The following is a 144,179-nucleotide window of genomic DNA, read 5'->3' as shown; positions in this document are numbered from 1 at the left end:
AAACTTCCAAGATGGCCTCTCATGCTGCAGAGTGTCTCTCCACGTGGCTTTTCATCATTCTGTGGTCTACCTGAGCTTCTTTACAGCATGGTAGCCAGCTTCTGAGGAAGTGTGCAAGTATTTATCTAGCCTCTGCTTGCTTTATGTCTACCAGTGTCCCATTGGCCAAAGCAAGCCATATGGCCAAGCCCAGAGTCAGTGTGGGTGGGAGCTACCCAAGGGCATGAATAACAAGATCATGGCTCATTGGTGAACACCAAACTGTCTACCACAAGGGCAAAAGGCTCATCAGAATCAAGGCCGTCTTCAGAGGCTTCACCTCTTACTTACATTGAAGCTGGTGGAGGGCATCTAACACAGCAATGTGGCAGAAACTGTCACAGATTCAACATCTCCTCCCAGCCCCCACACATGCGCACACACCCACACGGTCCCCCAGTGATCCTTTACTCTGAGTGGTGCCGTGACCCACTCCACTCTTCGTGTCAGAAACCTGAGACTTCCCCTTAATACTGTCCTCTCCTTCCCTCACACCCTAACTCCAATCCATTTCCAAAGCCTGTCCATTTTGAATTCCAAATATCTCTTGAATATCCTCAGGCACCTCTCCAGACAATTTCCATAACCTCCTAATTGGTCACCCCAAGGCTTTTACCACACTGTAGCCAGAGGGAACATTTGCAAAACACAAATCAGATCATGTCATGCCCTTCTACCTTGCTTCTACTGTTAACCCCTTCAAAGTCTTCCCATCGCTCTTAAGATAAGGACCAGGGTTCTTTCCTAGCCTACAAGGCCCTGGCTGTTCTGGTTTCACCCTGGCTCTCAGCCAACCCTCCAGCCACACCAGCCTTCTTCACTTTCTCAAACATGCCCACATTCCCTCCCACTGCAAGACCTTTGCACACTCTCTGCCTGGTCAACTCCAACTCCACAATCAAATCTCAAGTATCCTTTGCTCAGGAAATTCTTTCCTGGCCTCCCAAACCAAGTGAACTCACCTTTCCTCAACCCCAGTAGTTCTCTACACCTATATGTATCACTTACTAGAATATGAGCCCATGAGTGCAGGAACTGGCTTTGTTGGGGGTTACCAAGCACAAGGTAATATTAACAAGACATATTTATGGAGTACTTAGTATTTGCATGTTGGGATACAGCAGGAAAGACAAAGACCTTACCCACTTGGAGCTTATAGTCTGGTTGGGGAAGCAAGAAAAAAAACCCAAATACACATACACACACTGTAATGTCTGCTAGTGGTGAGTTCTCGGAAGAAAATTAAAGCACAGTAAGGGCTTAGAGAGTGACAGAGGAGACGCTGTTTTAGAAGTCAAGAGCAGGTCTCTCTGAAAAGGTGACATTTGAGCAGAGACCTACATCAAGTATGGGAACAAGTCACAGGACCATATGGGGAAGAATGTTCTAGGCAAGTGAGAGAGCCCTGAGGACCAAGTGTGCTCAACACATATGACAAGCAGTCAGGAGGCCAGGCTAAGTTAAGGGGACACTGGGAAGAAATGAAGCTGGAGAAGCAGCCAGGAGCCTTGTAAGCCATGTTAGCTCCCTACGGCTGCCCTAACAAAGTGCCACCAACTGGGGTGGTTTAAAAAAACAGAAACGTATAAGGAGGCCAGAAATCCAAAATCAAAGTGTCGGCAGGGTTGGTTCCTCCCTGGAGGCTCAGAGGAAGTATCTGTTCCAATCGTCTCTTTCAGCTTCTGGTAGTTGCCAGCAATTCTTGGGGCTCCTTGGCTTGTAGATGCATCACCCTAGTCTCTGCCTCTGTTGTCATCTGGTTGTCTTTCCTCTGTATGTGTGTCTCTCTCTGCATCCTTTCTCCTCTTCTCGTAAGGACACTAGTCATATCGGATTAAGGGTCCACCCTACTTCAGCACAACCTCATCTGAACTTTGCTAATGACACCTGCAATGACCCTATATCCAAATAAGTTCACATTCTGAGGTTCAGGGAAGGACGTCAGTTTTGGAGTGACACTATTCAACCCAGTACAATGAGGACTCAGGGTTTTATTCTGAGTGTGTGATAGCAATGAATGAACAAATGAACAAACAGATACATGCAAGAGCCAATGGCCAACCAGGTGAAACAAGCAGCCCTCACTCACCAAGACCAGCAGATGGGCCTTTGTGAGTTGCCAATGGACATCGATCTGCGAAGGGGAAAGGCTTTTGCCTCTGGCCCTCTTTCAGACAGATATTCAAAATACAGTGTTTTTCAAAACTTTCCAGAAGGCATAAGAGAAAAAAGAAAAAAAAAAACTCAAAATGAAAAAGCAACAACACGCACAATAGTGAGATTCCAGATTCCACGGAGGGGGATTTTCAGAGCACATAATATCTCTGACAGGTGGCCACCTCCCTTCCCCTCACACCCCCAAACTCAATTCTCCCAGGCTATCATTTTTTATTATTAGGCCTGAATTTGGGTCCGTATAACATGATGAAAAGGGCCGAGGGAGGGCCAATCTTATTTCCCTGCTCAGTCTCATTATAAGTCTCAGCTGATGGGCTGCTGAGTCCTGACACCACACATTTATTTAGAATTGCAAACACCTGTGTACTAGAAAACCAGGCCAGCAGAAAGTCCTGCCTTCCCGTCTTCACCCCATCCTCAGCAGCCTCTATTCTCGGGAGCAGCCTGTCCTCCTGCCACCCCTGCAGCCGGAAGCCAGAAGTCGGTCACAGTGATTCGTGGACCTAATGAAGGCAAACCTCCCCCGCCTGGGCACCTGATACAGCTCATTAAGCTTCGCTGGCAGTGCTGTCCCATCTTGTGCTAAGGTGCTATCCCACCAAGGGTTAAAGAAATAATTATTGTGGGGCTGGGAGACTTGGTAAATAGCATTTTCCTAAAGAGGAAGCAGGTTTCCTGAGCCCAGCTGAGAAATACAATTAAGCTGTAATATTTTGTCAGGGCTTTTTCTTCCTCCTCACTGTTTATCAGTGTTAAGAGACAATTTATACTTTGCAATTCTCTGGGATGGTGAGTGTACCTCACAGCAGGCAGGTAAGATTAAACTGTCTGTCACGAGGCACTGGCCTTCCGTGTTGCTACATAACACACAGCCAGGAAGATGAGAGCCTTGGGCGCTGGAGATCTGCTGACGTGAAACTCCAGCAACCGGGAGCAGGGCTCACCATTGCCTCCTCTGCCTTAACCATTGCTCGGAAGCTGGAAGCAGGACTAATGGGAAGATTCAGGATTCCCATTACACACGGGGAAGTTTGCAGTCCCTCTTCAGCATGACAGATGACATCTCTTAGCTTTCTTCCCGAGGGTCTCTGGTTCCCCAATGAGTCAAAAGTGGGGTCCAGTTGGAGTCAAAAGTGGAGCTCCCTTCCTGCAAGGAAATCTATAACTAAGCTGAAGGCACTGTGATTAATTCATTTCCTCACACAACCTCATGTGATGAACGCATTTTAATGAGGTAACACATCTCAGGACACATTTAGCCCTTCTGGAAATCCAATCAGCCTTAGGTTTCTCTCTCTGTTATAAAGAGATTCATCACATTTAATAACTGAAAATCTATTGACTGTCTTTATCTTCCTATGTTTCATTCACTTTAAAATGAGTGTGCACATCCACAAAAAGACTTGTACGTGAATGCCTACCATAGCTTCATTCAAAATAGTCAAAAACTGGAAACAGCCCAAGTATCTCTTAAAAGGAGAATGGATAAAGAAACTGTGGCATATTCATACAATGGAATACTGCTCATCAATAAACCAGGACAAGACACTAACATGGGCAACAACATGGAAGATTCTCATAGACTTGATGTTGAATGAAAGAAGTCAGACCCAGTATAGTACATACTGTATGATACCATTTCCATGAAGTGAAAGATCAGGCAAAACTGATTTATGGGGACAAGTCAGAGCAGGGATTGACTGGAACGGTATTTTCTGTGTTGATGGAAATGTTCTATATCTTGATCTGCCTGGTGGTCATATGGGTGTATACACATGTAAAAAGTCACCCTGATGTACTTAGGATTTGTTCATTTTACTATATGTGAACTAAACCTCAATAAAGAAATTCTAGAATTTACTCATGATGTCATTTAACTTAAATTGTATCCTCTCCTCCAACCTACCAAACTGTTCCATGCCTCCAGCAATCTACTCAAAATAAACTTCTTTTTTCACTGTGGGACTGCTGGCTTCTCCACCAGACTGTGAACTCCCAGCTTATTAGGGGGCCCTCAGATGTTTGCTGGATAGATGGGTGGATAAATGAATGGATAAGTAGATGGATGGATGGACGGGTGGACCGGTGGATGGGTGGATGGGTAGATGGATAAATGGATGGGTTGATGGATGGATGGATGTGTGCATCATGCCCTGAAACTTACAGAGAGTGACCTATCCCACAATGCTGAGTTGCTCTTTCAGGAGAGGGGCTGAATCTGTGCCCATTCAACCACCCACCCTCACCTGGTCCCCAGATGCCAATAACACACAGCTGGGAGATGATCAGCTAGGGTTAGGCTACATGAACAGATGACAGATTTAAGTTAATGGGTCCACAGGTGATGAAATCATAACTTAGGCCCTTAACAATGTTCCATTTATCTGAGCTACTAGGAAACCAAATTTATAAACCATAATGAAAGAAAGCACTAACTTGGATAATCCAAGCTTAATCCAAAAATGACTTGTATTGTAAGTCTTGAAAATTGTTATTTCTTCCTAATTGTTTAGTTCAAGACTTTCTTACTTGCTGAATGGCTACAATAGACAGGAAGTACACCAAATTAGCTAAAAGATGGCAGGCTGGGGAAAAAATTTGAACAGGCAATTAAGGTCTGAGAATCTATTTCCAGTGCAGTAGTTACTCTTTGGGTCTCAGTTATTGGGAGTATCTTGTTTAGACTGAAAACTGTCCATGTCGGGATCCATTTTTCTGCTTTGTACCAGATTCTGGAGTTTTTATCCTTTTAATTCAATGAATGCTCATGATTTTTCCTTAGAGGGACAAGAAAAAAATCTTGGCTATAAAATGCATTCTCAATTCCTTTACAGAGAGAGGGAGAAAGAAAGAGAGAGTCCTCAGATCCCAAGGGAAGGTACAAAGAGGAAAACAGCAGAACTGCCTTCCTTGAAAGGGGGGTTCTTTTAACCTTTTTGGGTGGAGTCGATGCAAATATTTGCGCAGGAGCAAAGATGACAGGTGGAAAATGTTAAAAGATGTATAGTTAAATGTTAAAAGTGCTGAAGTAATATATGGCATTGATTTTTTTTTTAAAGGTAAATACTGGGCCAAATTTGCCACTCATTTCTCTCTATGTACTGAGTCTCTAATATTTGGGACACAACTGGCTAGGCTATCAAATATGAAGATGACATTTTTCTAAACCAATAGAGCATGCAACCAAAAACCTGACCCTGGTGAGCCACTGCCTGTACTTTACAAAGCGACTCTACATAGGGTACTGTCCTCGAACAGCCAGGAGCCCACAGCCTGCAGGTTCCCAATACAGGTGACTAATTTTAGCAATCCCCCTTAGACAAAGGTAAGTGCGTGCATGTGTGCGTGCACTCGTGTGTGCACATACACACACACACATGCACACACACACCATCGCGGTCCTGCCAGCATCCCATCACCAGCAACCAGAAAGCTCCCACCAATAGCAGGTCTCTCTAGTCTGGATATTCCTCAGAGAATATAGGTGAAGACTTCCGAGGCTTACATCCCACAGCTCCAATTCACAAACCCAGTTTCCAAAAAGCATTCCTCCCCTGGACCTGTAGAAGCTCCACATCCCGTTTGTCCTGACCACCTACTGGTGCTGTCATTGGGAGAGTGGCCACCAGTGGCACAGGCCTCCCCACACTCCTTTTTCAGAGTGTCATGAGCCCCTGATAAGCATGGCTGCAGAATGCCTGCTTAGCATGCTTTGACACTTGTTTCCTTTAAAAAAATCCCACTTTCTCGTTTATCATTTTCTCATAAGGGACTTGAGGACATGATCCACAACTTGTGGTTGTCGTGACCACAACTTTGCCTGCACAGGTGCTAACAGGAAGGGACAAAGAACAAAGTAAAAGTTGAGGATGGCCAGTCTGGTTGGAGAAGGCTCTGAGAAGAGGCACTCACCTCTGGAATGAACTGAGGAATCAGGAGACCATGGGAGAACTGACCCCCACAGAGCAAGGACAATAGGAAAGAGAAAAACCAAGTGGCCACCATGGTGTCAGGCAGTCTTGACCTTCAGCTTTAATTTCAGCTTCCAGCCTGACCAAGGCCCAACATGGGTCTCAAAAAAGGGATGGTGGCCAGAGATGCTTCAAATCATGGGCCCTAAAGCTTGAATCTCAGTTCTGGCACTCACCAGCTGGGTAATACATAGGAGACAACACAACTCTGTGCCTCAGCTTACCCATCTGTAAAGTACAGATTATAATGGTCCCTACTATAGGCTTGTCTTAAGGATTAAATGGGTAATGTATGTAAGGCCCAAAGCATCATGCCTGGCACCTAAAAAGTACTCAAAAATACGTTGTTGATTAACACAAAGATGAATGAGGGGTTCAACAGGATTTGGGGGTCTGCTCTTAGCCCAGAATCACCACCACTATTATTGTTTCCAGGAGAAAAGGCATCATTCCCATTCATGGTTCTTTTGTGATCACCTTCCCGGAGCAGCCTAGAGGACCTCCTCAGTCTTGGGGCTGGCTCAGGATGTCCCATTTTTTCTCCAGGTGAGAGGATGAGGAACAGGAAGGAAGGAGAAAGGGGGGCATAGCTGTGACCACCCTACTTGTGCCATTATGACCTCTTTCTCCTCAGAGATCTGCGGAGGATTTCACATTCTCACTCAGAGGCCCCCACTGGCCTGACATTCAGGCCCATGACTCACTCTCCTTCCCAGTGAAAGCCACAAGGGTGCAGGTCTGCTCTCAGACATTGGTCAGCTGCCTCAGTGCATTCTCCATCCACCCACAGCCACCATACACCCATCCCTGGGGCCCTGTGTTCACACACAGCCCAGGAAAGTGGATGTCTTTGTAGTCAGGACACCTGGTGGTTTCGAGGTCCTCAGTCACCACCTTGTAGTGAGATGGATTCTATTTTAAGTCAAAATGGAGATGAAGGGGCCAAGAAATCTCCCAGCCCAACTCTCTCTCCTGCATAAGCCTCCTATCTAGAAAAAAACTTATTCTCAACCTGAAAAGACACAGTAGTGGAACCTGAAAGTTCATCAGCCTAAAGAGATTTGAACAAGATGGAAAGAGGGAGAAAGAGAAATAGCAGCACACTGCAGATTTGTGGTAGGAAGCTGAGGCCAGGGTGGGAAGGAAAAGGCTGGACAGAGATGGTAAAAAGCAGGGGCTGCGGGAGGGTAAGAGGCCCAGGGGCAGGGCAGGACCAGGAAGGAAGACTCAAGATCAACAGTAAGAGGGAGAGGCCCAGCCCAACCTCCTGAATCCTACCTCACATTGCTTGGTCCAAAACCAGGGTGCCGATCTGCCATCCCGCCCCAGTCCTGAGGGAAAGCACCCCGTAAGTGCGTCATCCCGTGGCGGCGCTGGCTGTAATGCTGACTGCACCTTCTGCCAGGCCTCCTCTTCAACTCGCTCCTTTCGTAGTGAACTGCAGCTAATTGGATAAATCAGGGTTGCTTTGTTCCCCCAGAGAAACCATCTTAAGTATACCCAGTGTTCAGAATTGATAGTGCTCCTTCAGGTTTTCATTCTGAAAGAAATATTTTCACCAAACATTTGTGAAAGGCAGATAATGTAAAAAGGGAAAGTGCCAAAGGCAGAGATTAAGAGGGAATAAAGGCAGGGGATGGGGGGGTGAGTAAAACTGCCTCTACATCCTAGTTTCTTCAATTTAAGTTTATACAGTTGAAACGTCCCCCAGATGCCCAGAATGCTTGCTCCTCAGCATGCACGTGCTTATTCTCCATACGTCCCAAGGAGTGACGCCCCACGCAGGGAGTGCTGGAAGGTGCTAGAAGTGCTGGAAGGTGGGAGTAGCCACTGTTGGCTGCAGGCACCAAGGGTTTTTGAAGGACCCTCAAGCTCTTTGCTTCCCATCTTCATGGTCTCACTTATTGATCTACCTCCCTGAACCCCCAGCTGCACAGACCTTGTCTGCACCTTCATCCTCAGAGCCTGTCACCGGGAATACACATCGAGCTCAGGGAGTTTTCATGCACTTACCTGGAAAAGCGGGTCTTCGGGAGTCAATTTCACACACACTGATAGGTTACTGATGTAACAGGCGTGGTATCTGATTGACCCGGCAACTTACTGTTCCTCTGTATGTTATAAATGCAGAAGCACTTCAAACAGCAGAGGCAGTAAACAACCAAGTAACCTAAAAAGATAGCAAAGAGGGAGGGAAGGGTGTGAGGAAAACATAACAGCCTGGAGGCATTTGAGGCAAACTGAGTACAGTTCCCCAAAATGACCCCTGAGCAAAGCCATAGAGATGGTGCTGAAGCTAGAACAAGAACTCCATCATATTCATGCAACAAATGACGTATTCAGTATATTCAGAATTCCTCGGCTATGTCTCAAAATCTTCCTCAAAAATGAATATTTTTCCATTTCTTTGCATCTATTAAAAATGACTTCATTTTCAAAGAAGAAAATCTCTACCACATAACAATACACCCCCACTGTTTTTTTTTTAAAGATGACTGGTAAGGGGATCTTAACCCTTGACTTGGTGTTGTCAGCACCACACTCTCCCAAGTGAGCCACGGGCCGGCCCTCACCCCCATTTTTAAGAGACAAAAGTCCTAAACCTCAATCCTTGAGAAACATCCTATGAATGCCCAAGATAAACCCAGTATTAAAATCCAGATAGGAAAGTCTCTCTCAAACTCTATGTGTTCTTACTTAACACAGAATTTTAACTACCTTCGCCAGTATTTGAACTACTTTAACTGTCTTTCCAGGCTAGATTATAGGAGACCAACTAGGGAAAGTTCTGGTAAAGGAAAGGACACAGACATGAGAAATACACTGTGAGTGAGTAAAAAAGCTGTCACTTCCTAGCAGGCCTAGGAACCTCGATATCAGACACAGCCGGCCAAGTCCAATGTCTGCCTTGGTTTGGCTTCCTAGCATCGAGATTTTTTTAAAAGTCTAATCTGACATTCCTTGTCAAAATTTTCACCAAAACAGATTTAAAAGGAGCCAATGTGATTGTTCCTGATGCACTTACATAAATAACCAGGAAAATCAGTCTTACCATGATTACCTTTGGGAGAAATGGGGATGACTACAGAGAGAAAAACTTACGTTTCACAAGAAAACTACAGTGCCCCTGTTTTTTTTTTAATGTTTTGTTTTGTTTTTATTGGTTATGAATACTCATGGGGTACATAACAAATTGTCACTACTCATGCCTAAGATGTGATGGCCAGATCCATACTGGCAGCATGTCCATTACCACAAATTGTGATTATGCCCTCTGTCCCCCACCCAATTATCCCCTCAATTATCCCCAACCTCTCTCCCCATCCCCCTTTCCCCACTCCACTTTGTGTCCCTAGGTCTGCTCTCTCCCTCTGCAAGTCCAACGTACCACTGTGGTCTTTCTTTCCTTTCTTCTTTACCTCTTAGCTCCCACCTATGAGTGAGTACATGTGGTATTTATCCCTCTGTGCTTTGCTTATTCCACTCAATGTAAGTTTCTTCAAGCTCATCCACGTTGTTGCAAATGGGAGAATTTCATTCTTTTTTATGGCAGAGTAGTATTCCATGGGTTGTATATACCATAGTTTCCTTATCCAATCATCCATCGATGGACATTTAGGTTGGTTCCATATCTTCGGTATTGTGAACAGAGCTGTGATCAACGTGGGAGTGCAGGTATCCCTTTGACATGATGATTTTCATTCCTTTGGGTATATACCCAGATGTGGGATTGCTGGGTCATATGGAGACTCTACCTATAGTTGTTTGAGAAACCTCCATACTGTTTTCCATAATAGTTGTACTAATTTACAGCCCCACCAACAGCGTAGGAGTGTTCCCTTCTCTCCACATCCTTGCCAGCATTTGTTATCCTCATTCTTTTTTATTATAGCCAGTCTAACTGGGGTAAGATAAGCCTTCAGGAATAGAGCCGTTCTTGTTCTTAATTAGAGAGCTGTAGCCAGCTATTAGAGAAAATTAGGAAAATTCAGAATCCAGTCCAGTTTGCAGGTAGATAATAAAAACTCAAAGAGCTGTAAACAGGACTACAATCTAATAATAGGTGCACTGTTATTAGATTGTGGTCCTGTTTACAGGTGCACTGTTATTAGATTGTAGTCCTGTTTACAGTTTTTTGAGTTTTTATTATCTACCTGCAGACTGGACTGGATTCTGAATTTTCCTAATTTTCTCTAATAGCTACAGCTCTCTAATTAAGAACAAGAACGGCTCTATTCCTGAAGACTTATAAGCCGAAACTGGACCGCTTGATGTAGATTTCAAGGGACAAGTCTAATGCCTGATGTGTGAAACACACAGAGCTCACCAAAAACTCCCAATGCAGGAACCAGACACATTTGAACTGCAAACCAGGATGACGAGTTGCTGACTTCATGCTGTGTGGACAACGTTTTCCCAAGATCCTGGGAACAAGTCTTCGTATCAAAATGAGACTCTTACCCCTCTTAGTTTTTCCTTCCTTGTGCCTTCCTTTTTCACTTGGCAGGATGATGCTGTAGTCGAAATTTCAAAATAAGTAGCATCTGTAGATAACTTGCAGATTGTCACTCCCTGCCTCAACCCAGCCATGGATGCAGATTACCTACTGACTGAACAGGGAAGAGTCTGTGCAGTCACCGACACTTCTTGCTGCAGATGGATAAATACATCGGGTACTGTAGACACTCAGTTACAAAAAAAAATTAATGAACAGGCTATTTGATAATGAACAGGCATTTGGTTAAAACAGGAGGACTCCTCATCTGTCTATTCAGTTTTAGTTGGTTCAGTCGATGGGGACCCTGGCTAAAGAGCATACCCCAAGTTTTTGGTATTATCCTCCTGATAGTCGTGACACGAGTCTCCCCCAGGGCACTGCATTCTCTCAAAAGTTGTGAACGTTTGTGTGCAGCCATTCATCAAATGTCAAATGGTCTCTTATCAATGGTCAAATAGGCTGGAGCAACAAAAACATAAAGAAATGCATGATAATGAGGGCACCTTCACCTATGGATGGCACATTGAGACCAGGAACCCAGAATGACAGCAACTAGCAGTAGTGCTGAAGCCAATGAGAGCGTGACCAAAAGAGGGCAATAAAAATTATAGGAAGCCATTGTTTTGGACTAAATTCCTGCACTGGGCTGCAAAAGACCCGACTAAAAATTAAAATAGAGTCACCCCTGCTAAGTTTCATGTCACCAAATCTGAACTAAGTTGTGGTCTGACCTTCCGAGAAATCAGGAGAGAGAGATAACAGCCAATTTTTCCCAAACAGGCCAGTTTAAATCTTCAACAGGCAGGATAATGAAGTTCCCTCTGCTTTAATCCTTACACCAAAAAGGATAGCCTGAAGTTACCTGACATTAAATAATCAGTTAATTTTTCATTGCTCTGTCTCCCTGTCCCCACTTTACAAGGAAAATAACTTTGAAATAACCAATCTGCTTTATGTTCTTTGTTCCTGCCTTCTTCAGCCTTTTTCTGTCTATAAAACCAAACTCCTCTGCTCGGTTCATTGGAACACTTATTCTATTTTATGGAATGACATGTTGCCCGAGTCTACAATCACAATAAAGCCAGCTGAGATCTTTTGAAAAAAAAGAAAGTCTCTCTCAACCTCTATGTGCTCTTACCTAACACAATTTTAACCACCTTGGTTATATACCTTTCCAGACTAGATTGCAGGAGACAAAGTAGGAAGTCCTGGTAAAGGCGAGGATACAGCTATGAGAAATACACTGCAGGGGAGTGTGTAACACATGTACTACACAAGTGCTGTTCATAACGACCTTAGGTCAGCACAAACAACGTAAATTTACATAAGCTGGGGTAGAGGAAAGTGGGGAATATAGATGAAACTAGGTTGGCCACGGTTGGCCATGAATTGTTGAGGCTGACTGTTGGGTACATGGTGATTATTACAGAATGCTCTCACTTTTGCATATTTTTGAAATTTTCCATACAAAAAAAATATTTTAAGGCTGAATTGATATTAGGGTACTCTGCTTTAAAAGGGTAGAAATCACATCATACATTTTAAAACTATTTCTTCCAAAAACAATCCAATGAAAATATGAAGGTACTTTAAAGGATACACTCTAGAAAATACTCATTTATCTAAAAGTAACTCATTTCTTGGCAGTAATTTCTTTATGTTGGGGGAAGGGAGTATAATGTATGTTGATCTCTCTCTCTCTCCCTCTCTTTCTCTCTCTGCCAGGATCCAAACCTATTCTTTCTGCACTGATAACCTCTCTCTGCAGATAGACAAGCCAGCCCTGAAACATGCAGCCCAGGGCACTGCTGGCCATAACCATACGAGGTGAAGATGCTGGGGCTTCTGCCAGCTCCCACCTAAGAAGAGACACTCTCCCAGGTGGCCCACTGGTACTTGGAACCACGATTTCTATCTGCTGTGGCTGCCTGGGTAGGCTGGTGAGGACTGAGCTGGATTCAGGTTCTGAGATTTGGGCTCAGCACACTCATGTCACCACTACCCTATCCCTGGAGCCTGAAGGGCTGCCCCCACACCCTCGATGTGACCCATTAGAGAGGGCGGGTGCTGCAGAGCAATGCACTGTCAGACCAAAAATACACTGAGTTTGCAGAAAACACGAGCAATCAAGTCTGAGCAGAATCTAATCATTCATTCCAAAGCAGGTTAATTTGTTCTTCATTTGTTCACATCAACGGTGTCTCAATGGTTTGGGCTCAACAGCCCAGGGCTAGAGAAGGCAACCAGCCTTGGCATTCCAGGGGGTGTCCTTTGAAGGCTCCCAATTATTTGGTGGTTATGAACATGGAGAGCTGCCAGCCTTCTCTGTATGCTCCTGTCAGGGACCATTTGAGGGGGACCTCAGTGATTATTCTTGAGGGAACAATGCACCAGGATAGTTAGTGTGTATGGACAGTCACTCAGGCAACAGCGGCCATACACTTCTTTGACAGCAGTCCCCTCCTCACACAATGGCACCATCAGCCATCTTGTTACTCAAAACAAACCTGGGCACTAACCCAGAAACTATCCTATCCATGACCCCACATCCAGGACAGCCCATTTTAATTCCTAAATCTCTCTCAAATTCATCTCCAAGACGTAGCCTGTGACCTGACCGAAAGCAGTTTTGCTCATGGTGCTTTTCAAAACTGGACCTGAAGGCCTTTAGCTGGAACATGCCATCTCCATTTCTCCGCTGGCCCCACCACACCTGACAGCATGAGACATATTCCTGCAAACTTCTGAACCCTCGAGGTGTTAATTTTTCACCCCCATAACTTGAGCATAAATGGCAACAAAAAGCGCTAGGGGAGCATACCCTATAATATGTGGCACTTTTCTTGCTGACTCACTGGTCTCTGGAGAAGGAGGAAGGTGGGACTGACCCAGGACCTCATGCCAAGCCAACTGTTTATCAGGTATTTGCAGGCCAATAAACCAAAAGGGAAAAGCAAACAATCCTTAAAGTCAAACTGGCGAGAAGCAGAGTGCCACCTGGCCGTCACCTAGCTGAGTTGCTGCTCTCTGTGGCTAGCTCATTTGTCAGCCTCCCTTGGTGCCTGCAGTGTGCACAGCTGAGTTTGAGGCACTCCTATGGAGGTCATCATGTGGATGGCTGCCATCTCCTCCACAGACCCTTCTCCTGCCTGTGCCATCTTGCCAGGGCAGAACATCCCTGGGTGAAAGGACAGCTGAAAGTTTCAGGCTATAGTTGGCCATTCCCCTGTGCCTGCTCCAGAGGAGACTCAGTACCACTAGACCTCAAGGGGACAGGAGACCACAGTCAAGTCCTCCTGATCCCAAGCAGAGTCCCTCGTGCCCAATAGGGGCATGGCACTTCCATCTCCTGCCTGTATAAAGAATGTGGCTCAATCCAACTTTTTTTCTTTTTTTTACTTTTAAAACCCTTTTTAAAAATCTAAATTATCCAGAATTCAGAGTAGAACATACCAATTCCTGGGTGGTCCTGGAGCAGGTAACACCCTTGCCAGGCAGAGGTGATACTCTCCAGGAAACCCAGAGGAACCATCATAGACTTGAGTCCTGGAAGGAAATGCTGGTGAGGAGATAAAGAAATTGAAGCCCAGAAAAGTTTAATGACTTTCCCAAAGTCACAGCTCTGTTCTATGACAGACTAGAACTAGAAGGAATTTTTTTTATAGGAATATGCCTGGAGCTCCCTCTCCAGGCACCACGTTCTCCTCCTAGCTTTGAACACCACCCTCACCTCTCAAAGAGAGACCTCATTTTGCATTGTAGGAATTGTTTGAGACTGAAATATAAATATGAATCTAATAAATAATAGCATTTCTATCCTTAGGTGAATAATGTTTTGTTAAGAATGTGAAAAGTGTAGGAAAATTATTAGGCAACTTACAGATGATCATCATATGTCATTATACTTTCCAAGAAAAGTTATTTCCAAAAATATCTACGTACAATTTCAATTGTATGCAATATGCACAGATAAAATCATAAAGCTTTATGTCAGCCACATGAATTAACATGAAGCCCCCTAGCCTGAAAGAAATTACGCAACTTTAAAAAAAAAAAAGTCTCCTGAAAGTGAGTAAAAAAAAAAAATACTCTGTGACAAACTGTATTAAAAAACTAGTCATAAATTCTTTGCTATGTGACTTCACAGCTTCTCCCATCAAAAGGAGTCTATTTTCCTACCCCTTGAATCTGGGCTCACCTTGAGACTTGCTTTGGCCAATAGGACATTAACAAGCTTAAGATAAGCAGAGACTAGAAAATCACTGGCACATTGGGGCTTTTGCCCTTCTTACTGCATAAGGAACCAACGTGAACACAACCACCACGTGAATAAGCCCAAGCTAACTTCCTGGAGGATGAGACTCAATGTGGGGGAGAATTAAAGTGCCCCAGCCAACAGCCTGCCAACCACCAGCCCATGTGAGTGAGGCCATCCTACATCAGGCACAAGCCAACCCACTCACTGCCCACAGACTATGTGAAAGCCCAGTTGAGATCATTCAAGCTGTCCCAGGTCAGGAGAACCACACCCTGCTGACACACAGAATCATGAATCACCAGGTTTTGGAGTGGTTGGTTACACAGCAAAAACTACCTGATTCATTCTTCAGCACTGTAGATACTTTCAAAGTACAATAATGTCAGAAATCTCTTTCACTTTGTTGAGGAAAGGAAAAACCACTGCTGAGAGGGCCAGCAGAGATCTGAACCTGGGACTGGTAATTATTTCTTTCAATTTTCTTCCACGCCAGCCCAAGAAGCCCTGGGGTTTAAGGCCTCCCATTCATTTCTTTGCTGATAACCACCAATACGCAGTGTCTGGACCCTCAGTATGAATCAGAAATCAATAATCAATACCAAAGCTAATCTAATGTCCACTGAATATCCCAAACCAGGAAAGAAAGCAACAGGGATTGAGTTACTTGCACCAGAGGTCGATCTCTTTGTCTTCTTCAGCTCTGTTTGTTGTGAGCTGAGCCTTCTTTGAGTTTCAGATCCCAGATGAATTGTCCATGTCAAACAATGGCTGCTCCTTTTACCTGTTAGGGACCACGCACACTCTCCCGTTCCTGGGTTGGTCATTCACTCCTGCATTGGTCTATTCATGTGCACATTTGTTCATTCGTTGCTATCATACACTTAGAATAAACCTCAGAGTCCTCATCACGGCTTACAAGGCTCCTGGCTACTTCTCTAGCCTCATTTCTTCTCACTCTCTCGTCAGCTCACACTGGCTTCCTCGCTGTTCATCACTCATCTCAAACCTCTTTGATTCTCAGGGCCTTTGCTCTTGCTAGGACAATTCATCTGCTCAACGTATCTCTCATTCTTCAGCAGGCTAGCCTGAGCTTGCTTACGTGGTAGGTAGCTTGGCAAGTTTCAGAGAGAAAGGACGCACACAAGAGCTGGGCTCAGAACTGGCACTTAGTCATGGCTGCCACATTCCACCAACCAAAGCTGGTCACAGGGCCAGGCCAGATTCAAGGGATGCAGAAACAGACTTGATCTCTCAATGGGTGAAGCTCCAAAGTCAGAAAGCAAAGAGGTGTGGATATAGGGAGGGAGAGGAACTGTGACATTTTTGCAATCTACCAGATTAGCATAGGCCTATTAGGAGGCCTATGAGAAATCTCCTAGGCGTAGGAGACCGCCTTTTTTCTTTATAAGCTTTCTTATCCTTTTTGGATTTTGAACCCATTAAACAATAAATAAATACATTTCAACTAAATCTTTTTTTCAACCTTTTTTTTTTTTTAATGTCTAGTAAAGAAAAAGATGGAAACTTTTAGCTAAAGAAAATCTTCACGATCCCTGAACAAGTTGAGATGGATAACCCATGCTGGCTGGGTCTACATATCTAATAGTCAAATTTGTTAACTTCATTGTATTTGGTTCTTTCTAAAATTCTGTCTGTCCTTAAAGTATGAAGTGGCAGAAGTGTCATTTCAGACAGGCAGTATAATATGAGATTATACCATGATCTCTGGGGTCACATCAGCATGTGTTCAAGTCCCAGTTATGCCATTTCCTGTCTGTAAAATCTCAGGCAACCCATTCAACCTAAGTCACAGTTTTCTCCTCTGTAAAATGGAGATGATAACATTTATTCTATAAGATTTGGGTAAGGATTAGAGAAAATAAATACAGAATACCTAGAGAAGTATCTAGTACATAATAGATGCAACAAATGGTATTATTTAGAAAGCAGAAACTTGCATTTTCTTTTCATAAACCATTTCTTACATTACTTTAAAAATAATCCCTTTCGGACCAAATAACTGGTCAGTGCTCCCACAGGAAGCCCTGCTATTCAACCCTTGGAAAAGGCATGAAAATCTTCTTATTGCTTATGATTTTCAAAACCCAAGTCTACTTAAGGTAAACAATGCCAGTGTTAATCACCGTCACTCAGAAAGCAAACTTATTCCCCAATCCATTCAATATGCCATCAAAAGACACTGGGCATTTTTAACACAGAAAAATGAGTCAGGCATCCAGGAACCAGAGGCTGGGACCAGACCAGAGAGAACTAACCTCTTTCCAAATAATGTGTGGGGTTTGAAGAAAATTAGACTCTAATTCAGAATTTAGATAGCTCATAAAAGAATGGTATGATGCTGTCTGCTCTGGGAGGTGCGCCTGTAAACCCCAGAGAAATGAGGCTCAGGTCTACAAGATGCCTCCTAGGATTTGGACAGATAACTGGGATGGATCAAGTGGATTATCAAGGCTTTAACTAGGCTGATTGCATCCTTGCCAGCATAATCACAAAGGCACTTCTCTGGAAGGGTACGGCTCCACCCTGGCTAGCCGCTTAGAAACAGAAAGCTTATGGCAGCCAGCTGGGGGGAGGGGGTGTTCCACACAGCCCAGGAAGCCAAGATGTGGGGCAGCTCCACGGGTGCCTGCTGATAGCTGAAGACTAAAGACATTTACTTTCCAAAGACAAGCTCCAGCTCACACTTGCTCACACATACACAGATTTATTACCTATACACTGTCTGAGAAGCAAAATTTTATGTCTTTGACAAAGAAAGAGCATTTTGAACTAAGGATTTACAACAACCAAGAAACAACAGAAAGATACAGTCCTTTGCATCCAAGCAGTGCAGCAGTGTGAGAAATGATTATCGCTCTGTTCCTTGAGGGCATTCATCAGAATTACAATGAGTAACTGGAAACTTCCACTGTGGAAGGCCAGGGCTGGCACAAGAGTAAAGAGGGCTGAGGAGCTCTTCCAGACTTCTGGCTGTTTTCTCCTTCTAGCTGGCCTGCCCTAGGACTCGCCCCTATACTCTCTCACCCTTCTCCATGCTACCCTCCCCAACGTCAAAAGCTAACCCTGGGGAATGGTCAATTAATCCAGGGATGAGCAAATTTTTTTCTGCAAAGGGCTAGATAGTAAATATTTTAGGCTTTACAGGCCATGTGGTCTCTGTTGCAACTACTCGACTATGTCCTTGCTGTGCAAAAGTAGCCACGTACAATATGTAAATGAATGGATGTAGCTGTGTTCCAATAAAACTTTATTTATGGACACAGAAATTTGAATTTCATTTAATTTTAATGCATCATGAAATCTTCTTTTGATTTTTTCCCAACTATTTAAAAATGTAAAAACCCCTCTTAGCTCACAGGCCACACAAAAACAGATTGGCAAGCAGAATTTGGCTCTGGGGCTATAGTTTGCAAACTCCTGATCTAATCAATTCACACATTCTGAAAAGTAAATGAGGACTAAAGTTGAAAGTGTTACCTTTGCCAGGGTGAGTTGCATGTGGAAAGGCATCAGCGGAATCCACTCTTTCCACGACTAGTTATTGAGCACCTTCTAAGTGCCACACACCACACTGGACACTGGAAATATACCTGTTGACCAAAAAAAGAACTGGTCCCTGAACTCCTGGAGCTGATGGATTAGCAGGGAACTTCTCTGATTGTATTATGTGAAGACATATATGAGCAGAGAGAAGAGGATATCATTAGAATGACCCGGAGGCTCCCCAGCATGCAGAATCTACACCACTGAGCCCAAAGTGGACCTATAACCAGCCCAAAGGCTATTCAAGCCTTGACACAACCCTGCCTTTCCAGACAGGTGTCTTCCCACTCCAGAATTCCCTGAGGAAGCCCCGTCTGCTTTCTCCCTGCAATGCTGTTAGATTACAGGCTTTCACAGTGTGCACCTTACAAAGATGGTTGCTTTTTGTTTTGTGGTTAGGGTGCCATGCAGGGGTGAGGGGACCAAGCAAGGGAAATAATTGAACGATATTAAAGCTCAAATCACAGAGTTGTGATAGGATTAACAGATGTTCCCAGGCAAATTTACCAGTGATAATTCAGAACTTCACATTTTCTGGGCAACAAGACTCATTTACACAGAGCATTTGAAAATTCTGTTGTTCTGTCTCCCTAGCCTGCGAACGGCGCAGAACGCAATCTGCACTTGCTTATTTTGTATCTAAGCAACTGTCAGATTCCATATCTACTAATAAGAAAGGGTATAATTATACCCTGATACTTTAATTAGTAGCAGATGCCTGTGTTTGTGAATAAAATGTGAGATTTTTAGAGGCCTGGAATCTCTATTATATGTAAACTTCAGGTGTCTGATGTTCTGGTCTCTAATTCTTCCTGTTGGTCAGCACAGACCCAGAGGCCCAGACTGTAGCCTTTGCCTGATCCGGCCACAGTGAAGAGGGCTGGGAGCCTATTTGCACGAGATTTTTATATCATTGCATATCACTGTGTAATAAGTGCAGGCATTCTCTAGCAATTTTCCATTAAAGATGGTAACATCTGTGTTTTTAATTTGCCATTTCTTTCTACCCACAAAACCTACTCAAGTAATATACCCTAAAAGAGAAGGGAGAAGTGAGAACTTAGAGAATTAGGGCAGCCTACCATAAACTGCAGTTGGGTTGCAGTTTGTACAGCATCATCCTGAGGGTATTTTTGAGCTTATCTATTGCAGAAAGTGTATTTCCTCAGGCAAAAAAAAAAAAAAAAAAATGTTTAAAATAAAAACCTTTAAATTTACTAGCTTAGTTTATTTTCCCCCCTCAGAATTCAAAGGTAAGCTCCTATAAATAAAATAAAATAAAATAAACTTGCTTCCCCAGGTCTGAAAGCACTACATCTTGTTTTGAGGCCTTTGGAGAAGGACAAAAGTGATCAAACATGTCCTTGAAATTGTTAATATTGCTGCTTACTCATGTCTACCCAGTAAATGCAAGGCCCCATAGGGCTTAAAATATCATCAGAATTCAAAAAAAGAAAGAAGGAAGGGAGGAAGTCCTTCTGTAGTTTTTCATGCCTGTTTTCACCACTCTCAGGCAGACTGGCTGGGAGGCTTGGGCCATAAGCTGACTCATAAACTAGGTGGATAAATAATTGCTGATACATACACTGATAGAGACTGTGTCTCATATTCTTTGTACGGCCTCAGTCCCCAGCACAGTGCCTGGCAAAGAGTGAGCACCTGCCTAAGATTTGCTGAAACAAACCTCATGGAACTCTCTGGGTCCCAACTTTTCTATTTGAACAAAGAGAGGACAATCTCTGACATCTATTCCATAATTCGGTGACCCTATTACCAATAGGCTTATTGACTTCTGCAGGGATCAGCCGTCCAACCCAGCCTAAATTTTGTTTAGAGACAAAGAATAACTTGAAAAAGTTCAGACTCTGAGCTTAAACACTGAAATCTCTAAGAGTAATGTCTCCACTCCACCTGTCATGACTCCAAGATATTTCAGATAGCACTCCCACCAAATAGTCAAGAAAACATTACTCTCTCTCCAATGGACCTCCAACAAAACTCTCCAACTTTTGGCTCCGCTGACCAAGTGAGAGGGTCCTGCTGGAACCAACCACCACAGAATAAAAGAGGCAGGGCCCTATAACATGACCTACAATTTAGGGAATTTCGTGAAACCTTCCTTGTTTTCTTAAAAGCCAAATCCCTTAAGTCCAAAGATGGACTCCAGCTTCTCCAACATAGAGATCCCAGGGCTGCATGCCACCATTCAGTCCCAGGGAACCTAGGGAGAATGAAGGAGAGAGAACCTTCGAAGCCAAGATACCTCTGTATATTCTTTTCCCAGCTGGGATTCAGGCAAACAGCTGCTCACAGAGGAACCGTGATGTGATCACTTCTCCTCCAGGTCCTTCAGAGGCAAGCAGGTGTGAGCAGTGAGCATGTGGGCAGTGTGTGGGCAGCCCTGTGAGCCCAGTGCACGCTGGCAAAGGATGCCCTCATTCCCACAGGCGGCTTCCCTTAACCAATGCTGCAGACTGGCTGCCGCTGCCTCCCCTGACCTCAGGGAGCAGAACGAAGAGGATTGGGAACTTTTTACCCGCACTTAATTCCCTTCAACTTCACCATACCCAGCTGCTGACATTCCTCCCCTGTGGGGAGATTGTGTGTGTTTAACATAGCTAGAGGCAAAAAAGAAGCAATTACTCTTGCCTAAATCTCTCATTCCACAAAACAGCCTTCCCAGACTTGCTGGTGAAGTCTCGGTTTCTTTAATATCATCCCCACAATCTCCTTTCACGACCCGACTGTGCTCAGCCGCTCCCTCTCCCCGCCCCCCCCACCCCACCCCCAGCCATTATCATCTTGTCCTGGCCCTTGACAGTGACAGAGTTTTTCATGCTTTCTGTGGATGCCTGTCTATCCATTGCCATCTAGCGTTTGCATGCTGTCAGATCTGCCTAACTCTTAGGGAGTTGCTGAGAGCATTTCTCTGAGCTATTTTGTTCATTCCCCTGGAACTAAATACTAGGAGTGGGTTTGGCTTTCTCCATCACTTGCGGGGAAATAAATCTCTGTTTCTGTCACTAGGGATGCACCACCAGCATGAAGCTTCTTGGTGTTATGTCTGTCCCGGGCCCTGTTCTGAAAGAAGCCCTCTGAACTGGCTTTCTAGATTTTTTCATTTAGGAAAGACACCTCTAGAGCTGTGCCTCTCAAATTTTAATGTGCATTCAAATCACGGAAGGATCTCCTGTGATTCTCATCCAGCAGGTCTGGGGTGTGGCCCAGGAATCTATTTTAACAGGCTCCCAGGCAATGCCCAGGCTGCTGGCCCAGAGACCATGCTTGAGGAGCAAAAAGATAGAAGGGCAGCAGAGACTCATTAAGCATTAATTAGCAACTAAGTACCCAGAAAGAGCCTCAATTCTGCCTCTAAATAGCACAGCGGCCCCTGCACAGTCCACAGGACAACCCTGCTGCAGCCTGCTCAAGAGTGTGCAGGAAGCCTGCCCTAGTGGGCAGTACAGGGGAGTGGGGAAGTACTTGAGCTTTGTGTTTAAAATCTGACTCTACCACTTACAGTGTGGCTTTGGGAAAGACGCTGAACCTCTCTCATCTTTGGTTTCCTCCTCTATAAAGTGGAGACAATAATGGAACCCACTGAGTTGATCCACATAAAACAATTAGCCCTGCGGCTGGCGCTGGGGGCTCACTATTATTGCCATTCTCGGTTAGGAAAGCACACGTCCCCTGTCGCACTGCCCCTTGACTGTTACTTTGTTCTATGAAAGATGACAAGCATTAGAATAGACAGGGGCTTCTTAAGGCCAAAAGAGCAGACCTTTATATTAAGAAAGGCTGGGAGGTGAGAGCAGAGATGTGGGAAGCAGACAAGGTAATAACTGCTGCTGCCTTTTGATTTCTGCTAAAGCTTCTGGAAGCTGCTTTGTCGGTTGTAAATGGCTCTCTGAGGGAACACAGCAACTGATAACCCAGCTCGGGGGCTGTCATCAACCACGCACAGGCACCCCCTCCCCACCCCTCTACTTGGTGGTGATGACTTTTATTTCTGCACAACCTTCCTTGCTCCCACCATGGCACAAGAAGCAAGCAGTCAATCTTGGGGCTTTGTGCCCTTAGATGGCCCCACGGGGAGTGGGTGCCACCCAGAACAGAGGTGGGTGATGGGCAATCCTGCTCAGTTCCCAAACTGCGGACCCAAAGAGTTGACAGTGTGAGGAGTCAGGGAGGACAGAAGTTATTTTGTTTATTCAAGCTGGTCGTTTTACCCAGACTAACCTGTATTCAATTTCCCACAAAAAGGAATAAAAATTGCAAACTTTTTTATTCCTAGTTCCAACTTCCTCCATCTGATAGCTGGGAAGTGTTTTCTGCCTGCTAAATCCCTTTGTTATTTGAGCCATAATCAGCTATGAGAAGCAGCCGTAAGCCAAAGTTTCAGAAGCACTGAGAGGTGAATATATTTTCATTGTCCTAATTCTTCCCAAAGCCTTTTCCAATCTATTTGTCTATATTTAAATGGTAACTCTAGATAAAATTATTTTATTTAAAAAAAATTTTAAAGGCAGCAAGACTTTGAAGGGCTGGGAACATTTTACAACAAATCTCCAGAAAAGCCTTAGAAAACATGACTGCAGGGTTACAGATGGGAACACTGAAAGTCTTTGGAACAACTAGTGTCAGAACTTCTAGTGAGGTGAACTCAGAGTAGGTCAGTCTTACCTTATTGAAGAAGATGCCAGTGGGGTGATCTCCTACTGATGAACCTTTGGATGCCTAGACCTTCTCCCTACCCATCCTACCTGTCCACTTTCCTGTTATTGAACTTAAACTACGTTTCTACTGACTCTAAGACACCTCCAACCTTACCACCACTGACACCCTTCTGAAGACATTGCACTGGAGGACACTGACTTTTGTCCCTCCAAACGTGGCCCCATCCGTGGGGCTGGTGTGGAGAGAATGAGGTAGATAGTGGGAGGAGATGAGTTTATAGAGGCCAGAGGCCAGATCATCCAGGACCTGGTGGGCTGGAGCAGGAATTAGTGAACGTGCAGGCACACTACTGCCTCGGGGCCTTTGCACTTGCTACATTTTCTGCTCTGACAGCTCTTCTCTCAGAAATCCGTGAGGCTCACTCCTTAACTCACTTAGCACTCATGCAGAATCCTGCTGCTCAGTGAGGCCTTCCCTACTCCCCACCAACACTTCACATGCACCTTTCCGCCTTTGCTTATTCTTCTTGACATTTATCACTGCCCACTGTACTGCTTGTACTGTTTGCCTTATTTATTGTCTGTCTCCCCTACTCGAATAAAAGCCTCATGAAGGCAGAGATTATTGAATTCTGAGTGTCTAGAATAGGCTATGTGTTGAGCACATAGCAAATGCTCAACAAATGTGAGTGGAATGAATGGCTGAATGAGTGAGCCTGGGTCCATGATCAAGCCTAAACCCTCAAATCAGATCAAGCAGTCGTGAAGCACTCACCATTGGCAAAGCCCTGTGCTGGGTACCACAAGGAATGCAATCAGCAGTAATGCACAGTCCCTGTTTCAAAATCTACACAGTCTTATTTGGAAGACAAGAAATGTCAGGAAAGATAAATAACTAAGGATTTAAACCTTTGTGACCTATCAGGATTTTTTTGGTCTAAGACAAAATCCCTATGGTCTAGCATGCTGGATTTCTGTTTAACAGCATGAGTGATTCCTACTCACCGAAGAGTCTCCTATCCTCACAAAATGAAAGACCCTCTTAATATGTACATAAGGCAGTCTCATAGGTACGACAGGACTAGTACATCAGTCAAGCTGCCAAAACAGAGAAAGGAAGATACACAAAAACTCAATGTATTAAAGTTTCATAATAATTTTGAATCATCATAAAAGAAATACCATGAGCAAGTATATTTAATGTTACCATGTGGACCCTAGAGAAGATTATTACCAAGGAAGGCAGAGGCAGCAGAGATTACATAGGGTCAGGATGGGTCAAAGTAAAAGCTAGTTTGAACCAGAGTCTCCATTTACCAAGCCGACTTGGATACTGCCTATGGAGAGACCTGGACTTCCTCGGAAGAAAGGGAGGAATTTTCCAGAGAAGGAAGGAAGCCCTCTGACCCATTAAGGACAGCACTAAACCCCAGAACACCAGGCTTGAGAGTTTTCCCCCCAACACCCACCCCGCTGCCCAGAGTGTCTCTATGAAGCATATCAAGAATTTCAACCCACTTGGAAGACCTATGCTATGCTTGGTTTCAAGAATAGTGGCCTTTATTTCCCAGGAGATTTCTGTACAGTCCTGTGCCTAAGAAATACTGAGCTTTGGGGTGACTTTTAGGATTAATGGCCCATGCCTGGTGGAGCAGGCCTGTCTTCTCACCCCCTGCTTCACTCACCATCTTTCATTCATAAGGAATTCTAACCCTCACTACCAGGCTCAGCGAGTGGCTTCTTGGAGAGGCTTTGTTGTGCAGGAAGTCTCCAGATGTGAGCAGGTGTCATGTGAGAGGGGAAGACGATTACCTCCTGAAATGTACAACCACCAAAATAGCAAAGTGGTGAGTCACTGAAAACTGCCAACCACAGGATTATGGCAGTGATACCATCACTTTCAAAGAAGAGAAATGAGAGGGGCAAAAGGAAATACTCTTAAATTCATCTTCTCCTTTAAAAAAAAAGAGTTGGAATATGAAATGGGGGTGAAAGAGGAAGAAATTGCTCTCAACAGTGTAGATCACTCAACAGAACATGACAGCCTCTCACCTCCCACCAGCCCTTCAACACACTCCCCGCTAGAAAAAGAGGTCGTTGTTACCCTAAGGAAATTCTTGAGATTGATTCAGCAGACATTTCCTGAGCACCTACTATGTGCCAGGCTCTGTGTTAGAATGAATCAAGTGAGCATCTAATGCAAAAAAATTTCAGTCTTTGCAAGATACTCTGAAGTTTGATTTCAAAAGCCCTATTCACAATCTCATCTCTTGACCATTTTTATTTTAAACCTGTCTGAGAAAGAATTGCCATCTAAAAATAAATCCTACTCAACTCAGTTTCCAAAGAGAGCAGCTTCATTCACCCCTTGGAAGACTCTATTATATCCCCTACATGACAATACAGAGCCATGCCGGAAAGAGAATGTTCCTTTAAAAATCTAACAATGCAAAATTTATCTGCAGTGGCAGCTCTTTGCACCCTGCGAATGTGTAGATCCCACCTCTATCTAGCTGCTCCCTCCTAAGGGGGTCAAGACGGCAAAAGACAAAAGCTGTGGCCACACTGTGTGGCCTTGTAGAGCTAAAGAGGGTCCTTTCCCAGGAAGAGTTAGGCCTGGAGGTTACCACCTCCTCTTGCAAACAGCTTAACATCCTGCTGAGTCCATCATTAATTAATGAGTTAAATAATTCTTTGACACATTTTCAATCTATATTTGTAGGAGAATAATATTTTTAACTTTTTGAAAATTATATTTTGACAAATCCAATAGCATTGGACAGCATACAGTTTCTAGTTTGGGTTAGAACCCATCCAACTTGAAGGCTTGGGGATATTTTTTCGTGAGGAAGGGACCAGTGGTGATCCTGCTGAAATGTTTGGTTGGGGTGGGGCATGTTAATTTCATTGTAGCTGCTACTGGTTACACTTGGGGTTTCACTCTTCAGGCCCTACCAAGCTTCTTTTATTTACAATCTTTTTTTTTTCTTTTTCATTCCCTCCTATCCTGCAAACATCTCAATTCATTTTCCTTCACAAAGAAAAATTATTGTAAGGTCCTGCCCTCTTTTCACTGAGAAGACAGAAAAAAATATTGTTTCCTGCTTGGAGATTTATCAGGAAAGCCTAGAAGACAAAATTAAATCTGAGATCAATCAAAACCTCAAGCAAGGAGAAGAGCCACATTTCAGGGCTAACGCCTGCAGAGACCCCCACCACCCCTCTAGGGAGAAGGGACATGGGACAGAAGAGACTCTAAGGCTAGGGAATCCCACCAGGTGATCCCACCCCTGGCTCTGAGGGGGTCAGGGCCTTCTCTTTGTGATGATGTTAATTTTCTTAAACTTGCTCTGATCCTCGGTTTCTGATGTGTTTTCCTAGTTTTTTCTCCACAACCCTTTCCTCAGCAGTGATGTCAGTGACAAAAAGTAAGGAATTGAGAACATGCTTATTTTAAATAAGCTGAGGATAGTCTTTGTGGGTTGTCAAAGAATGGCAATTAGCAGCTAAGTGTCGTGCCCTTCCTCTGTCATTTTCCTTAACTCAGTAAGGAATAAGTTGGGTTGATTTGGGATTTTCTTTTTCCATTTTAAATTGCAAGTAGCTGAAGCCTAAAATGTCACAAATACAAAAATAACATTTCTTTACACTTTGCAGCTTAAAAGCATTTTGCAGGAAGAACTATATGTTCTGTGTCTCTACATTTGTTTGGCTTACATCATTCTTTCCCTTCCATGCCCTCTTGATAAAGTCATCACTTTCTTTCCTGTCTCTGGTTTTGCTTGCTTTCTGATCTTCCGCAGCACTTTTCCTCTCTCAACTTCCCTCTTTCTTCTGGGTTCTAAACCTGCCCATCAGAGCCTCCCCAGCTGCCCCATCTTGAGCACAGCCTTTGGCCCAGGAATGCCCATCATCTTATACACAAAATCCATCTTCCTTAGATGACAGCGTCTTCCTTCCTGCTCTCAGACCTGCCTCCTCATTCTCTACACTGATACTCTGCGGCTCAGGTGACTGAAGACCTGGGCCCAGCTCCAATGCCATCATTTATCAGTCAGGTGATAGGAGCAAATCACTCATTGCCTCATCTATACAATGTGAGAGATGATAGCAGGAGCATCTCAGGGCTGTTGTTGGGACCAATGAGATGATTTATGAGAAAGCACATCAAAGGGTCTGGAAAGCTCTAAACAGATGCTAACTCTGGCTTTCTTTCCCCAAATGTCTAGCCATGATTTCTCTCACTCAGAAATTTCCTGTGAGGTTTTCAGAAAGCAATCCAATAGGACACCTGTCCCCAGAGTAAGGAAGGGGGCTCTGGAGAGAACTACAGAACTTGAATCCCAGCCTCCCAGCAGCTGTGTGGCTGTGTCCTAATGTTCAGTCTCCCAGGGCATCACATCCTCACCCACGAAGAGGAGATAACAAATACCTCCTCAATCTTTCCCAGAAGTTTCCAGGAGGAGCAAATGAACATTTTTTGTAACCATAACTTTTATAGAAATGAAAGGCATTCTTATTTCTTAATGTAGAAAAGAGGAGCAGTCCTTGGCTTCTGTTCAAAACTTTTTCCCATCACCTCCTGTCTCTCCTTATAAGAAAATTGGACTTAGATGATTTCTCCTAAGAAAGCTCATTTGTTCATTCCATCAGTCCATCAACAAAAATTTTCCAAGCACCTGCAACATGCCAAGACCCTCTGCCAGGTACTGGGCATCAAAACTGAACAAGACAGTACCTGCTATCTAGAAGGTCACAGCCTGGCAGGAGAGACAGACAAATACCAGTCTGCAATGAAGGACAGGGAGCTGAAGAAATACAGAGAAGGGCAGCCGTCTCTGCCAGGGAGACCAGGGAACCCTGTGCCTGCTTCCTTGGCTGACAGAGCATGGCTTCGGGCCACTCGCCTTCCTTTCCTGGGCCTCACAGGGCCCCTCACATCAAAATGAGGAGCTTGAAGTAAATTATCTCTAAGTCTCATAAGTTAGTCTATCATGTCCTCTTCCCCAAAATCCTATTACCAAGAGAAAAAAAAATTTTTTTTTTAAAAAGATTCTAATCCTCAGGGGGTCTACATGCTCTAGTCCAATTGAGATACCGCATGCAAATTTCCTCCCACCCCTCCCCCATCACACACACACACACACACACACACACACACACACACACGCATCACACACAGGCACACACGCATCACATACATGCACATAGCCTCATTCACTCTAAGAAGATCCAGAATTAGTCTGCGCTTCATCTATCTCCCCCCACTCTTTTGATCATGGCTGAAAGACATAGCAGGGGTCTTCTGATACAGCTGGAATAAATTCAGGTTGTATCCTAGCCTAGCACACAGCTGCTGGAGTTAATATGGAGAATATCACAGCTTCAGGAGGCAGTTCAGGACGCTCAGCTATTTATAGACTTTTCAATATGCAGAGCTGTTGCTTTACAATTTCCATTAACCCCTCAGAGGTTTTAGCTGTCAGATTAATTTCCCAGTTCCCTGGGGTATGCTGACCTTTATTAACCCCATTAGACCATTTGCTTTTGGGGTTCAATTCTCTGTATGTGAAAAATATTTGACATCTTCATTGCCCTGCTCAATTTACCTTGTACTTCCTAAGCCAGAAAAGTGAAAAAGAGTTTCCAAATTGTGAGTATCCAAAGCACCCTTCCCCAAACACCTTTCAGAACAAACAAATTCACCATGCGGGGGAGAGGTGTAAGTAGAAGAAATCACCCGTGACCCATGTATAATCATGGTATTTTACATATATACAATGGTAATATGCCTGACTTTATAAGTATTTATTGGATCAAATTGTTTAAAAAGGTTATATACATGACCTGAGTTCTAGTCCCAGTTCTGCCACCAACTATCGGCCTGACCTTGACATGGCTTTCTACCTCTTTGGGCCTAAGTTACCTTTTGTGTAAAATAAGAGAATTGGACTAAATCAATGATTTTCAAACTTTTGAGTATGAGAATTCTTTCTTCAAGTGATATTGTAAGAGGGCTCAATATATAAAAGAGATGCTCCAAAATCGAAGGGAGATGCTCCTGCAGACCCCGTGAATCCTGAATCCCACCTACTTGTCCGGTCTTAGCCCCATCTTGGATCTCCCAGGGCATCCCACAGAACCCTTAGGGATCCCGGGAGCACAGATTGAAAACTCCTCAAACTCATCAGATCCCAAGCTTTGTTACTCTTTTTGCCAAGTTCAGCTCCATCAGTCCAACCACCATCTAAGGATGTCCTGCTGTTTATTGTTTTGGTTTTTTTTTTTTTTTTTTTTGTCTTTTTCGTGACCGGCACTCAGCCAGTGAGTGCACCGGCCATTCCTATATAGGATCCGAACCCGCGGCGGGAGCGTCACTGAGCTCCCAGCACCGCACTCTCCCGAGTGCGCCACGGGCTCGGCCCAGGATGTCCTGCTGTTTAAACAGTTCAAATCTATAATAGAGAAACCTCCCTGACAAAAACTCATAAAGGTCACTTCACTTGGGGTAACCACACAGGACTCAGTTCTCCCACCCATGGCACAGGAGCACGGGGAAGAGATAAGCCACAGAAGCAACCCCACTTCACAGGGGAAACGGCAGAGTGGAGGGGTTGGACAAACTGCTCGAGAGTACCCAGAAAGGCTCTGGGCAAGTGATAACCCAGATCTGCCAGCACACAACAGCACTTTTCAAACACATGGGTCCACCCACTGTCCACCTGCTGCTGGTCACTAGAAGAGAATGCAAAGATGAAGGCGGATCCTCAGGTGAAGTCACCATCCCCTGGGAAACATTCAGCTTTGAGTGTGAGTAACCCCAGCAGCTGTGGACAGAGCCTCCGAAAATCTGAAGATTCCTTACTCCCTGTAAAGTCTCTGCAGCTTCCATAGCCCTCAACCAAAAAATCAATTTAAGAAAGTGTCTGCAGGCTCCATTGCCTGTTCCACTGGGCAGACAATCTCCCGCTAGACTTAATAAGGAAAGATAGAAACTTGTCTCTTCCTTCAACAGATACTGAATGCCTACCATGTGCCCCCAAATGCACCAGGAATTAAGCAATAAACAAGAAAGGCATAAGGCTGTACATACCAATTATCCTGATTTGAACATCACATATTGCACACAGGTATTGGTACTGAACACTGTACCCCACCATATTAGTCCATTTCTGTTGCTTAAAACAAAATACCTAGAACTGGGCAGTGTGTAAGAAAATGAAATTTATTGCTTACAGTTTCAGAGGCTGGGAAGTCCAAAGTCTAGGGAACACATCTGGTGAGCAGCTTCTTTGGTGGTGACACAGGGTATCACATTTCAAGAAAGGCAGGAGCAGAGAAAGAGAAAGGCTCTCACATCTCTTCTTTTAAAGCCCTCAGAACCATGTCCATGAACCAGGGCATGATCCTTACAATTCAGTCACCTCCCCAAGCTCCCACCTTCCAATCATCATGATAGGATTTCCCACCATGTCAACACTGTCACAGTGGGGGCCAAGTTTCCAATACCTGGAACTTTGGGCGACACAACTTAAGCTTCAGTGAGTTTGGGGGGTATATTCAATCCACGGTACCTACAGATATGTACAATCAATTATGTTTCAATAAAAAAAAAAGACAAGTATATTCCCTACAAACTCACTAAACACAACAGACATTTATCAGTCTTTACGTTGCGGAACTTCTCAGCATTTGACACTCACCCCTTACTGATATTTAACAATTCCTTTACTTATAAATGCAGCCAATAAAACACAGCAGTATTACCAGGACCTGTGATTTTGTCCCCAATAAAAATCGCAGGTATCCTCATCCCCCATAACAGTTGTTGCAGAGGTCTCAAAATATACATTCAGCACTACTTTGAACTTATAGTAATTATGAGAATTGCCACTGGGTATTGTTATTCAATGAGTTAATAAAGAAGCCTATATACTTTTATATCACAAATTTATTTCTAATATTTGAAAACTATATTTCAATGCAATTGGTTTACACTCTCATCTTTTGCATTTTATTTCACACATTTAAAAACTTTGGCATCCCTAGACTGCCAGAGGAGTCTAAGGCACCAAAAAAAAAAAATTAAGTCACCCCCTAGAGGTTCTTATCTATAATTGCGGCTTCAGTTATCACCAACTCACACATAAGTATCTTCAGCTTAGACCTTTTCTCTGAACTCCAAACCTGTACATCCAACTGTTCAGTCAAGAGCAACCTTTGACTATCTCAAAGTTATCTGAAACTCAGTACGTTCAAAGTTAAATTCATGACAGTCCCCCTCTCAAACTCTTCAGCCTGGCAGAGGGGGCCCTGCATGATCCAGCCGTGCCTGCCCCCAGCCTCACGCTGTGCAGACACGTCCTCACTCTTTGCCCTCCAGCCTCCCCTTTCAGTCCTTTGTAGCCCGCATTCTCCCTCCCACAGGGGTATGGTCACAGCTGCTTCACTGCTCCCTCGCCTCACCCTCAGCCTTTGCCTAGTTAACATTCACTCCCCACATCTCAGCTTTCAGCAAAGCCTTCCCTGGCCTCCTAACTGTGTCAAATTGCCCCATTAGAGAGACTCACATGTGCCATGTACCCCTCCTACACAGAACTCACCTCTGCTGCAATATTACTTTTGCTTTGGTATTATTTCTTAATGTTGGTCTCCCCACCTGGTCACAAATTCCCTGAGGACAGGAACTGAGTCTATTTTTAGCACCACTATATTCTCAGCATCTTTGCACAATGTCTAGCACATAACTGGTATTCAATAAACATTTGTTAACTAGGTGACAATTAATTAATTAACTTAAGTCCATGGATTCTACAGTGTAGGGGGGATAGGTATAAATCCAACATTCAAAATAATTAGTATTTAATTCCAACTGTAATAAGTGTTACCAAGAAAAAAATGGTGTGCCGTGAGAACTTATAGCTGGGGAACCTGATCTAGTTAGTCCAGATTAGTTAACGAAGATTTCCCCAAAGAAGTAACATTTAAGCTGAGACCTGAAAGAGGAGAAGTAATTGTCCAGATGAATGAGGGACCAGCATTTTAGACAAAGGGATCGACACGTGTACAGTGTCTGGTGCAGGAGGAGCTTCATAGTTTCAAAATGCTGGAAGGTGGTTTTCAGGGCTGGAGTGCTGAGAATGAGAGGGAGATGTGAGACTGGAGAGGAAACCAGGGACCAAATCGTATAGACCTTTATAGTCCAAGGTAAGGGTATGGTAGATTGCAAAAATGGTTGCAATTCTTCCCCCTCCCTTGATCTAGCCTGTTTGCAATATAACTTTGCAGCTCTTACTATCAAGAGGTGAAGTCCATTTCCTTATCCCTTGAATATGAGCTGGCCTTGTCTCTTCCTTGGGCGAAAAGAATGCAGAGAAAGTGATGTACCAGTTCTGAGCCTAGGCCTCAAGGTGTCTTGCAGCCTCTACTCTTTCTTTTAAAACTCTGCCTACATCCTGGAGCATGAGAGACCATGTGAAGCAAAGCCCAGCCACCCAAGCTGAGTCTCTTTTAGTCCAGTAGATTCTCAGCTGATCCATCATCTGACCCCAGAGTCATGAGTGAGTCCCGCCAAATCCAGAAGAATCACCCTGGTGAGTCCAGACCAAGTTACCAATCATAAGCCATAAATGCTTCTTGGTTCAGGCCACTAAGTTAGGTGTAGTTTGTTACACAGCAAAAGCTAACTGATACCATGATTTTATTCTGAGATTCACGGGAAGCCACCAGAGGGATTTAAACAGATGAGTGACAGGGTCAGATGTGCTTTTGTAAAAATTACTCTGATTGCTATGAACAATGTGTAAAGAAAGGGTAAGCCTAGCTCAGAGAACAGTTGGCAGGCATTTTGTCATCCAGGAAGAGATGATGGCCACCTGCCCTGGGGGTGGCAGTGGATTTGATGAGAAGTGAATGGGCACAAGAGTACTTCAGGGAGTCAAATCAGCAAGACTTGGTGATTGATTCAGTGCTGAGAGTAGGGAGAGAAAAATGTCAATAATGAATCCTCAGTTCCTGCTTGAGCAGATGGGAAGACAGTTGTATTAGTTGGAGATCTCCAGAGAAACAGAACCCATAGAATGGGAATATAGACATATGTATATCAGGGCAACTCGTGGTCCCATCAAGTTGACACAAAAAATTCACCATCACAGTGGTGCTCCCAATTATTGAGATGAGGAAGCTGGGGAGGAACAGGTTTGTAGGCAAAGGTGATGAACTCAGTATAAGGCTCAGTGGACCAAGGGTGTTCTGACCAGGCCTAAGACATCCCAGGGAATTCTTGTTTTTTTTTATTTTTTAATTTATTATTTGTATATTTATTCTTACCAATCATGATATTTCTTTATGCTGCCCTTTAACCAACATATCATGTCCCAAACTCCCTCCCTCTCTCTCCCACACCATCTCTAGTATCCTTTGGTTTGTTCTCTGTTTCTGAAAGCTCAATGCATTCTTGTGGTCTTTTCTTTCTTTCTTCATTCTTTTCTTCTTCCTTCCCACCCTCCCTCCCTTCCATTCTTCCTAACAGCCACTTATGAGTGAGAACATGTGGTATCTCTGTTTCTTTGTCTGGCTTATTTCACTTAACATAATTTTCTCCTGACTCACCCATGTTGCTCCAAATGGCAGAATTTCATTCTTATTTATGGCTGAGTAGTATTCCATTGTGTACATATACCACATTTCTTTATCCAGTCATCTGTCAATGGACGCTTAGGTTGGTTCCATATTTTGGCTATTGTAAATAGAGCTGCAATGAACACGGGAGTGCAGGTATCCCTTCGACATGATGATTTGCATTCCTTTGGATATATACCCAGTACTGGAATTGCTAGATCGTATGGAAGTTCTATCTGTAGTTGTTTGAGAAACCTCCATACTGTTTTCCATAATGGCTGTGCTAATTTACGGTCCCAGCAACAGTGTAGAAGAGTTCCCCTTTCCTCACATCCTCACCAGCATATGTCATTCTCAGTCTTTTTAATAACAGCCAGTGTAACTGGGGTGAGATGATATCTCAATGTGGTTTTGATATGCATTTCTCTGATGATTAGTTATGTTGAGCACTTTTTCATGTACCTGTTGGTCATTTGAATGTTTTCCTTTGAAAAATGTCTATTCATCTCCTTTGCCCATTTTTTAATTGGAATTTTTTTTACTGTATAGTTGTTTCAGTTCTTTGTATATTCTGGATATTAATCCCTTGTCAGATGTATAGTTTGCAATTATTTTCTCCCATTCCATAGGTTGTTTTCCACTCCATTGATTGTTTCCTTGCTGTTCAGAAGCTTTTTGGTTTGATATAAACCCATTTATTCATTTTTTCTTTTGTTCCTTGTGCTTTTGGGGTCTTTTTCATACCCATTCCTACTACCTGGAGTGTTTCCCTTATGTTTCCCTTTAGTAATTTTATGGTTTTGAGTCTTATAGTTAAGTCTTTAATCCATTTTAAGTTGATTTTGGTATATGGTGAGAGGTACAAGTCCAGTTTCATTCTTCTGCATATGGATGTCCAATTTTCCCAGCACCATTTATTGAAGAGGCAGTATTTTCCCCAATGTATGTTCATGCTGCCTCTGTCAAAGATCAGTTGGCTGTAAGGTTGTGGGTTGACTTCCAGGTTTTCTATTCTATTCCATTGATCCGAGTGTCTGTTTTTATGCTAGTGCCATGCTGTTTTGGTTACAATAGCTTTGTTATATTATTTGAAGTCAGGTAGTGTTATGCCTCCAGCTTTTTTTTTTTTTTTTTTTTTTTTTTTTTGCTCAGGATTGCTTTGGCTATGCAGGGTCCTTTGGGTCTTTTGTTGTTCCACATGAATGTTAGGATTGCTTTTTCTATTTCTGTGAAGAATGTCATTGATATTTTGATGGAGATTGCATTGAATCTGTAGGTTGCTTTGAGTAGAATGGACATTTTCATGATGTTAATTCTTCCCATCCAAGCATACAGTATGTCTTTCCATGTCCTCTTTAACTTCTTTCAGTAGTATTTTGTAGTTCTCATTGTAGAAATCTTTCATGTCCTTGGTTAAATTGATACCTAGGGTGTTTTGGCGGGGGGCGGGGGGTGGTGACTACTGTAAATGGGCTTGCTTTCTTGATTTCATTTTCTGCTAGTTTGTTATTGGAGTATAAAAATGCTATTGATTTTGTGGTGTTGATTTTGTTTCCTACAACGTTACAGAAATTGTTAATCAGCTGTAGGAGTTTTTTGGTAGAGTCTATAGGTTTTTCTCTATATAAGATCATGCAGTTTGACTTTATTGTCTCCCATCTAGGAGACCTTTATTTCTTTCTCTTGCCTGATTGCTCTGGCTAGCACTTCCAATACTATGTTAAATAGGAGTGGAGAGTGGGCATCTTTGTCTTGTTCCTGTTCTTAAGGGAAAAGCTGAAAGCTTTATCATTCAAGATGATATTGGTGATTGGTTTGTCATAAATGGCTTTTATTGTATTGAGATCATTTCCTTCTATACCTAATTTGCTGAGAGTCTTAATCATGAAATGATTGCATTTTGATGTTGCATTTTGTCAAATGCCTCTTCTGCATCAATTGAGATAATCATATGGTTTTCATTCTTGGTTTTATTGATGTGGTGTATCACATTTATTGACTTGCATATGTTGAACAAACCTTGCATCCCTGGGATGAATCCCACTTGATGATGGTGTATAATTTTTTCGATGTGTTGCTGTAATCTGATTGCTAGTATTTTGTTGAGAATTTTTGCAACTATGTTCATCAAGGATGTTGGCCTGTAGTTTTATTTTTTGTTGTATCTTTACCTGGTTTTGATACCAGGGTGATGCTGACCTCACAGAATGAGTTTGGGAGAATGAATTCTGTTTCAATTTTTTGGAAAAGTTTGAAGAGAAGATGTATTAATTCTTCATTAAAGGTTTGATAAAATTCAGCTGTAAAGCCATCCTGTCCTGGGCTTTTCTTTGTTGGAAGATTGCTGATTACTGCTTCAATTTCATTGCCTGTTCAGATTCTCTATTTCTTCTTGGTTCAGTCTTGGTAGTCTGTATGTGTCCATAAATTTATCCATTTCCTTCAGGTTTTCATATTTGTTGGTGTACTGTTTTTTATAATAATCTCTAATAATTCTTTCTATTTCTGTGGTATCAGTTATAATGTCTCCCTTTTCATTTCTGATTTTTGTTATTTGGGTCTTCTTTCTTCTTGTTTTTGTTAACCCAGCTAATGGTTTGTCTATCTTATTCCTAGGGAATTCTGAGCAGTGAAGGTTGGCTTCTTCCATCCTCACTGTCATCCCATCATTAGCCTATGGTGTGAATCTAACACCACAGCAGCCACTGAAGAGAACAAGGAGAAATAGATGGTATAGCCCCTGCCCCATCAGATCTTGACAGCTAGACTGGAGAAAAAGATGGAATTCAAGAAGACTGGACCCCAACTGTACTAATGGAGGAGACACTGGGTCTCCCACTGCAACCATGGGGGGCTTTCCAGTAGGCAACCCCAGCTCCATAACTGTCCTGTTCAACATCCCATGGTCCTGTGTGTGGCATACAAGGCCCTCCAAGCTCTGGGACCTATCTGCCTACCTCTCCAGACTCATCTGCCCTCACTCTGACCTTCTACTTCCTGCCACCCCAAGAAGGACAATGGTCACAAGCATGTGCTCCATATGAAGGCTGCCTGGGAGCAAATCTTGCCCCATCAGTATGTGCTTATCTTCCTGGGCAAGTCACTTAACTATTCCCTGGTTTCCTCATTGGCAAAGTGGAGATAAAATAGTGCAGACTTTGAATTTGTGAGAATTAACTGAAGTGACGTTTAGCACAGTGCTCAGCACTTAGAAAGTATGCAGTAAGTTTTCACTAGTATTAGATTACTGCTATTATTAACATTATCATCAGTATGGACTTTAAGTCCAACAAACCTGATCCATCCCTTATTAACGAATTTTTAACTGTGAATTTTGGATAAGTCACTCAACCTCCTTGTCTCCAGTTGCTGAACTGTGAAATGGGAATAATAAAGATTCTTACCTCTTAGGAATATTGTGAGCACTTAAAGAGTTGAGGTAGAGAAAATGATTAGAACATTTTCTGGCACTTGGTAAATGAGCAATACATTTTAGCCAAGAGCAGCATAGCAGTGTGATAGTTTTCAAAATATGCCATGCTATCTGGCACCTCTGACTTTTCTTTTTAGAATGGCACCTCTGACTTTTCTTTTTAGAATGCCTTTGTCCATCTGCTAAGCATCCATTCATCTTGGGAAGCCTGCTCACACCCCTCTTCCCTAGTAGCTTCCCTGATACTCCCATAAGCCCAACTACCCTCTGCTGGGCACACCAGCTATCAAGGATATGCTTATAATGCATCTGTCATTGCCCATGTCATTTCATCTTGAGGGTAACAGCTGACACATCTGATCTCCATGTGTGTCCTGAACACCTCTGATCCGCCAGAGCCCAGCACAGGTCCTGGAACATAGCAGAGCTAAGTAAATGTTCGTGACACTGAACCAACCCAGCAAGAGAACATCATAGTAGGGCTACAGCCCAGTCATAGTAGGGCTACAGCCACAGAGTACACACTCCTCAGACACGTGAGTCCTCGAGAAAGGTGGTGAGACACTGAGACCTCAGGGAGGCAGCCCCCGTGGCCCAGTCTTCTCCCTTCCACCCCACCCAGCCTCTTCCAGCCTTCCCTGTAGTGCTACCCAGAGAGCAAGACAGAAGCCATGAAGAAGCAAGAGGAACTGCAGGTTAGGAAATGCCTCCAGGCTTTTTCTGCTAAGTGGCTCTTGTTTGCAGGCTTCCTGAGGCTCTAGCCCAATCTTTAATGAGTTGGCAAGAAAAGGTTTCTCATCCCAGCTTGCCACTTCTGCCTGAGTCAAAAAATGCTAAATGGCATCTCTCTGCTCCAAAAGGAAGGAGGGTCACACTGGGCCTGCCCTATTAGATAACACGCCAGCAGGCTGGATCTTGTGTGAACCTGGGTGCACCTTCCTGTCACCTGCTCTCACAGTAATTGGCCGGGTCTCTCCAAGCAGGCCCTGTCCTCTGTCCCCTGCTAATGGCCTCACAGCCTGGCACCACCAACGGCTTTGTGCACTTCACTCGGTGCTGCCTGCAGATGCTCTCACGGCTCTCCTCGACCGTTAATTCAAAGTTCTTCATGTCCACACAGACGACGGGAGGTAGGTCTGGACACCAGAAGCCGCCTGTCTCAGCATAATAACTGTCTCAGTCAGAACTGCTGCGTGAAGGAGGGAGGAATGGGCTAAGCAGGAGAGGGTTGAAAGATGTTCTCTATTTTCCTTTAAAAACCTTACACAAAATGGAAACTTCTCCTTCATTCATTTTTTTTTTTTTTTTTTATTTACTGAGTACCCACTACATGCCAAGTTCTATACTAGGTGCTAAGCCCACAGTGGTGAGCAAAACAGACATGGTCTCTTTTCTCTCTTGTGGAGTTTACATGCTGCTGGTGGAGCCAGGTTTGAATCCAGGAATGGCCAAAGTGAATGCTTAATTATGCCCTGCAATAGCTGTCACAAAGTTCAGAGTGATAGTCTTATGTCCTGCACTACAGGACAAGAGGCCCAGACTGAGTCTGGGGCTGGGGATTTGCTGAGGGCTTCCTCCCTGCGGTTCAACAATGGAATGCATCTGATGCAGAAGCAGGAGGTAATAATACCTGGCAATGAGGGAGGGGGATAGAAAGGGACAGGATTAGGAGCATTTTACAGGGAACAGCATGTGCAGAGGCTCTGTGTTGAGAAAGAACAGAGCCCAATGTGGACAGTGGCAGGCTCAAGCTAAGGCTGGAGAGGTAGACAAGGCCATGTGGTCCCTAGAGAGAAGTAGTTCTCATTACATGATGGCAACAACAAATGTAAAGATGAATATAGGATGTAGTTCACTGCCATCGTTGTCATGACACCTCTGCATTCTAGCATGGGCCTTTAACATGTCACACACAGGCTGAGGAATGTGGTGATTTCAGGCAGGGATGCAGGGTCAGCAGGAGCCACACTCTGGGGTCCCAGCACATGCTCTTGGTACTTCTGTGAATCACCACACATGCATCTATGCATGCTTGTGTGTATGATGGGCGGCCATCCTCCCTCACAGACCTACCTTGGCAAATAGGGAAGCTGAGAACTCTGAGGCTGTCACAGGCCAATCCCCTGGGAAAGAGGCTAGAAGTAAAGGGAGCCAGCCACCCCTTCTGTGGGCCCCGCCAAGGTGCCCTCCAAGTGTAAGGAGCAGGGCATGTGAGTGAAAGGTGGCTCACCAGAACGTACCTGATGACAACTCCAGGGAAGCTGGGGCCTGGGATGCAGGACTCCAACAGGTTGATCCAGAAAAGCTCCTGGATGAACCAGATGCAGCCCTAGAGAGTGGCATCTCCATAAATTTTTCCCCTGCAAGTAGCAATGGTATAAATGAAAATCACAAAAATTGGGAAGAGAGGGGAAGCGACCATGAATATGGGTAAAGTCTCATTGGTAAGGGCTTCTTTTAGAAAAGACAGGCAGAAAGGAGATTTCATTCATTCGTTCACTCAATCATTCAGCTAATATTCATTGGGTATTTATAATATTGGGGTCACTAGCATGATATCAACATTATAGAATCAAAATTAAATCATACAGCAGTAAAAATGTGCAAACTACAGATACATAAAACAACATGGATCCATTTCACAGACATCATGAGTGAAAGAAGCCAGACACAAAAGGGAAAATACTGTATGATTCCATTTATAGGACATTCAAGAGCAGGCAAGACTAGTCTATGGTAAAGAAAGTCAAAACAGCAGAGATAGGAGAGGTTATTGACCGACTGTCCTATATCTTTGATAAAGGTGGTGATTTCACAGGTATAGCTATGTAAAAGTTTATCAAGCTGAACACTTAAGATTAGTGCACTTCACACATTTTATGTGTGTTATATCTCAATAAAAAAAAGTTAAATTAGACTCAGGTTCAGACCTCAAGTCTGATCACGTCCTCCCCATCTTAAAGAGAGTCATATGGCCTCTCCTTGTCTTCAGGCTGCAACCCACACTCCACACCCAAGGTCTCTGGCTCTTCGGTTTCATTCCCCTTCACCCCACTCCCTCTGCTCCAACCACCCTGAAGACCCCATTGTGCCTGAACATATCAGGTCTTTACTCCATGTCTTCTCACATGCTGTTCTTTCCCTCACCTTACCTGCCATGCAAAATTTATTTATTTATTCACTCAACAAATAATTATTGAGCACAGAATGGACGTCTGTCAGCACTGTACTAGGCTCACTCCAAATCCTGCTTCAAGACACAACTCATTCGTCATCACCTCAGAGGAGCATCTCCCAGGTCCCTGAGCCCCAACACTTTGTAGAATCGTCCGTGACAACCATTCCCATGTTCTCACAGGTCTGTTTCCATAAAAAAAACTCCTCCCTTCCATACTGTATCTTCAGTACCCACCACTGAAAGAGAGCTCACCTGGGTTGAGGAAGTGATGACTGGATACAGACTACTTGAGCCAGTACAGAAGAAAAGACAGGCAAAGATGCCTATAACACAAGGCTGAAAATGGCAAATTCCACTCACAGTCCTAAGAAAGGGCTCCTGGACACCAGAGGATGGAGAGGTCACAGAGACTAAAATGTGCCATTCCCACATGCTAGACACCGTGCAAGTTCAGGATTCTAACAGAGCTTAGCTCCAATAAGAGGCACCCCTTTCATGCCCAGAAGAATACAGTTTCACAGTCAAGGTAGAACATACCACTGATACACCAAAATAAGAACATTGCAGGCCAATCTCATTTATAAATATCACTGCAAAAACTCTTAAATTAAATATTAGAAAACAGAGTTCAGGAATAAATCAAAAGATTAATACATGTGTAAGTGGAGTTTATTTCAGGAAAGCAAAGATGGCTCAATATTAGAAGATCTATTACCGTAATTCAAATCATCTCCAGAGATGCTTAAAAGGTATTTAATAAAACTACATACTTTCTTGAGGATAATTTCATTTAATAAAAATAGGGCTATTTTACAGACTGCTTTATAGACTTTTAGAAACTGTTAGTTGTCCCCAGAATGCATCCTTTCCTTCTATAGTAATTGAATACCTGGCTGGAGCATGGTATTGTAACACCAAGGTCAAAGGTTCAGATCCCCACACCTGCCAGCCACCAGAACAAAAAGAGAGAGAGAGAGAAAGAGAGATATAGTAATTGAATACCTGAATACTAGGTGGGTCCTTGGCTGCCTAGAATAAAATCTGTATTCTTCAGCTGAGTGTGACCATGTAACTAAGTTCTAGACAATGGGATATAAACAGAAATGGTATGTGCAACTTCCTGGACATATACTTAAAGGAAGAGAATGTCTATTTTATTCCCTTCCCTCCTTCCTGCTGGTGGGAAAGTGTCATGGCTCCTGGTGCTGGAGCAGCCATCCTGGACCACAAGTGGAAACTGAACACTGAAGATGGCAGAACCACCACCATCTTAATTGAAACAGAATTTGGCACACGCAGGTAGGGAGCTTCAAATAACAAAGCCTAAACTGTGACGTTGCCCACGTGGAATTGGGAAGACAGCAGATGGCAAGGATGTAGACATGGCACTTCACCACATCTGAGCTGCACATTTTTGCACATCTTAACATCTCTGAAATTGATTGGGTTCTTACAATCGAGAGCATCTTACAATTGCCATGGGACATTTTTTATATTTTCACATTTTCTGAAAAAGGTGTGTCTAACAATTACTAACTTCTTACATAAAATATGTTATCACAGGCTGGAAACCTGGTGACTCTTGCTATTCCATTTGAAGCTCTTGGTCAAACCATCACTGGTGGTATCTTGAAGGCAAACAACTTGCCGATGGAAATTAGGAGAAATTTCCAATTTTGGTAGGCATTAGCTGCCTGTTTGTTTCTTTTACCCAACTCTACAAGAGAGATGAACTCAGTCTGGAGATGGCCAGTTAGAAATAGAGATGAAAGGAAAAATAATTCTGCTGAAAAAGGTACTTTCTGTCTGTGGCTGACAATCTAAGTTAACTGAGAGTCCAGTACTTTTACAGCCATGAACAATAAAAGGCAAGGAAGGAAGTTTCCGTGGGCAGAGCCAGAGACTTCAGTAGACAATGAACAAGGTATTTTCCCCAGAGAACAAGAACAGGGAATCCAGATGGGCTAACCATGAAATGTGTTCTATAGCCAGAAAAGGGAATCTTCGCCATTATAGCTCAGTGCAATCTCTGCTGGAGATCAATGTCTGCAGCATCTCCCATTTTTCCATTTCAATCCTGTCGTGATTATCCTGTGTCTACTGAATCACTATATATCGGCCCTATTGTGATTAGATAATTTTCCTTTTCATTTAGAGCCCACAAGACCAAGGAAAGTCTATCCTGATCTGATGGATAGAACTGGCTTTTGGCCAGATGCAGGACCCAAATGGGCCTTTGTTCCCTTTGGGGGAGTAGGTTCTACAGAGTAAAAAAAAGCAGGTGGTTGGCTAGCCACAGGAGTTGGCTATAGCAGACACTGCTAATGATGAATGCTTCCTTAATGTGATAGATAATCTATCTCAATTTTTAAAACCAGCCTCATTAAATGGGAAAACATGAGAAGCACTTTCACTAAGCAAAGAACAAAACGAGAATGTCCACCATCACCCTTTTTATTTAACACGATTCAGGAAATACTAGCCAATGCAGTCAACAATAGACACAAATATAAAGTACAAAAATATTTGTAAGTAGAGAGAAAGTTATCAGTATTTGTAGTTGATATGATTATTAACCAATAGAGATCCTAGAGAATCAAATGAAAATCTATCGCAAACAATGAAACATTTTTGCAAGTTGGATGGATAGAAAGCTTAGTAGCCAGTTAGAAGATAACATGGAAGAAAATAACTCACTTTCTAATAACCAAAAATGATAAAATACATAGAAATAAACCTAAGACATGCAAAATCTATGTGAAGAAAACTTTAAATTACCTCTGAAGGATGCACACAAAAAAAGACCTGTGCTGAGAAGGTATACCACAGTCTTAAATAGGAAAATCCTTCATATGGAAAAATAAACAAAGGTTTTCAAGAAACATCTTATTTTAAAAAGCAATTTGAGAAAATTGCCAGACATTAAGATTTATTATAATATTATAGTCATTAAAACCTGAGGAGAGCATAGTGCTGGTAACACCAAGGTCATAGGTTCGTATCCCTGTACCAGCCAGCCTCTGAAAAAACAAAAAAAAGTTAAACTAATATGATACTAATACATAGAAGAACAGACAAATCAAAGGAACAGAATTTAAAGCCCAGAAAGAGACCCATAAATAACATACGTGCATAAATAGATAAATATGTAACATATGATAAAGGATATATTTTGAGTCAGTAAGAAATGGGGTTTTTTCAACAAAATAGTGCTGGGAAAACTAAATAGCCAGTAGCAGGGCAGCCACATTGCAAATATTTTTTCCTAATTTGTTTGGTTTTTTTACTTTGCATATGGTGCTTTTTGCAATGCAAGTGTTTTTTATTTGTTTTTGTTTTATGTAGTCAAATGTATCAATCTCCTTTACTATGACATCTGGGTTTCTATAATTCTTTAAAAAGGCTTGTCCGTTTTGAGATTAAAATAATTCCCTCATGATCTAATATTTATAATTTCATTTTTTTAATACTTAAATCTTTGATCCATCTGGAACTTATTTTGGTAGAAGATGTGAGGTAAGGCCAAGTTTATCTCTTCTAGTCTGATTTCATAGAGAACCAAGGTGTATTCGGAAAGAAAAGTGATTCACCCTCTGGTTCTAGGACAAGAACCTTTTCCCAACTGCAAGGAATCAAACAGTCCACACTGGTCAAAGCCCCTTTCCTCAGTACCAACCTGAGAATCTGTACAATGAAACATGTTGTTATCAGTGGCTCTGCATTGCCTCCAAGATAAGGTCAAAGGCAGGCTGAAGGCACCTAGGACCCTGCCCTGCTTCTCACCCCAACCTCACTATGGCTGGCTCCCTGCCCCCAAGCACCCTCATTGTCTGGAATGAAATTCCTTGTGGTTACTGAAATTCACTTTTCCCCATATTCCTTGCCTGGCTAACTCATGTTTCAAAAACTAAACCTCGTCATTATCCCTGGGAAGCCTTGCCTTATGCAACACACACCCACATGCGTTCACACACACACACATACACACACACACTACACATTCCTCACCCACATCCCACCCTCTGGGCCACATGTACATGCTCCACGACCCCTTCATCCACACTACTACGAAGGCAGAAACCACGTTTCACATTGTGCCGCTCTGTGATACACTGTTGTGATACACTGTTGAGTATCTTCCCAGCTAGACTCCAAAAAATGTGTCTGCTGCTTCTGCCACCCTCCAGTTCATGCAGAGGGGTGCTGAATAAATGATTCCTGAATGAGTGGAGATCTTCCAACCCTGCTTCATGAGTATTTTTCTAATGCCAACAATGGCAAAATCATCAAGAAGAAGAATGTGATGTTCATAGCAGTGCTATATGTAATGTCCAAAAAAATGCAAATTATAAATATTTAATTTCCAACAGAGCTGATATCCAGCTAGCTATTCTATTATGCAGAGGTGTGGTAACTATTATTCAAAAATGGCCCAAATTATTCTCCTTCCTTATCCACATCCCTTTTCAATGTGACTTTGCAGCTCTTCCCAATCAAAGGTGGAGTCTATGCCCTGTCCCTTGGATCTGACCTTGGGACTTGTTTTGGCCAATAAAGTGTGGCAGAAGAGACATTCAGCCAGCTTCAAGCCACAACATCAGGAATACTTGCATGTTTTTGCTTGATTTCTTAGACCTCTGTCCCACCATGTGAAGGCCCAAGCTAGCCTTCTAGAGGAGGAAATACACATGGCCAAGTCCCCCAGGTCACTCCCGTTGACCCTGTAAGACCCAAAAGCAGATGACCTAACTAACCTACAGCAGACCACAGACATATGATTGACCCTAGTTGAGACCAGAAGAATCACCCAGGTGACCCCAGCACAAATTGACAAGCTACAGAATTATGTGCTAAATGCATCGGGTTGTTTATTTTTTAAGTCACTAAGTTTTAGAATGGTTTGTTATACAGCAAAAACTATTTAACAAAACTGGTTAAGTTGCCACAGTTCTTTCATATCAGTTAGTAAACATTCACTACCCAACCCCTACCACCAACAATCTACCCTATAATCCAGCAACAAAAGGGTTAATACCAGGCCCAAAAGGGACCTCCAGGACATGCTCTGCTTGTATAGCCTGGTCTGTTCTGACTGAACAATGTCAATGATATATCAGTCATTACAGATTTTTTAAATCATCTCTGATGAAAGGGAAATGCATAAACCGACTATGGCATATTAAAATATCATACGGTTACTAAAAATAACTACTTGAACTGTCTGTCAGTCCATAAAATCATGCCTATAAAATAATGTTAAATGGAAAAGAACAGATCACTACCAATTTATACACTCTTTGTAATAACATTAAATGCCTATGTACACACTGACAAAGAATTGAAATTTTAGTACCAAGAGCTTGGTGGATTTTTTTCTCTGTAATTATTTTATTTTAGTGCATAATAAGAGAAAAACCACTATAATCTTTCAAGTAGAATGTGTTTGGAAATTTTTCTTCTTGGAATTTGAAATATCTCAGAATAAAGCCATGATCTGGGGTAGAATGCATTAAGAAAAAAACATTTAGTTTTCTATAGGCAATATGTCCTAAATGCCTATTTAAATTTCTATTTTTGAAGGCTAAAAATTTGCAAAGTGAAAACAAAATCAATGTGTTCTAGAATTGATCATACTAATTTAAGCTAATATTTATTCACTTGCAAATAACTTTTATAAATCAGCTTCTCTCCCCCTACCCTAACATGGAAAAGAGCCCTGTTTTTGCCAGATCAGCCCCAAAATTTTTGTGATGCAAAGTCTAGAGGATGAGTATGGAAGACATTGCTACCTTCCTACCCAATATCAATTCTTGCCTTGTCTATTAACAAGATACTGATTCTTTTTTTTTCACAGTTGCAAGGTGACGGGTTATACCTACCTTCCCAGGCTCCCTTGCAGCTAACTCCTTTGCACACAGAAATGTGACCATTTTTAGCCAATGAGATGTAAGTAGAAATCTACTGGATGGGATTTCTAGGACAGCAATTGTTTTTCTGATGTAAAGAGATTGTCAGCAGGTACAAATCTTGTTTTTGGCCACTTCCCCTCAATGGAATGTAGAGTGATGCCTAAAGGTGTAGCAGCCATCTGGGAGAATGAAGAAAGCTACACCGCACAGATGACAGAGCAGAAAAGAAGAAGGAGCTACTGGACCAGCCATGGAGCACCTTCCTATGGACTTCTCCTCTGGGGAGAGAAAACAAACCTCCTACTTGTATTAGCCAGTGTAATGAGGTTTCTGTAACATGCAATCAGACACAACCTGACTGATAGATATAAGGGAGAGATGTGTCTTGAGAGACAGGAAGAAGGTAGGGAGGGTGTGGTGGAAAGGCCAGGTCAACCTATTTAATAAAGAACTAGACGAGAGGAAGGAGCACAAGAAAAATCAGCCCCAGACTGTGGTTAGAGAAGCAGCTAGGGTGTTGGCACCAGAGACCATCTGAAGGAGTTGGAGGAAAGAGGAGTGGAGGAAAAGGGTCATGAAATAGTGTTACTATAGCTCAGGAATCGTATCCCCTTAAAATTCAAGAGCGTCTCATAACAAATTCCTTCCTTCTCAATTACTTCTAGCTGCTGAATTCTGCTTTTGTGTGTGGAGAGGTCTCTGCAGAGACTGAGCTACTGGAGCCTCAGGATTTGCTGGGGTTATATAAGAATTAATTTGGGAAAGTTCTGAATGGCGAGTAGAAGTGCTGATGCAGTGAAAAGCGCAGAGACAGGGAAGCAGGAGATGAGAGTTCAAGTCCTTTCACGATCGGCTCTGGAGCACTAAGCAAGTACTTTGACGTGCCTGGTTTCAGATCCCCTTTGCAAAAGGAGGGAGGCAGACCAAATGTGCCATCAGAACCCTTCCAGCTCTGCACTATGGTATCCCAAGAGTTACTATAAGGGAATGATATCTGGACTCCTAGAAGGATAGCCCTCCCTCAGGCAGCTTTCCTTTTTGGCTCTGAGGGCAATGTATGGGGTGGAAGAAGGAGGACTGTGTGAGGACAATAAGGTCCAGTTCAATGACCAATATTCCAATTCAATAAACACCTGTTTACCTGCTGCTCTGAGCTGAGCCCTCAGATCAGTATGGTCGAAGGATATGGTCCAAGCCCCTTAGCCAGACCCAAAAGCCCTCCCTCATCTGGCCCTATCTGACACCTTGGCCTTGTGCCCCTGCTTCCCCACACGCACCGTCACTTCTGGCATCTTGGGTGACTCAGGGTGTCTTCAACCTCCCGGAATACTCAGTGCCTCCCCAGCTCTACTCTAGCGATACCCTCTTCTGCCCAGGAGGCCTTCCCCTTTTAATCTGGGAAACTCCTATGCATCCTTCAGTACCCAGGCCAAGCATTTTAAGGGGAGAAGGAAAAAAGCAGCCCTGAAAGTTTCAGCCAGTAGCTGGCATAGTTGCTACCGGCTAGACTGTGAAGTTCCCCTGATGAACTTAAACAATTTCACAGAATATCAACATCAGTTGAGAAGGCCAAGAAAAAAAAACAAGGCCACTCCAAATTCTACCTGAAGAGATGAAAACAAAGACTGTGCAACCACAAGAATGACCAAACTCCCCTGCCCTGGGCTAATTGCTATTTCTCCTTTTCCAGGGATACCTCTCACCCTACTCCATTCCTCCCACCTCCCTGATTAGCAGTGTTAAGTCTATCAGCAGTACTGGTTTAAGATGCCCTCTCACCAAATTGCCCCACTTTCTGCCAGCACAATCCAGAACAGAGCTCCACTTTGTTGTACTCTCCTGCGAATCACCAAATACATGCCCTAATCCTCTCATAAGCCCCTCCTAACTCTCTCTTACCCAGGCACTCCAGGGTTCTCCATGGTGTGTTCCCCTTTGGAGTAGCAAGTTATGAACCCCACCTTGACCACAGGCACATTCCTGCTGGCCTCTGGCAAGTGGCAGCTGACAACCTCTTCCTCCCTGAACTCCCCAACCAGTAGAGCAAAACATCTCTCTCATGAGTTTCTACGTTACCTGTGCATACTTCCAGCTCCCTCGAATCCTTTTTGGAACAACACTTTTGCAACCCTCCATACTCTGTTTATGTCTCTCTACCTCTCTCCCTGATGACAGAGTCCATGTCATCTTCTCATTGTATCTCCAGCACCTAGCCCAGGGCCTGGCACAGAGTAGGTCCCCAGCATGTCTTTGTTCAATAAATACCCAGGACTGCACATCACAGAGCAGCAGGACCAGGCTTCTGAGCATCTCAATACCAAGCACCAAATGGTTCATAACTCTTCCTCCTTCCCAGCACACATCCCACGTGGAACCACAGGAGGGAATATTAGAAAGTTGCTCTCCATCAGCACTTCAGACACAGCTTCTCGTGTTTGCCTTCTGTGCTGTTCTGAAATTTGCAAAGTCGCCACCACTGCTGACCACCCATCGAGGCCACCTCTGTGATTCCAACGTCCCCCGGCAGTGCTAGGCCCCTTATTGAAAGCAGAGGACTGCAAGTGCAGGCAGATGATGGGAGCACAAGTTAATGAGCTGATAACTCCAAGATCCTTCACCAGAGCAGAGGAAGGAAGAGCCCTCAGTTTAAATCACCTCCATCGAACACCCGCAAACAGGACTCGGGGAGGCTGTCGGGAACCCACAGAGTCTGTTTAACATGCACAACTAGCATTTTTAGGAAGCAGCCTTTGGAGGCAAGTGTGCTCCGAAGTGCCCCCTTCTGCTCCTTGTTCAGGGTAGACACGCGGGCTCAGCGCCAAGCTGCCTCCGTCCTGGCACCGCGCAGCTCCAGCAGCAGCCTGGCCGCACTGGCACGCTGCGAGAAACCGCAGCTGCTTTCACCAAGGAAAATGTGACTTTTCTCGGCTTTACCGAATGTGCAGCACATTTTTTAAGTGGTCAAAAATGATAGTTTGGGGTGTTTTCTTTTTTTCTTTCTCCTCTCGCCAGGATGCCAGGGCAGTACCAACACCACTCACTCGCCGAAGCTGCCGATGAACCCGCACGCTCCCTGCTGTGTCCTCGCTCGCGCAGAAGCGCAGGGGAGCAGGGGCCCAGCGTGGCTCGCTGCAAAGAGGAGACAAACAGCTTTTCTTATCATCTCTTTTTGCATACTTGAGGGGAGGTTGAAAGATAACAAAATGGCCTTTTTTTTTTTTCAACAAAAATTAATTCTGTCAGCCCCGGGAAGGGTTGTACACCAGATGCCACTCCTCAATGGTTTAAGAAGCGTGTGACCTGGACAATCACCTCAATTTTGTCACCTGTAAAGCAGGGTTCTTTTACCTGACCCTAACATCAAAGGGATGCTATAAGAAATATTTGCACAATATCTTTAAAGTGCCTGTGGTTTCTCAGAGAGAAAAATGACGGATGAGGTGAGACTATAAAATACAGTGGAACATGTCCCTAAATGAATGCAGCAAGTCCTTAGTCCACAAGCAGAAACTCATGTTGGAGTTCGGCACACCCGGGAGCAGCCCTGGTGGAGGAAGCACCAGGGCCTCCCGCAGTACAGTCAGGAGACCTGCGGAGCTGGAATCAGGGACACGCCTAGTTTCTGAAGTTGGCACCACTATGGTAGTCACCATGGGGATGGCCTCCAAGGAGTCAGAGAGAAGGGCTGGTCCTCCTACATCACCACCACCACCACTGCCCCCATGGCCCCAAAATCACCACCACCAACTACTCCACCATCATCCCCTACCTACGCTAAGAACAGCAACCTCATCATCACCCCAACAACGCCCCACTACCATCCCATCAGCCACCCCACCTCCACCCAACCATCACTCCATCGCATCACAAACAGCAGCCACCCCACCATCGTCCCCCTCCACAAGTCCACCACCACAGTCCCACCACCACCACCCCTACCACCACACCACAATTGCTCCTCCACCCCCCTGCCATCCTCACCCCACCACCCTAGCATATTGAGGAAACAGGGTCAGGGACATGGGACCACTGGTTAGACTCTCCAGTAGATTCACACAACCCTTTACACTTATCGTCAGAGAACATTTAACAAGTTACCTAGGACAACAGTAATAATAATAGCTCATAATTCTGAATAATCACTATGTGCCAGGGACCATTCTAGGTATTTTCCATGTATTAACTTATAATAATTTTATGGGAAAATACCACTATTACCCCTATTTTAAAGGTGGGACACTGAAGTGCTGATGGGCTAAATAACTTGCTTAAAAATCTTACAGCTAATAAGTCATTCCTGGGACTTAGCCCAGGCCATCCAGCTCCAGAGCTCATGTTCTTCAACAATTTCTCACACTGTCATTTCACAGAATAAATCTTGGGCACTTTAATGAAGAACGTGTATTAAGCTCAACAGGTTATTGGGGGTTCCAGTGCCATAAAGGAAAGCAGGATGTGGCAGCAGCTCACATTTTTGCGTACTAATATTTGCCCATCCCATGTGTCCCATATGCACAAGGATCAAAGCTGTGATCCTGTAACAACAGCCAGGCCCGGACGAGGAAACTGAGGCTCAGAGAAAATCAACAACTTGCCTGGTGTCCACACAATGGACATCTCTGAAATGACCCTATTCAAAGTAGTGACATTTATCCAACATGTGCCAAGCACCCTCTAGGGCACTACAGTTTCCCAGCACTTGTGACTGTCTCCTGGGGCTGTTGCATCCAGGATGGAACCTGTAAAGGGCAGCTTTCAATAGCAAGTTGTTGAATGAATGAATGAATGAGTGAGTGAATGAAACAAGGTTGCTCATGATTAAAACTGAAAAATAAAACAACAGCCAACAATCCTTAAAGGTCTGAGAAGCAGGCAGTGTAACAAATGTCAATTCCAGAGTCACTTGTTTGAACACGGAACTAGCCACCCGGTGGTAGTGATTCCTCCCACAAAGACATTCTGCGGCTTCTGCCAGCCTGACCTCCTTCAGGGCAAGTGAGGGTTTGCAGAGCTGTTCCTCCCAGTGATGCTGACTTGTAAAAGTTGCTGCTGCCCTGGCCAATTAGACACTCTGAGACCTCTATTCTGTGCCCTTAAACATATACAGTGACCCAAGTGCTGATGTGGCCAAAGGACAAGGGAACAGGTGAAACCATTCCCATTAAAATCAGCCCTGGGGGTAACCACTGCATAACCAAGTGGGAGGCCCAGCTAGTTCCACAGGTTTTTATTATAGGATCACCTAGAAAGTTCTCATTCCCTCCTTCCTACACAAGCTCTGCCTCTACCGTCCTCCCACAACCGCCCCCCACTCACACATTCACACAAACACAACGCATGCTTCTAACAGCCACTACATTAACAGAAACCTTCATCTTGGTTTCTAGCCTAACACAGAGTTTGTTCCTACCAGAATAACAAACCAAGTACTCTCTCTGCTTTACAAGGTTTTGGATGGGGAAGAAAAATAGGACAGCAAACAAGCTGCGGGCACTAAACCCCACGTTCTCATCTAGTGCCTGGGAGACTCACTTTTTCATATTATGTCTTCTGGATTCACAAGACAAGGATGCTTCAGCTCTTGGCAGGGTATCAGCCACAGAGTCTCATCACAGGGCCCCAATTACACGGCTAACAGTAAAGAAAAAAACTTGAGGAAATTTAAAAAAAAAAAAAATTTGAACCAATTTTAGAAGAGTAAAGAGGGGAGAAGAAAGATCCCAGCTGCAGTCTTTAAAAACATAAGTTGTGAAATAGTTCCCTCTCGTGGTCTAACTGGGAATTGCTGCTCTTAGCCAGCAAGTTTTCCCATGTCTAGAGATGAATAAACTTCATTGTGTCAAGAACCATACTGGCAGTCAGGTGGCCTGTGGACCTCTCCTAAATTCATAGGTAAAGTACACAGAATTATAAAGAAAACCAATTATACTTCAATTTATTTATACAATTATTACACAAGTGGAGGCCTTCCAAATATATGTGCTTTTTTAACACAATAAATAACAAGGAACTCTCATACGTTGTTGGTGGGACTGCAAAATGGTGCAGCCTCTATGGAAAACGGTATGGAGGTTCCTCAAACAATTGCACATAGATCTACCATATGACCCAGCTATCCCACTGCTGGGAATATACCCAGAGGAATGGAAATCGTCAAGTTGAAGGTATACCTGTTCCCCAATGTTCATTGCAGAACTCTTTACAATAGCCAAGAGTTGGAACCAGCCCAAATGTCCATCATCAGATGAGTGGATATGGAAAATGTGGTACATCTACACAATGGAATACTACTCAGCTATAAAAACGAATGAAATACTGCCATTTGCCACAACACAGATGGACCTAGAGAGAATTATATTAAGTGAAACAAGTCAGGCACAGAAAGAGAAATACCACATGTTCTCACTTATTGGTGGGAGCTAAAAATTAATATATAAATTCACACACACACACAAAAAAAAAAACGGGGGGGAAGAAGACATAACAACTACAATTCCTTGAAGTTCATACGACAAGCAAACAGAAAGGACATTGTTGGGGGGGAGGAAGGAGAGGGAGGAGGGAGGGAGGTTTCGGTAATGGGCCACAATAATCAACCACATTGTATATTGACAAAATAAAATTTTAAATAAATAAAATCTGAAAAAATAAAAATAAAAATAAAACTGAACAAGGAAAATGCAGATAACAAAATAAATAAATAAATAAATAACAAAGCCAGTGGCAGGTCTGACCACCATAAATTCAAAGCAGCTATAATCATAAATGACATTTTGCGAAATCAATGGCAACTGTAATGTGATATGCAAATAGCTGGGATTTCTAGAAGTGACAAAGTCACAGGTTCTGGTAATACTACAAAGGTTGGTTTGTTGCCATTTATAATTGAAGAAAATGCTAAATTTCAGTCAGAAGTTAAGCCTTAATCTTTTCCTATTCTAGTTCATTGATCTCCTGAAATCTACCCAGGGATCCCTTGGGGTTGGTAGAACCCAGCTATTCTTATCTAGCTTAATCTATTTACTGAACAGTTTCTTTGCATGAGGCAAGAAGTTTATCGATTTTGTAGTAGTTCAGAGGGAAAAATGCTCCAAGGTGTAAGGGAACTGGGGAATCTGAATTAAATGGCCAACCCAACACATTCAATATAACTAGAACAACAGTTGTCTAAACATCAGAAGCACCAGCTTCTGCCCTGCCCTGGCTGAACACGCCCGAAGCAGAAGCAAATTTCAGCAAGACAAAGTATAGATAAGCCTGACTTCAGAGGAGGGCCACCAAACCCACCAAAGTCTCCACAGGCCAGGGGAAAGCTTGCCTGTGCCGGCAATAATTAAAACAGCCAACAGTGTTCGAGCACTTCGTAGTATTACCAGGGGCCAGTCTCTCGGGCATTCTACCACTCCAAGAAAGGGATTATCATCCTCATTTCACCAATGAAGAAATGGAGGCTTATCTTTCCCAGAATCGCACAGCTGGCTGGCAGTGAGGCCAGAACCAGTGCCCAGCTCAGTCTGGTTCTAACAACCAAGTCTCTAACCACTTCACAGCACTTCCTCAATGCCAGGGATCCCCATCCCAGAAGACCCCACTGATACACAGTCCTTGGGATGACAAGTCGAAGGGGAAGCCAGTCCACGTGGCAAACCTGCCCTCGGTGCCTCTGGGAATGGGAGCATGTGAGCAGCAATAAAGAGGCCAGCTGAGGGACCCACAGCCAGGGACAGTGACCCACACAGCAGGACCACCAAGGACCCTCTGGCTGGAGAGCCTGGCCCACTTTCCACAAGCCTCTAATCCACCAAGGAATTCCACAGCAAGTCCAAATGTGTCCCTTCTCCTTGCTGAGCTGAGCTATTTAAACCTCATTTGACCACATCACTCCCCTACTTACGATCCTCCTGGGACTTTTTATTACCAGCTGAGGTCTCTCTTTATTACCTGCTGCCCTTTCTCGCCTCTGGAATTCCCCACATGTTGCTCTTTGCCTGAAACACTCCACTGCCCAACCAGCACCACCACGACCTTCCCCACTTCACAGCCACACACACGTGCACACACGTGCGGCAGAGGGGCAGTCTCCCTGCCCGTGCAGCCGCAGTGGGAAGGAGCAGCAGTGGGAGCCACTAGCTACAGCCTTTAGGCCCACCCTGGATTCCTGATCCCCACGCACCCCCAAGCCCTCATCTCCGCCATTCTCACCAACTGCAAGTGTTCTAATGGCTGAAAACCCTGTGAGGTGCCCTGTGCCTCCCCCACTTACAGGGGCTTCCTTACCTCACTGCCCCTTCCAGGAAAACCCGCCTCATCAAGGGCAGCCTGAGGGTGGCCCCTCACTCTTGAGGTTTAGGCGGCTCCCTAGCCCACTTCCCGGAGTTTAGAGAGTCCGTTCTGAGACATGTCCTCATTTGGTGGCCTGAGCAGCAAGGCCTGGGCTGGAGCCACCAAAATCAGCCTTTCTCTCCGACTGGTGCCCCTCACCCGCTAGTACCAGCCTTTACAGCATCAGCAGTTAGGGGTGAGGGAGAGGGATGGGGCATGCCACTCAGATTTGTCCACATCTGTTCTGAATGCCCAGGCCTTGCTTGTGAAGCCCAGAACTCTCTGAGGAGGAAGGAGTCCTCTGCCGCCTCTCTCCAGTAAGTGCAGGTGCCTTTCAGCAACATACTATGCACTCAAGGTGGGTGCAACACCCTGAAAACCTGCTCTGGAGCTCTGAGGAGTCAGCCCCAGCCACTGAAGCTTCCTTTGCTCCAAGAGCCTCACCCTGATGTCTCTCAGGTCCATAGTTCTTCAGCCTCCGGTCTGCTGCATCTCAGGAATGGGTCCCAAAGAGACTCTAATACTCTTGGGGCTAAGTGTGAGCTTTGTTCCCCCAAAACACCCACAGCGTCTAGTGGTTTCATTTCCACCATGGCATCCTTCCCTACGCTGGGGCAAAACATTGGCCTAGACCTTAGATGGCATGGCCAGGCTGAGGCCATTGTAGGAATATTCTTAAATGCCAGGGTTCAAGCACCTCTCTCCCAGACATGGGGCACTTTATGATGGAAATGAGAAAAATAAATCTCTTCAGCACTGTGGAATAAGTGATTTAGCTGTCCCCATTCCAATGGACACCCCCACCCCGCCCCCACAATCTCTGACGAGCAAGTGAAAGCATTTGGACGACTCTTTCAAACTCAGGTTCGTCCCACACCCAACAGAGGCCTCCGAAAGCCCAAGATATCGGCTCACCAATACTCCAGTGGGGGCTCAGCCAATCCATCAAAATGAAGGTAGTGTCACCATCAGACCAGGGTGCACATGTGCACAATGTAAACATTCTTTACCATCCCACAGATGGCCTAAATGCAGTGGGTGGCTGGGAATTGAAGCCCACCAATGCAGGGACCCAAGAACTATCCATTTCTTTGCTTACTGAAGTAATGTGTTTGTGACTCAAGAGCCCATCCCACAGGATGATGAGAAAGTCAGTCTCGGTAATTACTGATGCCAGGTGCCTCCCTGGGCTGCTGCCCAGCCTCACTGTACCTTCAGATGCAGACACTCTACCTATTTTGGAGCATGACACACACCTCTGGGAATGCTGTGATCCCCTTATACCAAAGAGCCATCCCCTCAAGATTTTGCCACTTGCTTTGACTCCTGGACCCAGAGACACCAGCTTCTGCTCCCTACCCACACCCACATCCACACCCAGCAAACAGCCCCTGGGGCAGGAACATGCAAAGGGTTTGGCTACCTGGCTGGAGTTAAAAACAGAGAAAGACAAGTGGCATTCCCACCTACAAATTCTATATTAAATTCAAATACTATATTAAATTCACATCTTAATATAGCATTCACCTTCAAACCTATCGTTGTTCCGAGTCAATTTCACTCTCTCCTGGAGTATAAATTCTAGGGCGTAATTAGAGTAGTAAGTAGTCTCTTAACATACAATTTTGAATGATGAGGGCGAGGGGGCAGGGAATGAATGAATGGATGGATGGATGTGAGAAATGAGAGCAAATGCCCTCCTATAAAACAAAACTCCAAGAAACAGAAAAACTTTAGAAACTTGAACATTGACTCTCAGTGAGATCCCAGTTCATCACATACCAAGGTACTCAAACTCTGTGCCTTGTTTCCTCCTTTCCTGTAAAAAGGTATAAAATTAGTGGCCACCTCACAAGCAGCTACTGAGTTAAAATAAGTTAATGCATTTCAAATGATTAGAAGAGGACTTAGAATCTGACGAGCACTCAATAAATGTTAGTTATTTTTAGCAGCATCAGCAGCAACAGTGGCACACGTTACAGAGGTTCAGATTGAAGGCAACAGTGTGAAAGAAACTGAGACCCCGCTCAGCTATAGCAGCCAGGTGACCTCGGACAAGTTGCTCAACTTCTCAACAACTAAGTTGTCTAGAATTAGCATGGATAAAAACAATACAAATTTCGTAGGATTCTTACGAAACTTAAATGTATTATTATTCAAAGACTCAGCACAGTACCTAGAACTAGCAAGTGTGTAGTTGACAAGTCACTATTATATGAAACAGAGTGGCTACCAAAGTATCAGTGAAATAAAGCGGCTGCTGACTACAGGGGGAAATGTGAGATCAGTAAAGATTGCATCAAATCATAAAATATGATACCACATTAAGTAATGTTTTGGAGACAGTGTATAGCAGATGGAATGCTGCAGAAAAATGAATTCTGAATTAGAAGATCATTTGAAGAAACTCTCCCAGAACCAAGAAAAAGTTTAAAGATTAAAATAATGGGTAAAAAAAAAAATAGCTAACATTATTGAACATTTATTATGTGCCAGGTACATGGAAAACATGTAGGGAGATCTAGTATCCATAACAATAGAGATTCCAGAAGGCAATCAAGAGCACATGGAGGAGAGGTAATACATTCTCTAGCTTAATAAAGGCTTGAATATTTGTATCAAAAAAGTTATCTGGACTTCCATGTTCTGCTCTGACAGGTGAAGAGCTTGGAAGTTGTCACTCCATCCTCACAAGAAAAAAAGCTAAATGAACTGAAAATTCAACAACTCTTTTTAGATTCGTCAGATAACTGAGATCACAGGGCAAGCAGACAGACATCCCCAAAACTGGAGAAACAAGTGAATATAAAACCACTGCCTACCTGGAGCAGAAGCCACTGGAGCCAGGATCTGGGAGGGAAATGAACTGTGATGGACACACTGCTGGAAGCTGAGTGTGGATTAGCTTGAGAGTTAAAAACTCCTGGGGCCCAGTCTTAGGGGAACCCCACACACCTTTATGAGTTTTACCTCCAGGAACTCCACCAGGTTCTCATTTTTGAGAATAATCCCCTCATGCTTTCAGCAGGGAAAGGAAAAAGTAACTATATGAGCATTTGTTTTCTACCTGTCCTCAGGGAAGCTACTTCACCAGAGCCTAACCAATGTGGAAGAAGGGAAATACCCAACTCCAGCCCCCTCTAGCTTTCCTGTATCACATAAGGGGAAAAACAAAAGCTAGGAAGCATTTGTGAAGGTCACAGCCCAGGGCCACAGGCTCCTTAAAAGACTGAGACCTAATCATAAGATTATAGAACACTTTTTCTACCTACACAGCTTACCATCACATCAACAGTGCTCCTGTGTGATAAAATAGGATTTTGACTGAAAGAACTGCTCAGCTATATTTAAGAGGGAGTTTCTGGGGAAAACCAAAGACACAAGGAAAACAAAAACAAGGACACTAAAGGAAATTGAAGTCTTAGACATCTATAGATACAACAGACAGTAAACACATGTGAGTTCCTAGCCAGATAAACATAAACCCTTATCATAAAGGTCTATTTACCTCACTTCCTTTTACCCAATATATCATGTCTGCCTTTCAATTAAAAGTTACAAAGCATTCTAAAAGGCAAGAAACTGTGGGTGAGGCAAAGGGATATATGGAAACTCTCCATGCTTTCTGCTCAATTTTCCATAAACCTAGAAACAGCTCTAAAAAAGAATTCTGAAGAGGCAAAGCAAGCAACAGGTTCATATAGGGGAGAGATTTTGGAATTACTGACCAAGAATTTTAAATAACTGTAATTGATATGCTAACGGTTCTTATAGAAAAAAGGACAACATGTAAGAACAGAAGATTAATGTAAGCAGAGAGATGAAAACTCATAGGAAGAATCAAAAGGAAATTCTAGAAATCAAAAGCCCTATAACAGAAATGAAGAATGCCTTTGACGGGCTCACTAGTAGACTGGATGTGAGTGAGGAAAAACTCAAGGAGCTTGAAGATGTGTCAATAGTAACTTTCCAAAATGAAATGCAAAGAGGAAAAATAATGAAAAATTGGAACAGATAACCAAGAATTATGGGACAATAACATAACATGTAACATGAATATAATAGGAGTATCAGAAGGTGAAGAAAAAGAGAAAGGAGCAGAAGAAATATTTGAATAATGAATTAGAATTTTCCAGAATTAATGACAAACACAAAACCACAGATCTGGGAAGCTCAGAGAGCACTAACCAGGATAAGTACAGAAAAACCTACACCTCAGCATATCGTATTATAACTTCAGAAAACCAAAGACAAAGAGAAAATCTTAAAAGAGCCATCTTACCTATAAGGAAACAAGAGCAAGAATTACATTGGACTTCTCTTCACAAACCACGCAAGCAAGAAGAGAGAAAAGCAAAATATTTAAGTCATTGAAAGAAAATAACCACCAATATAGAATTCAGTATTTAGCAGTTACCTTTCAGTAGTAAAGGAGAAGATCCTAGACCTAAATGTAAAACACAAAACCATACAACTCCTAGAAGATAACATGAAAGAAAACCTAGATGACCTTGGGTTTGAAAATAAGTTTCTGGAATTTCCAGAAGATGGCAGACCAGAGTTGCCCAGGGCATGTTTCCCCTACAGAAGATCAAAATGGGCCCACCATCACCACCATCACAGATGCCAGAGCCACTGTGTAGTCCCAGAACTGTCGCCCATCAAAGATCAGCTCCCCACAGAGCCACAGTCCTGCAGGTGACCCATCACCACAGCCACAGACTCCACAGACATGAGGAGGGCAGCTACAACCACTGCTGCCACTGCAAGTTAACTCCACTGCTGCCAAGGACACTGCAGACAATAAGGAAAGCAGTTGCAGCCTAAGGTGGTGCTGCCATCCCCACGAGGTAATCCCACTGCCACTAAGGACACTACAGATTCTAGGCAGATGGTTGCAGCTGATGGCACAACTGCCACTGCCACAGGTAACTCCACTGCCACCAAGGACACCGTAGACACCAGGGAGGCAGTTGCGGTCACTAGTGCCCCTGCATCCCCACAAGGTAATCACGCTGCCACTGCAGACACCAAAGACATGAGGGAGGTAGTTTCAGCCTCCAGCACCCCTGCCCCTCCCACAAGGTTACTGCACTGCCACTGTGGACACTGCAGATGCAAAGGAGGCAGTTGCAGCCACCAGCACTGCTGCTGCCCCATGAGGTACTTCTGTTGCCACCAAGGACACAGCTGATGCCAAGGAGGCAGTTGCAACCACCAACATGACTGCCACCAGTGGGAGGTAACACCATTGCCACAACAGACACCATAACCGTGCACTGTGGACACCACAGCCAAGTGATCAGATACTACAAGTGCTAATGCTGCAGTCACCACCACCACCAGGGCCACCACACAATAACTATAGTCAAATGAGCAGCCCACCACTATTGGAGCCACTGCTGCCATGTGGGCAACCGCCAAAGTCACCTCCATAACCACCACCACTACAAGGGTGGCTTGCTACCACAGAAGCAGCCATTGCCACTATTCAGGTAAACCACCAACCACTTGACTGCATTGACACAAGGAGGGTCACTAGTGGAGTCCAGAGAAAGAGAAATAGAAGAAGCAACTGCTCTACCAGTGATCAGACATCAACATAGAGATACTAGAAATATGAAAAAATAAGAAAATCTGAGTCAAGCAAAGGAACACAACTCTCACGTACCAGAACCCATAGAGCCAGAAACCCTATAAATGCCTGAAAAGGAATGCCAAGTAAAAATCCAACAAAACTCAATGAGATATAAGAAGATACAGTTAGATGACACAATGAACTGAGCAAAACTATCCAGGATACGAAGGAAGAAATTTACAAAGAGATTAATACTTTAAAAAAGAATGTAGCAGAACTCATGGAACTGAAAGAGTCATTAAATGAAATAAAAAACACAACTGAGAGTTTAAGCAGCAGTCTAGAGCAAGCAGAAGAAAGAATTTCTGATCCTGAAGAAAATCTCTTTGAAATAACTCAGGTGAAAAAAAAAGAAAAAGAAAAAAGAATTTTGAAAAAAGAAGAAAATCTAAGAGAGATAGCAGACAACCTTAAGTGCACAAACACCCAAGTCATAGTATTCCTGAAAGGGAATAGAAAGGAAAAGACATTGAGAACATATTCAATAAAAAATAGTGGAAAACTTCCTAGGTATAGGAAGAGACATGGACCCTCAGGTTCAGGATGTTCAAAGATCCCCAAACAGATTCAATCCACAAAAGTCTTCTCCAAGGGATATTACAGTCAAACTGGCAAAACTAAAAGACAAAGAGAGAATCCTAGAAACAGCAAGAGAAAAGCACCAAGTCAGGTGACTTGGTCCCCATAAGACTAACAGCAGACTTCTCAACAGAAACTCTACACACCAGAAGATAATGGGATGATATATTCAAAACAATTAAAAAAAAAAAAAAACTGGCAGCCAAGAATATTATACCCAGCAAGGCTGTCCTACAGAAATGAAGGAGAAATAGTGCATTTCCCAGACAAACAAAAACTATGAGAGTTCACCACCTCATGACCAGCCCTACTAGAAATCTTCAAGGAAGTCCTGCATCTGGAATCCAAAAAATGATAATCACCACCATGAATACACAAAAAAGAACAAAACCCACTGGTAGAAGAAAAATGCAAATGAGAAAGAGAAAGAAACTGTACCTTACCACCTCCAATAACCAATAAACACTGAAGACAATAAGAAAGGAAAGAAACAAAAGATACTTAAAATATCCAAATGAAAATTGATAAAATGCCATAAGTAAGACAGTATCTTTCAGTAACAACTCTAAATGTGAATGGATTAAATTCCCCACTCAAAAGACACAGACTAGCTAATTGGATTAAAAAGCTAGACCCAACTATATGCTGTCTACAAGAGATACACCTCATCTGTAAATACACACATAAAAAATGAAGGGATAGAAAATAATATACCACACAAATGGAAGTCAAAAATGAGCAGGCGTAGCTATTCTTATATCAGATAGAATAGATTTTAAACCAAAACCTTTTGTAGACAAAGAAGGCCACTATATAATGATAAAGGGATCTATCCAGCAAGAAGACATAACAATCACAAACATATATGCACCCAACATCAGAGCACCCAGATATATAAAGCAAACACTATTAGACCTAAGAAAAGAGATAGACCGAAATACAATAATAATTAGGGTCCTGAACACCCCTCTCCCAACATTGGACAAATCACACAGGCAACAAATCAACAGAAAAAAAAATAAAAAAACAGGATTTAAACCACACTTCACACCAATTGGACCTAGCAGATATCTACAGAACATTTCATCCAACAACCACAGAATATACATTCTTCTCATATGCACATGGAACACTCTCAGGATAGATCACAAGTTAGATCACAAACTAAGCCTCAACAAATTTTAAAAATTGAAATCATTTCAAATATCTTCTTAAACCACAAAGAATTAAAACTAAAAATCAATAATGAGCAAAACTCTGGAAAGTATACAAACACATGGAAATTAAACAGCATACTCCTAAACAACATATGAGTTCAAGAAGAAATTAAACAGGAAATCAAAAAATTTCTCAAAACTAATGATAAAGACACATCATACCAAAGCCTATGGGATGCTGCAAAAGCAGTACTAAGAGGGAAGTTTATTGCAATAAATGTTTACATCAAAAGAATAGAAATATTTCAAATAAACAACTTAATGCTACACCTCAAAGAACTAGAAAAACAAGGACAATCCAATCCCATAATCAGTAGATGGAAAGAAATAATTAAGATCAGAGCAGTACTAAATGAAATAGAAACCCAACAAATGATACAAAAGATCAATGAAACAAAAGGTTGGTTTTTTGAGAAGATAAACAAAATAGACAAACCATTAACTAGGCTAACTAAAAAAAAAGAGAAAGAGAAAACTCAAATGACAAAAATCAGAAATGTAAAAGGAGACATTACAACTAATACCACAGGAATACAAAGAATCATTAGAGACTATTATAAACAACTATATGCCATCAAATTTGAAGACCTGGAGGAAATGGATACATTCTTGGACATATACAAACTACCAGGACTTAAACCAAGAAGAAACAGAAAACATGAACAGCCAATAACAAGTAACAACACTGAAGCAGTTATCAGTAGTGTCCCTACAAAGAAAAGCCTAGGACTGGATGACTTCACTGCTGAATTCTACCAAATCTTTAAAGAGGAATTAATACCAATTCTCTTCAAACTATTCCAAAAACTTGAAACAGAGGCCATTCTTCCAAACTCATTCTATGAGGCCAGCATCACCCTAATACCAAAACCAGAAAAAAATACAACAAAAAACGAAACTATAGGCCAATATCTTTGATGAACATAGATGGAAAAATCCTCAGTAAAGTTTTAGAAAACTGAATACAGCAACACATCACGAAATTATATACCACAATCAAGTGGGATTCATCCTAGGAATGCAAGGATAGTTCAATATATGCAAAACAGTAAATGTGACACAACACATCAACAAAATCAAAGACAAAAATCATATGATTATCTGAATAGAGGTAGAAAAAGCATCAGACAAAATTCAACATCCTTCATGATAAAGATTCTTAGCAAATTAGGTATAGAAGGAAAGCATCTCAACACAATAAAGCCATATTTGACAAACCCATCACCAATATCATCCTGAATGGGGAAAAGCTGAAAGCTTCTCCCTTAAGAATGGGAACAACGCTTATTGAGATCATTTGCCCATTTTTTAATTGGGTTATTTGTTTTCATATTGTTAAGTTGTGTGTGTTCACTCTATATTCTGGATATTAATCCTTTGTCAAATGCACATTTTGCAAATATTTTCTCCCACTCTGTTGGTTGTCTTTTGGATTTTTAATTGTTTATTTTGCTATGCAAATCTCTTTAGTTTAATATAATCCCATTTGTTTATTTTCCCTTTTGTTGCCTGTGCTTTTGGGGTCATTTTCATAAACTTTATGTCCAGTCCTACTTCCTGAAGAGTTTCCCGTATGTTTTCTTTTAGGCAATTTATAGTTCAGGTCTTATGTTTAAGTCTTTAACCCATTTTGAGTTGACTCTGGTCCATGGTGAGGGATATGGGTCTAGTTTCATTCTACATATGGATGACCAATTTTCCCTTCACCATTTATCAAAGAAGCAGTCTTTTCCCCAATGTATGTTATTGGTGCCTTTGTTGAAGATCACTTAGCCATAAGTTTATGGGCAGATTTCTGGATTCTCTCTTCTGTTCCATTGGTCCATGTGTCTGTTTTTATGTCCGTTATGCTGTTTTGATCACTATAGTTTTGCAGTATAATTTGAAGTCAGGTAGTGTTATGTTTCTGGCTTCCCCCCCCCCCTTAGGATTGCTTTGGCTATTCAGGGTCCTTTGTTGTTCCACATGAATGTTAAGATTGTTTTTTCTATTTCTGTGAAGAATGTCATTAGTATTTTGATGGGGATTGCATTGAATCTGTAGATCACTTTGGGTAGTATGGATATTTTCACAATGTTAATTCTTCCAATTCAAGACCATGGAATATCTTTCCCATCTTTTTTGTGTCCTTTTAAATTTCTTTCAACAGTGATTTTAGCTCTCATTGTAGAGATCTTTTACCTCTTTGGTTAAATTGATTCCTAGGTATTTTATTTTTTGGTAACTATTGTAAATGGGCTAGCTTTCTTGATTTCATTTTCTGTTAGTTCACTGCTGGAATATGAAACTGCTAGGTTTCTCAAAGGAAGATATAAATGGCCAACAGACATATGAAAAAATGCTCAACATCACTTAGCATCTAGGAAATGCAAATCAAAACCACACTGAGATATCATCTCACTCTAGTTAGACTGGCTATTATCAAAAACAGAATAATAAATGCTGGTGAGGATGTAGAGAAAAGGAACCCTCCTACACTGTTGGTAGGACTGTAAAATGGTGTGGCCATTATGAAAAATGGTATGGAGTTTCCTCAAACAACTACAGATAAGAATTGCCATATGACCTAGCAATCTCACTGCTGGGTATATGCCCAAAGGAATGAAAATCATCATGTCAAAGGGACACCTGTACTCCCATGTTTATTGCAGCTCTGTTTACAATAGCCAAGAGTTTGAACCAACTTAAATGCCCATCACTGGATGAGTGGATAAGGAAAATGTGGTATATTTATACAATGGAATACTACTCTGCCACAAAAAAGAATGAAATATTGCCATTCTCAACAACATGAATGAACTTAGAGAAAATCACGTTAAGTGAAATAAGCCAGGCACAAAAAGAGTAATACCACATGTCCTCACCTATATTTGGGAGCTAATAAAATAAATAGACAAATATATTTTTTTACATGATACAACAACCACAATAATATGTTGAACTTTTTAAGAGAAGAGAACAGAACTGAGGTGGCCAGGGGTGGGAAAGGGGAAGCAGGAGGGGGAAAAGGGAAGAATTCATAATAGGCCACAAAAGTTGATTACATTGTATAATGATAAATATACTAATTATCCTGATTTGAACATCACATATTACACAATAGTATTGATATTCAAAGCTGCATCCCACAGACATGTACAATTAAAAAAAAAAAAAGAAGAGGAACAAGACAAGGATGCCCACTCTCACCACTCCTATTTAACATAGTATTGGAAGTACTAGCCAGAGCAATCAGGCAAGGGAAAGAAATAAAGGACATCCAAATTGGAAAAGACAAAGTCTAACTGTTCCTGTTTGCAGATGACATGATCCTATATACAGAAAAGCCTAACAACTACATAAATACTCCTAAAGTTGATTACCTATTTTAGCAAAGTTGCAGGATACAAAATCAAACACAAAAATCAGTAGCATTTTTACACTCCAACAATGAACTAAAAGAAAAAGAAATCAATAAAGCTAGCTCATTTACAATAGTCATCAAAAAAATAAAACTCCTAGGAATCAATTTAGCCAAGGAGAATTACAAATTACTGTTGAAGAAATTAAAGAGGACACAAAAAAGATGAGAGATATTCCATAGTCTTGGATTGGAAAAATTAACATTGTGAAAATATCCATACTACCCAAAGTGATCTACAGATTCGATTCAATCCCCATCAAAATACTAATGACATTCTTCACAGAAATAGAAAAAACAATCTTAACATTCATGTGGAACAACAAAGGACCCTGAATAGCCAAAGCAATCTTGAGGGAAAAAAAATAAAGCCAGAGACATAACACTACCTGACTTCAAATTATAGTGCAGAGCTATAGTGATCAAAACAGCATGGTACTGACATAAAAACAGACACATGGACCAATGGAACAGAAGAGAGAACCAAGAAATCAGCCCACAAACTTATAGCTAAGTGATCTTCAACAAAGGCACCAAGAACATACATTGGGGAAAAGACTGCCTCTTTGATAAATGGGGCTGGAAAAACCAGACATCTATATGTAGAATGAAACTAGACCCATATCTCTCCCCATGGACCAAAGTCAACACAAAATGGGTTAAAGACTTAAACTAAGACCTGAACTACAAAATGCCTACAAGAAAATATAGGGGAAACACTTCAAGAAGTCAGAATTCGTAGACTATATGAATATGACCCCAAAAGCTCAGGCAGCAGAAAGAAATATAAAGAAATGGGATTGTATCAAACTAAAAACCTCCTGCACAGCAAAAGAAACAATTAACAGTGAAAAGACAAGATATAGAGTGGGAGAAAACATTTGCAAAATATACATTTGACAAAGGATTATTATCCAGAATATACAAGGAGCTTAAATAACTTCACAGTTAGAAAACAAATAACCCCACTTTAAAATGGCAAGGAGCTGAATAGGCATTTCCCAAAGGAAGATATACAAATGGCCAACAGACATATGAAAGATTGCTTAACATCACTCAGCATCAGGGAAATGCAAATCAAAACTACATTGAGATATCATCTTACCCCAGTTAGATTGGCTATTAGCAAAAAGACAGAGTATAACAAATGCTGGTGAAGACAAGGAGAATGAGCAACCCTCCTACACTGCTGATGGGACTGTAAATTGGTGCAGTCATTAAGGAAAACAGTATGGAGGCTCCTCAAACAACTACATATAGAACTACCACATGATCCAGCAATTCCACTGCTTGGTATATATCCAAAGGATTGGAAATCATCATGTCAAAGGGATACCTGCACCCCATGTTTATTGCAGCTTTATTTACAATAGCCAATACATGGAACCAATCTAAATATCCATCGTCAGACAACCAGATATGGAAAATGTGTTATATATACACAATGGAATACTACTCTGCCATAAAAAAGAATGAAATACTGCCGTTCACAGCAACATGGATGAACTTAGAGAAAATCGTGTTAAGTGAAACAAGCCAGGAACAGAAAGAAAACACATGTTCTCATTTGTAAGTGGGAACTAAAAAGTAAACAAATAATTTTTTTAAATGATAGAACATAACTGAGTTTACCAGAAGGGGGAAAGGGGGAGTGGAAGGGGAAAGGGAGGAATTGTTAAAGGAAGATGAAAAACAATTACATTGTATAATGTTGAATATACTAAATATCCTGATTTAAGCATAACCCATTTTACTCAGGTATTGTTATTCAACTCTGTACCCCACAGATATGTACAATCAACTCTGTTACAATAAAAAATAAATTAAAAAATGAAAATAAGCTAAATTTTAGGATATAATACCAAAAGCACGACCCAGGAAAGTAAAAATTTATAAATTTTACTTCATTAAAATTAACTTCTGCTCTGTGAAAAACATTATTAGAATGGCTGAAACCCAAAAAGCTGATGTACCAAATGCTGATGAGGATGTGGAAAAACAGAAACCCTCATTCATTGTTGGTGGGAATGCAAAATGGTATAGCTACTTTGGAAGACAGGTTGGCAAAACATATTCTTATACGATCCAGTAATCATACTCCTATGTTTTCACCCAAGTAAGCTAAAAACTTGCATCCACACAAACCTGCTCACAAACGTTTATTCAAAATTGCCAAAACCTGGAAGCAACCAAGATGTCCTTCAAAAGATGAATGGATAACCAAACTGTGGTATATACAGTATATGCATACAATGGAATATTATTCAGCACTAAAAAGAAATGAGCTTTCAAGCTGCAAAAAGCATGGAGGAAACTTACATGCAAAGAAGTCAGTCTGAAAGGCTACGTCTTATGTGATTCCAACTATATGACATTCTGGAAAAGGCAAAATGATAGAGACCCTAAAAAGATCAGCGGTTGTCAGGGATTGATGAGAAGGGGGTATGGGTGAATATGTGAATCACAGGGGATTTTTAGGACAGTTAAACTATTGTATATGGTAACAGTAGACACATGACATTGTGCATTTGGCAAAACTCCACAGAATGTGCAACACAGAGAATGAGCCCTAAGGTAAACTATGGACTTTAGTTAATAATAATGTGTGAATGCTGGTTCCTCAACTGTAGTCAACAAAATACACTAATGCAAGATGTTCATAATAGGAGCAACTTTGTGGGTGGGGCAAGGGGGTATATGGAAACTTTCTGTGTTTTCCACTCAATTTTCTATATATCTAGAACTGCTCTAAAAAAAAATCTATTAACTTTTAAAGGTTCATATATTACTAGGTAATTTTACTAAAGATAGACCTTTGCCTGGAGAAAAACCTCAATTCTATTGGTTAAAATTTTGTACAACATTACCTATAAGGGAAAAAAAAATCGATTTAGCAACAGACAGCTCCTCCACAACACTACTGTGTAAGTTTTAAAGCACATTCCCTTGTGCAGAGTACCCTCTCTTCCTTCTATGCTGTATTTCCCTTCTTAAAAATCCAATAGTGATCAAAGAAATGGATATGGGTAGAGCATAACATAAAGACCCTCTTTGAAAAAACAAAATATGAAATAAGAAATGAATCTTTCTTTAGGAAGCAGATACTCTTTCATTAAAGGGAAATGGTGAAACCAACACTTGGGCCTACTTGCCCTTTCTGGCATCACCATTATGTTGTAAATCTCCACCCTTCTGCTGATGAGAGAAGCTGGAGGAAACAGTATGTTCAGTATAATCCAGGGAGCAAAACTAGGATATTATTTATTAATAAACCAAACTGAGTATAATTCATTTCCTATTGTTGCTGTTTATGAACTACCACAAACTAAGTAGACGAAAACAACACAAATTTATTATCTTGCAGTTCTGGAAGTCAGAAGTCCAAAATGGGTCTCACTGAACTGAAGTCAAGGTGTCAGCAGAACTGTGCCCTTCTGCAGGCTCTAGGGAAGAATCCTCCTTCCCTTTTCCAGTTTCTAGAGCCACTTCCTGTGGCTCACGGCCCCTTCCTCCATCTTCAAAGCCAGCAGTATTGGGCTGAGTCATTCTCATGCTACCATCTATTTCTCCTTTTTCTGTCTCCTCCTCCCACCTTTAAGAAACTTGTGATTACATAGGGCCCAGCCAGATAATCCAGAATAACCTCCCTATTTTAAGGTCAGCTGATTAGCAACCTTAATTTAAGATCAGCTGATTAGCACCAAGCCTATACACTGGGGAAGAGACTGCCTCTTTAGCAAATGGTGCTGGGAGAACTGGATATCCATATGCAGGAGAATGAAACTAGATCCATACCTCTCACCGTATACTAAAATCAACTCAAAATGGATTAAGGATTTAAATATATACCCTGAAACAATAAAACTTCTTAAAGATAACATAGGAGAAACACTTCAGGAAATAGGACTGGGCACAGACTTCATGAATACGACCCCAAAAGCACGGGCAACCAAAGGAAAAATAAACAAATGGGATTATATCAAACTAAAAAGCTTCTGCACAGCAAAAGAAACAATTAACAGAGTTAAAAGACAACCAACAGAGTGGGAGAAAATATTTGCAAAATATATATCTGACAAAGGATTAATATCCAGAATATATAAGGAACTCAAACAATTTTACAAGAAGAAAACAAGCAACCCAATTAAAAAATGGGCAAAAGAGCTAAGTAGGCATTTCCCTAAGGAAGATATACAAATGGCCAACAGACATATGAAAAAATGCTCAACATCACTCAGCATCCGGGAAATGCAAATCAAAACCACATTGAGATACCATCTAACCCCAGTTAGGATGGCTAAAATCCAAAAGACTATGAACGATAAATGCTGGCGAGGCTGCGGAGAAAAAGGAACTCTCATACATTGTTGGTGGGACTGCAAAATGGTGCAGCCTCTATGGAAAATGGTATGGAGGTTCCTCAAACAATTGCAGATAGATCTACCATACGACCCAGCTGTCCCACTGCTGGGAATATACCCAGAGGAATGGAAATCATCAAGTCGAAGGTATACCTGTTCCCCAATGTTCTTCGCAGCACTCTTTACAATAGCCAAGAGTTGGAACCAGCCCAAATGCCCATCATCAGATGAGTGGATACGGAAAATGTGGTACATCTACACAATGTAATACTACTCAGCTATCAAAACGAATGAAATACTGCCATTTGCAACAACATGGATGGACCTTGAGAGAATTATATTAAGTGAAACAAGTCAGGCACAGAAAGAGAAATACCACATGTTCTCACTTATTGGTGGGAGCTAAAAATTAATATATAAATTCACACACACACACACACACACACACAAAAACCGGGGGCGGGGGGAAAGAAGATATAACAACCACAATTATTTGAAGTTGATACGACAAGCAAACAGAAAGGACATTGTTGGGGGGGAGGGGGGGAGGGAGAAGGGAGGGAGGTTTTGGTGATGGGGAGCAATAATCAGCCACAATGTATATCGACAAAATAAAATTTTTTAAAAAAAAAAAGAAAAGAAACTTGTGATTACATAGGGCCCAGCCAGATAATCCAGAATAACCTCCCTATTTTAAGGTCAGCTGATTAGCAACCTTAATTCCATTTGTAAACTTAATTCTCCTTTGCCGTGTAGCCTTATACAATATTCACAGGTCCTGGGGACTAGGACATAGATATATTTAAGAGGCCCATTATTCTGCCTATGAAAATGTCAAAAGAAAACTAAGTGTGGTTACACTCTGTTTCCTTTTTTAGGTACAACTATTTTCTATGATTCAATGTTAAAAGTTTTCTTACTGAAAAATTATTTAAATAGTCAAAAATGCAAATCTTTGTCAAAAATTATGATACATGCTCTGGATAATTATAAAAAAATCATAAAGCGTGGTGGGATTAGAGATGAGTGATTATTCAATACATGTCATTAGCAATAATGTCAGGTGTAGCTGAACTTAGAATTAACTCTGTAAGATTTCCAGCTAAAAATGCAGTTTTTGTTCCCTATGAAAGAAGGAAAAGTCAGGGCAGATTTTGGTGTTAGACGCCAAAATTGTTTTGTCACAATTCACTGTTTCCCTTCCACAGAAGGTCACAGCACACCTGCTTCTGGGAGTTGATAAGCCTAAACAAAATCTGAATTGTGTGCAGTAATGGCAGAGACTGTCTCTGAGGAAGGAAACTGGGTCAAAGGACAGAGGCAGGAAAGACACTTACTCTTTATCACACACCTTTGTTTACCTTTTGAAATATATACTATGTGCGTATTGCCTATTCAAAAAGTATACTAATTTTTAAAAGAACACATTATGCAGCCCAGTGCATTGTGGTGGGCTGGCGGAGGAAGGCTTAAGCGGCCATCTTTTTAATCCCTTTCTTCCAGGTTCCAGTGGAGAAAGAGAGCATTGGCCCCACTGGGAGTCCCTCATCTGAAATCACTGGTGCCTACTGGCAACAGAGAAGCCCACAGGCTTTACGCACCGAGGGAGATGGATGCAAAAGAGACAGCAAGACCAAACCTCCTGAATGCTCAAAGGCCATTCCAACAAGGGAAGAGAGAAGAGGCCCAGCTATACCCAGGTTATAATAGACCATGTTTACATATTTTGTAAATTGAATAATATAAAACTGAATGCAAAGGTCAACAATTATAACCAAGTGAAGATGTGTAATGTAAGAATATTAGTGCATCAACAATAGGCATCTGTTTACATTATAAGAAACAAGATTTGGCTGAATATGGGAAGAAAGAAAATAGAGTATTACTGCTTCAAAATTTGTAGGTAATGAATGACTAATGTTCCAAACAACTAGAAAGATCAAAGAAAATATAATCCAAGCAGTGAAAGATAGGAAAAGGAAATGACAAAATATTTTTTACCAAACAAGATGTCAAAAGACCATATAAATTATAATTTTAACAAAGTTGTTAAACTTTCTTATTACGAAAAAAAACCTGGGCTAAGTAACTAAACTTAAACATCTAAAACTAAGGGAGGTGCACATATTAAGTCAGAAAATCCACTAATGCCTCTAAAAAGACAAGGGTGGTGATATTAATAATAAAATATAATTGACATGAATATGAATCACACAGCTTCAAAATGTGTAAAACTTAAAACAATACTTTATTGGTAGTAGACTTGAACCCATTCACCTGTATCACTTTGTGTTCATTAGTTGAAAGGATTTAAGCACTTACAGCAAAAAAATAGGGTATCAGGAGCCATAAAACTGACAGAAACCAGGCTCCTTGCAAGGCAGGAGTGCCAATAAGCAGAAAAGGCAGACAACTTGGTTTTTTTTCTTTTTGGCAGCGGGCTGGTACAGCGATCTGAACCCTTGACCTTGGTGTTACCAATACTGTGCTTTAACCAAGTGAGCTAACCGGCCAGCCCAGGTCAGACAACTTGGATGTGCCCCCTAATGATAACCTACAAAGACCAGTCAGTGGGCGGGGACACTAATAGGCAGTAGCCTGTGGCCTGTAGCTCAGTGGCAAGCAGCTCTCTGGTGGACAGGCTCTATCTAGTAAAGTTCAGTCTGCTCACAGGAAGCTCTGAAGCCAATCCTCCACCCTAAAGTACGGGTAGCTGCTAAAGTATGCAGGGCTTCTCAGTCACCTTCATTCAGACTAGCAGAACCCAAGTTCCAAGGAAGGTTCCTTGGATCCCCGCTGTTCTCTCATCTAGGTTCCCAATCCCTCAATGTGAACTCTCTACTCTCCAACCCAGATGCCAGACAAGTGAAAACAAAAAAGTAAAGATTTAACTATGCTCAATTGTTAATTAGAATATAGATGAGTATAACAGGGGTATCAGACTATTGATTCATTCTTGGAGATAGTGTGTTCAACTTCAACAAATTTGAAAGATATACACACCAACACATTTTCTAATAAAACTTGTGTATTCTAAGCTACATAATAATGCAGTTTCAAATCTGACTTTAAAACATGGGAGAACTGGGAAAATAAGAATATATAAATGTTTTAAAAGATGAACACATTTCACCATACCGCCTCTCCAGATCAACTGAATATTATGGTAATCTTCCTGATACTTCCAAGAATTAACCCCAAAAATGGCACTTGAAGAAGAGAATATTCTCTGAAAGAACTGGAGCAAATGATAAGTAATGAAAAACATGGTCCATCCACGATAGTTAAATTACAGAGTTGAAAGCTGTAAAAAAAAAAAAAGAAAGAAAGAAAATTGTCTTCCTTTTGTAGTCTCATGCATTTAGCCAAAGTGGGTGTTTTTACATTTCCCAACCCACTGTTTGTCAAAGAAATTACGAAAACCATAAAGCTGAAGGATAAACACTTTAAATAAGAATTCATACTCCAAGGAAGTAAGAATCTTTCAAATTTTATTTCTAGGATACAATCATCTGGAACCTTTTCGTTTGTTTACAATTTTCCCCCTAAGAGAAATGAATACAATAAAAAAATAATCCAACCACCAGCAATGTTTGTACCAGAAAAGAATTTAAATCTCTGGTGTGATAATATAGGATATTTTTAAAAATATAAACTTCATACCAGAAATAAAGCCTGAATATTCTCTTTCTTTAAAAATATAATTTTTCCTTCTTTGCTCTTCCATGTAAATCATATAATCAACTATTTAAGTTCTAAAGTCTATTTTTAAACCAGCAATTATAACACTACAGCAGGTTTTTTTCCTACTTTGTATCCTGTTCTGTATTGTGAATCAATAACTGCAGAAGTCTTAAAAAAAAAAAAAAAAAAAGATGCCACTAGGTTGCAACAAGATTCTTCAAGATATACTGATTTAAAAAAAGGAAAAAAAAATTCCCCCTTAACCCTTAGCAAACTGAAATCTTAACAAATTATATAGTATCCTGTTTATGAAATTAGAAAATGTATACAAAGCAGTTTTGCAAACTTTAAAGCTCTAATGGAAAACTTTTTTTTTTTCAATCTGTTTCGACTAGAAAGGCTGCTGACTAGGATAGAACGTTAGGAACACAAGGCTCTGTGAAATCCATCCTTTTTTTCCATAACTCCTTAGATTTGGAGGAGGGGATTATAAAGTGCAAAGAAGCTGGGGTATGGTTAAGGTATATTTCACAAAGATTGGTTTATAGTGACATATGACTGTTTTTCTTAAGTGGTATAGAAGTAGCTTTCTGTAGACCAATACTTTTCCCCAGACTGAGCAGTCAGGCCATCTGTCTCCAACTAGGAAGAAGAATTAGAAGTTAGACAGTTTTTTCCTGACTTCTGACTAGTTCCTCTATGCGGAGCTTCATTATTTGAAGTATAATCCATTTTAAAATAGTATTCCAAAGCCCAACACAAATGGTCTGGTGATGTTTTCCTTTCCTTAGTTCAGGAAGACAAAAAAGCCTAATTAGAAACATGGTACAACATACCTGAACCAAATAAACAGCATTATCCACAACTTTTTAGGGTATTTTGTGGAGTATGGGAAGCTAAACAAAGGATTAAAAACTTCGCTAACTCTCCCAGTGCGGGCTTACTTCTTATTTGCGAGAATGTAAAACAGACATAAGAGAAGCTTCTTTCTATTAGTCACCTTGATGAAACTAGATAGGCCTATGAGGACAAACCTAACAACAAAGGGCTGCAGAAACTTGGTCATTTGTACCTAGTCAGGCGTGACTAAAAGAAAGTATCTAAAGGATGAATGAACTGACAAGAAAGAATGGGTCTGCGATGCTACATGAAAAAGGCTTTGCTAACAACATTGAGCAAGTCAGGGGTTCTGGGAGAAGCTGCCATGAGGGGCTGTGGAGCTTCCTTTCCTAGAGTTTCCAAGTGATCTTCCTGTGGCTCTCTGGGAGCAGGCCCAGCTTAGGCACGGGAAATGGGCTAAATGGTCTTATCTTCTCTTTTGGCCCTCTGATGAATTTACCCTTTCCTTTGGAGCCCTCTTTCCCCAAGAGAATATTCAGGCCAATTTTTTTGTTTTTTTCTGCATTAATAAGAATTATAGACTAGCAATTTGAATACCCCTAACTTTCACTGAGTGTCTTAAGTTAGTATAAGATACCTCGAGTAATAAGAATGTAGAATTTAAATACCATTTACAGAAGACAAAAACAAGCCCATGTCACACTTGATAAATTCGAAGTATTAAAATTTGGCAATAATATATAAAAATCTATTTTTGCCAAGGTTTAAGATTAGACTTTAAACCAATTTCAATATCCATGTAATCAAAGGTAAGTTATATTGAATCAACATGCCTTCATGTTTTCCACATACAACAAAGATTTTTTAAACACACATATATTTTTAAATCAATTCACTCCTTTTACAATCATACCTTCAGTCTAACATTTAAAATACAAATCCAAACTGTCAGTGAAAACAGTGGGCCAAGTGACAGTATCAGTTAAACGAAACAATAAAGCAAGAAACGGCCGGCATTAAAACTCAGATAATAAACACAAATGATTCATTAGAAATTTGTTCACACACCTAATGTGTTCAGAAACAAACTCCACCGGAATAGATCCCACTGTGACATTAGGCAACTCGTTTCTTTCTCTTTTTCTTTTCTCATGATGCATGTCTCCACTACTTTTACTGAGTTTTATACAGTGATTAGATATCCTAATAGCAGAGGTTCATATTATATACACAGCCTATTCCAGAACTGACATATGTTCCCAACATTTGTTTTGTGTGTCCCTGAATTATAAAATATTCCAATCTTTTAGGAGCAAAAAGAAAATGAAAGGGGTTAAATCTACTCATACACATTGTCCATTAAATGTTCCTAAGTTAAGACAGTAGGGTAGGAAAATGGAATAGAAGGGCTCAGTAAATTTTCTCCAAACAAATCTATTATATTAGACAGTACTGTCAATGCATTTATTTATTTTAACCAAATTAAAGGGGAAAAAATGAAAGAATTATTCCCAGAATCTGCATCAATTTCTTGGAGAAGCAAAAAATAAACACTAAATACACTATTATTTATTTGTATATTTATTTGAAGAATCTTTGGTAGTATTTGTGTTTCTTCCATATTATAGGACTTTTCAAAAAATGTCAAAATTAACTTACTAATCAGCATATAAAAGATAAATTATGGTACTATTCTTTTGGTGTGCCTATGAAATGTCCTTGAACCTACTTGATTTGCACTATTCATGCACTTAAAACATAGTACCTGTTTAACTTACGTACATACAAAATGAGAGACTAATGCCAGAAAGAAATTAGACAGTAATGAGAATCAATGACAAAACATAACAATGACAACTGTTCTTAAGTAATTTATTTTTAAATTATAAGATTTACAATGTCTTGATTATGCAAAATAGCATAATGGAAATTAAACCAAATCAATAAACCAAAGGAGAAAGAAAACTCAGTTTTCTTGACTATCAGTACTTACACCATCTTTATAAGTATCTGATGCCCCAACCACATCTTATGTAGAAAGTATAATAGCTTCAGGTTTAATTTTCAACTTTTATGAACTGTAATGTAATTTATTTCAAATTCTATACCTAGTGTTTATACTGCAACAGCAGCAAATCTCACATGAGCAATCAAATGTGAAACTGAGGCACAGCTTTTAGCCGCAGACAGAAATTATACACTGCATTCGGTACAGTAGAGTATTATATTAACCAGAGCATAGAGTTTAGTACATTTATTGCAGGCTTGGTATTTCTTTCCCTCTGATCTGAACCAGCTGAGCTTCTGAGCAGACATATTACTGCTGTGGATAGTAAGACTGCTGTGGGGGCTGTGGGAAGGGGTATGAAGGTTGCTGGGGTCCTGGGTATGGAGCCTGTCCAGGGCTCTGGTGATACACTGGTGGATATGGCATATTGTACTGGCCATATGCATAAGGATTATAGCCCATGGGCATGGGCATTTGGCAATACCTAATGGGAGAAGAAAACAAACAAAAAAAGCCAGATTGGTAAATGAAATACTAGAAAATGAAACGTACAATAATTCTAAAACCAAGTTTTTTCAAGAAACCCATTTTTCTCTATTGTGCAGTCTATTAGAGAACAATAGAGGGGGGAAAAAAGAACTGTTTCAAGGTACTTTTTGGAGAAAAGAAAACGAAAGAATATCGAGTGTTGAACACTCTCCAGAAAATAATACTGTTGAAGAAAATAAGATTAAATATTGAACTATTAAAGAAAGAATAAAAATGAAGACCCTTCATTTTAATGTGGCAAAACTAATAGTCTAAATACATTGTGTTTCACAAGACTCAGTGTTCACTGTAATCCCCATAAATTTACTGTTTATGAAGTTCTAATATTTGAAAGACACAATGTTCTTTTAGAGTACATCTTAAGCGGTAGTCAAATGTCTGAATTTTTTAAGATTAAGAAATTACCACAAAGACTAACTTTTAAGAAAGTACATTCCACAATTAAATTTCTGTTCAACATTTTATTAAATGCCAAGATTTCAAAGTATGAGTATGTTAACAAGGCTTTATCAGTCTTGTTACACTAAGCTCATAAAAGGCAACTATCTGCTTATCACCTAAATAAAGAAAACCAAGGAAGCACATACTAAATTCCCTACAGAAAAGCCTTATTTAATATAAACCCAATCTGCAAAAAGTAAAAACATAAATTTTTAAAGCCTGGAAAATGGCTATAAACTACTCAAATAAGTGACTGTAACATTATATTTCTGGATAAGCTGCCAATGTAGCTTATTCATTCATGACACCTCCATTTAGAGAAGGGGTAACCCTGTTTTTTAAAACGTTAAACAGTTAAAACATTAGCCAACTCGTTAGGTAGGATATATGATGTTTCAGCCTTACCCGGGATATCCTGGATAGGTGGGATAAGGTGGTCCCTGGGCCTGTGGAGGGGGGGCTGAGCCAGTGGTTTGTGATGGAGCTGCTGTAGCAGTCCCAGTCCCCACTGGAGTCGGAGCAGTAGCAGGAGGAGCTCTGCTTGCTGGAAGCACAGGAGGTGGAGGTCGGGCTGGGGGCTGGGGCTTGGAAGGCTGTTAAGAAAAAAGTAAGCATTGACTATAAAATGTTTCATGTTTCTCTCAAATTGCTATAATTAAAGTAAATGAAGACATGGGAAACTCTGAATCCAATCAAATGTATTTCTAATTCCCCTTCTTCAATGTTGGCTTATTACTGTAGAAATATATCATAGTTGAGGAATAATTCTCCGATCTGTGGAAACTCCATAGCTACTGCTCTTTTTCTGATGCCTAATATTTTAATCATTTACTGCCTCCACCAACTGTTAGACATTTGAGGTGGAAGGAAGAAGCACAGCTACAGTTTATTACCATAACCTCCGCCTATCTCCACACTCATTATATGAAATTTTTCAAACACCAGAAAACTTAACAGAATAGTATAATAAAAAAATCACACATCTACCAATGAAATTCAATAGCTATTAACATTTTGCCATATCTGCTTCATCTATAGCTATATCCATATATTCACCCATCTATACTTTTGCAGAACCATTTGAAAGCAAGTTGCAAACTTCATGACACCAGCCCTAAAAACTTAAACACTCAAGTCCTAATAAGGATATTCTCCTACATAAATAATCACAATACCATTTTCACCCTAAGAAAATTAACAATTATTCCCCAGGATCATCAAATATTCAGACTCAACTATTTATCACAAAAAAAGTATTAGCCATTTTTATGACCCAAAATCAAATCAAATCAAATCAAGGTTCGTGTACTGCATTTAATTATAAAGAATTTTTCATTTCTTTTAATCTAGAATACACTTCCCCTCCCCTTTTTCTATGTTATTTGCTTTTAGAAAAGACCAACCCAGGTATCTCACATAATGCCCCATGTTCTAGATTTGTCCAATTGTTTCCTAATAGCACAGTTTAACTTCTTATTTTATCATTGTAATTACTGTAAATGGAAAGTTAGTTCTAAAGGCTTGATTAGACTCAGGTTAAACAGTTTTGGGCAAGCATTCGTGAGTGATACTGCGTTCTACATACTGCAAAACATCAGAAGGTTGGTCACCTGATGCATGTGGTAACACTAGAGCCTTCCAATGTAAATTCTGTTTCATCCTTTAGAGTAAGCAAGCTGTCACTAATGTAAAACCTCCATTTTAAAACCGTATCTGCTTACTAACCGGCATGGTTCTTGGCGCTGGAGTTGGAGGAGTTGGCGTTTGTCCTCCTGCTGGAGAGGACTGATATGCAGGTGTAGGAATTGAAGGAGCACTAGGTTCTCTGGCAATGCTTTGTTGCAAATCCCTTATTAAAGACAGAATGTGAGAAATTTACTCAATTAAAAAAAAAAAACATAAAAAGCCAGGTCTTTTCCTTATTTTTCTTTTCTTCATACATGAAATATAGAAAATGGTCCCCAAGCTACAGTATTTTAAAATATACCACATTTCTATTCTTGGCTAGAACTTAAATCTTCCTTCTTCCTATTGTTTAATAGAATAAAGTTATATCTTATTCTATCTCTGAAAACTAGGGGGAAAGGGTGAACTTTTTCAGAGATCATAGTTACACCTAGAGTAAAGAACAGGTCAAAATGGGCAAGCAGTCCTAAAAGACTGCCCACTCTCTAACAGAGATAGCCCCTAGATAAAAAAAAAAAAAACTAACACAACCTATCTAAAAGTTATCAGAAAACTACAACCACTCATCGTCACCTAATTAATATTTTATCATTGTGTAGTATCAGTGTTTATAGATAATAAAAAAAACAGGTGAGAAAGCTAATCTGTTATGCAAACCGTTATGCAAATTTCTAGAAGAAAAATTTCTGAAAGCTGGCTGGTTAGCTCAGCTGGTTAGAGTGCAGCCTTATAACACCAAGGTCATAGGTTCAGATCTACATACCGGCCAGCTGCCAGAACAAAAAAAGATTCAAAAAGAAATATGGTACTGAAATATTTTATGTTAAAAGATAACTCATAATCTGTCACTAAAGTAAATCACAAAATTGCTGAAAGGGCCATTAAAATTTATTATTAAAAATTAGAAAAAAATTTCAAAGTCTCCTCTAACAGTAAACTGTAATCTATCCCCAAATCTCACTAAATAATACCCAAGGTAAAATGTATTCTTTGTAATACACAGTATCAATCAACCTCTCACTGCACTGATTAACATATAGAGAAGTCAATATGACATGTCCCAAAATGTCTGCAACAGTACCTCTGTCGTGTAACAATTAAGAGCACCCCCTCACACCCATCTCCCACCCCACACTTTCACTCTTAAAAAGGGCCCCAGTTGAAAGATAAATTAGTCACTCTGAATATAAAGAAAACAAAAATGTATTCATCAAAAAACAAAAACTACTTCCTAATGTAAGTAAATGACTACAAGATAAACTAGAAGTTTTTAATCAATATTAAAATTCTAAAAGGTCAGATTTTGAAATATCTAAAAAATATAATTATATTATAAAGCCTTAACACAGCACCTTTCTTTTCCTTTTATAAACACCAGGAATGGTTGCAGTAAATAACACATTTACAGGGCAAATGAGAATTTCCTAGCCACTTACTAATGATATAAATCAAACCTGTTAAATCCTAAGACCAATAATGTAAAAAAGCAAAAATATATGTAATAAAATGCCACTGGTATTCCTATGCTCAACAACCATCATTACTAACATTAGTATTTAAATCATTACTGAAAATAAAGCTCAGAGTATATCGTTCATTCTTTTTGCACTCTACATTTTTGATGAAAGATTTCAATAAAAACAAATTAAAAATGGAAGCCAGTAGCTACTAAGTATATTAAAAAGGACATATTCGTCATCAGGGAAATAAAAATTAAAACCATAATGAGGTGGCACTACACATCCATCAGAATAGCTAATGGCAAAAATGTGGAGCAACCAAAACTCTCATATATTGCTAGTAGGAATATAAATCAGTACAACCGGTTACACTGGAAAACTGTTTGGCAATTTCAACAAAAGTTGAACATACATATACCCTATAACCCAGAAATTCCACTGTTAGATATATACCCAACAGTACTGCATATATATATGCTCACCAAAAGCATGTACTATCCAATATAGTAACCACTAGCTACATGTGGCTATTAAACACCTGAAATGTGGCTAGTCTGAATTGAGATGTACTCTAAGTGTAAAATACACACTGTATTTCTACGACTTAGTGTGGGGAAAAAAGTAGAATATCTCACTCATAAGTTTCACATTGATTATATGTTAAAGTGTTAACATTTTGGGTATACTGTGTAAAAGAAAATATATTATTAATATTAATTTCACCTACTTCTTTTAATTTTTTTTTCCTGTGGCTATCAGTAATTTTACATTTTCAATTGCACATGTCACTGTATAATATTTCACCATACAGAATTAGCTTTATTTATTTAACCAGTCTTGGACATTTGATTTGTTTCCAACCTTTTACTGATGCCAGTTAATACTGGAGAGCTGTGTTTTACAACGTTCATACCAGCGCTATTTGTAATAGCCCAAAACTGGAAACTACTCAAATACTCAACAACAGTAGAATAAATGCTTGTAGTATATTCACAGAATGAAATATAAATGTTACGTCATAAAGGTCATGGAAAAATAGAATTAAAAGATAATACGAATCTTTCCATGAACTTTTTGAAGTACGCTCGTATATAGATATGAGAATAAAAAAATCTACAAATGTACACAACTATACAGATGAATTTCACAAATATAATGCTGAGTGAAAGCCAGTCACAAAAAAGTACATAATGTATAATTATATTTACATACAGTGCAAAAACAGGAGAAAGTAACCGGGTAATGACCAGGTAGATGCATGAGTGATGCTTCTGGGGTGCTGAGAATTTTTTATGTATTGATGTAAGTGCTGGTTGCCTTGGTGTACTCAGTTTGTGAAAATTCAACAAGATGTACATTTACATGTACTTTTCTAGTGTACATTATATTCAACGAAAAGGTTTGAAAGAATATAGGCCCTGAGTATTAACATGATTTTCAACAAAATAAACCCTCAGATTTTTAAAAGTTAATATTATTACATGGCTTATTTTTCCATCATTCATTCACCTTTCAATCACTGAGCTGAAAACACTTAAGTTCATGACAGTCTCAGAACTGATTCTGTTCACAGTATAAATACAGAAACATACATGCAAATAATAACAAACCTAATTTTCAAACTGGACATTTAGAATATGAAATATTTGAAAATGAGAATATCCAAATATTTTTCCTAAGAATATCCAAAGCTTCCTTGTACATAAACAAACCAGTTTAAATGCTTTTTATTTTCTCCCTTTTTATACAAAAAGCATATCTACACACTCTTCTTTCTTACTTCTCTTTACCGTAACTATTTATCTTAGAGATCTTTCCATAACAGTAAATTGAAAACATCCCCTTTTTTTAAATAGCTGCATAGTATTTCACTGTACAGATGGAGCTTTGTTTATTTCACCAGCCCTGAATACTTGATTAGTTTCTATTACCGCTATAAGCAATGCAGAAATGAATAAGCTCATAAACATGTCATTCCTAGTACATGCTAATATATCCTCAGAATAGATTCCAAAAAACAGAATAGTTGGATTAAAAAGTATTTGAATTTATAATCCTGACTTTTACAGTTAAATTGCTCTACCCAAGGACTGCACCATTCTATACTCTCACAGCAGTGTATAAGATCTATTTCTCCAATGTGTGACAATGAAGCATGTGATCAAAATTTCAGATTTTTGCCAATCTAAAAAATGTTATTTCAGAGTAACTTTAATTTGCATTTTATATTGAATGAGGGCATTTTTTTGTTTAAGACCGACCCACTTGTGCTTCCCTGTCTACAAAATTTCTGTTCACATCCTTTCCCCAATTTTCTATTGGGTTTCTTTCCTCCTCATTAATTTCTAGGAGTTCTTTCCAAATAAGGCAAATTACCTCTCTGCCTATGAAATAAGTTTCAAATATCGTTTCCCCAGCTTGTCATTATCTTGACTCTGCTTATCATCGTGTGTTTATTATAAAGACACGATGATAAGATAAAGACCTTTTTTTTTAAATGGCTTCTGGGCTTTAAGTCAGAGTTAGAAAGACCCTTTCTATTCCAGCTTTATTTAGAAATTCTCCCCATTCTCTTTTAGACTTTACATTTTATTTCACACAGCTCAAGTCTGATCCATTTGGAATTTATTCCAGTATAAAAATAACTTTTCTTTTCTAAATGGCTAGACAGTTGTCCCCCAACTTCTGATTGGTTTAAAATCCTTTCTACACTAAATTCACGTGTGTATGTGAATCTATTTCTATACTGTATTTGGTCTAATGATGTACCAGTTCCATTGTGTTTTAATTAGAAACAGCATTACATATCTTAATATCTGATAGAACTAGTATCCCCCCTCACTGTTCTTTTTATTCAGTTTTCCTGGCTAATCTTGTTTATTTTTTTACTTGAACTTTAGGATCAACTTGTCTAGTTCCAAATGAAAATGTGTCGATTTTAAATCAGAACTATGTTTAATGCATATTTAGAATTGACATCTTTATGAAGTTAAGCCATCCTATCCAAGAACATATGTCTTTCAATTTGCTCAAGTCTTTTTCCGTGTCCTTGAAATAATGTTTTCTCCATATAGTTCTCATATATGAAAAACCTATTCTTACATGTTTCGTCTTTTTTGCTGCTATTGTAAGTGGATCTTTTCCTCCATTATATCTTCAATAGGTTTATTTATATGAAAGCTACTGATTTCTAAAAATTATTTTTATGACCAACAATTTCAATAATAATTACTTTATTATTTGCAGAGTTTGGGGGTTGATTCTCTTAGGTTTTCAAGTTGTACAATCATAAAGTCTGTAAACAGTGATAGTTTTACCTCCTCCTTTCATTTTTTTTTTTTTTTTGTCTTTTTGTGACCGGCCACACCGCACTCAGCCAGTGAGCACACCGGCCATCCTTATATAGGATCCGAACCCACAGCGGGAGCACTGCCGCGCTCCCAGCACCGCACTCTCCTGAGTGTGCTGTGGGGTCGGCCCTAATTTTTTTATTTCTAATTTCTTTCTCCTGTCTAATTGTCCTGGATGGTACTACTAGTATAACATTAAATAATAATGTTGACAGTGGGCATCTGTAGTCTCTTCTTGACTCTAGGAGGAATGCTTACAGTGTTTCTCCATTAACCATGACGCTGAGTTTTGGGCATATATATATATATATATATATATATATATATATATATCCCCATCCCCCACTAAGGAAGCATCTATCTACTTCCACTTTATTGAGTATGTTAAGGTTAATTCTAGGTGTCAACTTGATTAGGCTAAGGAATGCCAAGAAACCTGGTAAAGCTATCTTTTTAGGTGTGTCCATGAGGGTACTTCCAGCAGAGATTGGTACACGAGTATGAGTGGACTAGGTGGGAAAGACCACGCCCTCAATGTGGGCAGGAACCATCCAATCCGCTGGGGGCCCGGAGAGAACAAAAAAACAGAGAAAAAAGGTGAAGCGCTCTCTCTATCCTCTGGAGCTGGGATATACTCTTCTCTCCTGTCTGTGGACATCAGAGCTCGAGACTCTTCAGCTTTGGGGTTCTACGACTTACACTAAGGACACCATTGGCTTCCCTGGTTTTAAGTCTTTTGGAATTGGACTGAGTCATGCTACCAGCATCCAGTTTGCAGACAGCCCATTGTGGGACTTTTCTTCATAATCACACAAGCTAATTCCCCTAATAAATCCCCTCTCATGTACTTATAACATACCCTATTGATTCTGTCTTTCTGGAGAATCCTGACTAATACAGAGTACCAGAACAGTTATTTTCTCAAAAGCTTTTGCCTCACCTATAAAGAGAAATTTGTGATCTTTTTCTCCTCAGATATAAAAATACTGAACCAATCATTGCATTACTGGCATAACCACTCCCTCTCCTTGGTCAAGATTCTTTTTTAACATACTGGTGAATATTACTGGCAAGGCCTTTCTCATCCATATTCATAACTAAGACTGGTCTGAAGACTGTGTTTTGTTTTAATCTTTGTCAGATTTTATCATTAAGACTAATTTGGAGGGTTTTGTTGTTTTTTTAAAGCTCTGGCATCATTTAAAAACATTCTAATTATTTGTTTTTTAAAAAACCCCCCCTAAGAAAGAGGGATAGAGGTGGCTCTTTGATAACTTCTCCCACTTTCTCTATGAAAAATTGTTTAAACGTGAACAGAGAGGTAAATAAAGGTTTGCTCAGCTGAAGGGATCATTTGTGATGGTTATATTCTTCTCTTCTACCTCTTTCCTGAATTCTGACACCTCACATTTTATCATTTCCTGTTTTCTTACCATCTTCCTTGATTTCTGTTCAAGGTGTTCCTTAGAGTACTTCCTTAGCTTTTTTTTTTCTTTGTTGTTGTTGCTGTTTTAATTCCTGGTGAAATGTTTGCTTGGAATTTTCATCAGCTCTGTGACAATATTATTTTGGTAATTGTTGTTTATCTATTAAGTTTTGTTAAATTTTGTTTTGTTAAATTTTGTTTTTTTCACCTTTATAAATACACTATCTTTGTATCAATACTGTGTCAGTTATTATTTCTCAGCATGAGGACTCAGTAATGAGTCCTATGTTACTGGCCAAGCTTTCTCAATAGGCTCCATCAGAAAATGATTTTGCTGATATTATCTGAGCTATTCATCCTGTCTTCTCCATGTTCTATACCTCTAGTTTTATGTAAGGAACCTATGAGCCTCTATAAGTAAACTGCTTATACTTAGTGGCACTTCCTGAGATCTGCCACCCTGAACTGTTTTGTTACCTTTTACACGACCTCACTGTACTTCCTATGTCTAAAATTTCTGCTCCTTTTCATCCTTTCATTCCCAGATCATAGAGCTATTTGCTTGTTGCTTTGTAAAATACCCAGGAGAAAAGGAGGAAAATTGTTGTCTCACACTACTGAGTTCACTGCAAAATTCTCTACATGATTTTTTAAAAGAAAATACTTTAGTTATAGCCTAAAACAAATTTTCTTGAAGAGTTGCACAAAACAAACTTACTTTAAGAGTTCATCTCTTTCTGTCTTCCGTGCAAACACTATATCACTGCATTTGTTCTGGAACCTGACCAGAATTTCAGTCAGCTCATTGTAAAACTATAAGCAAAGAACAAATACAAATAATAAACAAGAGCAATTTTTTAACCTAGGAAGTAATACAATCTAAAGCTAATTTGTCGATAATGGTTGAAGCTGAAGAACTAAAATGCTCTGCATTGGACACATTCACACCACTTATTAAACCCAACAGATTAATATTGAATATGACCTAAAATTCCTTTAAAATTTTAAAATAATAAAATCATTTTTACAGAACACAAGTCACCAAAACTTAAATGGAAACAAGAAGTTAAAAGTTTCATGATTATGAATGTGTTCCCAATTCCTGGAGAAAAATCAATTACTTAATAATGATACTAAACCTATTTAAGTGGAAGGATTAGATTTGCAAATTCACTATATAAATGCAGGCATCATTTCAGAAACCCTTAAATGAATTTCCAAAGGCTCTCTGGAGACTTTTCTCAGCTTAACTATTTGAACAAAGCATTTTAAACCAAATGTCTATTTGGAAGGCTTTGCAGTATTTTTTACTCTCTCTTCAGAGGGTTTTATGTTATACCTATTGTAATTACATCAAGTAACTTTTATTCCATGGTCATTATGAAGTTAAGTACCAATATGAATTGTGCATCTGAATAACTTAAAAATCATTTATTCCCTCAATAGCAAAGTAATTGGTAAAAACAAATAAAAGCATTTCCCTAAACTTTTTAAAGGACAAAACAAAAAAATACCTAAGACATATTTAATAAGCCCTCTGTACTGAGGCAGGTCATAAATCTATCCTCGCCAAACCACCAGCACAGAATATAAAAGCAGTGATCCCCCTTTCCCACCACAGATCAGCTTTGACTACTGATCCCTCATAGGTCACTCAAATGGGTCAACTTTCCACCCCTTTTAAAAAAGTGTCATTGGCTTGACATCTCTGTTCTAATTCCTGCTACCTGGAATAACGTTTATACCCTTTTCCTGCCAATTGAAATACACAATTCATCCTTTAAAGTTCCCATAAAATTTTTGCCACCTTCATTAAGCTTTTTCCCTCTCACAACAAATCTCACAGAGGAAAAAGGCATTAAAGCTAACAAATTTGAGGCAAAGAATAATTTGGTCCAACTAGAAACCCTAATTAACATCCCAAAGTATACTTTCATATCTATACTTGTTAGCTATTGTTTCTTTTGTATGTAGTTCATACCTTTGTGCCCTCTTTCAAATTAGCTACAAGTTCAACAAAGTTGTCATATGCAGTAGCTAAATTCTTCAAAACTTCTTCTCTTAAATTAGCTTCATTGTTAGACTGTTTCATTTTCGAAAATTCCTGGTGTGAGACCTTGTTAAAAGAAAGATTTATGTATTTACATTTACGTATAAAATATAGTTCATAACATTTTTATTAATTAATATCTTTTCCAACTATGAAAATCATATATGATTACATATATATGCAGAATTACTAGAAATACCTAATATTTCTTTTGAGTTAACACAGTGCTTTAAATTTTTCCTTAAGTAAAAATAACACAAATCCAATGATGTCAAAACATAATCAACAATGACTACAGATTGCTATTAAAATATAACACTTGCAAAAAATATAATCAAGATGAAAACTCTTACTTTTTAGAGTACTTTATGTTGCATATAGATATATTCAGCAGTAGAAATACACAATGTTTTATTCTGCACATCAACTACTAAAAGAGCAAAATCTCAAGTCTTGTTATTTCAAACTATCTATTTGTAAAAAAAAAAAAAAATACTGACTTCGCATAGCTAAGCATATTTAGTTTGCATTATTTCCAAAAAATGACTAAAGTCTATATGTATTAACCATATAACTAAAAGTATCAATAATTCCAAATAATTTTGGTTCTCCTCCTCCATTTGGCAAAAAAAGCCAAAGTTTTTAAAACTTGGGACAATCCAAAATATCTGAAGCATCAAGCACTTCTACATGATAGGCAACATTTTAGCCACATAAGTGTGGCTTTGTTTCTAGATTTTTCAAAACCAATGTGCCAAGTTACATTTTATAAAATATAGATGTATCATGTACCACTCTTAACTATATAGATTCTCCAGTTCATTTCCTAAATGGACATAGGTTTAGTCCAAGCATATCCTTTCAGTAATTTTTTAAATATATACCTTATTAAATATATAAATGTCACCTGAATATTTTTAAGAAGTCCATCCTGTTTCTTTAGAGATTCTTGGACATTAGTTGTAAGAGCTCCATAGAGTCGATCCAATTCAGTAACAGAAAGAGTTTCTTCATTTATCACACCATCTTGAGCCAGAGCTATCAAAAACTTGCTTGTCATGTCAAAATTCACTGACTTCAGGTCATTCTCCAGACCTTCTCTTTCCTTCTTTACTTCATCAAGATTTGCCAATAAGGATTTTAAAACATTTACAACCTAAACAACAAAAAAGATATCTTAGTTTAATCGCCCCCCAACCCCCCTCCAAAAAAAAAAAGCCAATTTCAGAAGGAAATAATATATGAGGGGCAGAGAGAGATGACTTCTCAGAGAACCAAGAATAAATTCTACATCAGGTGTATTTATAGACATTGTACCTTTAGTTGACTTAGATTATAACAGCAGCATTAATAAGAATAGGAACAGTTACAATTTACTGAATATTTACTATGTGCCAGATACTGTGCTAAACACTTCACAAATATAATTTAATGTATTCTTTACAATACCCCCTAGGGTATATATACTTATTACCGCTATCCCAAAGATGGAAAATTGAGTCTCAGAAAAATTAAGTAACATGGTTACATAGCTACTAAGAGACAAAAGTGAAACTTGAGATCTATGTCTAACTCCAATCTCGTAATCACTCTACATTAGTCTACTTCCCTGTCATGGCTCTGAAGTGAGGGAAAGTACGACTTTGCCAAGTAAACAGATTATATTCCATTTTGCCTAGAGAGATTGAGAGAGAGAGATAGAGAAAGACATGAAGATAGAAATAGAGACAGAGATTGATATGGAGAGAGCATGCTAGATGGAGAAAGAAATAGAAGGCTATACACCACAGGTTTATTTTATATGCTGGGAGAGGAAGAGGGAAAGAAGGTGTACATCTCTTTATATCATTGAGAGTTTTACCTCTTATATGCAGTCCAGGCAGTCTCTGAATTACAGCTACATAATTCATAAACATTCCTTTATATTAAGTGTTCAAGTGCCGTCTAATGCCACTTCAAGTTCCCCTTTCATTCACATCTCTTCACACTCTGCTAGGACCACCAGGGAGAACACCCACCCCAACCCCCCTGTTCTGCTTGCCCTGATGATGCTCACAGAAAGAAAACTGGGGGAAAGACAAAGGAAGAATGGGACATCCATGAACTCCATCTCCACCCATCTTTCTTATTACCAACAGCAATTCCAACTCCACTAGATCTCCCCACCAATGGCTTGTTTCTAAGAATTCCTGTCCAACTCTTCTTTCCACAGTCCTACTTAATTCCTTGACTGGAATGTCCAGAATAACATTCCTTTGTGACCAAAAAGACCTGAGGAAAAGTATAAGGCTACTAAATTTAGATGAACCTCCTTTCTGGCCTCTGTTTACCACATATATCTCCTAAGTGTCTTAATCTTAACACTCAGAATCTATTTTTAAAAAAAGAAAGGAAAATGAGGATGGGGGCAGTAAAAAGAAATATGATTCCTAGAGGTCCAAGAAGCATCAAACCATAGCAACTCTAAAAGAGCAGAAAGAATCAAATCTAGATGGATACGACAGTCTGTTTAAGGGACCTAGTGGAACCTGGTATTAGATGACATGGATAAAAATCTTGCTTCCAAGTGACTTCCAGGATATATTGTTAAAAGAAAAAAAAAGAAGGTGCAAAAGCATATATACAGTATACTGCACTTTGAGTAAGAGAGAAATCAGAAAATAAAGATAAACACATATATAATATGTGTATATATGTATGTGTATGTATCTTTTGCAAAAGGAAAGGCAGTAGGGACAAATCAGAAATTAATGAATACAGTTACTTATAGAAAGTACAAGTATATGGGAATGAGGTAGAAAGAATGAGATTTCTCTGCATGCACCTTTTGAATCATGAACATTTTTTTCCACATTCAAAAAACAAAATTAAATCAAAACTTGAATACGAAACAAATGAACCTAATTGTCTATCAAAGTAAAATGTAATTACATAGAAAAAAATATTTTAACTCTAACTATATTCCCCTAGTGGGCATAACAGACTTAGTTACTGTGTAAACAAGGGCAGTTTACTACCTAGAAAACTCAATTTTCTCATCTGCAAAAAGAGAATAATACAGGCACACTGTGCCAGCACCTCAGGGCCTGCTTGGGGACCTGCGGGATGGAGCCAGTGACAGGCACCCCCCACCAACCAGGCACACCGCCAGTTCCAAGGAGTATGCCAAAAACATCACCTCCATGTAGGCAGCACACCACAGCCACCACAATAACCAAGGCCACCATGAAAGTGGCTAGACGCCACAACCACCATGCAGATGGTCCACCAGCCACTGGAGTACATTGACACAAGAAGAGTTACCAGCAGAGATAAAGAAAAGAAGAGGATGTCTATCCCCACAATGCCCATTCCAGAGTGAAAGAAGACGCATCTGCTCTATGATAATATTGGGGGAAATGATCACATCTCTCAGCACTGGACAGATCTTCTAGGCAAAAAATCAACAGAGTAACCATTATTCTTTCAGAAGGAGAGAAAAAATCTAGAGTAATGAGAGGAGGGAGGGGGAGGGGAATGGGGTGCGATTGGACAAGGGGCATAAAGAATAAGTATGATTTGTAACAATATATATGCTAGTAATATTGATTTGCTCAACATATCTCAATGTTGAACCCCAAAAAAATGTGTAATCAATTTTGATTCAATATAAATTTTAAAAATAAAAAAATACAGATCAAGTATTTCCAATGAAAATTTAGCATCCAAATTGTGATGTGTTTTAAGTGTAAAATACACATCAGATGTGTATTTTAAGAAGACCTTAGTACAAAAAAAAATGAAAAATATCTCAATAATAATTGTATGTCTTAATCTGATAATGTTGATTACATGTTTAAATAATATTCTGGCTACATTGGTTTAAATAAATTATATAATTAAAATTAATTTCACCTGTTTAAAAAAAGACAATAATAATAGTGACTATTTCAGGACTGTTGTGAAGACTGAGATAATCAATATAAAGTGTAAAACAATTTCTAACACAGGGTAAGTGTTCAATCATATTAGCTATTAATACCACCAGGTAGTTAGGTTTTAAGGTTTAACTCTATATTTTGTTTAGATTATGGACTAAAGAGGCTTAGGCATCTAAGCATTCAGATAAGGATAGAAGAACAAGGAGAAATACATTAAGAACTAAAGTATCCTTTATTTTTCTGAATTATATCTCTGCAATTATGTGACACATTTTGTATCGGGGGGATACAACAGGATATACTCATATAAATAAAAAGCACTGTGACAATTACCAATTGTACCAAATATACCTGTTGGTATATTTAAACTGATAATGGAACCACAACCATGACTTTCACTCAGGACTTTACCATATGTGAAGGTTGTTTGGCTATTAGAAAATCATGAAATGTAATTTTTATCTCTCTATAAGTTATGTCCAATAAAAGCTAGAAAGAATGGGGAGAAATAGGAACCGGCAGAAGGGTTAACAAAAACAGTCTGGTAAACAAAGCTGAGAGTCTGGACTGACATAACACTACTACCTTGAAACAGATTTAATACTTCTTACATAGTATAAAAACTAAGACCCTCTCATCAAATAACTGACCAAACTTGTGGTGGTAACACCCCAGGCTTGCTAATAAGTGATATAAGAAGACAGACATGGTTCACGTGGATACAACTTGCTCTTCAGTGAGAAACTAACTACACACAGGGCAGCAGAGAAATGTGGGAAAAGAACCCCATTAGGATTTAAAAACTATGAATTCGAATACCATCTCTATTAATGAAAACAAGCTAACCTCCTGATTTTTATGGTACACAGCTTTCTAACCAAAGTGATAAGGACCAGTTACTTACTAAGTCCTGTGCTACTCCAAAAATGCTATGATTTTAAGTCTTGAAATAAAAAATGCCATTTTAAACAACCAATTTATGAATGAACTTTTAGACTACCACACAAAGACAGAGATTGCTTGTATTACAAACATCCTCTTTTTATTATTTAAACCATACACACTAGTTTAACCATATTTCAGATTGTATGATTCTGGTCCTATTATAACAGTGAATGAAGTAGAAAATAAATTAAGCTGCTTCCAATATGAATGACCAGATAGTTAAGAAAAGAAAACCACTGCCTAAATTTTCTTAAACTCAAATTTGAGGCTTAACATGTTATCAAGTCAAAGTATATAAATAATTAGAATTCTGTGGTATTTAGTTCTATGTTTTATAAACAGCTCCAATTAACTTTAAACTGCAATTAATTACATCCCTTTATTAAGTTAGGCTGCCAGTGGCTATCATTTCATCAACAAATTTTTTTAAATCTTTATGTGTTGGGTACCATGGATACAACTATTAACAAAAACAGTCCTTTTCTTCATTTGGGGAATGTGAGGGAGGGGGAGGATTAAACAAATACATAAAAATAGAGTAATATGGTAGACAATGACAAAGATGGGGAAGGGGTGACAACAGAGACTAATGAAAAAGTAATAGTCACCACGGAAAGGGAAGAAAGACCCAACAGAAGGAAAAGCAAATGTAAAAGTCAGGAAGTACAGCCAGCTTGGCAGGTTCAAAGGAAAGAAAGAAAAGGCCACTCTGGCTGAAGCATAGTAAACAAAAAACAAAACGGAGGGAAATGAGGTCAAAGAGAACAGAAGAAATGAGATACCTGGGTTGTCATACTTTGTCTTTGAGAACGGGCTAGCAAACTTTTTCGGTAATGGATCAGACACAAAGTATTTTCAGCCTAGTAGGTCATAGTCTCTGATGCAACTATTCATCTCTGCCTTTGTAGCGTGAAAGCAGCCACAGACAATATGTATATGAACGACCATGACTACGTTCCAACAAAAATTTATTTATGGACACTGAAATTTGAATTTCATATAACATCCACATGTTATGAAACATTATTTTGACATTTTTTTTAACCATTAAAAAATGTAAAACCCATTCTTAGCTTGCAGGCCACACAAAAACAAGGGGTGGGTTGAATCTGGCTCACAGGCTATAGTTTGGGGTCACCCAGTTTTAGATTATAAAACTCTGTGTAGCATTTACCAACACCAAATACAGTTAGGGACATAAGAAATGCTCTCAATGAAATTTTCAACTTTATTTTTCAGACTTTCCCATTTTATTTTCAAAAACGACAAACATGAGAATATCTCTACAGCAACAGAAAAGCAGGAATCTGATGCATTTACCCTACACTAAAGCAAACCTAGAGGCATTTTTTATCTCTCTATATTAGAGCCCACAGTGCTCAGCACAGTTCCTAGCATATAGCAGGCCTGTAACAAATGCTCAGTGAACAAATGAATGAACAGATTCCAGTTATTCTCAACACTTGTCTGTAGACTTTCTGTCATGAGTAATCAAGAGTGAAAGCTGCGCTTGCAGATCCTCCACTAGTCTATAAGGTGTCTTTGTGTAAATCAGAAAAAGGCACCCCATCTGGAAGGGCACACAGCTTTAGACAGTACTCTTTATGCACTACCTCTTTGGAGATGAAGGGTTTTTTTTCCCAAGGGCACCCCTCCATTACCCCGATGCTACACTGTGAGTATAAGTGGACATCTCCTTTGTGCAAAAAAAAAAAAAAAAATGCCCCTTCCTCTAGTCAGACTCAACCCTACAGTAAGGCCAAGGCTTGGCTAGCCAACCATAGACTAGATTTCAGACCTCAGTTGATCAGAGGCACACATTCACAAGCAGTGTGCAAACTTTTTCAGAATATCTCAATATCTAAAACCAGATACCCAGATACACTGAAGATAAATAACTAGGTAGTAGGCTTTTTCACAATAAAAGAACAACAACAACAAAAAAAAAAACAGCCCTACCATTAGGCTTGGACCTCTTAATAAAATGTACATTGATCACTTTAATAATCAGCAATCACATGACTTTGGCTAAAATGTGTCATCAATTACTATGACAACCATCTGAAATAGCTTTGATAAACATATGACATTTGCTTTATAGGTAAAGGCACATGATGAATGAATATATAGAATACTGAAAATTTTTTGGTTACCTCCATAAAGAAAATCTAGCCTCAGTAAAATAACTTCATAATGACTCTAAAAGTATTTTCCCCTGGGTAAAAATACTGCTAAAGATTAACAAAAGCATCTATTACAATTGAATAAAATATTAACAAAGTGTATACTAATTCTGATTTTGTTTAGCACAATCCATTTTTGCTTTCCTATTGAAAAGAGGAGAGAATCTAAGGACAACAGCCATGTAAGTTCTGAATCACGTATAAAAACACCAAAAAGTGTCTCTGAAAGTAGAGGCTAAAAAAAAAAGAAGACACCAAAAAGAACAAAGAGGGGATACTAAACAGAGATCTTTTTCTAAAACAAAAAAGGTACTAGAAGTTGTTGCTGTTCCATGGGTCTGCAGCCCTTCTTTGGGTTCTTTGTTCTCCATGAACTAATCTTCTAACTACTTCCCTTTTCTATCCCATATCCTCCAAGCATCTAACTCCTTGTCCCATCATGTTCAGCCCCTTTAGATTCAGGTTCTGTGCACATTCAACTATGCAGCACCTATGGCTGGTTTCCACTGAACCTCTGGTAGCTTCTCTGGATAAAACCACTAACTCAACCCTTATCAGATCCTGTATATGTTCCATTTTTCTGCTTATCCGCTCTGTTCTCATAAATGCCAATTCTTAAAAAGCCTCCTAAGAGATCTAAATTGCTGAAATTTAAGTACTTCATCTAAATCCTCATAGCATACTTTCTAAATTTTTCTTGTGACACTTTCTACTCTGTATTATAGTTATCCTTGAACATGACTAATCTTCCACACTGGACCATAAATTGAGGGTAAAAGCTGTGTATGATTCACTTGTTAATTTTTCAAAGTACCTAGGCACAGTGCCTTACACAGAGCAGATATCCAGTAAGTTTTGATTGACTAAATATACAAAACACTTCTACAGGAAGACAATAAGGAACAACAGTGATAATTTTCAAAACCTATGATCCCAGGAAATTCACCTTTTTCAAGAAGTTTTCAGCAGTATTTCTTGCCCTTTAGCTTATTTTCCTGTGTACTTTGGGGTCTGTCTTATCCTACCACATCACTCTACCTCACAGTGATTGACCATTAAGTTATACTTGCACTTCCTCTTCTTTTAGGACTTTCTATATCAGATGCCCTACTATTAATTTCCTCCTTCCTGTCACCATTAGAAATACCTTAATGATGTTATCCATTTACTAACATGCACACCTTGTCAATTTTCCCTTCAGAAATCATCACAGTGGAATATGGCAGAAGGCAGTATAGAATGATGCAAGAAACAAATATGTGGTCTGAAAAGTATTTGGCCAAACCCAGTCCTTTCACTTCAGTAAAGTTTCTATACTTCAGGCCTCTTCCTTTTATAAAACCTGAATTAAATACTGTGAATATATGAAGTATCTAGAAGTTAGTACCCAGCTCACAGAAGGCATTCAATAAATGGAAATTATCATCACAGGACAGAAATATTAGTATAACTACCAATTACACTTTACATATACATTTTAAATATAACAGCCCCAATTTACTGCTGCATTCTTTAAGAGACACCAGTAAGAAATTGGCAGCTCACCATATATAATAGCTTGAACATAGTTTTCATAAGCATATGACCACCCATATCAAAATGCACCTTCTCACCTCGCTGCCCTGCAGGGTCTTTGCTGGGTTAGCAGAAGGGATGGCAGCATTCAGCTCAGGCTCTGGCTTACACAGAAGTGCAATAGTGTCACGATGAGACTGATAACGTTCTTTTACTTGTCCATCTGCTTGCACAGCTTTATCTAAAACTGTTCTGAAGTTGGTTCCCTCTGGAGAAAAACAAAGTTTACAGACCATAGCAGTGATTCTAAGTGTTTACAGGATGGTTATACTTTTAGTTCGGGTCCCCAACTTTACTTATCTTCCCCTTCTACAGGTCCCAATTCACTAGATAATAAAAACTCATCTCCTATCAGTCTTCGCATTTTGTTTTTGGAAAAATGACGAAATCATTTATTAAATCAAAAGCACATCTATAAAAATATATTTGGAGGTTACTGTCTGCCAAATAAAAGCTAACTGAAATTAGTCTAATCTTTTCTTTCAACTCATGAATATAGAAAGAAATCATTCACTCCAAAAATTCATCCAACTTATTTAAAAGTACTCCTCTCTCAAAGGATCAACTAGACTTAAAAGAACAGCAGATATATTTTTAGAAAAATCTCAATAGTATACATTCTTTTTACAGAGATAAATAAAACAAGTCTCCAGCAAAAAAGGAAGATATCGTTTATCTTAACAATCACAAAATCTTAATAATAAAAGTCTTAAAAAGCATAAATTTGGCTTCAAAGTAACTGTTAAAGCTCATTTTTTACCATCCAGGATTCACTACTAAGTGAGAAGAAATTTCAAAACCATAAATATAGTAAAATCTCAGTTATCTTTTTAAACTATGCACACAGCTTGGAAGAGAAAATGAGAGAGAAAAGATCTTTTTTTTTTTTTTAACTTTTTTTTTTTTTTTTTTGTCGTTTTTTCGTGACCGGCACTCAGCCAGTGAGTGCACTGGTCAGTCCTATATAGGATCCGAACCCGCGGCGGGAGCGTCGCCGCGCTCCCAGCGCAGCACTCTACCAAGTGCGCCACGGGCTCGGCCCGAGAAAAGATCATCTTAATTTTCACTTTATACCCTTCTTAAGGATCTAGACTTCTTACAATGAATGTAGATTACTTTTGTTACTTTAATTTTTATACTAAACTGAGGAAAAACACCTGGGTTTTCATAGTATATAGTTTCAGTAAAAATGAGCTTACAACTGAGCCTAATTAAATCAAGCAAAAATGAGGATACAAATTGACAATTTATTCAAGTAAAGTTCATTTATACACATTTTTACCTGCTCTTAAAGGCTTATAGAGTTCATTGGATGGTGTCCTTTGCCAGCGTTCCTTGAATTTTGCTCTTAAATCATTGTCAGTTGCTTCTTCTTCATCCAACAATCTTAATGACTTAAAAAGGAGGCAATACAACATTAAGGTATCATTTCTGACGTAAAGCATTTAAAAAATGATCACATTCAATATAGGTGAGAATTTAGTGAGATGGGAATACTCCTACACTACTGTTAGAATATAAATTGGTACAACATTTTTTGTTGCAGAAATCTTAAGTTATAATGAACAAAAAGTCTTATAAAGTTTAAGGTTGAGTTAACCATTGCTTTTCTCAGTATAATAAAAAAGAATAAGAGATTATTTACAAGAGATTATTTACAACCATATACCCAGACTACTTTAAAGACAGTTTTAAGATTAAAATAAACACAAGCTATAAGCAAAACTTTTCAAACTCAGAAGGCATAAACAAAACAAAGGGAAAAATTGATTAACTACATGAAAATAAAAGATTTAGACTTCCATCCTAGTACAACAAACTAAAAATTATGTTTCGCATATAAAAAATGCCTTTTTAATGCACAGCCGAGAAGACAGGATAGTAAGGGGCCAGAAACACAAGAATAAGTGCTAATCTATCAGTGGACACAAGTGCTGAGCCAATAATATCTGACAATCCTTAATAGTTTAGCACAAAGAGTAGTAAACCTTTCTGTCAAACACCAGCGAGTAAATATTTTAGACATTGTGGGCCACATACAGTCTCTGTCACATACTCTTCTTCTTTCTTTAAAACCCTCTAAAAATGGCAAAACTCATCCTTAACTAGTGAACCATACAAAAACAGGCCACCAGCCTGAAGCAGCCCAACATCCACTGTTCACCAGCTATGTAGTTCGCCAATGGCTTAAAGTGAGAATTTAACACACGAGGAGAAATGACATGTATAAGGGATTTTCAAAAAGTTCATGGAAGGATCCATATTATCTTTTAATCCAATTTTTCATGAATTTTTTGAAGTGCCCACATATCTGTGGCCAAAAGAGTGGCAAGTCAGTTCTAACGCACTCTCCCTCCTCAAACTGGGATACTTCCAAATGGGTGACTTTCAGATGAATTTTTTAAAAGGAAAACTGCCCTACAAAAGGAAAAGGAAACTTTCCTGCCTAAACCTTGGCTGTAAATAATAAAGAAGTACCTAATCAAAAGTCTGAACTTGGGACTAGAAATCACACTATCTATGTAACACAAAGTCCTAAAATGAACTTCTGATTAAAAGATTAACCACAGAAAAAAAAAGAAGAAAAAAACAACTCAAGTTTAAAGACGTGTCAAATATATAATGCCTTTTTATGGCAGAAGTAAAACGCAAATCCTTTAAATAGCAATTCACTTTGAACACAGACCTCAAAGAATTCCCACAAATAAATTTCCAGGAAATGTGAATTCACAATAAAAAATCATTGGACACTAAATGTAATACAGAATTCTGTATTGGATCTTGAAACAAAAGAAGGACATTGATGGAAAAACTAGTAAAATCTCAGTAATAATATTGTACCAATTTTAACTGACTCAGAAGTCTTAATATTGTTAAAACTGGCAATACTTCCCAAACTAATCTAAAGATTCAACACAATCCTTATCAAATGTCTAACTGCCTTTTTTGCAGAAATGGACAAGCTGATCCTAAAATTATATGAAATTACAAGGGACCCCAAATAGACTAAACTGTGGAGGATACTGATATTAATAAAACACATGTATTTTCACAGGTCCTTAGCATTAACATAGTAGGACCAAAGTCCTCAGATCAGGCTGCAGTGAAGTAGGACCACAGTCCTTAGTTTTAGCAGGACCAAACTCCAGTAGTTTAGGCCACAACCCAACTCTTCAGAAACACACATAAAAATACTAAGATTGGGAAAAACCAGAAAACTTTCACAGAACTAAAGTCTTTGATGTAGATAAGAAAATTAAAACACAGCAAGTGATTGCTCTGAAGGGAAGCTGCCCTTGATGCAGCTAAAACTAAATGATGGGAAAGTATGCGAGCTAAAAGCTTCAAGGTTACTCTGCTAGTTAACAGTTGGAGGACTTCCACATTTTACCTTCAGCTGTTTCTTTAAGTCTCTTGGGGAACTAAGTGCTGCCATAGTGATTATCTCATTGTTTGTTTTGTATGTCACATAGCTTAGTTTAATGACTCCTTTTGATGGTAAATTGCTTGAACTATTTTTAAGTTACACTCATTTTAATGAAAATTGTCATGCAGCCAGTTTGTTTATGTTTTCGCTATGACTGATTAACCACCTGTGTTTTTTCTGTAACTTTCTTGCCTTCACAATAAAAACAGAGAGAAAACATGACTCGGTGCTGTGCCTGGGACCCTCCTCTCTTGGAGTTCTACTTGGGTGCAATCTCCTTCAGCCCTCTCAGTGCTCTGGAGAAATGGGCTCTGAGTAATCCTTTGCATCTCTGTCACCCTGAGAGAGGTGACGACACTAAACAATCTTGAAAAAGAAAAGCAAAGCTGTAGGACTTATATTCCCATGTTTCAAAACTTACTCTAAAGCTACAGTAATACAAACAATGTGGTGATGGCATAAGCTTAGACATACAGATCAAGCGACTTTTCACAACGGTGCCGAGACGAATCTCTTCAACAAATGATGTTGGAACAACTGAATAATTACATGGACCCTTACCTCACGCCATATACAAGATTTAATTCAAAACAAATCAAACACCTGAACATAAAAGCTAAAACTATAAAGCTTTTAAAAAATATATAAGGATAAGTCTTCATGACCATGGATTTTTAACAGTGGAAGCATAAATATGACACCAAAAGTACAAGCAATAAATGGAAAAGGAGATCAACTGTACTTCATCAAAACTTAAAACTTTTCTGCATCAAAGGATACTACCAAGAGAATAAAAAGACAAAAATCAGAATGTGAGGAAATATTTGTAAATCATATATCTGATAAATTCTAATACACAAAATACACAAAGAACTCTTGCAATTTAATAAAAATATTAACAACCCAATTTCTAAATGGGCCAATGACTTTACAGACATTTCTTCAAAGAAAATATGCACACAACAAATAAGCACATGAAAGCAAATTCAACATCATTAATCATTAGGAAAATGCAAAGCAAAAAAAAAAAAAAAACCATGATGAGACACCAATTCAAACACAGTAAGATCCCTATTTTTTTTTTTAATTAATAAAAAAAATAAGGGATGGCAAGGATGTGGACAAACTGGAACCCTCATACACTGTTGGTAGAAATGTAAAATGGAATAGCTGCTCTGGAAAACAGCTTGGCATTTCCTCAAAAATTTAAACTTAATCTTACCATATGACCCAGCAACTCTGCTCCACACACACACACACACACACACACACACGCGCGCACACACACACGCACACACACACACACACGAGAACTGAAAATAGGTATTCAAACAAAAACTTATACACAGATAGCAGTATTATCTAGAATAGCCAAAAAGTAGAAACAATACAAATATCCATCAAATGAAAAATAAACAAAATATGGTATATATCCACACAATAGAATAATATTTAGGCATTAAAAAAATGAAGTATACATACATACCATAATATGGACAAACCTTGAAAACATTATACAAAGTTAAAAAAGCCAACTCAAAAGATTACATATTCTATGATTCCATTTATATGAAATGTCCAGAACAGACAAATCCATAGAGACAGAAATCACATTAGTGGTTGCCAAGAAAAGGGAAAGGGAGAATGAGGAGTGACCACTAATGGGTACAGGATTTCTTTGGGGGAGATGAAAATATTCTGGAATTAGATCATGTTGATGCTCATACAATACTGTGAATGTACTATAAGGCACAGAATTGTACACTTTAAAGAGGTTAATGGTGAATTTTTTACCTCAAAAAAAAAATGTAATTATAAAATAAATGTAGGTGATTATTTGAAAGAATCAATTGATACCTTGGAAATAAAAAAGACCAGGAAAAATTAAACAACAAAACAAAACAATAGAATGGCTGAAGAACAGAAAAGGCACAGATGAATAGCCAATTAATGAGCTGGAAGGCTGGCCTGAGACAGTATCCTTGAAAGAAGAACAAGAACTCAAAGAGTAAAAGTAACAGAGATATCAAGCAATATGAAGAACTGACCCAGAAGCATCATCATCGATCTAACGGGAATTCATAAGGAGAGGATGGAGAAAGTGGAATAACTGAAGAAACAGAATCCATGGATAGGGATCTAAGATTTAAAGGGCCAATAGGTCCCAAGCATGATAAATTTATTACTTTAAAAAGATAAAAATCGGTGGACACTTCAAATTTCCAAAAATCAAGACTAAAACAAAATTTCTAAAAGCTACCAAAGAGAACAGTCCCAGCTTTACAACTTACTTCACAACTTACCACTTACTTAAAATGAGACTCTCTGGTAAAACTGACAGAATAATAGTAATCTTAACTCACAAGGCTATTAGGAACATCAGATATGACAAATAAAAACATCTCATATTAAGATAGACAACAGACATACACAAACACACTAATGTCACTTTTTCCTCAATTATAAGATGAACTTCATATGAATACTTCTAAAGATGTTTCTCATAATTAATATATAGTATTTCATTAGACAATGTTCTTATCAAAAAACATGTTACTAAATCAAACATGTATCTCCCAATCAATGGCATCTTAAAACCAAGGTAATACTTAATATTTATATAACTACCAAGTAGCAGGCCCATGTATTTATCCCACTTCACAGCTATCGTATGAGCTAAATACTATTATTCCCCATTTTTGAGATAAGTCAACTGAGACATGAGGTATTAAGCACTCTACCCAGACTCACAGCTATGCGATAAGAGCTGGAAATCAAATCCAAATATAACTACACTCTGAGACCTTAACTACTGAATTATGTGTAAACTATAAAGTATTAAATGATGATTTATTATTCTTTTATTTACTAAAATGTCCTCAGACTGCTTTGCATTTGACTTGCTATGCCCACATTTTCCAGTGTTTTCTTCTCCTTCACTATTATTTCTTACTGCTGTCATTTGTGTGTGGTCTCGAACAGCACTCTCCACTTTCTTCTCCCTATGTCTATCTACTATATATGTCCTTTCGATTGCATCACCAGATCACAAGCTTGTATGACCAACAAATCAACAGATTTTAAAAGGTATTCTCATGAATAACGTTCTATGACCTTAAGAACCATGTTTGTCAAATTTTAATGGGCATGTAAATCACCTGGGAATTTTATTAAAATACAGATTCTGATTCAGTAGGTCTGGGATTGGGCCTAAGATTCTGCATTTCTATCAAGCTCAGCAGAGCAAAGCTTCAGTACTCAACTATATAACACCAATTCTGTTTGCTTTAGTTTTTCTGATTATTAACTGTGTCTCACAGATAGGGCTGGTGAATGTTGACTGTTGTAGAACCTCTCACGAATAGCAGCTTTCCCAAGCCAATAACGCAGTTAAGTTTCTATCCTAAACTTTTTCAGAAGTTGATTTGCACCGAAAGGTGAGTAACAATCATTACCATCATCATCATTACAGTTATAATTGCAATATTATCATCATCATAATAGTAATAGCTATAATTTATTAAGCACATCCTATGTGTCCCAAAGTTAGGCATTGCACTGTTTTAGCTTACTTAATCCTTTAAATAACCCTGTGAAGTAAATATTCTCATCCATAAGATTCATACTGTCATGAGTACTTAAGTACTCTGCCCCTGCCCCGAAGTCTTCAGAAATGATGCAAATACAAATCTCTGAGAATTAACTGAAAAATCAAAACATCATGGGTTAAAGCATTGATAAGAGAAGTCACCTAAAAAAAGACAATATGACTCAAACTCACAAGAGTCAATATAACCAGACTGAATGTATTTATAGCTAAAGACAGAAATGTACCATTTAGGGGGAAGAGGTGAAGGCAAACTAAAAGGAGAATAACATTGGCAAACAGTCGGCATTAGCCAAAAAAACAAAAAAGTGTTTTGTTCCTATTCATAAAATGCCACCTCTACTGAAAGATGGATGAAGCAGCCTTATAAAACATTTGATGGCCTAACTTGCTTTGTCTGATTCCATGTTCATCAAGAAGCCTGATATGCCTATGTAAAAAAGGAATCATTAATTATGAAGCCTTTGAACAGATTGTGTCACAGTAAATTCTCACAGTATACTAGCATTACACAATGGTCCTATGAATTTCATTAGTGTGCATGTATTCACCCTTAAGACAAGAATAAGCCCATTCTCACTCAACCAGAATTCCTCTTGAGGCTGAAGAGCAGGCTCTGAGCCACAGTAAATTCACCAAAGTAATAAATAAATACCATGTAAAGCCCAACAGGAGCCTTCAGTCCTAATCTCTGCTAGAAACCAAGAGATGAAAGTGTTTTTACTTGAAAAGCACACCTTTTAGAACATACCTCATCTAGGATTTCTCTATTTCTTTGTAGTAGTTCAGGTAGTTCTTTGATCAACTTATCAACAGTCTGGATGCCTCCCTGTTCAATCACAGATGTAGACTTAGTCAATATAGACTGAGGTACAGTATCTCCAGACACATCTTCAATTGCTGCTGGAAGATTAAGCGAAGCTAACACCCTGAAAAAATGAGACACTATGGTCATGTAGAAGTCTAAACCACCGTTAAAGTATTAATCTCTGATATCCAAATCAATAGCAATGGAGTTAGTATCCAAAAAAAGTGGATAATTCCTATCAATGGAAAAATAAAGCAAAGATAAAGGAAAAAAACAAAAGCAGTGACTGATAAATTTAAAACAAAATCGTTAAAGAATTATGTTATTTAAGGTCACAGTTGTAGCGAAAATATAGGAAAATGGTCAGGGCCCCTCAGATGTTCAGAATCTTCCCAAGCATTTGATGTAAATATCCATGTATGGCCAGGTGTTCCTTGGTTATTATCTAATGTAATTACATATATGGGCACCCAGGTGTCCTGGGTTATGGACTTAAGTATAAAGGACTAACAGCTCTGATACACGAGGCCACAGCCCCCTAAGAACACTGCGGGAGGCCACTAGGGCAGCTGCTCCTAGCTCTGAATAAAGCCTATTAATTTTTTACCCACGGCTCCCAGGATTTTTTCCAATTACCTAGCTCATGAACCTGCGTGTGAGGGGTTTGTGACCCAGTCTGTACAATGGGTTTGAAGGATGTGTGAACCCTAAGCCCTAACTTAACAATTCAGAATTAAAAGAGAAAAAGTATGAAAAACTATGAGAGCATTTAAATATACTAGGTATCTTTGGCTTGCAGCTCAAACTGCTTTCAGTCTAAGTAATTAAAGTCAAATTTCTATCTTAAGAAAAGCAGTCTTTATGCAAGTAATATTGATTTGATCAACATATGTCAATGTTGAACCCCAAAAATATGTATAATCAATTATGAGTCAATAGAAATTAAGGGGAAAAAAGTCTTTGATCATACTTTTGGTTATTATATTGTCACTAACAAATCAGAAATAATATACAAAATAGTTATAATGTCATATCATCTAGGCAAAATGCCCATAGAAAAGTGATCTAAGTATTAATTACAGAATCTTCATCTGTTCTCAGTTTTGTAGCACAATAACGATTCCTCAATTGTTTCATTTACGTGATAGGGGATGGGGACTTTATCTACTATGTGAAAACAAAAGCAAATGAAATGATGTAATGCAATGAACTCCTCAGAAAACAGGCTGAGTAAAAACTCAGACTGACTCTTAATCATATACTAGAATAAACTTATGCTGCTTTCTGATTTAAAAAAGTCAAAATCCGTGCATTGATCAAAATTAAAAATCTGAAAAAGCAAACCAGACTAGGAGAAAATATTCTCAATTAAATATATCTGACAAAGGATTTGTCTCTAAAATATGTAAAAAAAAAAAAAAAAAAAAAACTCTTTAAAGATAATTAAGGGGCTGGCCAGTTAGCTTAATTGGTTACAGCATGGTGCTGATAACACCAAGGTCAAGAGTTCAGATCTCTCTATCAGCCAGCCAGCTGTCAAAAAAAAAAAAAAAAAGAAGATAATTAAGAAGAAAAACCCAACTTAAAAAATGAGCAAAATATTTCAACAGACACTTCATAAAAGATACATTAATGGTTAATATGCACATGAAAAGTTGCTCAACAACAACAGTAATTAGGGGAATACAAATTAAACCAGAATGATACTGCTAAACATGCACTATCATGACTAAAATTAAAGACTGACAATCCTAAATGCTGGTGAGGATGCAGAGCAACTACATTTCTCAGACTGTGGGTGGGAATATAAAATGATATAACCACTTTGGAAAACAATCTGGCAACTTCACATAAAGTTAAACATTTTCTTAACCACACAACTCAGTAAGTCCACTCCAAGATATTTACCCAAGAGAACTAAAACGTATATCCACACAAAGATTTGTACATATATGTTCATAGCAACTGAAATGTCCATAAACAGGTGAAAGAATTAACTGCTGTATGACCATAAAATAGAATACTGCACAGCAATAAGGATCAAACTGATACACATGACAACATAGATGAATCTCAAAAACATTATGCTAAGAAGCCAAACACATTTTGAGTATATTTTGTACATAACTATAAGTATTGCATACTGTATATACCGTAACATATCACACACTGTGATGTACATATGTACATGCTCTATTACATTCATATTAAATTGTATAAAAAGTAAAACTAACCTACAGTGACAGAGCAGATCAGTACTGCAGGACCAGGGGAAGAGGGATTGAAGGGAAAGAGGCAAGATAATTTTTTAGGGTAATAAAAAAATGTTCTCTATCTTGATCGTGTTGGTGGTGGTGATGATTACATGGGTACATATACTTATCAAAACTAATTGAACTGTACACTTAAAATGGGTGTATTTTATTGTGTTCAAATTATACCTAAAATTTTTTAAAACCAATGAATTATTTTCTTAGTCTTTAATCTACCAGAAACAAAAACTGGTTCAGAATACTGAATGCACCACATATCTTAACTTCAAGAGTTCATTTCTACTTCTCATTTCTCTCAAATAAGTATATCTTAAAATACAAACTAGTAGTCAAATATTTTCACCTTGTTTCTATAATTAAATTTCTTCCAACTATAATATAGTTGCTAAGGCTTAATAAATACAGCCCCCAAGAAATGTGTTATGTGTGTTTGTCTACATCTGCTATTTCATACCCTTGGCATTTACTTCCAAATTCAGAAAACTAAAATGTTCACAAACTATTTAAAAATAACCAAACAGAAAACTTTAGAACTTGAGATAAATATATCAAAGTTAAGCTCTACCTACCCATTTGCCAAAGTGGTGGCTTCTCTCATTTGAGCAATTGATCTGTTAACCAAATCAGCTTTCCTCTGATTATAGGCAGCCAAAGACTGCTGCACTGACACAGGGACCATCTTCTCAAACAGATCTAAAATTAGGAAGGGAAATTTCAACAAAATTTGAAGACAAAAACTCACACTATAAAAGTGACAATTCATATTTTCTTTCCAATATTCACAGTCTACTTCATATTTTCTTTCCAATACTCACACAGTCTACAAATATTTAAAGAGCAAAACTAAATCACTACTGAAAGCTCAGTGATAAAGAGAATTTTTAGATCACTATATTCATGGACAAGGACAACACTGAAAGCTTTTTCTTTTTTCTTTTTTTTTTTTTTAAAGATGACCTTTAAGGGGATCTTAACCCTTGACTTGGTGTTGTCAGCATCACACTCACCCAGTGAGCTAACTGGCCATCTCTATACGGGATCCAAACCCGTGGTCTTGGTTTTATCAGCACCACACTCTCCCGAGTGAGCCATGGGCCGGCCCATGAAAGCTTTTTCTTTGAACTTAATTTCTTTAACTTTTTAAGATGTGTTTGTCATCGAGTTTCAGAAAACTATAGTAACACTGCTCATTTGCTAATTAAATTGACTGAGTGGGCCACTGTGCCAGGATTTAATTTCCAGCTCTACCACTTCCTAGCTATGTGACTTTGGGCAAATTACTTAACCACTCTGTTCATCAGTATTCTTATCAGTCAAATGGGGATAATAACAGTACCCATCTCACAGGGTGGTTGTGAGAAATAAATGATCTAATATTTGTAAAGTGCTTAAAAGAGTCCCTGGCACATGGTAAACACTTTGTGTTTACTAAATAAACATAAGTAAAATAATCACCCTCTCTCAATAACTTAGATTATCATCCTTGAGATCTCAGCTAGAGGCTACCATATATCATATATATGTACAATATCCAAGGATAAGGTAATATTTATTTATCTGATAGAAATATGACTCTAAAAGTTCACACATTTAAAGAAATATTTATGTATGCTTATTTTTAATGGCAGGATCTTAAATAATATAATAAATATTATGTTAACAAAATGACAAGTGCTGTTTAAAGTCTTAATCATTATCCAAACAGTTTTCTGACTTTGTTGTATATTTTACATATGTATCATCATTTATTTTCCATCTTAAAATTTCACTAATATACAACACTTAGTTTTTATTCTCACACTCATTTTGAACATAAATGCAAATTATATTCAAAGCACACAAGAGCAATTGTGTGATTTTAACCAGAAAATACAAATTAAACCAGAGAAAAGATTAGCAAGATTAAAGTACATCTGAATAACTGACTTACCAGTAAACTTCTGGCTGATGGGTACATTGACTGGGGTAGATTTCACAAGTGTGGCTTTGCCAATTGGGTCTAGATCTTTAAGGTCTGGAACTCGATCATGATAAATGAAGTCATTATCTTTCTTTGCTGCAGTAAGGGCACGGTTGATTTTGTCAGAAAAATCCTTCACATTGACATATTCATCATAGCGAGATGCCACTGTTTTAATCAATTCTGCTGCATGCTAAACAAAAAATGTCAAAAAAAAAAAAGTTTTTTCTCTTTCTCCACCAAGCATCCAATCACTGCTTTAAAGAAAATTAACTTGAGGACTTACTTGCATTTCCAGCAATGTGAGTGACAAAATAACCTGAAAATTCTCCCATAACAAAGTACCCAAAAAATGAAGGATAGCAGATATCCCTCTTTAAACACATGAGTGTATTGCCAAGATAGTAAAAGAAATCCACGGGTCACTTAGCATAAATGAACACTGAGCAAGGCTGGCTGTTAGGTTATTTCTATAACCCAAAGAACTAGCAATTAAAATATATTAAAAGCCCCCTTGGAAACTACACAAAACAGAGACCTGAGATGCACCTTCTTCACTCCCTCACACGAAGGCAGAAAACTCAAAGGGCTATACCCTGAGTAAAAGGGTAGATCAGAAAAAATTATCCAACAACACAGAAAGTCAACCAAGTAGCATGTCATTTCAGAGTCAATAATTTTTATTAAAAAAAAAAAAGTTTGGCTTTATAGTAAGATGAGCATATGCCTCACACAAATTTAAAGCTCAAATTACATTACTTAGGTGGTATTAAGTACAGTAACATCTGATAAAATAAACAATAAGCCCAAAAGTGTTGAGGGATAAATTCAGTACATACCATTTTAACATTTGCCAATTTTGCAGAATGATAAAAAACTTAAGTTTTTTTATTTATTTGTTTCATTACAATTGTTTATAATGATAAATTGATAAAGCTACCCATCATCAAAGTAGAAAATTTTAATACTCCTGTCTCAGCAATAGCTGGAACCAAGCAAACAAAAAATTTGTACGGTTATAGTAGATCTGAATAACACAATTAATGAGTTCAATTTACCAGACATGAAGAACCCTGGACTCTACAATCAGAGAACATGAAGGTACTTCAAAGAGTTTATGAAAAAATAGAATTAAAAGAATACAAATCTGTCCATGAATTTTTTGAAGTACACTCATATACAATATTCTCAGGCATATAGAGAACATCTATATAAAGTGATCAGATGAGGACATAAAGCAAGTCTAAAACACCAAAACTACAAGAATACAAAAATGGCTTAATACTAGAAAAATCTACTTATGTAATTCTCCAAAATAATAGATTTAAGTTAAAAATCAAATATTTCCATAGATGTTGAAAAGGCATTTGACAAAATTCAATATTCTTGATTTTTTTAACACTTAGCAAAAGAGAAATAGATATACAGTTCCTTAACATGACAAAAATCTTAATCCCCAAAGCTGGTATCATGCTTAGTAGAAAAACATAACACTACTAGAGCAGAAATCAAAGATCACCAGTATTACCACCACCGTAAACATGTCAAAACAATTAGACAAAAGAATGAAATTAAACGTATAAAATTTAGAAAGACAGGTGATGTGTTTGTATACCAGCCTAAGAGAATCAACGTAACTATTCTAAATGAGAGGTAGCCTGAATACAAAATCGATATAGTGAATACAAATAAACAACCAACAATTTAAAGAGATGACAGAGGAAATAAATCCATTGTTACTAGCAAAAGAAAGACAAAATATCCAGGAATACATTTTAAAAGATATATGCAAGATCAACACAAAACCATAGAGAGAAACAAGGGTAATCAGAACAAAACAAAAGCTACGTCTTCAGTACAAACTAGGAAATGGAAAAATTCACAAATTTAAATCACTTTTTAAATATGAAAATCAAATTTGATTTGTAAATGTAGTCAAACACTCCCCCGAATTGCAAAACTGGTACTGTAACCATAAGGTAATCTGATACACAGGGGGAAAAGGGAAGTGCTGAGGGTGCCACCCTGAGTGGGACTGCTTTAAGCAAATCTGAAAACAATGATGAGAAACACCTGTCATCTGACGATAAAGGCAAACAAACTCGCCCATGTCAAGCCACACTGACCCATTCCCCGATCCAGGAACCTCCAGTAAAAATCAATCTCATTCCAACACAAGTAACTGAAAAGGCATCTCATCTGCCTCAACATTAAGACAACCTGAGGAAAAGATGAAAACCAGCAGAATAACTTCCCAATAGAAAATGAAAATTCACCAAAGAAATATTGCCACAAAGCAGATGAAAACAGCATACTAAAATAAACTAAACAACTTAAGGATGATGCGAACACAGTACTAAAAGAACACAAAGTATGAACAGAGGACCAGATAGCCCAGACAACAGTTGGTGACAGCCAGGGAGCAAGAAAATGTAAAACGGGATCTGAGAACTCAGGAAAGAAAGTAAAGAAAAACACAAATTCATTTAAGAAAGACTGAGACATTTATATAAGGAGCAAAAGGGAGAACAGACATCATAGAAATCATTGTAATATACCGAACACAAAAAAGGAAAGAATTCAACTTAATAGTTGGAAAGGGGGAGGCTGTTACAAATTAAAGATTTTTTTTTTTTTTTAAAGATGACCGTTAAGAGGATCTTAACCCTTGACTTGGTGTTGTCAGCACCACGCTCAGCCAGTGAGCGAACCGGCCATCCGTATATGGGATCCGAACCCGGGGCCTTGGTGTTATCAGCACCGCACTCTCCCGAGTGAGCCACGGGCAGGCCCCAAATTAAAGATTTAAGAGACATTATCAACCAAATGTAATGTGAGGACTTTGTGTACATCCTGATATGAACAAACCAAGATTCCTGACAAAAAAATCAGAGAAAACTAAACTAGATTTGAATATTGGGTTATGAATATTAATCATTAATTCATACTAATTTTCCTAGATGAGATAATGGCACCGTGGTTTTAATTTTTTTTAAACTTTATCTATTAGAGATATATTCTAAAGTACTTAAGGATGAAAAGATATGTAAGATAGCTATAAAATACAGCAAAAAAAATAAGGGAAGGGGAAATAGATGAAACACAAAATAGCAAAATACTGATAATCACTGAAGCTGTGTAATGAATACTTAATGATTCTCACTTTTATATATGTTTGAAATTTTCCATAATAAACAGTTAAGCAAAATAAAATTCATATAAAGAAGTATAAACAAGCAAAAATAGTCAAAAAAATTCTGAAAATGAGAAAATTCAGGAAACAAGAACAGTCAGGAAAATTCAGAAAATGCGAGATGTTAATAGCTCTCAGGCATTAAAACAGCCTAAAGCATACATAACTAAAATGGGATGGAGCTGGAGCATGAACAGAAAAGCCAATAAAACAGAATAATAAGTTCAGAAATAGATCCAAATAATAACGTGAATTTAAATATGTGATAGAGGCAGAATCTCAAAACAAGCACCTCCAGGCCAGCTATGGAGCCAGCCCGACGCCAAGGGGTCCTGGGAGACGGGGACTGTGGGCCTTGGCATCCCCACCACCATACATCGAGGGCCAGCAATGGAACCAGCTGATGCCGATGCCCAGGATCCTCAGACAGTGGCCTGGGCCAGCCCTGCCCCCGCCCACAACCAGATCCTACAATGTACTTATTACCACACGTGTTTCTTTGGGGTATGTGATTTATCTGCTCATGTCCTTCACCAAATTTCTGCTTAGATTTTTCTACTTCATTTTTAAGAATTCCTTTCACAATAAGGATGTTAATTTTTGTGTGTTTTTTTTTTTTTAAAAAGAGGGTGAAATAATGGTTACCAGGGGCTTGGAGGGGTGATGGGTGCGGGGGGAAGATTAGGAGTGAACTAATGAGGACAAACTATGCTGTCTACCCAGAGTGAATCACTGTGCAAGATATGCATGTATTGAAACAACACACTACATCCCACAAAAATAATAAAAATAAAATTGAATTAAAAAAAGAAAGAGAAGGAAGGGCTGGCCCGTGGCTCACTTGGGAGAGTGTGGTGCTGGTGAGACCAAGGCCACGGGTTCAGATCCCTATGTAGGGATGGCTGGTTAGCTCACTTCGGGGAGCGTGGTGCTGACAACACCAAGTCAAGGGTTGGGATCACCTTACCCATCTTTTAAAAAAAAAGAAGAAAGAAAGAGAAAGAAAGAAGCCAGTCACAAAGGATCACATATTGTATGATTCCATTTATATGAAATGTCCAGTATAGGCAAATCCATGGAGACAGAGAATAGATAAATGGCTGCCTACAGCTGGGGGAAGTTGGGGGAAAATGAGCAGTGAATGCTAATGAGTAAAGGTTTCTTTTGCGGGTGATGAAAATGTTCTAAAATTGATTTTGGTGATGACTGCACAGCTCTGTGAATATAATAAAAAGCACTGAACTTTAAATAGGTGAACAATATATGAATTATATCTCTATAAAATTATTATTAAAACAAAAAATCTCAGAACGGTGAGGTAAACAAAGTCATTGTAATAAATGGTTTGAGCACAACTGGGTAGCCATCTAGGAAAACATAAAAATTAGATCCATACCTCAAATCTCACATTAGGAAAAACTCCAAGTGGATTAACAATACAAATATAATATATAATAAATGTATTTATACTTTGATACGAGCAATCTCATTTCTATCTTAAGATACACCTGCTGCTATGGACTGAACTGTGTTTGCCAAAATTTGTATGTTGAAGCCCTAACCCTGAATGTGATATTATTTAGAGACGGGGCTTGTGAGAGATAATTAGGTTTAGATGAGGTCATGAGGGTGGGGCCCCTTTCATGGGATTAGTGCCTTATAAGATGAGACACCAGAGAACTTGCTCTCTCTCTTACCATGTACAGACAGAGCAAGTAAGCCATCTGTAAACCTCACCAGAACATGATCATGTTGGGACCCTGACCTTGGACTTCCAGCCTCTAGAACTATGAGAAAAGAAATTTCTGTTGTTTAAGTCATCCAGTCTACGGCATTTTGTTATGGCAGCCCAAGCTGACTAAAACATCTAAGTACAAAATACCCTATGTACATGATTATTCACTGCAGCGTTGTTTGTAATAGTGAATCTTAAAAACACAAGTACACAGCAATAAAAGACAGCAATAAACTGTGGTTTATACAATGAAGTACAATGTAGCCCTAAAGAAAACTGAGGGCAGTCTCTCTATGGCTGTATTAAGATACAGAGATCTTCAGAATACATTGTTATATGAGAAAAGCAAGATGCACAACACTGTTTATATAGTATACTACCTCTTGGGTAAGAATAAGAGCTAAGAATGTGCATAATGTATGTGTTTGTACTTTTTCTACTTCAAAGGGGGGAAAAATGAAAGGATTAAACAAGAAACTAATGGAAATTACCTTTGGGGCAGTGAGAAAAAGGATAGCAGCAACAGGATAGAGGGGGAAAAAGGACAACGTTTGTTGAAGTATGTACCTTTATATATACCTCTTTTCCCAATTTTTATTTTGAAAATTTTCAAGCCCACAAAAAATTAAAGGAACAGAACAATAAGTAACAATATACTCTGTATCTAGGTTCAACAATTGTTACCATTTTGCCATATTTGCTTTACCTCTCTTTCCCATCAACTGAAGTTCACATGTCATGACCCCTCACACCTAAATACCTCAGCATATATCTCCAAATAAGAACAATCTCCTTAATACCTAGAATCTACAATCATAACTAAGAAAACAAACAATACTTTCACAAAGTTGGCTTTATATCCTATTAATGAGTTAAAAAAAAATCTCTGACTTAAAGTCATTCCATATGAATTGTGTTTTTATGTCTTTATATCTATGTATTTTTACATCTTTGAAAATTGTGCTTCGGCAGCTTTGGAGATTTCACCAAGATGATCAAGAGGAGCCACTTTGCGGGGGCCAAATAAACTGCACTGTTCAAGAAGTACAGCTCATGAGCTATATTAAGCCCAGGTACAATTTTTCTTGGCTCTGGAAGTAATCCCAAGCAGCGATTTTACCTTTGCTGCCCTTTTACCTATTGTTGTGATTTTTCTGACTATATGATTTTGTTTTTGTTTCCGGTTGGCACACAACCAATAAGTTATTTCATTTTGCTGGTAGCAATGACTAGAAAGCTGGTTTAATGGTGTGACTACATAATGATTTCTGTCAGAATCATGGGTTACTTTTCTCTACTGAATAAGAAGCTACAGAGAATATGGTTAGTCACCTTTTTGGTCTGGTTGTTGTGTTTGCCTATTTGTGAGCTCAACTAATTTTCAAAATATTTCATGCCTATCTAAAAGAGGAACAAACTGCCCTTTGAGATCAGTGAGTGTGTTCTTTGTTAACTTCCGACCTACAACTAAACCACAAAACTGAAGCTACAAAGTCTGTGTGTCTATAACTGAGAAAAGTCTTTATCTCTCATTGTGTGAACCTGAAAGAGTTTCCTCCAGAGGGTTTTTAAAACAAAATTTCAAAACAAGTTCTTCTCTGACTGGTCAATAGAGACTAAATAAGGGCTTACTTGAATCTAATAGTCCTAGAATTCATAGAAAATACAAAAAACTAAGCTTCAAATAATTTTAATATGCTAGCCTTAAAAAAAAAAGTCCTTCCCACAGAAATTTCTTGTTCAGAAGCATTCTTCTTTAAGAATCTAAGTTACTACAATCAAAGTGAATCCCTGGACAAATCAGACATGTTTGAAAATCAGGGTTTTATAAAAAAACAAAATATGTCTCTCTGATTTTGTCAGTGTGGATTTGTTTTCTCATGCAGAGATTAACTAATTTGAACTTCCTAAACACTTCCACTGCTATGGTTTGAATGTCTCCACCCAAAGCTCATGTATTGACAACTTAATCCCCAAGGCATCAGTGTTAGAAGACAGAGCATAATAAGAGGTGAATCAATTAATGCCATTATTGCAGAGTGGGTTAGTTATCTCAAGAGTGGCTTTGCTATAAAAGAAAGTTTGGCCCCCTCTTGTTCTCTGAGCTTTCTTGCCCTCCCCGCTTCTGCCATGGGATGACGTTGCACAAAGGCCCTCAGCAGATGCCTGCAGCTTGATATTAGACTTTCCAGCCTCCAGACCTGTGAGAAATAAATTTCTTTTCTTTATAAATTACCCAGTGTCTGTAGCATTGTTACAGCAGCACAAAACAGACTAAGACATCTATAGTATCTAATACCCAGTCCACATTTGAATTTCCCTAATAGTCCTCTTCTTATCCTCTGCTTACCAATATTCAAAACACAAACAACTCACATAAACAGCTCTTGCTCCAGCAGCAAAGTTGCCGCAGATGTCACAGCATGTGTCTGACAGCCCCAATGGAAACAGTATGGACACAACTAAATAGAAGGTACTCTACTGTTTACAACATCTATTTTGTGCATGTGTGTGTGTGTATTTAAAAAAAAAAAAACACTGTCCTGAAGCTGTGGAATTATGTCCTGTTTAAACCAAAGCTAGGCTGCTCTGCCAGTCTCACTATGAGACCCCTTCATTGCTATGAAGCCACCAAAGAAGACCCTCACCAGATGGGTTCCCCAGACTTTGGGCTTCTCAGCCTCTGAAACTGCACCTGCACTTGGCTGAGAAATTTCCAAGGAAACGCTATATATTCCATTGATGACAATGCATGGGAAGCATACCGCTGGACTGAGAAACTAATTCTCAGTGAAAATCATTTGGGCCAAGCCCGTGGCGCACTCGGGAGAGTGCGGAGCTGAGGGCGCGGCTCCCGCCACGGGTTTGGATCCTATATAGGAATGGCCAGTGCACTCACTGGCTGAGTGCCGGTCATGAAAAAGACACAAAAAAAAAAAAAAAAGAAAACCATTTGACTGAATTACATAAGGATTCATTTGAAGGCCTGCTCTCCCTCCAGCATTTAGATCTATCTTGTAATAAAATACAGGCTATCTACAACCTAAGGAACCAACAAACACAGAAAACAAACAGTAAATCAGAAAGCAAGGAACAAAAGACACCTAAGACAACAAAACAACAATCAACAAAATGCTAGGAATAAATCAACACTTTTCAATAATAACTCTTAACGTAAAAGGATTAAATTCCCCAATCAAAAGCCACAGACTGGCTGACTGGATTAAAAAGGAGGACCCAACTATATGCTGCCTTCAAGAGACCCACCTCACCCATAAAGACTCACATAGACTAAGAGTGAAAGGACGGAAAAAGATTTACCATGCAAACAGAAAAGAAAAACGAGCTGGAGTAACTATTCTTTTATCTGACAAAGTAGACTTTAAACTAAAAACCATAAAAAGAGACAATGAGGGACACTACATAATGATAAAAGGACTGATCTATCAACAAGACGTAACAATCATAAATATATACGCACCCAATGCTGGAGCAGCCAGATTTATAAAACAAACTCTATTAGACCTAAAGAAGGAAATAGACACTAATACCACAATAGCAGGGGACCTGAACACCCCACTGTCAATATTGGACAGATCATCTAGGCAAAGAATCAGCAGAGAAACACAAGATCTAAACAAGACTCTAGACCAATTGGACTTGGCAGATATCTACAGAACATTCCACCCAACAACCTCAGAATATTCATTCTTCTCATCAGCACATGGATCATTCTCCAGGATAGATCACATATTAGGTCACAAATCAAGTGTCAACAAATTCAAAAAAATTGGAATTATCCCATGTATTTTCTCAGACCATAATGGATTAAAACTAGAAATCAATAACAAACAAAATTCTGGAAACTATACAAACACATGGAAATTAAACAGCATTCTACTTAATGACATATGGGTCCAAGAAGAAATCAAGCAGGAAATCAAAAAATTTATTGAAACTAATGAAAATAATGATACATCACACCAAAACCTGTGGGATACTGCAAAAGCAGTATTAAGGGGAAAATTTATTGCATTAAATGCTCACTTCAGAAGAATGGAAAGATGGCAAGTGAACAACCTAACACGTCACCTTAAAGAACTAGAAAACCAAGAACAATCCAACCCTAAAGTTAGCAGACGGAAAGAAATCATTAAGATCAGAGCAGAACTGAATGAAATTGAAACCCAAAAAACAATACAAAAGAGCAATGAATCAAAAAGTTGGTTTTTTGAAAAGGTAAATAAAATTGACAAACCATTAGCATGGCTAACAAAAAAAAGAAGAGAGAAGATTCAAATAACAAAAATTAGAAATGAAAAAGGCGATATTATAACTGATTCATCTGAAATACAAGGAATCATTCGAGACTACTATAAACAACTATACGCCAACAAGTTTGAAAATCTGAAGGAAATGGATAAATTTCTGGACACACACAACCTCCCAAACCTGAGCCATGAAGATGTAGAAAATCTGAACAGACCAATAACAATACAAGAGATTGAAGCTGTTATCAGAAAACTCCCAACAAAGAAAAGTCCAGGACCAGATGGATTCACAGCAGAATTTTACCAAACATTCAAAGAGGAATTGACACCAATTCTTTACAAACTATTCCAAAAGATTGAAACAGACGCAAAGCTCCCAAACTCATTCTATGAAGCAAACATCATCCTGATACCAAAACCAGGTAAAGATATAACCAAAAAAGAAAACTACAGGCCGATATCCTTGATGAATATAGATGCAAAAATCCTCACTAAAATACTAGCAAACAGAATACAGCAACACATACGTAAAATTATTCACCACGATCAAGTGGGATTCATCCCAGGGATGCAAGGTTGGTTCAACATACGCAAATCAGTAAATGTGATACACCATATTAATAAAATCAAACACCAGGACGATATGATCATCTCTATAGATTCTAAGAAAGCATTTAATAAAATTCAACACGCATTCATGACAAAGACCCTCTATAAGTTAGGTATAGAGGGAAAGTATCTCAACATAATTAAAGCCACATATGCCAAACCCACTGCCAATATCATCCTGAATGGGGAAAAGCTGAAAGCTTTTTCTTTAAGAACAGGAACTAGACAAGGATGCCCACTCTCACCACTCCTATTCAACATAGTGTTGGAAGTACTAGCCAGAGCAATCAGAGAAGAGAAGGAAATAAAGGGCATCCAGATTGGAAAAGATGAAGTCAAATTGTCCCTGTTTGCAGATGACATGATCCTATATATCGAACAGCCTAAAGCCTCTACAAAAAAACTCTTGGAGGTGATAATTGATTTCAGCAAAGTAGCAGGATACAAAATCAACACACAAAAATCAGTAGCATTTCTATTCTCCAATAGTGAACATGCAGAACGAGAAATCAAGAAAGCCTGCCCATTTACAATAGCCACCAAAAAAGTAAAATACTTAGGAATTGAGTTAACCAAGGATGTGAAAAATCTCTATAATAAGAACTACAAACCACTGCTGAGAGAAATTAGAGAGGATACAAGAAGATGGAAAGATATTCCATGCTCTTGGATTGGAAGAATCAACATAGTGAAAATGTCCATACTACCCAAAGTGATATACAAATTCAATGCAATCCCCATCAAAATTCCAAAGACATTTTTCTCAGAAATGGAAAGAACTATCCAGACATTTATATGAAATAATAAAAGACCACGCATAGCCAAAGCAACACTGAGCAAAAAAAATAAACCTGGAGGCATAACACTACCTGACTTTAAACTATACTGCAAAGCTATAATAACCCAAACAGTATGGTATTGGCATAAAAACAGACACACTGATCAATGGAACAGAATAGAGAATCCAGAAATCAACCCACACACCTACAGCCATCTGATCTTAAGGCAACAAGCCTATACACTGGGGAAGAGACTGCCTCTTTAGCAAATGGTGCTTGGAGACTGGATATCAATATGCAGGAGAATGAAACTAGACCCATACCTCTCACCATACACTAAAGTCAACTCAAAATGGATTAAAGTATTAAATATACAATAAAACGGAAACAATAAAACTTCTTAAAGAAAACACAGGAGAAACACTTCAGGAAGTAGGACTGGACAAAGACTTCATGAATACGACCCCAAAAGCACAGGCAACCAAAGGAAAAATAAACAAATGGGATTATATCAAACTAAAGAGCTTCCGCACAGCAAAAGAAACAATTAACAGAGTTAAAAGACAACCAACAGAGTGGGAGAAAATATTTGCAAAACATACATCTGACAAAGGATTAATATCCAGAATATACAAGGAACTCAAACAACTTTACAAGAAAAAAACAAGCAACCCTATTAAAAAATGGGCAAAAGAGCTAAGTAGGCATTTTTCTAAGGAAGATATACAAATGGCCAACAGACATATGAAAAAATGCTCAACATCACTCAGCATCCAGAAATGCAAATCAAAACCACACTGAGATACCATCTCGCCCCAGTTAGGATGGCTAATATCCAAAAGACTCTGAACGATAAATGCTGGCGAGGTTGCGGAGAAAAAGGAACTCTCATACATTGTTGGTGGGACTGCAAAATGGTGCAGCCTCTATGGAAAATGGTATGGAGGTTCCTCAAACAATTGCACATAGATCTACCATATGACCCAGCTATCCCACTGCTGGGAATATACCCAGAGGAATGGAAATCATCAAGTCGAAGGTATACCTGTTCCCCAATGTTCATCGCAGCACTCTTTACAATAGCCAAGAGTTGGAACCAGCCCAAATGTCCATCATCGGATGAGTGGATACGGAAAATGTGGTATATCTACACAATGGAATACTACTCAGCTATCAAAACGAATGAAATACTGCCATTTGCAACAACATGGATGGACTGGAGAGAATTATATTAAGTGAAACAAGTCAGGCACAGAAAGAGAAATACCACATGTTCTCACTTACTGGTGGGAGCTAAAATAAATAAATAAATTCACACACACACACACACATACACACACACACACAAAAAAAAACTGGGGAGGAGAAGAAGACATAACAATTACAATTCCTCGGGCCGAGCCCGTGGCGCACTTGGTAGAGTGCTGCGCTGGGAGCGCGGCAACGCTCCCGCCGTGGGTTCGGATCCTATATAGGACTGACCAGTGCACTCACTGGCTGAGTGCCGGTCACGAAAAAATGACAAAAAAAAAAAACAATTACAATTCCTTGAAGTTGACACTACAAGCATACAGAAAGGACATTGTTGGGTGGGAGGGGGGAGAGGGAGGAGGTAGGGTGGTTTCGGTAATGGGCAACAATAATCAACCACATTGTATATTGACAAAATAAAATTAAGAAAAATAAATAAATAAATTTTTTAAAAAATAAAAAAGTAAATATATATTAAAAAAAATAAACCAACGCTAGGCCAGAAGTTAAGCACTGCACATCCTCCTGGAGCACAGTAATTAATTTAGAATATTTTTACATTAAAATAAACATGAATAAATAAAAGAATTAAATACAAATTTTGCATGAATTTTTTACATAAAACATGAGGCTTCAAAAACCGTGCAGCTGGTTAAGCCTAAAGATAAAAACAATCACTTGTCTCTTTTAATAGTAGGAATGATTTTCATGAGTAAACCTGTGAATCTCACTAGGGAAAAAACTGGAGATCCAAGTTACTTAACTATTTATTGCCAAGAGACTCACCTGTAACCTTGCAATCTCTTCTCCAAATTTCTTCTGCTGTTTTGCCAGGATAGACTGGTGGTATTCAGCATTGGCCTGCATGATACAGTGCTTTGCAGCCAAGACGGGGAACACCTCCTGGAAATAAAAATACTGACCAGGGGAGAGTCCAACCACACAAACCACCACAGACAACATGGGATGCAGGAAGAAAAAGGAAAAGGAGACAGAAATTAGAATCACCCCATTAACGGTTTAGAGATAGGTTAGTCATTAGGTGTAAACAGAGAAGAACACATGATTTTGCATGGATTGGATTTGATGATTCAATTTTTTCTCCCTGTTAAAATTAAGGGTTTTTTTTTCAAACTGTTAATTGAAGCCAATTTAGGTTTTCACAACTCTCTTTAATTGAGCCATGAAGTCAACATTTTGTTTACAAAGAAGAAAGGAAAGCATGCATTAGAAAGAGAAGTGGAATGGACATTCACAGAGGAATACCAAGCACAGGGCTTTAAAAGCTTTTTTACGAGCCCTTCCCAGCCCTTGGAGTCAACTAAACCACCATTACTCACATATACTAATGAAATTGCTCTATAGCTGACTGTTTCATGTTTAAAAGACAAAAGACAGTAAAGTAAGTTCTCACTTAAATTCATATCCTAAGAGAGTTCTTAGTAAAGATGAATTTTAGCCATATAAAAATGACGTAGTATAATGTAAACACTAACATTTCAGTATCATATACTCAGAAACACATCACACACAGAAAAATGCACTAAGTTCATGACTATTAATATGGTAAAGCATTATTTTGCCCTAATTTGTTTTGAAAATAAATCCAATCTAAATTAATATTAAAAGATCCAAAGACATAAACCAGAAAACCAGTTATAGTGACAGAGGCTGTTCCAAAATGCCAAATTCTAGCCTGCAAGCTCACTGCTTTTTAGAAAGTACATGATATTACAAAAATTCATGAAATATACTAGACAATCACTGTCTAGAAAAGATATAAAAGAATCAAAAACTGTGTTACACCTTGTGTGTTTTCCTCTCTCCCAGTGAATAATTTCCTAGCCTCCTGGATCACTATTTGTAGATATTCCGGTTTTATAACTAGAATATGAAAATACCTTATGAGCTTTATTAGCAAAAAAGAAAAAACAAAAGATATCTAAATCTCAAACTGCTCTCATGCCAGTTCTCAAGGTAAGGCTACAGCAACTTGGTACGTAAACAGGAGATTTTCAAGGAATACCAGGAATGCTGCAGAGGTAGCTTCCAAGTCTTTGTAGATGACATTCTTCTCTCCATGACAGGACTGAACTAATGGCCCAACAGGATGTAACGGTACACTGTGCAGCTGAACATGAGGACTTCCAGATGGAAAAAAAGGTGAGAGAAGATCCCAAGCCTCTTTTTAAGAGTAATGCTATTAGTATACAAGAGTCCTGGGCAAATTTCTAGGAGGCGCTTGGTGTATTTTAAGTCCCCAGGAATCTTCACATTAATTCTTTATTGTTCATCTTCTGACTAATGTGTACTGTTGATGCACATATGTGCATTTTTATTTCACCCCAAAATTGTCTGCAATTTCATAATTTACGATTCCTGCATATGATTTATAAATCAATAAATTCCAACAAAAAAATCATGTAACAAACACCTTATGCTATCATAAAGATGAAACTAATTCCTTGAACACTTTGAAAGAGTAGTTGAAACGTATTTTGCTCAATCTTTAAGTTTCCTTTTTTAACCATTCCAAATTTACTACTTATTCTAGTCATTGCCTTTGTCATTTACAAATAATCATCACTGAATAGTCTTTTCAACTGCCACTTCAGAAAAGTTTACATTAAAACATAATACTTCCTGTAGTATGTGGTTTAGGATGGTTGATTTTCCTTAGCTGTCCATAAGCAGCCCAATTTTCTATAGCTGTTGGCAAAACTTAATTCTAATCAAAGTATCAGATGAATTTGTTTTCTTTTCCTTTTTTCTTTATGTCTGTGTCTGTGCTTTAAGACTCATCTTTAAGAAAACAGGACAATAATTAAAAGTGTGAATAATCAACATGCTCAAGTACTCATGCTTCCACCAAATCACCAGTGATTCAGAACTACACAATGCCTTGATTTGATAAAATTATGGAAGACAGATGGCCAAAGTTTTCCAGAAAGAATTTTAGCTTGGAAAAACAAGTTTAGTAAATGGTAAAGACAAAGGCATCCCCTTAATATTAAAGAACTGTTCATGCATCTTAAATTTAGAAAACTATTTCTACAAATATATTCTTCAAATGCCTCTAATAAAATTTCAAATTTCTTTATAATAATTTTCAACTTGCTTTTTATACACAAAAATGTCCAAATATTTCCACATGCAAAATAAACAAGTGTTTATAAAAACAAATAACTGACCTTAGGGAGAGTATCTTTGTACTGACACTGTTTGAAAGCATCACCAAAATAATCTGCAGCTTGATTAGCCAATTTAGCTATGATGGCATCTTTCATTTTATCTGAAATAAAAACAAAATTGACCATTATAACTGAAGTAAATATGAGATAATCTGATATATGACGCAGTATAGACACTGAGATCACAAGTTTATACATCTTGTCTAAAAAAGGCTTTTTAATGAAATCAAGTCCTATGCATAAAATTTTAAATTATTCCACAGGCAAATCCAAAGAGAGAAAATAGATTAAGGGTTGCCAGCAGCTGGGGTAAAGGAGAAAGCAGGAGTGACTGTTAATGGGTATTAAGTTTCTTTCTGGGGTGATAATAACATCGTAAAATAATATAATGGTAATGGCTATAAAACTATGAATATACTAAAAACCACTAATTGTGTACTTTAAAAGAATGGATTGTACTACACATGTATTCTATCTCAATATAAGCTATTATTTTAAAAGAAAAAATTATTCCAATCCATACTTCTTCCACATAATGACTGCTCTTATTTTCAACTTCCCTTCACTTAACATATTCAGCCAATATTCCAATGTCTCATACTAACTTATAAACCCTATAAGAATTGTTCTTATTCCCTCATTCACAGGGTCAGGGACTCATCATTTAGGTCTAGTTTAAACAGGACCTCCTCAAAGACAGCCTTCTTGACTAATGAACCTAAAATTAGAATGACTCCCCCTACACCCTATCCCACAGCCAGATCACCAGTCACTACCACCTCATCCATTCTTATGTTCTTCACAGCAATTATCTCTCTGAAATTATCTTTATCATCTTCCCCACATTAAAATGTAAGCTTCCTAAAAATAAGAACCTTGTTTGTCTGCTAACTCTGTTTATCTACTAACTCTGTTTATCTAGAGACTAGAACAGTGACTACCACACAGTAGGGACCTAATAAATATTTGCTGAATGAATGTTTGACATATTACAAACATACATAAATACTATTACAGAATTCAGTGTTTAAAGACAATAGCTAATTATCCATTTCATAAGACTTCAAACACAGCCTACATTCTTAAGTGTACATTTGTACACAAGTTCAGAAAAGGAGAGCTGAAATTTTTCAATAATCCATGTTATCAAGTTCAAAAAGGAAAGCCCTACATTGAACATATTATATTCTAATCACTTTCTTAGTTTAAACGCCTATCAATTATTTTCACATGCAACAAAATGAAGGACAAATTGGAGTTACCTCTTGTGGCTTTTAAAAAAAATACTTCTTGGGCCTGTGCCAGCATAATAAGACTGAGGGTTCCAACAGTATCTGGAGATATGTCCACGGTAGGCTCTCGATTTAAGGCAGATAAAACCGTTTCTTTAATATGTAAAAAGGCACCACTAGCAAACTAGACAAGTGGAAAAAAGAATTTCTTTAAAATCTGCAGGAACTCAGCAAGACTTAATTTTCTACTGTTATATACAAACGTCATTTCAAATGTTAACTCAGTGAACAGTTACTACATTTAACCTTTCATATCGTACACCACCACTGGAAAACATCTGACATACAGACAATAAGGGTATCTTTCCAAAACTCTTATAGAGTAACAAGAGATTTAACAAACAGTAAAAGTAAATTGCAGAGAAAAACAAAGTAAATTAATGGGACAAATTGATTAAGCTTATTATTATATATACTTCCTCAAAACTAATATAAGAATAGAGGCAGGGAGAAAACATTATTGAAATGTTCTCAGTACTGAAATGTTCTTGCTTTGATCCCGAATAAATTCATCCTTCAAAATAATTAAACATGCTGCACTTAGGGGAAACCCCAAATAGTATATACACCTAGCCCTCTGAGGAACAGCATTACTGACATCCATTGCTAATGATTTCTGTTTGGCCTAGAACTCCCTAATGAAATGTTCCCTATCAAATTTTTCACCCCAATTATATTTTGTTTTTTTAATAACAAAAATAACTTTGCTTTTATGAAACAAATGACACTAAGCAAAAGGATGCAGTCAGTCTGGAATTAAAGGTGGTGTGTGTTAGACAGGTAGGCCATACAGAGATAACTCAAAGCTAACAGTATTAAAATGAACATATTTTCTGCAGTCATGAAGTATAGTAAAACTAGAATATCTGCAAGGACTGATCAGCTGACCCTATTTAGTAAACTAACAGAATCATAAACTAGAACAACAAGGATGAGGAACTGGAGGTCTAGAGAGGTTACAGAACTTGCCCAAGGGCACACAGCTTCTGGGTGGCAAGCAACCTAGACAAGGACCTAGGTTTAATACCTCCAGTTCTCTTTCCATCATACTAAGTAACCTGCTACGAACACTCACAGAATAAAATATTTACGCAATAATTCAGAATGTCCTCTAAAATATCACATACCAACTGAGTTACAGTTTTTAATAGAAATTTTACTTCATTTTCAAATTTTAAAATACTTGTCAGCTATGGCTTCAAAAAGAAATAGTGTGTGCCTTATGTTTGTCATCTATTCCCATCCAGATTGTATGGCAAGCCACAATTTAGAGCATGTTGTTTGCTTAAAGTATATTTCCTTTCACTTTCCCAAAACAGCATTCCTCATCTCTCCCCTGAATTTAAACAGACTCTACCTCTGAGACAAGCAAATTCCACAGGGAGACAGTGGAAGGAACATTTGGAATTACATGAAATTCAGAACACCTGAAACCCAAATGGACTGCTTTAATGACACTTCTAATCTTTAGTCTCCTTGTATTTAAAATGGGAATGATGTTACATTACATGACATGCATCACAAGGTTTATCTGAAATTCAAATAATGTTCCTGAAAATACTTTGTAGGGGCCGGCCCGTGGCTCACTCGGGAGAGTGCGGTGCTGGTAACACCAAGGCCACGGGTTCGGATCCCATATAGGGATGGCCGGTTCGCTCACTGGCTGAGCGTGGTGCTGACAACACCAAGACAAGGGTTAAGATCCCCTTGCCGGTCATCTTTAAAAAAAAAAAAAAAAAGAAAAAAAAAAGAAAATACTTTGTAAATTGTAAAACATATTTTTATTATTTTTTATGATATAACTTAACAATAATCACAATTGTTCTTTTAACTGAAAGAAAAAGAGCTGAGTAAATAATAAAAAACTGTCACAAAATAACATGCCATATTAGTAAATGATTAGTACCTAAAATATAGATTTAGCCAACTTAAGAACATTACGTCTGACCATATTTAAATATCACCTCTCCACGAATCTCAGAGTTAAACTTTTATTTTCTTGCCAAATGGTCTTAATTTTTGTGACACAGTGAAATTTTAGGTGTGTCTCACTCTAAGAAAACATAAAAATAATGTACAAATTTTTTTAATGAGGTCATTTATTTAAAAGGGATTTACCATAATTGTATGAGATTTTGTCTCATACATTTAATTAGTTGGTCAATCGAATTTATTGAGCCTCTATTATGTGCCAGGCACTGTGCTAGGTGCTGGGTATTAAATAGTGAGGAAAAACAGACCTGGTCTATAGATACTTTATCTAAGGGCTTCAACAGTAAGAATCAATTCATTTAAATCGTACATTACTTTTCAAGAAAACATCTGTTGTGTAATGAAGAATCTATAAACCTAAATGCAAATTATTTTCAGTGTAATCCAACTTAATGTTGATCATTATGTAGTAACTACTTTTCTGCATACCTGGTAATGCTTAGCAGCGATTTTCAATCCTTCATCATTATCCAGGTTCTGTTCTGCTGCAATCTGGCTAGCTAAGGCTGCACAATTGAACAACACACAGCTCTTTTCATATCCTAAGCTTGCAAGAGCTGTAAAAAATTGAGAAGAAAAAATTTATCAGATTATTTTTTCTATAGAAAATGAATATTTCAACAAGAAATACTATGATCACTATCCCATTGGCCCTCACAAAAACAAGTTTCCAGATCTATATTTCAATGAGAAATGCTATGAACACTATCCCATTGGCCCTCACAAAAACAAGTTTCCAGATCTGTTTTCTCACCTATCATATGCTCCCATAATTCAAGCTGCCCTGCCAGGTATTTATTTTCACAACAATACTCCCATCATCTAAAACTCAAAAGATCAATAAATTATTTTTCTCTCCTTCCCTTTACTTCCACATTTCTATTACAGTCGTGGCGCACTTGGGAGAGTGCGGCGCTGGGAGCGCAGCAGTGCTCCCGCCGCGGGTTCGGATCCTATATAAGGACGGCCGGTGCGCTCACTGGCTGAGCGCCGTATGGCCGGTCACAAAAAGACAAAAAAAAATAATAATAAATAAAATAAATAAATAAATAAAAGTCATTCTCAAGTCGTTTCTCACTTAATTTCTTAAATTCAAATAAATTCTTTCCATTCTTCCACCACCTCTCAAAATTGTATCTTCCCACCACATTTAAGCCAGTTCATTACTACAAAGCTAAGTCAACTCAAGCACCTCCTAACTGGCCTTCCATGCCTCACTACCTCATACCAATACATTTCGCACAGGGCTACCAGATTAGTCTGGTTAAAATGCAACCGTGGTCAAGAATTTACACACCTCAGATCCGTTAAGATAGCTACTTTTTAAAAAAAAAAAAGATAGTTACTTTTAATAAATAAATAAATAAAGAGTAATTGTTGACGGGGATGTAGAGAAATTAGAACCTTTGTACACAGTTGGTGGGAAAATAAAAGGGTGTAGCTGCTGTGGAAAACAAGTGGTCAGGTCCTCAAAAAATTAAAAGCAGAATTACCATATGACCAAACGATTCCACTTCTGGGTAGATACACAAAAGAAATGAAAGCAGAGTCTCAAAGAAACAGCAGCCAACAGGTTAAGAGCAATGCAGGTGTCCATCAACGGCTAAATGATAACCAAAATGTGGTATATACATAAAACAGATATTATATAACCTTAAAAAGGAAGAAAATCACATGCTACAGCATGGATGAACCTTGACAAAATTATGCTAAGTGAAATAAGCCAATCACAAAAAGACAAATACTGTATGATTTAACTTATATGGAGTACCTAGAGTAGTCAAATTCATTGAATAGAAAGTAGAAAGGTAGTTACCAGGAACTGAGGGAGGAGGGGTGGTTGTTTAAAAAGTAGTCTCAGATTTGCAAGATGAAATGTTCTGTAGATCTATTTCACGAGATTATACCTAACACTACTGAACTGTACACTTAAAAACTGTTAAGATAATAAATGATATGTTATGTACTTCCTACAACAATTTTTTTAAAAGATAAATACTATGTGATTCTACTTATATGAGGTACCTAGAGTAGTTAAATGCAGAGACAGAAAATAGAATGGTGGTTGCCAGGGGCTGGGGTGGGGTGGGGAGTGGATGGGAAGTTATTGTTTAATGGGTACAGAGTTTCAGTTTTGTAAGATGAAAAAGTATTCTAGAAATGGATGATTGTGATAGTGGCACAATAATGTAAATGAACTTAATAGCACTTAACTGTACACTTAAAAATGGTTAAGATGATATAATATATGTATTTTATCACAAAAATAATTTTTCTTTTAAATCTAAAATAGCTCTCTGTTACTTGTAGAATTCAATCACAGTGGAATTCATGGTCTCGCATGATGTGCCAGGCATTGACCACCAAGCAAAATAATCAGAAAGCTCCTTACAAAAAACACTGAACAAACCATCTGAAAAAACCAGAACACTACAGTTGTGTCTGTGCCACAGAATAGTGCAATAAAGTAAAGCCCTCCTTGTTACAGTATTTTGGTAGCCTCACTAGTAATAGTGGCCAGCTTTCAACTTGCTTCCAAACCAATTCTAGCCTCCTCACTCTAGAGTGAAGCAGATATACGAGGGTACCTTAAAATGTTTATGGAAGAATAGAATGAAAAGATAATGTGAATCTTTCCATGAACTTTTTGAAGTACCCTTGCATATACCAGCTACTCTAATGTACATTAGAATAAATACATGGAAAATCTAGAATAACCAGATATGAGGAGAGCCTACACTGAAATAAAGGAAAATCAAAGTGAACTGAAATACTAAGCCCAGAGTAAAAAAAGACAATTCTAGTAACAGAAGATAGTATTTCAAAGATCATAACTAGCATCCTTAAATTCAAAGGTTAAACATCCATAAAATAAGAAAAGGATGTTATTTTTCTTTTAATTAGTGAATAAGAAAAAGCTCCTGGAAATTAAAAGCTTAATTACTAAAATTTTCTCAAAAGAAGTATTAGAAAATATCTAGGCAGCCTCCCAGAAAGTAGAACATGAAGAAATAAAAATATAAGAAGTATGAGTAAATAACTCAGAACAACCAATATTCAACTAATAAAGTATCCCAAAGAGAAGAGAGAAAAAAAAGACAATGAAATCATCAAAGAAATATCAGAAAATTTCCCAGCGCTGAAGGGAGATATGAGTGTTCAAACTAAAATGCCAATAATAAATGTCATAGCCAAAGAATGAGATCCGATTAGATCTTTTAAGATTTCTAAACATGAGGGGTAAAGATTATAAAAATATTCCCAAGAGAAAAGAAACAGATCACCTGCAAAAGAACAAAATCCAGACTTTTCATCAGTAACACTAGATATTAAAGGCAAGGAAACAATGTCTTCAAATTCTGAAGAAATATAAATTAAATTAATTGACAAATACATATTGAGGCCAGTATAGTAGAAAGGAGAGAGGAAGGGACAAAACAGTGGGTGATGGCGTCAGGGAAGTAAAAGAGAGCCAGCTGTGCTGTAAAGCCTTTAGCTTTTACTTTGAGTGAGGTGTGAAGTCGATAGAGTTTTCAACAGAGAATCACTGAGCCCACACTGGAAAACAGACCATAGGGGAGCAACAGACTGGGGGAAGCAGGAGACTAGACAGGTAGCTGCTGCAGTAAGGTGCTGAAAGGCAATGATGGTTCTGACCAGAATGTCAGCAGGAGAGGTGCTAAGAAGTAACTAGATTTTGAATACACCTGAAAGGAAAATCTGATAGGGTTTGCTGATGAATTAATGGGCTGTGGGGAATGAAGTGAAATAGAGTCAAGAATGACTCCAAAGTTTTACCTAAGCAACTAGGTGCCCGAATTTCAAACCAAATTCATGTGAGGGCAGAATATATACATTATCAGAAAGAAGAGATTTAGAAAGTTGACCTTTCTCCAAAAGTTACCTAAGAATATATCCTAGCAAAAGAGGAAGACACAATATCCAGAAAACAATGGCTTTAACCTAGGGAAGCAGCTATGTAGCAGCTTTAGCGAGCAAACAGTCCCAATTCAATCAAGAAAGCACAACAAGCCATAAAGGGAGTCTCTGAGCAAGGGGGAGACTAGAGACATAGGTATAGTTTGGAAAGTCCTGAGAATATGATAAAAGCGCAGAATGTGTGTGGTAGTGGAGCAATCAAAACCTCTTAAAAAAACAGTACAAGAAAGTCATGGTCTACATACGAAGCAACTGGCCCACTAAATGACAGAAAGACAGCGCACTTCTAGAAGAATGAAAAATATTTCAGGCAACAGATAAGAGTAAACTGTTTATATACCAGGTATATATCCCGGCCTATTATATTTCCCATTAATATCATCATCTCAGGCTGTAGTCTGCCAATTTCCTTTGACAAATTTTCATGTATAAGAGATTTTGTGAGCACTTTTTTTGTTTTTGTAATTACATCTTATATTTTTTTCTTTTACAATTTCTTCTAACACATCTAAACTAGTCTGTTGTGCCCAGATTAGCTGCAGACAAGACCAGAGTTTTCCATTAAAATTTTAAACAAGTGAGATCAAGATCCTGAAACATTACTTCAAAGAATTGTAACAGTAGATGAAACATGGCTTTACCAGTACAATTCTGAAGACAAAGCACTATCAAAGCCATGGCTACCAAGAGGTAGAAATGGTCCAGTCAAAGCAAAAGTGGATTGGTAAAGAACAAAGGTCATGGCAACAGTTTTTTTGGAATGCTCAAGGTATTTTACTTCTTGACTTTCTGGAGGACCAAAGAATAACACCTGCCTACTATGAGAGTGTTTGGAGAAAGTTAGCCAAAACTTTAGCAGAAAAACACCCAGAAAAGTTTCACCTGTGACTCCTTCTCCACCACAACAATGCTCCTGCTCATTCCTCTCATCAAACAAGGGCAATTTTGTGAGAGTTTCAATGGGAAATCATTAGGCTTCTCCTTACAGTCCTGATTTGGCTCCTTATGACTTCTTTTTATTTCCTAATCTTAAAAAGTTTTTAAAGGTCACCCACTTTTCTTCAGTTAATAATGTAAAACAGACTGCACTAACATGGTTAAATTCCCAGGACCTTCAGTTGGTTGAATTCATAGACACTAAACCCATAGATAGATGGCCAAATACACTATATAAGGTGTAAGTATATACCTTATATATACTATATGTAAGGCACATATGAGTATATATTATATAGTATATATTGTTCTATTATATAAAATATTATATACTATATACTATATATAAGGCAAATATATATTTATAATATATGCTATATTATATAATATATAATGTGTTCCCTGGACTTTGGGCTTTCCAGCCTCCAAAACTGTAAGCAATAAATTGTGTTTTCTTTATAAATTACCCAGTTCCAGGTACTTTGTTATAAGCAACAGAAACAGATTAATACAATATACTATATATATATATACACATTTTAGTACAATATATATTTATATATGCCTTATATAGTTTATATTATATAACTTTATATATTATATACATTGTTTTATTACAATATTAATAATATACTATATTATTATTCACTGCAGCTAATGCTTTTTCAGCACTGTTCTAAGGACTTTTTAATGCACCTAAGCACCCAATAAGATAAAAAGTATTATACCTACTTCACAGATGAGAAAATTAAGGCATATAGAGGTTATCTTGCCCAAGCTGGTAGACCAAAAAGCCTTCATACATCTGACCTTTGGTTATGATGTTATACCTGTAATATTACTTTCTTCCTAGAAAAGCCAAATTCATCCTTCAAGGCCTACCTCAAACATTGCTTGCTTTCAACAGGTAGAATTAATTTCTTCTTCATCTATGCTCCCATGAGTTTGTTCATAGGCTGATAGTACATACAAAGCTACTTCAAAAAGTTCATGGAAAGATTCATATTATCCTTTAATTATATTCTTCCATGAACTTTCTGAAGTACCCTCACATTACATTTTAGGATGTTCTACTGTCTTCCCAACCAAACTGAATACAACTGTCTTATTCATTTTTTATGACTAGGACAGTGCCTGGCAAGGTATATAGGCTCTCTACAAATATTCTGAAATTGTATTAAAAGTTGAAGTTAAAAAGAAAATGAGATGTAAAAAATTTTACAATTTACAAAGAGTCACTAGGAGAGCAATTTTTAAAACCTAAAACAATAAAGTGTTTAAAACAACTTTCTTATCATTTTTATTAAAAATCACATACCTAATTTTACAGATCCTCCAAAAAGTGAACCTTTATCAAAAGCATCCTTCCAGGTAAATGTCAAGCAGATCTGGACAGAATGAGAGAAAGAGAAAATTATGTTACCTTCCTGGATTTCATTAAATATTAAGTCTTTTTTGAAGAAAAGTCTGCAGTGAGGAAAGGACAAAAGCTCAATCTGTCTAAAACATTATCTCCTCTAACCAAGAAACTCCTTTTACTTCTCCTAGACCATAAATTTTTTTAAAAAAGTAAAATACTGGCACTAGGCTAACTCAAATGGTCATTTTGCCTCAGTAATCATGAACATTATTTATTTTTACAAATACACAATGGCTTGAACAGATTAAGCACTTAATAAATGCTTGCCTAATAAGCCAAGAGAACTAAGGCAATATACTGCAGACTTCCCAGAAGATAAAATTAAAAACAACTAGTTCATGACAACAAAAGTAAGAGAACAGTTACTTTGAGAGGATGAAAGATTTAATATTTTATTCCTTGATCTGGGCAGTGGTTATATAGGCATACTCACTTTGTGAAGATTCAAACTATACACATGATTTGTTTACTTTTCTGTATACATATTATATGTGAATAAAAATTTTACTTAATAAAAAAACTGCACCGCTTACTGCTTCTAAAATGAGAATACCACATATGAAGGTTAAAAAGAACTTGGCCCCATTTAAATTACTGCAATCCACTACAAAAAAATTTTTTAACTCTCGATTAAGGAAATGTTCAAACATAAACAAAACCAAAGAGAATAATGTAATGAACTCCTAAATACCCCAGCAGCTTTAACGTTTTGCCTTTCTTGATTCATCCATCCCCCAATTTCCCCTTCCCCCCACAACCCATCCATACACACTTTTTTCCTGGTGTATTTTAAAGCAAATCTCAACTATAATTATTTCACCTATGAAAAACTAGTACAAGAATGTTTAAAGTACTTTTCTTATACTACTTGAAGGACCACACAATTTTAAAACTTTTATCAAGTCTCCCAAATAAAACTGTAAGAAATTACCAGCATTTTCAACTTCTACCTTTTAAAAGAAAATAAAGTTGACATCCGTATACTGTTACATCTAATCATAACAGCATTTCCAACTTTTATATGTAAATGTAACTTGTGCCAATAATTTTTAAAGCACATAAAATGAGACTAATACTTCCTGAATTATACAGTTTCCATCTTAATGCTGTAAAAGCCAAAGGGAAGGACACAGCAGATTAATCAACAGATCCTACTGATATAAAATACAATCTTAAAAAAAGCACAGTCCAATGCTCTACATGAGCCCCAGAAGTGCTAAGGAATGACATGAATAGATTTTCAGGAGACTCCTTCCTGATTTGTATCAGATGGATCTAAAAGCTTCTAATTTCTATAAAACTCTCTCATAAAAAACCTAATAATAGTGAAGAAGCATCACTGATTTCAATAAAATGATATCACAGGTGGAAGGAAATGGGATTTGTCATTACCATGTAACTTTAAAACAAAATTAATGACTTACCTGATTTTCAGAAAATGGGAATTTGGGTTCAATGGAACAAATCTGATCATAATATCTAAAAAAGAAAGCAAAATTAATAATTACCAGAGCTAAATATTACACGCATTTATGTAAATACAATTGGATTAAGAGTATACAAAAATTATTCACACTTACTTTGCATGGCCCACAAATCAAATTCAATCAGCTATTTTAAAGTTAATCAACATGGTCTTTCAATGTGTAAACCAAGAGCTAAAATGTTTGCAATGAAAAAAAAAAAAATGTGTGAACAAAAACATACCCACCACCACAGAAAAGTATTTATTTATTATTATTGGCTAAAAGCTAACTACTATCTGCTCAGGAAACCAATGTATTTTTAAAAATACTACTTATTATAAACTATGTTTATATCCATTGGACAAACTCATATCTCTGGCAAATGGCTAATTAAAACAGTTTTACCAACTTTCAAATATGTTTTAGGTATGTCCATTTCTTCCAACTCCATCATTGCCACACAGCTCATCAAAGCTACCACTCTCATACACTAATCCAAAAGTTTCCTAGCCAATCTCCCTGTCTTCTTTCTCATTGTTTCTAATCTATTCTCCACCCAGCAGCCAGAATGATCACTAAATATAAAGTAGTCTTCCCCTTCTCATTAGGGTGAGCTTTCAGCCAGCAAGTCTGGGAGGGAAGGGTGGGGAAGAGGGTCAGGGCCAAGCTTTCTAACTGGCCTCTAATCTTTCCTCCTTCCCTTATTCCCTTATACAACCCTCCCCTTCATTGGGATTATCTTTCCAATGGTTATCTCTGGGGGCAAGTTTTCAGGGGTGAAATGAGTGGGGGGAAGCGGGTAATATGCCTGAGACCAAGCCTTTGGCTGGCATCTCCATGAGTTTGATTACAAACAAGAACTGGATAATTAAGTAAATACATTGAAGATAACGGGACCCAGGTTTCTCACTATCAGAGAAAGGAATTACAAACATGGGAAGAGAGAAGGCTAGAATAAACTACTACACCAGCAGAATAAACTACTCCAGTCCAGTTTTGGACTGGAATTGGAGTTATCAGCGTGAACTCATTTGTAAATGTAGTGGAGAGAAACAAAAACAGGTATAAATGTATGCGTACGTATTTCCTAAATGCATATGCTGCAAGGGCTTAGAGGCAATAACACCTCATAGTAGCAATAAGCACACCTTGTGTACAGATAAATAATGTTCTACATTAAAAGGAGCCAATGGTCCTTAGGAAATGGCTGACTCCAGGGCTGAGACTGAGAAATCTTAAGATACAAGCTTAAAACATCTTGCTATGCCAGAAAATTTAAAAAGTACTTTAAAAAATAAGGACATGTTAAAAGGACACAAAAACTAGCTTTAAGCAGCTCCCAATAGCCAAGTATAGAACAATTTAAATAAACTAAGTAATGCTGACAAATCATAACCCATTGAAAAAAATAAAAACACCATTCAGAAGTAAATAAAATATATAGGTAAACAGGGAAAGCTCTCCCCTATTGTACAATGCTAACTAATAAATCTAGAAAAAATCCTGGAGTTAGAAAAATCACCATTTGGTACCTTTCAGAGTATAACTTCTTATTCTGGTAAGATTCATCCACGGATGTCAAAATAATGAAAATTTGATGAGAAACAAGCTATTACATATTCTCAAAGTATCTCACCACAAAATGCTTAGTGATTAGTACAACAATATTTATTAAATAAAAAGTAGAAACCTGGCAAACACCATCTTAACAAAGTGATAAAAATTACCATTACCACTAATAGGACAAATCAACATCATGTTCTTCCTGATATGCAATAAAAAGAACACAGTATCACTGCAATGGTAATCCTATGCAAAAATGCATATATCACAACAACATATGAGACAAACCCTTACTGAGTGACATACTACAAAGTAACTAGCCTGTACTCTTCAAAATATCAAGGTCATGAAAAACAAGAGAAAACTGAGGAACTCCTCCAAATTGAAGGAGACTAAAAAGACATAACAATTAAAAGCCATGCATGATCTTAGATTAGACCCTGTAAATGACTTATTGAGAAAACTGGAAAAATTTGAACGAATTCTGTGAATTAAATGATAATATTCAATCAATGCCAATTTCCTAATTTTGAAAATTGTACTGTGGTCTTATAGGAGAGTATCCTGAAGTAGTAAGTACTAAAATCCTTTCATGGATTCCCATTATACTTAAAATTATATCCAAAACCTATGATAAGGTCTTACACTATCTGGCCATCACCCAACTCTCCAGCCTCATCTCAGCATATTAACTATGGGGATGAGTGGCCAACAGTCAGTTTCGATCTGTTCCAATGACACTCCCTTTTCTATGAGAATCCCGCCATTTCAACTTGGGCAACTAGCTACAGGTGAGGTAATCTGCTGAGTCATCAATTCCCAAACTGAGATTCCACCATGCAGTGCTAAGCCATTGCTGAGCAGAGCACTCAAAGTGCAGGTGACACCAGAGCAAGCCTGGGCAGCAGTGAAACATGGCCACTGGCCAGGGAGGCAGGCACTGGAAGCAAAGGGGAGAATAGAGTAGAGGAGAAAGCCCCAGCCTAATCTCCAAGGCTCACAGTGCTAATGCACTGGAATGGTGTCCTCAGGCCACACAAAATCAGGCAGCACAACAACAGGCCTTAGTTTGCTGACCCTTGCTATAAAGTAAGCAAGGAAGGAAGCAGCATGAAATAAAATTACTGGCTGCAAATGGATCAGTTAAAGAACAGCTAAACAGAATGTACTAAATTTTTTATACCCATTCTCTTCACTCCAAAACTTTTGAAGTCAACTCACAAAACTTGAGTTGTAAGAGAAAACAGCGTATTTATATTCTATATTTAAATGATTAGCTTTGTGATGGAATCCTCCAAGTAAAATGTCTGTCTTAGGACAGGTTATGAAAGTTGAAATAAAAGTACAAGAGGATAGGCAGTAACTGGAATTCAACAGCGTCTAACCAGGATGGAACAAATCCCAACAAAACAAGAGAGATCAACTAAGGCTTTAAAAAAGAGAGCAGCCATTGCTAACTGCAGTTACCACAGGCAAAATGCTGTTCCTTGGGAACCAAATACAATCAATCAGCTATTCCTTCAATATTATCCCACTTCATATCACCCCTCATAGTTCAGCCTAGATCTCAAGTATCAAAGTCTTCATCAGAGGGAACCACAGAAACAAGAGAATCTATCACACCCCTCTCTTTATCATTTAAATAGGCTTTACTATTTAAATGATAAAGCAGACTCTAGCCTGGGATATATCTCTAACACAGTAGATCTAGGCTGCAAGTTTTCCACAGGTAGGAAAATGGAAAGCCATATGCCAAGCCAGAGAGCTGGCAAAAAATAGTGCACTGTGGGAAATAATGCTGCAAAGAATCAGTACCTTTATAGATTTTATTTTAGAAATAAGTGATTTTTTTATTTTTTTCATAATAAAATAATGTATTATCAACTATAAAATCCTAAACATACTTAAAAGGTATAATGCCATAGTGGGCAGAGCTCAGGTTTTCAAATCAGATAACTCTCGTGTTTGAATCCAACTCTTAGCTGTGTGATCATGTGCAAGTTATGCAAGCTCTCTACACCCTTCCTAAAGTAAAGGTAATACCTTCTTTTAGCATGAGAAACAAAGGATAAAATATATATTAAATGATTAAAATAATGCCTGGACACAGAGTACATATGTAATAAATGGTAGCTACAGATTACTAATTTATAACTGTGTAGAAGTGCTTTTTATATGTTCTCTAGTATTTTATAAGACTTAGTCACATTAAAGCAAATATATATTAGCGCAATTTTAAAAACTCAAGGGAGAAAAACCTAGAAAATAAGTATATTTCTTTAAAAACACTAAAAACAGTACAGGACAAATTCCCATTAGAAATTCTAGTTTTTAAAGTGTTTGTTTGTTTGTTTGTTTAAGAAAAAGGTGTAGAGATCAAGAACAGCCAATCCACACTGGCCAAAGTGATACTGCAATGCAAATTCACATAACCCTATACAGCTCCAATCTGACTTTAGGGCTGTACAACTCCAGACCACTAACCAGAGAGAGAAACAGGACAATCAATCAGAACAGCAGGCCTGGAGATACTGGCTGGATCCTTCCTGAACCTTATTTTTACACTTCTTTCTTCACCTAATTTATCACATGAAAAATCATTAACAAAGAACTGCTGCTGCAGAGTATGGTAAAAAGTAACCAGCCAAGGTGTCAAAAGTTCAGGACCTCAGCTCAGTTCTGCCACAAAGTTAGCTGTGTGGGCTTAAGCCTTCTGTGTAAAACACCACAGGAAGACTGTTTTTCTGGTTACACAGAAAGACGATACTCCTGACAAGCTATTTTATCTAATAAACATCAGAAAAGTCAAAATACAGAAAAACAAATCAGATTTTAAATCTTCCTTTAAATTTTTATGTTTATTCATCTACACAGAATAAAATTAAAATTTTATGAGCCAAATTAAGGTCTGGCAACTACAGATATTCCTTGAGACCAGGGACCAAGTATAATACATCTTTATGTCCACCACACTGTCTCCTATAGTATGGTTCACATAGACACTCCTATACTATTTGATTGACAAATTATAGCAATGTCATTAGTGTTAATACTATCTCAATATCTTCACCCCCAAACCAACAGTCAGAATGTAAGCAACAAGTATGAAATAAAGTGGAACAGCAATACGAGGGGTCTTCAAAAGTTCAGGGAAAGATTCAGGTTATCTTTCCTTCTGGCGGCTGGCCAGTGTGGGGATCCGAACCATGACCTTGGTGTTATAAGGCTGCATTGTAACCAAATGAGCTAACCAGCAAGCCCCATATTATCTTTTAATTCTATTTTTCCATAAACTTTTTGAAGTATCCTCCTATTTTCTTTCTTGACACATAAAACACTAGTGCTTTGAAAATATTTCAGAAATTACAAAACTAGTTCCATCAACTTCATTTTACTAAAATGAAAAAAGACACTACCATAATGCAACAAACTATTTACCCACAAATGGATTTCACACAGTCTATAGGTTAGACTCTTAGGTTAAAGACAATAAACTCAAACTATAAGCCATTAAAAAATAAATATCAAAAAGAATACTACATATTAAAACTAGTGTAACACAGCCAATGCAGACGGAGAAAAAATACGCAGTCCTAAAATAAACATATTAGAAAAACATGGAAACTAACCATTCAATACAAAAAGACAGAATAAGAGAAAAAAGAGAAGAAAAATGACAAAAGCAGGAAACAAACCCAAAAAGTGTAGGTTTAGTTTTTAAAAAAGAAAAAGGTGGCTACAAACCTTAAGCAAATCTGATCAGGAAGAAATCACACATAACACATACACAACACTAGGAATAAGAAAAAAATTATAACAGATTATGAAGGGACTAAAACATTTTGCAAGGATTTCTGTTTAACAAAAGATATCATAAACATAGTTAAGAGATAAGAAACAGATTGGAAGACTTTAACACACAATGGAAAAAGGATAAATATCAGAAAATGTAAATAACTCCTACAAATCAGTAAAGAAAAAACAACCCAACACAAAATGGGCAAAAGAAAAGAACAAGAGACTTACAGGAAAAGAAACTAAGTGACTAGTAAACATAAAATGTTAAAACCTCAGGGAAATAAGGGCAATGCAAATTAAAACAAGGTACCATCTCTCACCTGTTAGTTTAGCAGAAAGCAATAACAAATTATTAATCAGTAAGTAGTAGCAAGGATGTGGAGGAATAAAACCTCACATACACCTGCTGATGGGAATGTAAATTGATACAACCACTGTGAAGAGCTGAAAATGCAGACATACTCCTCTTCCAGTTAAAGAGATCTGAATAAACACTCTCCTTTGTTCCCTCCCAAAATCCCACTAAAAAAAAAGAATTAAAAAAATGTAAAAGATGTAAATGTACAAGGACAAAGAAGAAGGGGCATAATAGCATACAGGAGGTTTCAACAAAACCTTCCAAAAGATGAAAAGTGAATGAATGAAGCAGAGAAAGCTGAAATCTAACTGCCTAAGAGAGAAGGGAGCCAACAAAGCAGAAGCCAGGGAAGTCAGAAAAGGATGTGAATTAAGAACCATGGAGCACCTCTAAAGATAGGAGTTCAATCTGAGGTTGGAAAGAGAAGGTGTGGTTGAAAATCCTTGAAAGAAACCTTCAGGCTCCCAGATCCTCTACGCTGAGGGTAAGTTTACTCTCAGGAAAATGTTAGAGATACTAAGCACAACTTAGGTAGGGATAAGCACTGCTAAGTGGGGAGGATGGGGAGAGGCTGGAGTTGGGAGCGCGAAACTGCCTAAATCATTATCAGTTCTCTTCTTCCTTACTAATAGAACCCCAGATTTTAAGCTGGGTATATGGCTACCCATAATAAAAACTCCTTTTCCTAGTATCCCTTCTATGAGAAGTAGACATATGTATTGGCTGGTAACATATGAGCAGGTCGTTGTGGGGCAGTTTCCAGAAACATCCTGGATGCTGAGCCCTCTGCCTTTCTCCCTTCCTCCATCCTACTGTCTGAAATTTGGGAACTACAATCTGGACCATGAGAACGCGGACCATCTTGTAGGTTTTATGGAGCAAAAGCTGGAAGGAGTCTGAACTCCAATAAACTTCACAGAACTACCATACCAGCCCCGGACTACCAGAATCACCTACCTGCCAAGTTTTTACACAAGAATAAAATCTTAGTTTAACTCACTGATAATTTGGGATCTATCACATAGAGTTGAACCTAACCTTAATAAAGACATCATACTAAAAACAGATAATATGAAAGACTGCATACATGACTGTTGAGATCCCCAACCTCCACTGCCACCAATCAAATTTAAGAAAGCTGACAAACAGACTTTTTCATGGAATATTTGAAGCTTTCTCCATAAAGAAAGTGATCACCACAAAAGAAATGACACAATGCTGGTATTTGGAGTTTCCAAAAACTAAACAAAAAACCAGCATGGTTCCCATCTGGTCACCCTAAAGTTCTCCATTTACCAAGCCTCTTCCAATCAATTTTTAGTAAAAGCCACTTTATAAAAGATGAAGTACCATACAAATGAGTTTTGAAGTAATTGTTCTCATTAATATCATGTACATGAATGTATATTTTAGGACATTTTAATAATAACACCTACAAGTTAGTAATGAAAAGATGAGTCTATCACTGGAGCTGTATGTGGACTTATCAAGCTAGCTTCTATTCTTTAGAAATTAGTTTAGGGGCCGAGCCTGTGGCGCACTCGGTAGCGTGCTGCGCTAGGAGCGAGGCGACGCTCCCGCCGCGGGTTCGGATCCTATATAGGAATGACTGGTGCACTCACTGGCTGAGTGCCGGCCGGTCGGGGGGGGGGGGGGGGGGGGGGATTAGTTTAAACACTCTTCAAAGTTCATTAGTTTAGAAGTCCTATAACTTAAAAAAAAAAATGTAAATTTTAGTTTAAACACTCTTCAAAGTTCATTAGTTTAGAAGTCCTATAACTTAAAAAAAAAATGTAAATTAATGTTCAGTTTACACAATTATCCAAACACTAATTATTGAAAATAAAATATTCTGCTTGATTTGAATGAACATCTCACAACTGTCTGATTCACAACTATCTGATTTTACAACATATACACCGAAGGAACTTTTGTACACACCTCCATCATAAAATATAATAGCCTGTAGTATATTTATTAGCTTATCCTAACTATATTAGAAGATCAAAAAGTGAAAAAATCTTAATATTTGTTGAATGAATGTGCTAGAAGAATGTATACAAGTGACTAAAGAAACATGGTGAGTTTCAAAGAGACTATCTCTGTAACAGCTCCACTCCCTAGCAGTTCACACATTTATGCCTTGTAAAAGAATAAAGAAATGAACAAATGAATGAAGTTTTAAAGTTCACAGCAGAACCCCCCAACCAAACTAACATCCACTATCCCTTGTCTGTTAGTCTTAAACCCATGAGCCAACAGCAGCTGAAGATCCCAAGCTCCTTAAGGGTTGGAACCAAACCTAATCTATTCAACAAGATTTTTATCATAGGGTTCATTATACCACAACTACGCGTTTTTAATACTAATGGAAAATCCTCACTGAATGCTACTCACGTCTACATAAAAACTGCTTTGAAGAGGATTTTTTAAAATATGTTAATTCTAAAGAAATGGCTAATTATTCCCAGATTAACTTTAAAAATGCTTATGCTAAGTGATCAGACTAATGATCCTTGCAGCCCAACAGTTTTAGCTCTAAAATTGACACCAACGGGTCATAATCTGCCTGAGCAATCTATTCAGTATCCCTTCCTCTGGGACCCTTCCCGCATCCCACCTAATCTTGCTTTGATCCATGGGGGACTGAGAAGTGAAAGGGGCTGGGTGACCCAGACAAGGGCAATTAAATTAGCCCATTTTCCATCATAATTAGGTGCAAACCAATCGAATGAGAGGCCTCACACGGATTTTTATCAGACCTAGGAAGAAAAGAACTCTTTTTCTGTAAGACACTGAAAGTGTTATGGACCATTATAATTCCACTAGAGCCCTCAGCGGCAATCTCTCTCAATACTTGAACAAAGTTCACCTACAGTTGTGTTTCTCCTGTGAAACAAAGGGAGTACATTACACGTAAGAAATGAGATCATGAATAAGGTAAGCAAAAAAAAAAAAAAAAACTGTTTATAAAGTGCTTATAAAAATGTTCTGTTGGGCTGGCTTGTTATTCAGTTGGTTCAAGGTCAAAGGTTCGGATCCCCTTACCGGCCAGCCGACAAAAAAACAATTCTCTGTATACCAACTCGAGTATCACAAAAGGAACTTTCACCAAATACAGGATGAGCTCAACAAGAATTACTTAAAACAATAAATTTACTCCATTATGTGTATGCCTGTTCGTGAACAAACATTTTAAGTACCTTATCTTGAACGTTCTATTATGTCACTCAGGTTTTATTTCTAACAATTGTAGCCCCTAACTTTTAGAATTCTCCGTCCTTTTAATTATTTTGAACTTAGTAAGATGGACCACCTCAAGTGGACAATGTAATGAGTAGTAAACAGACATTTGGTGCAGTGTCCCAATTCCCCCACTTCCCTCAAGCAACTACTATTATGAAATCTAAATTTGGCCCAAGAAAGTCAGAAAACAATGATAGGGAAAAGAGAGAAGAGGGGCATCTTCAGTTAGAGACCTAAAAAAGTGAAAACTAGTTCTGAGTAAATGTGGCAAGAGAGATCAGTTCGCGGCAGACTTTCCTCACAGATATCGTGTCGACCCAGCCCGGGCCGACCAAGGGCTGGAGCGGGCGGACAGGCCGGAGGACCAGGCAGGGCCACCGCGGGCCTGTGGGGCCCTTCCTGCTCACCAAGAAAGAATGCAGACCACACCTACGCGTCCGGGCGGGGCGGCCCGGCCTGGGTCAGGGGTTAGCGAGACAGAGGAAAGCAGGAAGGGGGACGGTTAGGGGCGGCTGGCTGCAGACGATCTCCCCCCACCCGGCCCCGCGCCCACCTCAGGAGCGTCTCGAGCGCTCCCTCGTGCTTGTCCAGCGGGCGGCCGACAGCCGCACGGCGCAGCTTGCTGAGCTCTTCGGCCGCGCGGCAATACTGGGCCTGCTCTTCCCCGCCGCTCGGGTAAGTCTGCTGGATGAACTTCACCAGCGGCTTGGCTAGGTCCACCTCCGAGGTCTTTTTCAGCTGCACCGAGATGAACGTCGCCATGATGAGCGCCTCGGCCGCCGTTTGGGCCAAATAAACGGCGGGACAGCAACTAGGGCAGAAGCCCCCAGGGTACCGGACTGGCGGACCGACGGGCTGACGGACGTGCGCTTGGCCTGCGTTTTGGATCCGGCCACTTCCGGGAGCTCCGACGCAGGCGCACTCGGCGCAGAGCTTGCGCTCCGCCCGCGGTCACGTGGAGATGTAAAGGCGGAGGCGCAGCTCACCTGGGCCCAGTTCAACCCCGCTATGCCGTAAACCGGCTTTGTCGGCATTTGGAATTCCCTTCTTACTGCCGCGGTGGGTGGACTGAGGGCTTCCACGTATTCCTCCGTTCGAACGTCCCGG

At 38.8% G+C, this 144,179-nt stretch overlaps 1 protein-coding gene across 2 annotated transcripts; it reads right to left on the bottom strand.

Annotated features, from left to right (window-relative positions):
- Nucleotides 1-73,343: 73,343 nt before the first annotated feature.
- Nucleotides 73,344-143,962, bottom strand: PDCD6IP (programmed cell death 6 interacting protein). Of its 2 annotated transcripts, none has more exons than XM_063113886.1 (18): nt 143,626-143,962; nt 134,066-134,120; nt 132,540-132,609; nt 126,776-126,903; nt 124,325-124,478; nt 123,063-123,163; nt 120,658-120,789; nt 108,004-108,226; nt 106,643-106,766; nt 103,744-103,921; nt 97,241-97,352; nt 95,997-96,166; nt 88,243-88,491; nt 87,267-87,401; nt 86,004-86,098; nt 79,089-79,212; nt 77,769-77,956; nt 73,344-76,857 (listed from the first exon to the last, which is right to left on the bottom strand). In XM_063113886.1, exons 1-18 carry the CDS (start codon nt 143,832-143,834, stop codon nt 76,683-76,685), a joined length of 2,622 nt encoding a protein of 873 aa, XP_062969956.1. In that variant the 5' UTR covers nt 143,835-143,962; the 3' UTR covers nt 73,344-76,682. The 2 variants fall into 2 exon arrangements, with proteins under 2 accessions (XP_062969956.1, XP_062969957.1); XM_063113887.1 differs by having other exon boundaries at nt 120,658-120,774.
- Nucleotides 143,963-144,179: the final 217 nt, after the last annotated feature.

The sequence above is a fragment of the Cynocephalus volans genome, chromosome 11 (genome assembly GCF_027409185.1).
Source record: "Cynocephalus volans isolate mCynVol1 chromosome 11, mCynVol1.pri, whole genome shotgun sequence".
NCBI classification, from domain to species: Eukaryota; Metazoa; Chordata; class Mammalia; order Dermoptera; family Cynocephalidae; genus Cynocephalus; species Cynocephalus volans.
This window is presented reverse-complemented; position numbering and strand designations above follow the sequence as displayed.

Coding starts and splice junctions, on each gene's coding strand:
- PDCD6IP (XM_063113886.1), bottom strand. CDS start 143,834: ATGGCGACGTTCATCTCGGTGCAGCTGAAAAAGACCTCGGAGGTGGAC. Junction 126,904..132,539: donor TGGAGGATCTGTAAAATTAG/GTATGTGATTTT, acceptor AATTTTTTACAG/CTCTTGCAAGCTTAGGATAT. Junction 123,164..124,324: donor TTTTTTAAAAGCCACAAGAG/GTAACTCCAATT, acceptor TTTTTATTTCAG/ATAAAATGAAAGATGCCATC.